This window comes from Oncorhynchus tshawytscha, linkage group LG25 (genome assembly GCF_018296145.1).
Source record: "Oncorhynchus tshawytscha isolate Ot180627B linkage group LG25, Otsh_v2.0, whole genome shotgun sequence".
Classification (NCBI taxonomy): Eukaryota; Metazoa; Chordata; class Actinopteri; order Salmoniformes; family Salmonidae; genus Oncorhynchus; species Oncorhynchus tshawytscha.
The window spans coordinates 34,603,635-34,745,345 of NC_056453.1; the positions used below are offsets into that span (position 1 = coordinate 34,603,635).

Sequence of the window (141,711 nt, forward strand, 5' to 3'; positions counted from 1 at the left end):
ACTGACCATTTTAAGACATAGCTAGCTAAATAATTAACCATAACCATATAACTCAATGTTTCTACACTGCATGAATCTGCAGGTAGCTAACATTAGACCCAGGGTTGACCAACCCCTTCCTGGAGATCTACTGTCCTGGAGGTTCAGTCCAACCCTAAATTAGCATATCTGATTCAGCTAGTTAAGGCATTGTCGTGCAGCTAACTAGTAGAATCAGGTGTTTTAACTTCTTGGCGCACCCATCCCGTTAGTGGGATCATTTGTCAACATCCGCTGAACTGCAGAGCACCAAATTCAAATTAAATTAATAAAAATATTTAATTTTCATTAAAATCACAAGTGCAATATAGCAAAACACAGCTTAGCTTGTTAATCCACCTGGCGTGTCAGATTTCAAAAAAGCTTTACAGCAAAAGCTATCCAAGCATTTATGTTAGGACATCTCTCTCAGCACACAAAACTTTACAAACAGCTAGCAGCCAAGTAGATTGGTCGCGAAAGTCAGAAAAGCAATAAAATTAATCGCTTACCTTTGATCTTCTGATGTTTGCACTCACGAGACTCCCAGTTACACAATAAATGTTCCTTTTGTTCCATACAGATTATTTTATATCGAAAATACCTCCATTTGGTTGGCATGTTTTGTTCAGAAATCCACAGGCTCAAGCAGTCACGACGGGGCAGACGAAAATTCCAAATAGTATCCGTAAAGTTCGTAGAAACATGTCAAACAGTTTTTATAATCAATCCTCAGGTTCTTTTTACAATAAATAATCAATAATATTTCAACCGGACCGTAGCTTTTTTAATAGGGGAGAGAGAGAAAATGTCTGCTCCAAGCTGTTGCGCATGTAAAACTCTGCTGGCACCCAGCCATCCACTGACGCGATGTGATCGTTCTCGCTCACTGCAGGAGTGCCATTTGAAAATGGTCCAATTCACTCACTTATCAAGAGAACATCCCCGGTCATCTCTACTACCTCTGATCTGGCGGACTCACGAAACACAAAATGCTTATTTTGTAAAGTATGTCTGAGTGTTGGAGTGTGCCCCTGGCTATCCGGGAAAAAATGTAAAAGTATACCTATTGTGCCGTCTGGTTTGCTTAATAAAACTAATTTAATACTTAAGTACATTTTATCAATTTTATGTACTTTGGATATTTAACTAAATTAAACCAAATACTTCTAGACTTTCCGCAACATCCGCACTGAGCTAAAGGGTAGAGCTGCCGCTTTCAAGGAGCAAGACTAACCCGGAAGCTTATAAGAAATCTCGCTTGGCTCTCCGACGAACCATCAAAACCTGCAAAGCGTCAATACAGGAATAAGATTGAATCGTACTGCTCCAACGCTCGTCGGATATGGCAGGGCTTGCAAACTATTAGACTGCAAAGGGAAGCACAGCTGCGAGCTGCCCAGTGACACAAGCCTACCAGACGAGCAAAAATACTTCTACGCTCGCTTCAAGGCAAGCAACACTGAAGCATGCATGAGAGCATCAGCTGTTATGGACGACTGTGTGATCACGCTCTCCGTAGCCGATGTGAGTAAGACCTTTAAAACAGGTCAACATTCACAAGGCCGCAGTGCCAGATGGATTACCAGGACGTGTACTCTGAGCATGTGCTGACCAACTGGCAAATGTCTTCACTGACATTTTCAACCTGTCCCTGACTGTCTAATATCAACATGTTTCAAGCAGACCACCATAGTCCCTGTGCCCAAGAAAAATAAGGTCACCTACCTAAATGACTACCAACCCGTAGCACTCACATCTGTAGCCATGAAGTGCTTTGAAAGGCTGGTCATGGCTCACATCAACACCATTATCCCAGAAACCCTAGAACCACTCCAATATGCATACCACCCCAACATATCCACTGATGATGCAATCTCTATTGCGATCCATACTGCCATTTCCCATCTGGACAAAAGGAACACTTATGTGAGAATGCTTATCATTGACAACAGCTCAGTGTTCAACAACATAGTGCCCTCAAAGCTCATCACTAAGCTAAGGACCCTGGGACTAAACACCTCCCTCTGCAACTGGATCCTGGACTTCCTGTCAGGCCGCCTCCAGGTGGTAAGGGTAGGTAACAACATCCGCCACGCTGATCCTCAACACTGGGACTTCACAGGGGTGCGTGGTCAGTCCCCTCCTGTACTCCCTGTTCACTCATTACTGCATGGCCAGGCACAACTCCAATACCATCATTAAGTTTGCTGACGACACCAGTGGTAGGCTTGATCACCGACATTCATGAGACAGCCTATAGGGAGGTCAGAGACCTGACCGTGTGGTACCAGGATATCAACCTCTCCCTCAATGTGATCAAGACAAAGGAGATGCTTGTGGACTAGGGGAAAAGGAGGACAGAGCACACCCCCATTCTCATCGATGGGGCTGGGTGTCCACATCACCAACAATCTATCATGGTCCAAACACACCAAGACAGTATTGAGGAAGGTATGCCAAAGCCTATTCCCCCTCAAGAGACTGAAAAGATTTGGTATGGGTCCTCAGATCCTCAAAAAGTTCTACAGCTGCACCATCGAGAGCATGGTTGCATCAGTGCCTGGCATGGCAACTGCTCGGCCTCCGATCGCAAAGCACTAAAGAAGGTAGTGCGTACGGCCCAGTACATCACTGGGGCCAAGTGTCTTGCCATCCAGGACCTCTATACCAGGCGGTGTCAGAGGAAGGTCCTAAAAATGGTCAAAGACTCCAGCCACACTAGTCATAGACTGTTCTTTCTGCTACCGCACGGCAACCAGAGTCGGTACCAGAGGTACCAGAGTCTAGGTCCAAAATGCTTCTAAACAGCTTCTACCCCCAAGCCATAAGACTTCTGAACATCTAATCAAATGGCTACCCAGACTATTTGTATTGTCCGCCCCTCCCCTTTTACACTTCTGCCTCTTTGTTTATCATCTATCCATAGTCACTTTAACTTCACCTACTTGTACATATTACCTCAATTATCTAGACTAACCTGTGCCCCCGCACATTGACTCAGTACCCTTGTATATATAGCCTCGTCACTTATTTTACTGCTGCGCTTTAATTATTTTTTACTGAACACTTATATTTCTGAAAAAAGGCATTGTTGGTTAAGGGCTTGTAAGTAAGTCTACCTGCTGTATTCAGCGCATGCAACAAATAAAATTTGTTTTGAAGTTGTATTTTACTGGGTGACTTTCACTTGAGTCATTTTCTATTAAGGTATCTTTACTTTTACTTAAGTGTGACAATTGGGTACCTTTTCCACCACTGCTCTCCTGTAAAGTAGTGATGTGCAACATACACCAAGTTTCCTGAAACAAGTCACATTTGAATTAACTCTTTCAAAGTGTTTCAGCTGGGAAGCATGCGGATGCCTTAAGACTACTAATTTGATGCCTGTGTTGCTAAGTTGACAACACCTAGGCTAGCCTACATCGTAAACGCTAAAAATTGGACGAGAAGAACAGTTTTGATTAGGACTGGCTTTGGTATATTAGGCGAAGTTAGCGCATCTGTAAATACTTAACAAAGACAATGGCAAACTTCAAAGGTGATGCTAGGCCTAGAGCTTGACAGAACAAAGGAGGACTCATGTTGCGCCATAACACCCTGATACTGACTGCACCTTTGTTAACAACTTCCTTGTTTTCATGGCTCAATGTGAGGAAGAGCAGACCTGCTGGCTGTCAGACATGACTAACCTAGCACAGAAGGCGGCATCTTATCGCTCAACAAACTAGGTGGCTTCTTATACTAGGCTCCTATGCCCTTTAGTCTACTGAGGTTAGACTAAATTCCACATTGGTGATTGGGACTTTTGAATAGCCTAGGCCACCCTATGCCAAATGTGTGGAAATAAATGTAGAGGGGGTGGGGAAATAAAGCTATAACCTATTAATTTGTCAAATTTTCACCTCTTCAAATAAGCATTTCTGAAAATGTCATGTCTTATGGCATCTCTTTATAATCAAAATCCCAAACTATCAATTTCTACTGATATCTAGACCAGCCTAATGCAGAATGATCAACATCTCAAAATGAGATGTGGTAGGCTTGTGCTGGGGTTAGGTGAACAGCTCCCTTTTTCCTGTAGTTCCTACTATTTAGGCTAAGTGAAGTTGTAAAAGTAAAATATCCTAGGACAGGGCCGAGTTTGGGAAATGATGGCCTAGGCTATAGGCAACAGATATACTCACAGGACTTGGAGAGATCACTATCTCTATTGACAATGGCACAGCTAGTTCTACAAGTTAGGCTAGCCTGCAAGTATATGCAGTTAGACATCCCTTGCTTGATTCCTCAACGAAAGGAACACCTGATAAGTATCCTCAAAATCTAGGCTACTTCTTATCCAATCATTCACTACCTGACCATTTGCTATCCCCCCCCCAAAAAATCGGAGATTTATTTAACCACTAATAAACACAAATCTTTCTGGCAATTGTAGTGCACCAAACGGTTAATTTCTCTGTAGACGAGTTCCTCGCCAACACTCATGAGAAAGTGATGGAAAAGAGGAAAAAACAGGAACGTGGCCAACTCACTCCCGTTTCATGTTTCCACAAGTTGATAAAAAGCCCTGTCTGCATTTTCTCTGCAACGACTCCTTTTCAAGAAGAAAAATGTATCACGCTATTTTGTAGACTATATAGAAAGCTATATGATACGTTAAATCAGAATTTTATTTAATTAACTAGGCAAGTCAGTTAAGAACAAATTCTTATTTATAATGACAGCCTTCCCCGCACAAACCCGGACCAATTGTACGCCGCTCTATGGGACTCCCAATCACGGCCGGACGTGATACAGCCTGGATGATCCCAATTTATCCAATCGAGAACTCAAGATACAGATGAAGAAATCAAAGAGCCTACGCAAACCTTTTCCTCAACTCATTAACTTGAAACAGACAGGCTAAATTCTTCATGCTGTACCATTGTCACGACAACCCAATGGTGAACACACTCATAATATTAGGCCTGTCTAGTGTTAAGGCAAGTGTTACATCACCTTGGTAGCAAATCTGATGAGACCACACAATACACACAGTACAACAGTTACCTGGATAATCTATTCTGTTGGACTCATCTAGAGTTCATTTAGCTAGCCTAGATGGTATTAGTTGCATGTGAAGGAACAACAACAATGGTTGTGGTCCATCTTACTGCATGGAATGCAATGTAAGGGCGTAACCCTCTTCCCCGCCAACACTCGCACAAAGAAATGACATGCAAACTTAGAGAATGATGACTGGGATGAAAATGCATGTTTGCTGAATACATTGCTTTCAAGAAACTATTCAAGTTTGACAATCCTGTTTGTCATGGATGACTCATGGTATGGTGGTGTATGCTAAATGGGTCAACTTTGAACACCTCTATCTCCTGAATGTTCTGGCACTGTGACCTGAATTTCAGGTCCAAAGTCACTGTCTGACCACTTTTACGATGGGCAAATATGTTATGGGAGGTTTCGATCAAATCAAAGGGGGTGCGGCCAAAAAGGTTTGAAAAAAAAAAAAATGGAACGAGCCCTTTATCTTTCAAATACCAGTACCATCGTCTCTACACAGCCAGATAAGTGTGAATCATGCTGATCGTTTTTTGTTTGTTTGTTAAGTAGCTAGGCTATTCAATAAAGACGTTCGTAGCCAACTAGTCTTCCCCATAATAAAGATTAAATTGCATCTTGTTGGAGCAGCAGAAGTGTTGCAGTTTGCCAAATAATAGTGCGCGCATCATTTCAAAACAGTCCCAACATGGGAAATTAATACGACATGCGGGTGTCCTCTGTCCAGGGTCTTGGCGAGAAGGGATCCAGCTTGTCATTTTAACGTCAGATTTGACTTTTCGTAGCAGGTTGGGATGTCACCCAGTAGGTTCGAATAATTAGGTTATGGTTACCTCAACCGTAACCCAAAAATATATATACTTCTGATGTTCATTTGACAAACGCTGTATCACTTCTTGCCGCTCAGGGATCCCGAGCGGCGCAGCGGAATAAGGTACTGCATCTCAGTGCTAGAGGCGTCATTACAGACTCGGGTTCGATTCCAGGCTGTATCACAACCTGCCGTGATTGAGTCCCATGGGGCGGCGCAGAGTCGTCCGGGTTTGGCCGTAATTGTAAATGAGAATTTGTTCTTAACTGACTTGCCGAATTAAATAAAGGTTAAATTAATAACATTTTTTAAAGATCTCTGCCCGGTCCAGACGAATAGCAATATTGTATAATGATTATGTCCCCATGAAATGAAATCATGTACCCAAGTCACCTGTTCACGTAACCTGTTTAAACTGTAGGTTATTGTCCATGGCATAAATAACTCGTCATTGATTACATTTAATGTACAACTATTTTTTTCCAACACGTAACATTACATCTCATCAGTGAACTATGCATAATACAGTTTTAGTTAAGCCAGCTAGCAAACACATTCTGCTTACCTTGGGCAGGTCGCGGAGTTGGTTAGCGTCCAGCAAAAGTTCCTCCAAACTCCGACTGTAGCGGTAGATCTCATCCGGGACGTACAACAGAGAGCAGTGCCGCTTATCGATCACTTCAACATGACGGTTGCACCGCCACAGAGGTATACAGTGAAACATCACCGGGTGATGGCAAAATCCGTTCTTAACAAATATCCCGAATAGACGTCCAATTAAAGAAACGGAAGGCGCAACTTAATACAGCCACCTAGCTACTAGATTGCTTGCCAAACACTTTCTTGCAGTTGGTCGAACGAATTTCCAAAGCAAACATCTTAACCACCTCCCCCAGGCGTAAATAAATACCAATGGGCACCATGGAATAAAAACGGTGTCTAGCGCTCTCACATTCAATACTTTTGTAGGCTTGGTTTTTTTATTCTTTACTCACGTCGCCTCTGGAATGTTAGTTTTTCTAATCGGCTCCCGAAAATGAACACATCTCTGTTTAGGTCTTATTTCGTGTAGCCTACTGATTTCGTTGTCCCAGAGTTATTTTCCCCTCAGACCAGTGGTGTACTCATTCGGCAGATTCTGTTGCCAAATGTTTCTTAAACGGAAGCAAACGAAACGACATGGGCGGGACTTACCTGAATTAGTCCAATAGAAACTCTTGTTTTAGTTGCAAAACGTTTCTGCAACTGTTTGGACTAATGATTACACCCCTTTTTCTGACCCGGAACATTCACTCCCTCGTTTCAATCTGACGTCACCATTCCTAACTGCTCCTCCCTTTGTATTTCACTCACACCCTCTGGAAAAGTAGAAGCAAGAGAGAGGATCGCGATTGAATCAGTAGCCTTTCTTCAGTTGACCTACTGTACCTCAGCTCAGTGTTATTTTAGCCTGAAATAGCCTAGTTTTGTCTTTAATACTTTGTTCTTAATACAGTTTATTCTGGGAGTTATGCTCCCGAGTGGTGTAGTGGTCAAAGGCACTGGATCTCAGTGCAAGAGGCGTCACTACAGTCCCTGGTTTGAATCCAGGCTGTTTTTGGGAGTCCCATAGGGCAGCACACAATTGGCCCAGCATCGTCCGGGTTTGGTAGTCATTGTAAATAAGAATTTGTTCTTAACTGACTTGCCTAGTTGTTGGTTCAATTTAAAAACATACACACACTTTAGAGTAGGTAACATACAAACAAGATTGACACCCGGCTTTGTTTTTTTTTGTAAGTCAAATATGAATCTGTCTTTATGGGGCAGCTGTCAGAAATGTACATGTAAACCTGGGGTGCGTTCAGTTTGGTTCAACGTTTACTACGTTGCATTAGTTTGTAGCCTACGGAACACTTTCCAAGAACAGTGCACTCAGTTCAACAGCCTTTAAGGTAGGCCTGTTTTCTCCCGTTTGGCTATATCAATATGGGTGTGACCATTAGATATCGCAAAACTCATACACAATCACCCTCTGGGCCACCATAACCACACAGTTCTTTACGACCAGTAAATATCAGTACAGTACCGGTTCCGTTGAATTAAACCGTTGAACACAGTTGTCATACTGAATGCACCATTGATGTAGGTCCATCCATCAAAAAGCAATGAATACAAATATAGAACCCATTTTCTAAATAGTGAGGGCGTACCGTCTGAACTCAAGTCAACGATTGCTTTAGTAATTCAGGATTAATCAGTCTTCACTTGATGAACATCTAGGTCAGCGGGTCTCAACCCTGGGGTAACTCTACTAGTACCTGGCATACCCACAGAAGGTACTTGGGAAGACTCATAAGAACATGGGCATTGGGATCAGTTGATGGGGTATTTTGGGTAGAGCCAAATGTGTTGTGTACAGCACCTCAAACGCATTCCACAGAGGGCCGATTGTCTGCAGGTACATTCTTCCCTTGTACTTGATGAATAAAGGTCACTAATTAGTAAGGAACTCCGCTCTTACTTTCCAGGTATTCATTTAAAGGAAAAACCAAAAGCCAGCAGATACAAGGCCTTCATGGAATGAGTTTGACACCTGTGTCCAGTAACCAAAAATGTTGAGAACCACTGCTCAATGGTGAAAAAAAAAATTATTGTTGATAATATGGGCATAACACTTGCATTTTCTTCTTATCCACTAAGAGGCACTAGAACATACTAAATGACAACAGTAGCCCCCTGAAAATAACAGGCATACAGGTATCTGCCAAAATAATGTTTACACTTGCGTAAATGAGGGATACAATGGATATTGAACGCAGGTGGTTCCACAAGGGTGTGGTTCCTGAATTAAGCAATTACCATGCTTAGGGTCATGTTTAAAATAGCTGGGCAGGCAATTAAAGTATTTTTGCTACCATGGCTATGCCACCATCAGAAGACTATGCCCCCCTCCACAGGGAACAAATGGTCACTGAATGGTTTGATGAGCATGTAAACCATATGCCATTGTCGTCTCGGTCACCAGATCAACCCAATTGAACACTTATGGGAGAATCTGGAGCTGGGCCTGAGACAGCGTTTCCCACCAGCAACAGAACACCCAATGGAATTTCTCACAGCAGAATGGTGTGGGATCCTTCCAGTAGAGTCCCAGACTCTGGTTCGTTGTAGCCAAACGCTCTATTAAGACACCGTTGGGGTTTCCTTTATTTTGGCAGTTAGCGCCATGTCCACAAATAGATGAAAGGCCAAAAACAATGCATGGTTTTCATCATATTTAATAGTGCAATTCAGTGTTTGACAATATGAACAAACACATAACATTGAAACATACCCATCATTCAAATGCAGCAATTGTTTTACATGCAGCATGGGCAAAAAACTTCATACAAAGACGGCCCGGCCCAATAGCTACACTGAGTATACAAAACATTAAGAACACACCTTCCTAATATTGAGTTGCACACCCCCCACCCCTCAGAACAGCCTTAATTCGTCAGGAATGGACTCTACAAAGTGTCGAAAGCATTCCACAGTTGTCAAGTTGGCTGGATGTCGTACCGTTCTTGCCAATTCTCCCTCTGAATGCCACACATACACAAGCCATGTCTCAAGGCTTAAAAATCCTTCTTTAGCCCATCTCCTCCCCCTCATCTACACTGATTGAAGTGAATTTCACAAGTGACATCAATAAGGGATCATAGCTTTCACTTGGATTCAACTGGTCAGTCTCCTGGAAACAGTAGGTGTCCTTAATGTTTTGTATACTCAGTGTATAGTTACAGCTCCAATTTGGTCTTGAAAAGTAAAGTAGGCCAAGAAAGGGACATTTGCCCTGGAATGAATAGTGAAAAGGCATGAAGTGGAATCAATGCACCTGTATCCACAAGTTTCCAGCAGTCCATCCATCCTCTTAGGGCCTTCATCTACGCCCCATCGTTTTAAAGGCCTTCAGAGACTTTGCCATCATAGGTGCCACCCCTCAAGAGAAAGAAGAAGTAGAACGTTCGCAACTTGGCCATAGCCTGGTGTAACAAGCCTCATCTGTGCATTTCACAGTAAAAACAATGGTTAACACTGATCAAGCTGGTTCCACAGGCTAATTTGACCGGTCTAGGATTATGAACGGCCAGACTGATGTTGATTTCTATATTTGATCTTCACAAGTACACCTTCTGTATACCATTGGCATGGGGTGTATTCATTAAGAAATGTTAACAGAGTCAGTGTAAACTGAAGCAAACAGAACCTCTGAATTTGTCCAGTAGAAACTCTTGTTTTGCTCTGTTTGCTTCCGTTTGGTTCATAAAGAGTGAACAGTTTCCGTAATGAATACACCAAGTCTTTGTAGGACAAAACGCATTTCTGAATTGAATGAAAGATGCTGGTATATTTCAAGGAAAACAAATAAATGTTATGTAGCCATTGTGAACAGGCCATTTCTACTCCTACACAAAGTAATTCAGCAGAGTGTTGATGTAATCCAACAGTCAAACTCACTTCTCACAAATCCCCCACTTTGTGGGAATGCAGACCTTTATCACCTGCTGGTTAAAATGTAATCCTGCATTAAGGCACAAGCATGGACTTCTACTAGAAGTTGCTGGCCTACGACAGCTGCATGCACAAAATGGGAAAATACAATTTGATCCACGTATATTACCATTAGCCTCACAAAAGGAATCAGTCCCTGGAGTAAAAAGTTAGAAATAATGTCAATACAATTACACTGTTCATGAATCAGTAGTGAAGTATTGTTAACCCATTAGGTGCCAAGTGATTCTACTTACGTGTTTTTTTGCGGGAATCTTGTCCTTGGCTTGTCCCAGAGACAGTGGTGCTTGGCCTAGGAGGTTCAACATAGCAGGGTCTGGCTCTGTTTTCCTGGGCCTTGACACTGAGGAGAGGCAGTGCACAGTGTTAAGATCATGGCGTCTACATTACGGTTACATCCCAATTGCATACACACACACAAATGATTTAATAACACTGTTAGAGAAACTGTAAACCATACTCCGACAGAAAAGGATTAACAAACATGTTGGAGTTTGAACAAATCTGTTTTTTTTAAATGGTTTAAATAGCATCAGTTCAAAAGCGCCACCAGAAATGTCTAAAACCATTTGTTGTATTGATACTGCCAAATTTATTGAGTCAAGTCTAGTGAACAATGTCTATTACAATGATTTGTTGCAGTGCAAAACTGAGGACAAGCAGAATGACTGACTAAGGAGAATGAAACCAGTTCATCCGGCACCCTTCTCGAGAGAAAGGTATTTAATCTAGCACTACCACGATCTTAACAGCCAGGTTATGGCTCTGTTTAGCAACCGTTGCTGGTTATTTTCATTTGGGGGAGTAGCGCGTAGACCATGGGAACAAATAAACCCTGTCTGTGGTCAGGTGATTGAGCTACCAATGAAAGTACAATGACATGAGCCAACCATGTGTTATGATCCTCTAGTGCATACATTAGGCACAGTATTGAGTTGTTACCCATCTTATGAAATTATATTAGGAAAAAATTACAGTTCATCAAGATATTGATTAAAATTAATTTCAGTTTAAATTCTAAATTATTCAAAGGATAGCAACTCCATAAGATGTATGGTTGTCATACTTGGAGCAAGAATAATGTATTTTCTGGCATATACATTTGTATGTAGGCATCTTTGTCACCATGGTCAATATGAGAATGACAGGATGGTGGGGACAGACCTGGGCCTGTCCAGTGGGTGAGGCGGCAGTACGACACCAGTAGGTCCATTGTTCTCCTGCTGGATTCGTGGATGTCTTGCAGTTCCATGGATCTCTTGCTGAATTCTCACATTTCTAGGCGGCTTGGCAACAGAGTTAATAAACGCCATTTTCACCTGCCGGCCTGTGAGTGGGAGAAAGAGGGAAGAAATTACATTTTAGAAGACAAATTCTTATTCCACAACTAGTATTAGTGAAAAGACCTACAGTAAGTCAATATGCCAACTGTGTGGAGTCTATAAGATATGATTGGAGAGACAAACCAAAGATGTTTGACCCAATAATAAAAATACTACCATTTACACATTAAGGAATAATTGCACTATAGCATTTAGTTTACTGTTAGAAATGGGGTGATATGGATTTTACAGAACCCCAGTCAGTGATGGGAAAGGCTTTATTCTACATAATCTCCAGCCCTACAAGGCCAGCAGAGGCCATGACAGATTGACAAGGTTTAGATTTAACCCCGTAGCCAGTCACCCTTTAGATCTATTCATAGCCTCTGTTGGTCGGGGGACAGATGGCCAGGTCGACATTAACCCAGTGCCTGGTCAGCATTAAGGGGTAGTCTTGCTCAGATCACTTCAAAACAACTGGGCCAACTGTTGCTCAGTCATTTTCAACCCAAGACCAGAGTTGTAAAGTGGAGGATCTCAGTTTAAAAAGGTAGCATAATTTGACGTCAGAGCATGAGCACTGTCCAAAGGCTGAATGGTAAGACATCTAGGGTTACTTTTCGACCTGTCCAAGAACTTGAATGTCAAGGATTTCCTGTGAATGATGTGAAGCAATAGAAAAACATGATGAAATGGCAAACCTTTGGGTTTTCCTGAATGGGCAGAGACTATGGTTTTAGTCAGTCTTTGAAGCTTCCTCTCCCTTTCCTCAGATAGCCTCATATGCATCTCTCTCCAGGACTCGTACTCCTCTAGATGGGCATTCCTGAAGTCCCGCTGACAGTGCTTCTCCCATAAGTGATCAGTCAATCCAACATACATCTGTCAGAGAGCATAGACGGTTTAGCTGACAACTTCACAAAAACGATGTGCACGATTCAATGGGGCAGAAGTCCTGTGATTCTGGATGGCCAGATAGCTAGCAACAATGAGAAGAAGCTGCCATGTGGGGAATCGTAGGTGGCTCGTGTGAGCTTGTTCTTGATACCATGTCTTGTTGAGGTGTTGACTAATGTCATATCTATGCTAATTTGGCAAAAAAAATTGCTAGCTAGCCAACCAACAACAATAACAATGTATTTGACACAAGCACTCATTGTGCAAATGTATTTAAACATTGAAATATAGTTTATATGTTGTAAATAATCTAAGCCAACCAAGTGTTTTGTCCCATAGTAGCGTGCGCATCAGTTTTCTTGCTAAACAACCAACCTGTATTGGCTGATCAGTGAAAATGTAAAATCTGCTCACAGTACCCATATTTCTTACCAAACCTTACAAATCTAAGCCATCAGTATTCACATCTATGAAGTGTCAAATTGGTGTAAGAATATTAGTTTTATACCAAGTTGCCATGGTGAAGCCATATTACCTATGCAGCACTATCAGACATACAGGAAGTACTTGCAGGTTGGCACTCAGGGGTAAAGTGATGGGAGGCCTGTCCAGCATTAACCCTTGCAGGCACAACACTTAAATCAGGCCACCTCAAAATCAACTTAAGAATGGGATTCTTACCGGGTTGCACTCTTCAATACGAAACAGCTGATCGGGTGTACAGCGCTCTAGTACTGGCTCAAGGATTTCAAATGGGACCCCTCCGATCTCATAGAGCACTAAGAAAAGATCAGAGCGTTAACATTCTCTCCATCCAAAGGAGAGCCTGCGTAAGAGTGTTGAGGTTCCCTGCCTGGGCCATACTCACAGTCAATGTTGTTCTGCAGTGCCCGGATACATTGCTGGTACAAGGACATCATGGTTGGGAGAAAGGCGGACTTTGCACCAGAATAGACCTGCATCTTCCGGTTGAGTCTTTGACCAGTGAAGACCGGGCCCTCAGAGACCAAGACTTTAGATTTCTCTTCCACTGAAACAAATTACACATAACACCCCGAAAATACTTTATTTGATCATTAATTCAACAGGGAGTCCCATTGAGACCAAGGTCTAACAAGGGAGCCCAGCATTTTACATAGCAAGATAAAATAGGATTCAAGTCATGACATGCAACTACATGTTCAGTGGAGTTAGATTAAGTTTGTAAAGATTAAATTTGCTCAATCACAAACCCTTGGGGAAAAAAATACCACAGTTTACACTCACTTTTCCTGTCGTAGTAGTTGAAGTTGGAGAGCTCGTCATATTCGGGTAGAAATGTTGGCAATGGAATATTAAGCAAGTCCATCACAGACCCATTCATAGCCTTAAAAAGGATGTCTTTGATCAATGCGACATTGTTGAATCAGAATGTCACCTCAAAACATTTATGAAAATATTTACAATGCATTACAACTCCATGCCAAATGTACCTTTTTAGGCAGTGAAAAATCTGCAGTCGCCGCAGGTAACTGCTTATTGGTTTTCGTGCTGGGTGTCTTCACAACCTTTACTTCTTTTTCAACAGTCTTAAGTTTCTTAGGTGTTTTTTTACTGTCAGATTTTTTCTTCCTCTTAGGCGTGTTGATGTCATAGCTCAAGAAAGACTCAAAAGACATGGAGGGCACCTCGACGTCATCGCCATTCGGCTTGTCCTCAATCGCCATTTTCTCTTTGGTCTTTGATTTTCCCTCTTGTTTAGTCTTTTTGTCTTCATGGCAGACTTGATTTCTTTCACTTGGTTTCCGCCTCTCTCCATTACAACCTAGGGAGTCACTCACTTTTTTGTTGTCTTGGTCATTGGATTTGTCAATAACTGTCCATTTTCTATCAGGTTTAGATTTTGACGACTCGTCGCTGGATGGTTTAGGACACGGCAGTGTTTTTCTATTGGAGTCTCTCCTTATCCCACATTTCCCTCCGTTATCTGAATTGTTAGATTCTTCCCTGGAAATTGACTTGGCTTTCTTGTGGCTGCTCTTAGATGAGAATGTTGTGTTTGGCAGCACAACATTTTCATCTTCAGAATTTCTACTCCAATTACTTTTTTTTCCAGTAACCATTAAACACTCTCGTGTCCCCTTCTGTTTTTTCCCCTCATCCTTGTCCTTCTTCCAAGTACGCTTGTTTTCCTTCTCACTTTTAAAATTATCATTTTTCAATTCACTTGAGTCTTCATCTACTTCCTGTAAATGAGACATCTCTGCAGTACCTTGGTTTTTGTCTTCAGTTTTCAAATGCTCATCTTTGGAAGTACCTTGGTTTTTGTATTCAGTTTCCAAACTTTCTTCATTTCTGTCAGTTTTCAAATGCTCTTTTTCTGAAGTGCCTTTGTTTTTCTCATCAGTTTTCAAATGCACCCCTCTTGAAGTAGGACCATCTTGGTTGTCCTCAACGGTTTTTAAACGCTCATCTTCTGAAGTATTTTGACTTCGGTCCTCTATTTTTGAGCACGCCTCTTTTGAACGGTTTTGAATCTCTGCAGCGGTTACCAAAAGCTTGCTCTGCGAAGCATCCTTCTCTGTATGGCTGTATGAGGGAGAAATTCAAACACTCTAGTAATGAACACTGGACAATCATTCAAATTATTCCAAAGTAAGTGTGTTAAGTACAATACCTCAAGGTTTCTTTAGGAACCAATTTCTTCCAGTGACTGACCAATAGCCTAACAGCTTCTCCTGCATCCCCATGCTTGCGCAAAGAGTTTACAGCTTTGCCGATTCCAGTCTCCTAATCATAATCAAGACAAAAATACATTGAGTACAAATGGGCACATGCAAACCACAACTCTTCATGCAACACACACACAATTTTAAGTATAGGAGTGTCTTACTGCAAGAATGTCTAGGGTTATATCCAACTCCCTTAGTTTCTTTAAGATTTTCAGGACCTGTAAGATAAACAGATGGCTATGCATAAACCAAAGACTTTATATGGTATACATTTTCAGTTTACATTAGGATGCAAACATAGTGCCCATTTCCAAACATTTGTACAAAACTGTCCTTGTACGATTAGAACGCCTAACATGTTTATCATGAACAACTACCACGGGGGAGGGGGATCATGTTTATCATGAACAACTACCACGGGGGGATCATGTTTATCATGAACAACTACCACGGGGGGGATCATGTTTATCATGAACAACTACCACGGGGGATCATGTTTATCATGAACAACTACCACGGGGGGGATCATGGGGATCATGTTTATCATGAACAACTACCACGGGGGGATCATGTTTATCATGAACAACCACCACTGGGATCATGCCGAGTTTGTATGAGAAAAAAAAGTTTTTAAAAAAGTTAACAAAAGCTGAAACGGCAACTAATGGACAGACATGCACAATATGGTAATCCTCATTTCAGTTCACTAAAAAGCAGTGCTTGATTTGGACATGAGCGCACCAGAGTAGAGTACCAGCACCTAAAATGTTCTACTGCTTGAGGTCCTGTTCCTCTTAATTATTGTGGTGCTCCTGCACCTACATAGAAACAGTAACAGCACCCAAAGTGAATACCTGATCCTATTTCAGTTTGAGTCAAGTACTCCTAGAAAGTCAAAATTGCTGAAGTAGTATGGGACAATCCCCTCCCAGCATCCACATCAGTTGTAAAAATGTGGCTGCCTACAGTATGTAGCCTACTGCATGTGTGCAGCAGAGGACTCACATCCAACCCAGAAACAAGGTATTCACGTGACAGGTGGCAAACGTTTCATCTGTATTCATAATTCTCTCAAACATAACTATTCCAGTAAGTGTTTCCGCAACTCAGCGCCGAGTTGACAGACAGCAGCCACAAGTTGGGCAACTGGCTGGGTTGTTAATTATAGCGCCAGAGCACTTCTCATTCCCCCCAACAATCTTCCCCACTCCACACTGGTTGACTAGACGGGAAGCATTTTATGTCAAATGTGACTTTTCGTAGGTTATGTGAATTGTGTTAAGGTAAGGAAATGGGTAAACTAAAATCCCCAAAAAAAAAAAAAAAAAAAAAATCAATGCGACTCGAACAGGCTATTTTTGACGTCACTTTGACATTAGCTGCAGCACTTCCTGCCATAACCCTCCTCACGCCTACCCCAATATGAAGTTGTTGCACACATGCTGACAACGCATCACCAGCAGCATATACTTAGTCACAAGAGTCCCATGTTGTTAAAGTTGTTCATAAACTCTTCCAAACATGCATGTGTCAAACAAAACACGCATTTAATGAATTGATTTGGGGGAGCAGCCCTGCTGACATTGAATATGTTTAAATAGACCACGTGACTTATTTTGTAAACCTCAGTGCTTCCATCACTAGCCTCCCGTACAATAATTGTGATTCAGTCGAGAAGGCTATCAAATTTGAACCATTGGTGTTAATCTATTTATTACTGTTCAGGTAGAGTAATTGTACAATAAATAACCGGCGTAAAACTACAAGCAATTACACTAGTGCGTCTAAAATACCTTCTTTGATTCTGTCGTTTCTTTGAGCTGAAGTTTTAACTGCAGCACTTTCTTCGACACGTCAAGTGCGTCCATCACGTTGGCTCACGTGCATTCATTGACCCGAAAGCGCTACTGCACCACAGTCACGTTATATAAGGGGCAGTGTCAAAGTGTTTTTTATTAAAGAGGTATGTCCAATTATACAAATATCAATTAGTGAACGTGAGCAGATGTCAGTGTCACTGTAAAAGACCCCTCTACATCAGACCATCCCAAAAATCCTTTAGTATACAAATGAGCCGATGAAATGATGTGGTCCTAAAGTCACAAATGACACATCCTTAAGACACATTAGACATCACTGTTGTCTGAGAATCTTCATTCTCATGATAATATTTTTTCTCCATTTGCAATCGGAACTTTATCACTAGTCGAATGAATCACCAGATAACCATGACGTCTATTTGAGTTATTCCATTGGGTTGACAATTGGGCCCTACCCATGATAATCAAGCCAGAGAGATGGATTTGAATGTAGCCTATGCTATATGACAAGTTAAAACCCTGACCTGTTCACCGGACATGCTATCTGTCCCAGACCTGCTGTTTTCAACTCTCTATAGACAGCAGGAGAAGTAGAGATACTCTCAATGATCAGCTATGAAAAGCCAACTGACATTTACTCCTGAGGTGTTGACCTGTTGCACCCTCGACAACAACTTATTATTTGACCCTGCTGGTCATCTATGAACATTTGAACATCTTGGCCATGTTCTGTTATAATTTCCACCTGGCACATCCAGAAGAGGACTGGCCACCCCTCAGAGCCTGGTTCCTCTCTAGGTTTCTTCCTAGGTTCTGGCCTTTCTAGGTAGTTTTTCCTAGCCACCGTGCTTCTACACCTGCATTGCTTGCTGTTTGGGGTTTTAGGCTGGGTTTCTGTGCAGCACTTTGTGACATCAGCTGATGTAAGAAGGGCTTTATAAATACATTTAATTGAATTTGATTGAAGTTATTCTGGGTGATCCCAGCTACCATATTACAAGTCAGTAGACTAGTATTGTGTCCCCCTCACACGTATTGGGCAATACTTCCATTCGCATGCTCAGAGGAGGAGTTTACTCCACTTTTCTGGCACTGTTGAGTATAACCAGTCTCTATCGCCCACTATCTGAAGGTGCAAGTCTTTTTTCACCTGCTTCTCATCTCTTTGGTAAGTAAGCCACGTTTAGGCCATATTATTCCTATGTTTGTAATGTCTTTGTGTCTGTCTGTCAATTACAAAAGTTGCCTAAATGTTTGTTAACATGTTTGGTTTGATTTTGGCACAGTGACACAATACAGTAACCTAATGTGTAGGTTTGACACTATAGTTTTATTGTCAGTTTATTTCCATCAGATTTCAAATTAACTAGGAATGTTATTACAAAAGGCTGATTATTTTTTAGGCTATAATTATAGATCTGCTGACTTTCTGGATAATGTTTTGGATTTTTCTTTCAACTTTCAGTTTCTTTACATTTATAATTTCTACAAAGGTGAATTATTTAATTGATTAGTTGATCATTGGGCCTTCTTTTTTAAAATCTTCAGAATTAACTGAACTTTTTAGAAGGACATTTGGCTAGGTCCTCCTGACACAAGTCTATAAAAGGAACGTCATGGGTGAGCTATCCAGCGTTGCTATTCCTGGTCACAGAACTGATACATCGCGACAGATGCAGATAGCGGAATGTTGATTCGCTGACTTGCGCTACAGCATTATTCTGGAATAGGCCAACTATATGTCATTTTAACTTATTTGATGGAGAAAAATGGTAGTCTATTGTAATGATGTTTACGTTGATTATGTCTAACAACATTGCTTTGAATTGTTATCAAATTTTAATGTAAAAAAATGCAAGTAGGATAGAATGGGCCTTCATACTGTTAGAGAATGTAATACCCTTGTCACAATCGTCTCCAAATGTATATTAAAATAAATGTAAAAAATACAACGGTTTATATTTTCATTAAGGTGTCGAACTTTGGTTGCAACTTACAAATATCAAAATAACAGTATAAATGCAAAGAAATTATTGTGTTTTCTTCAGACAGCCTCACTTGTTCACACTGTATTCAGCCACTTTGTCAATTATTCCACAACATACATTGCCAAATGGCCGCAGCAACGTATATAACATGCCTAGATGCAGGACTGACTTTTCGAAAAGAAGGCCGACTTATAACCACAAATACAAGTAAAGCTGTAATGATTATGATATTACACATTTGAATTTGACAATATTTTGTGTGACAATTATTTCACTCAACTGTACATCTGTCAGATTTGTCATAAATGTATTAGTTGCCATATGGTGTTGTGATTGTTTTTTCATTTCAACAGGTTGCTATTGCTCTGACATATTCTTATTTTCCTTCAAGTAGGTCTGGGCTGTGTCCATCTGTTGCAGCCATGGCACCCAAAAAAAACAAGACTGCCAAAAAGAACAAAGGGGATAACAATGAAATTACTATAATGGTCGAGGATAGCCCGATCAAAAACATTAACGGGCTGAACACCTTGTTGGAGGGAGGAAACAGCTTCACCTGCATCTCAAGTGAAGTCACTGACCCTGTCTATGCTCCTAACCTCCTGGAAGGTCTTTGTACCATGAGGCAGGACAGTTTCCTCTGCGACCTGACCGTCTCCACCAAGTCAAAGTCCTTTGATGTCCATAAAGTTGTCATGGCCTCCTGCAGTGAGTACATTCAGAATATCCTGAAGAAGGATTCCGCCCTCACGAAGATCGACTTGAATGACCTTTCACCCACAGGCCTGGCCACTGCCATCACATACGCCTACTCAGGTAAACTAACCCTGTCGTTGTACAGCATTGGCAGCACCATTGCAGCAGCCATGTTGTTGAAGATCAACACTCTGGTGAAGATGTGCAGCGACTTCCTCATGCAGGAGCTCAGCGTGGAGAACTGCATGTACGTGGCCAACATTGCCGACACCTACGGCCTCAAAGAAACCAAAGAAGCCGCCCAGAAGTTCATGAGGGGGAACTTTATCGAGTTCTCTGAGATGGAACAGTTCCGGAAGCTCACCTACGAGCAGATCAATGACTTCCTCAGTGATGACTCCCTGCAATTGCCCTCTGAGATTACAGCCTTCCAGATAGCCATGAAGTGGTTGGACTTCGATGAGAAGAGACTGAAATACGCCCCAGATCTTCTGACCAACATTCGCTTTGGCACCATCTCAGCTATGGACCTGGTCAATCATGTCCAGAATGTGCCCAGAATGATGCAGGACCCCGAGTGCCATCGTCTCCTGGTGGACGCCATGAATTACCACCTGTTGCCTTACCAGCAGAACATTTTGCAGTCCCGCAGAACAAAGGTACGTGGTGGCCTCCGTGTCATGCTGACAGTGGGTGGACGACCAGCTTTGGCAGAAAAATCTCTCAGCAAAGAGGTTCTCTACAGGGATGAGGATGACGTATGGAATAGGCTGACAGAGATGCCAGCCAAGAGCTTCAATCAGTGTGTGGCAGTCCTGGATGGCTTCCTTTATGTTGCTGGTGGCGAAGACCAGAATGATGCTAGGAACCAGGCGAAACATGCTGTCAGCAACTTCTGCAGGTGAACATTTGCTTCTGTATGAGCTTATTCTATTGTAAATGTATCCTTTCTGTTCTTATAGTATGGCTGATATTACACAGACCATGACAAGATATTGTACTGTACATTCAAATAATAATTTGTATCTAATAACATGTCTTTGTCCATTAGGTATGATCCTCGATTCAACACCTGGATTCATTTGACCAACATGATCCAGAAGCGCACCCACTTCAGTCTCAACACCTTCAATGGTCTCTTGTTCGCTATTGGAGGTCGTAACTCTGATGGATGCCAAGCTTCAATGGAGTGCTACGTGCCTTCCTCCAACCAATGGCAGATGAAGACCCCCATGGAGATCCCCCGGTGCTGCCACGCCAGCTCTGTCATTGATGGCAAGATCCTTGTTAGTGGTGGTTACATCAACAATGCGTACTCCAGGGCTGTGTGCAGCTATAACCCTTCCACTGATATGTGGCAGGATAAGAACAGTTTGAGCTCCCCTAGAGGCTGGCATTCCACTGCTACAGTCGGAGACCGGGCTTATGTGATTGGTGGCAGCCAGCTGGGTGGTCGTGGAGAGAGGGTGGATGTCTTGGCTGTTGAGTGTTTCAACCCTCACAATGGACAGTGGAGCTACTCTGCCCCGCTAAACACAGGAGTGAGCACTGCTGGTATAGTCAGCATGAATAATAAGATCTATCTCCTTGGAGGCTGGAATGAGATTGAGAAGAGGTACAAGAAATGCATCCAGGTGTATAACCCTGACCTCAATGTATGGACTGAGGATGATGAGTTGCCAGAGGCTACAGTTGGCATCTCATGCTGTGTCGTTACCATACCCACACGCAAAACACGAGAGTCCAGGGCCAGCTCTGTTTCATCTGCACCAGTCAGCATATAGAGTCTGGCAGGTTGTTTGATGTAGTCTGCCAGAGGACCAAAAATCCTCGAGCCAGTCCAATTCAGAAAATCCTTTATGCAGAAAGTGATCATCCCTCTTTGAGTAAAAAAAACAAACTGATAACCTACAAATGTCACACACACATCTAATTTGGAATTGAATCAGATATATTCAAATTGTTTTTTATACGTTTTATGAAGGATGGAATTTCTTCCAAATTAAGGCAAATCATAAAATTGTTATGTGCGACATGAATTCAGGAAGTTGTTTTGTGTTGTGAGACATTTAAATATTTTATTATCAAGGGAAACATTTCTTTCCTTTTGGGGCCAATTCAGCCGTAATAGTTGAATCAGCCCTACTCTCCCTAGACCACAGATTTTATTCCCAATATTAAACTTATTTGGTGTTGTGCTAATAGTAACTGCATTATTTGTACAATACACATAAACATGCCTATATGGTGAACCCTTGTTATGTCACTATCATTACTTTCCAGTGACATAAACCTAAATACACTGTATATAGTATAATCAACGACTGGACATATGATGATGATGATGGAAGACCATTGACTTAAATCCTCATATACAGCAGTGGAGGCTGCTGAGGAGAGGACAGCTCATAAAAATGGCTGGAATCCATGGAATGGCATCAAACACATGGTAAACCACGAGCCCGTTCTCCACAATTCAGGTGCCACCAACCTCCTGTGATATACAGGTATACAACTGTGATTAACATTTAAAGGGACATTTAAAAAAAAAAATTAAACTCATATTCATCATCTCCAGCACCACCCCAACATACAACATATGTAAATGAGGGCGTGTTTCTATGTAGATGGAGGAAGACGAGTGTTTCCACAGACATCATCGGTTTGCATCCAGTATGTTGATGTTGTGGTGCTGCTAGAGATCATACATTTCCCTTTGAAATCTTCAGATGTCAATGCAGAAGATAAACAAATTACTAAGCATTCTTTGTTGCTGAAATATGATATTGTAGCTTCAAGGAGTAGACGCTGCTGGTTTCTTGTTTGTTTGTTTTCTTTAACACACTATACACTACAGTCATGTGAATTGTATGTACTGTCCTGACTCAGAAGAAGCTGTTGGGAAAATGTTATGATGACATTGGTAATTTTTTTTTGTAAAAAGAGTGAATGCTGGAAAATACAGCTATTAGCCTGAGCTGTTAAGGGTGTGGGCACTCTGCAACAGTGCCTCCTAATTTCCCTGACAGCTCATGATTTATTTTGTTCTTATATTAAACATTTTAAAAAGTTGTGTTTGACATATAACTGAAATTCTTTAAGAGGTGGATGGTTCTAATTTTCATTTGTAGGTGAAGCTGGATTGATTAGTCTCACACATACCATTTAAGGCAATACACCAGTATAAAAACAATCCTACATACTCTGAATTTGTATTTTCCTGCAATTTATGCAAAGCTATATTTTACAATCATATATGCAAACACTTTTTCACTTTATCTTTGGCATAAGTTCTCATATTTTTACGAGGCCACAGAAGCATTTTGCTTTACGATTTTGGCTAGAAAACTATAATGTTTTCAAAAGTTTATTACTAGAGCAGAAGGCAAAACGACAGGTCAGGGGCAGGCAGAGGTCAGTAAACCAGATCAGAGTCCATAAGGTACAGAACGGCAGGCAGGCTCAGGGTCAGGGCAGGCAGAATTGTTAAAAGCGGAAAAACAGACAATAGAAAAGACAGGAGCAAGGGGAAAACCGCTGGTAGGCTTGACGAACAAAACAAACCGGCAACAGACAAACAGAGAACACACTGGGGATAACGGGAAAGATGTGCAACACCTGGAGGGGGTGGAGACAAGCACAAAGACAGGTGAAACAAATCAGGGTGTGACAAAAAAGTCACTCATCAATCAGTATATCAATCAGTATATCAACTGTACTTGAGTTGTTGTTTTAGTTTGCCCTGTACAATGGAACCAATGGAGTAGTCTAATTGAAGGAGTGAGACAAATGAAGCACACCTCAAACACTAAGTACACATGACATGCATTTGACCCATGTCTGCTGAACATGTATGAGCTTACCTTGCTTTAGTGCAGTAAATCCAGTGGCTGTGAGACACATTTGCCTATGAATACTATAGATGAGATAAAGCCACCTGTATGTGAGTCATCCTGTTTCATGGTCTATGAGTCATAGTTGTTGAATCATTGTGACTATCAGGTTCAAACAGAAGACAGCAGAAGACTACAGAGGGCGTCATTTTCAGTCCTCTCCACAGTGCCGAAATGTACAAACAACGTTTTTGTCCTATAACTTGCAGCATACAGTTGAAGTCGGACGTTTACATACACCTTAACATTTAAACTCCGTTTTTCACAATTCCTAACATTTAATCCTCATAAAAATTCCCTGTCTTAGGGCAGCAAGGATCACCACTTTATTTTAAGAATGTGAAATGTCAGAATAATAGTAGAGAGAATGATTTATTTCAGCTTTTATTTCTTTCATCACATTCCCAGTGGGTCAGAAGTTTACATACACTCAATTAGTATTTGGTAGGATTGCCTTTAAATTGTTTAACTTGGGTCAAACGTTTCAGGTAGCCTACCCCAAGCTTCCCACAATAAGTTGGGTGAATTTTGGCCCATTCCTCCTGACAGAGCTGGTGTAACTGAGTCAGGTTTGTAGGCCTCCTTGCTCACACACGCTTTTTCAGTTCTGCCCACACATTTTCTATAGGATTGAGGTCAGGGCTTTGTGATGGCCACTCCAATACCTTAACTTTGTTGTCTTTAAGCCATTTTGCCACAACTTTGGAAGTATGCTTGGGGTCATTGTCCATTTGGAAGAACCATTTGCAACCAAGCTTTAACTTCCTGACTGATGTCTTGAGATGTTGCTTCAATATATCCACATAATTTTCCTACCTCATGATGCCATCTATTTTGTGAAGTGCACCAGTCCCTGCTGCAGCAAAGTACCCCCCACAACATGATGCTGCCACCCCCGTGCTTCACGGTTGGCATGGTGTTCTTCAGCTTGCAAGCCTCCCCCTTTTTCCTCCAAACATAACGATGGTCATTACGGTCAAACAGTTCTATTTTTGTTTCATCAGACCGGAAAACATTTCTCCAAAAAGTAAGATCTTTGTCCCCAAGTGCAGTTGCAAACCGTAGTCTGGCTTTTCATGGTGGTTTTGGAGCAGTGGCTTCTTCATTGCTGAGCGGCCTTTCAGGTTATGTCGATATAGGACTCGTTTTTACTGTGGATATAGATACGTTTGTACCCGTTTCCTCCATCATCTTCACAAGGTCCTTTGCTGTTGTTCTGGGATTGATTTGCAATTTTCGCACCAAAGTATGTTAATCTCTAGGAGACAGAACACGTCTCCTTCCTGAACGGTATGATGGCTGCATGGTCCCATGGGGTTTATACTTACGTACTATTGTTTGTACAGATGAACATGGTACCTTCAGGTGTTTGGAAATTGCTCCCAAGGATGAACCAGACTTGTGGAGGTCTACACATTTTTTTCTGAGGTTTTGGCTGATTTCCTTTGATTTTCTCATGATATCAAGCAAAGAGGCACTGAGTTTGAAGGTAGGCCTTGAAATTCATCCACAGGTACACCTCCAATTGACTCAAATGATGTCAATTAGCCTATCAGAAGCTTCTAAAGCCATGACATAATTTTCAGAGAAGAGAGAGGATGAGAGAGGTAGAGAGGAAGAGAGAGGTAGAGAGGGAGAGAGAAGGAGAGAGGATGAGAGAGATAGAGAGGAAGAGAGAGGTAGATAGGAAGAGAGGTAGAGAGGGAGAGAGAAGGAGAGAGGAAGAGAGAGGAAGAGAGAGGTAGAGAGGAAGAGTGAGGACAAGAGGAAGAGAGAGGAAGAGGAGAGGAAGAGAGAGGTAGAGAGGAAGAGCGAGGTATAGAGGAATAGAGAGGTAGAGAGGAAGAAAGAGGAAGAGAGCAAGAGAGAGGAAGTGAAGAAGAGAGAGGTAGAGAGGAAGATAAGAAGAGAGAGGAAGAGAGGAAGAGAGACAAAGATAGATGTAGGAAGGGAGAGGTAGAGAGGAAGAGAGAGGAAGAGAGAGGAAGAGAGGGCGAGAGGGGAAGAGAGAGGAAGAGAGAGGTAGAGAGGAAGAGCGAGGTAGAGAGGAATAGAGAGGTAGAGAGGAATAGAGAGGTAGAGAGGAAGAGAGAGGTAGAGAGGAAGATAAGAAGAGAGAGGAAGAGGGGAAGAGAGACAAAGATAGAGGTAGGAAGGGAGAGGTAGAGGAAGAGAGAGGTAGAGAGAGGAAGAGAGAGGAAGAGAGAGGTAGAGAGGAAGAGAGAGGAAGAGAGGATGAGTGAGGAAGAGAGAGAGGTAGAGGAAGAGAGAGGAAGAGAAAGGTAGAGGAAGAGAGAGGAAGAGAGAGGAAGAGAAAGATAGAGGAAGAGAGAGGAAGAGAGGGGAAGAGATCTGGAGGATCATGAGAGAGAGAGTACCAAAGAGAATAGGAGAATTCCTCAAATAGACAGGCACCTCTTTTATCTCAGATTTTTCTGAACTAATAATCTCTGTATGCCCCACCCTCTCCAACACTGTAATTCTGGGAGATTTTAACATCCATGTTGACTAACCCAAGTGCTCTATGGCTGCTGACTTCCTTAACTGGCCTGGCTAAACCTGTCTTTGCAGATGGTATTGGAGCATCGAGTCACAGACCACCAGGCTCAGAGACAGCTTTTACCTACAAGCCATCAGACTGCTGAACACCTGAGCTGAGACGACCTTAGTACACATGCACTCGCCCATACATTCACTCACACATATGCACAAACACATACACACATACAGACACTCATGCACTCACTCACACCCACTATAACTAGTATAGTAGGCATTGGAATAAATGTACAGTATATTGTATAACAGTCAGGTTATTGTAACAGTTATTGAACAAGACAGTTAACCCACTGTTCCCCGGTAGGACGTCATTGAAAATAAAAAATTTGTACTCATTTGTACTCGACTTGCCTAGTTAAATAAAGGTAAAATAAAAATAACTTTTTGATCAATGTAATCAATGTAATCAATGTAATCCCTGTAATCAATGTAATCACTGTAATCACTGTAATCAATGTAATCAATGTAATCACTGTAATCACTGTAATCAATGTAATCACTGTAATCAATTGTAATCCCTGTAATCAATGTAATCAATGTAATCACTGTAATCAATGTAATCAATGTAATCACAGTAATCACTAACCAGCAGTGGCGGATTTAGGTATGGGCGGCATCTTGCCGGGGGCGGCACGAGGCGCCCGCACAAAAAAAATTGGAATGGTGACATTTGTGCGATCGCTCATTTGCACGTCACATCAATGATATCATGTCACCGTGTGAGACTGTGGGTCAATTAACCTTGTCGGAGTGGGCGCCCTGATTCTAGGTTGTGAGCTAGGCAGGCTACTGCCTGGGAAGGTCTCACACTCAGAAGTACGAGATGGGGAGGGGGCGGGGGGAGGTAGACCTCAGGTCTCCCCACTGGAAGCCTGAGGTAGGGGGAGCGGTGAAATCTATCAAAAATAACGCACCTCTAACTTTGTACAGTACTGATGCAATTAGTAAAATCAGTCACACTATCAAATGCTACCAAATAAACCACAATTCCTTCATAATACTGTGAATATATAGTTTCACACACATAGCTTTTGTGATATATTGAGTCTTTTGGGGTGTCTTATGCCTAGAATTAGCCAAGGAGGTTGTGTGGTTTATTTGGTTCCTTTTCTGAAAGTTTGATAAATTGTGCATAATGACATGCATATTTAATTGCGCAACAAACACATTTTGAGTGTCAGACTCATATAATGTTTTTCAATGCAAATTCAGGGGCACTTCTGAAATATTTTGAAGCACCCTCTGGCACTGGCCAGGATGAGGAGCCATCTACCTCCTCAGCCACACAGGCGTCTCCACAAATGTTGTCTGAGCCTGAGGATGAAGACCCATTTTCTTCCACTTCCCCCAGCAGGATTCTTCAGGTGTGTTTGTGCGCAAACGCATGTGTGTGTGTGTGTGTGTGTGTGTGTGTGTGTGTGTGTGTGTGTGTGTGTGTGTGTGTGTGTGTGTGTGTGTGTGTACACGCACATGTGTTTATGTGTGCATCCCTGCATAAGATAAACAAAATAAATAATTTCCCTTTTCCAAAGTTTTAAGTTTCCATATTGTAGGTAACAAGGATTTTATTATTACTGGGTATGTGGGATGTTCCATCACTATAAATGCTGTGAATAACTAGTGTAAACTAATGCCCATGTGCTCTCCATTAGATATGCCTGTAGCAGCATCCCCACCAGACCCTGCTGCTGAGGATGAACCACTGTCTACAGACCCTGCTGCTGAGGATGAACCACTGTCTACAGACCCTGCTGCTGAGGATGAACCACTGTCTACAGACCCTGCTGCTGAGGATGAACCACTGTCTACAGAACCTGCTGCTGAGGATGAACCACTGTCTATAGAACCTGCTGCTGAGGATGAACCACTGTCTACAGACCCTGCTGCTGAGGATGAACCACTGTCTACAGACCCTGCTGCTAGTTGCAGAGGACCTAGTGAGGTACCACCTAACTTAGTTTTCCAAAGGAATGACAGTGATAGAAGAAGTTGCCACCACCAGTATTTCAGGAAGACCTTGGTGAGTGGTGAAAAAATCCCGAGAAGTTGGTCGGTGTATTCTGAAAGAAACAACAGCCTCTTCTGCTTCTGCTGCACACTCTTTCCAAATAAGAAAATTAACTTAGCATACTCAGGACTGACAGACTGGAAACATGCAAGTTCTTTGCTGACTTCACGCGACAGCAGTCACGAACACCAAAACTGCATGAAAACATGGAAAGAACTGGCAAACCTTCCAAAGTCTCTGACAGGACAATGTGAGGCCCTTAGTATGACACTGCACTATAAAGAACACTCAGACTCGGATGGCAGAGAGCTTGCACAAGAACTGAAGAACTTGCCTGACTTGCCATCAAAGACGACGATGACCCTGCTTGAGCTGCTGATATTTATACAAGAAAGGGAGCTCTCAGAAATGTATCCAAATTTGTGGACTGCTCTCAGAATTAGTCTTACTCTTCAATAATCAGGTTCTCCTCTTTATAAGTGTGTTACTTTATTTGTGTGATATAGGATTTGTGCAATTTAGTTTTATTTGCGTGTTTTTTGTTAGCAATAGGGTAATGGTGTAATAATTTGTATTTATATACTACAATTAGTTTGTCTTTGTCTTTGTTGCTTCTTTTTGATATTTATGAGTGTAATGATGTGCGCTGAGAGTCGGGAAGCAAGTTCAGGGAATGAGTGTTAATACAAAACAAGAAACATGCAGTTTATTAGGTTACAGATACATTCAATTGTGATGAACTTCACAGGGTGGTAAAAGTGCACGTGATGAGCTTGATGCTCCTTTGCAATAAATACACAGGGTCTTATTCTGGTGACATGATGATCGACGCTTGGCTGTTTGACAAATCTTCTCCATAATAATCTCATCATGTGAGAATGAGAATCGCAGAATGGTGAAATTACTAACTGACTAGAGTTGACTGTGTGATATTAGGTTGCTTCTTGTGTAAATATTTTCCGTCTGGATTTGAATCAACTACCGTGTGGATTTGAATCAACTGTGAATGAACTAGCCTACCCGCACTGTTTCTGTGAGCTGTTGGCTAGAGTGCAAATGCCAAGATGAGGAGGCACATTCGCTATATAACGCACGTTTTTTTGTGACTATCTGTAGAGTTGAAAATGCGATGGAAACACATTGAACATAAAATTTTGATTTGGTACATGACAATTTAAAGGAAACATGTTGTGTGCACTACGTCATCGCCTAATGATTTTTATCTGCCACAAGTCAGTTTGGTGGAAACACCACTGGAGAGAAAAAGCGCATATTTTCCTTTATCGGATTATTCAATATGCGCATGAAAATCTGTCGCCAATTGGATGGAAAAGTATCGACTGTTTAAAAAAAAAAAAAAAACTATCCTAAAGCAATGTAACAGATGTGGAACTCACTCCTCAGTGTGAAGTGTCCCCACTTGCGCTGAATCAGCAAGCACTGTTTCATTTACCTTCGCCTAAAGATACTAGGTTTCAACTGCCAATCCAGTAGCGGTTAGGAGCTATAGTGAGCTTTGATTGGTCAATCAAAAGACGAGTATTTGCATAAAGTCCTCGATTAAGTCCGGCCCTCTTCACGCTCCCTCACCTATGTTTGCATCGCCCCACTTCGCTTCTCATTGCTTTTCTTTCATTGAAAATGAATGGTTTCCGTTGTTTCTTCGCCCGACATTGTCCCCAGTTGACACCGGCCCTTAGCCCAACTCCAACTTTACTTGCATTCCTCCGGGCTGGCATCTCAACACAATGTATTAATTACACTCTGACTAAGTGGTGATATAGACACAGATAGTAGACCAATCCTGATGATCTCTTACAGTTTATTAGGCTACAGATTTTTTAAATATGAATTTTACAGAGTGGTGCACGGTGTGGTGTCAGCCACATAGATCTCAACACATTTATTCCTGGGCAATAGAGTAGGCTACTCATTCTATTATGCCAAACTATGACTTTGGCATAACGCCCAGTTGTGCAAAAATGGGAAACTAGGTGAAAGACCAGCACTGTACGTACAATCACTTGCATTGTCATCGTTACAATATTTTCATTTTTTTAGACACACCTTATGGTGCTTTCAAGACAACTGTGAACTCGGAAATAACCGAGGTCAAATCATAATTTAACCTTTATTTAACTAGGCAAGTCAGTTAATAACAAAATCGCATTTACAATGATGGAGCTCTACAAAATCGGAGCAATACAAAGATGCCGGAGTTTCCAACTTGAAATCCCGAGTTGAATGACCATCCAAAAGATGTTCCTAGTTGGAGCTAGTTTTTCTCCCAGTTCCCAGTTGTTTTGAACGCGGCAGTAATGTAGCGGTTAAATAGACTATATGCCTACTGGTTTGAGGGAGGAGGGAAAGATTGCTGAGTCACAATGACGCGTCCCCCCATTGTGGTTTAAGTAATTGACAACGTCATAGATGTACAGATTGCTATAACATACAATGCAGTTAGCTGATGTGTAAAATATCTCTCCGGGCGTTGTAAGATCTGTCAGACAAAAGCATAGGAAACGTCTGAGCGGACAAACGCGCCCACAGTCACACGTGTTCAGTCACTGTGAGTGTGAAGAGTACAAGGAAGGAAATTTTGTTCACTCGGTGTTGCACACTGAAACAGAGGGTTCTTGGCTAGTCGCGTGAATTGACCGGTCCTCACTATATAGAAGTGATTCCATCAAGGACAATATATTTAGGTGTAGGTGCTGAATTAAATAGGTATTGTTGGGGGGGACAACCTTGGCATTATTATTGGCGCTTGGGACATTGTGTCAGCGGGTAATTTTAATAGCTTGCTAGCTCCGCAGATAACAAGAGATGTGTGAAGGCCTCCCTTGTTGGCTAGCTAATAAGTATCCAGCGTTACAGTTAAAATAGCAAGACCATTGTTGGTTTGGCTCAAGTTCTGTTTTGTTGACAGTAGCTACGTCGCTGAACTTGGATACCACGTTAGCGAGCAAAAATTATAGATAGCTAAACAAAATAGCAAACGCCAGTCTCGCTGTCGGTGCCGAACGCTTGCGACATGGGCTTGCTGTCAAAAGGGTCACCGCTCAACTGGGAAGAAACCAAAAAGTATGCAGACCATGTTCGGAAACATGGCATCGTTCAGTTTCTCAACATCTATAACAAGGTGAAAGAACGACAGAAAGATGTCTTATTATGGGGCGATGAGGTAAGGGTGTCGTATTGCTTAACCTTTGCATAACATGCTTTAAAAAAAAACTTTTGCATAACATAAAATGTACATGCGATCCACACAAATGACATTGTCAGCTAGTCTGCTCTTATCACCAGTTAAGTGAAGTTGTAACTATGTTGCCAACTTCGGTTGTGCAGATGAAAGACTAACCGAATTGCAGCAAAGTGTAACAAGTGTTTTAGGCTACATCATGTCGTCAGGATAGTAGTTGTAGCGAATGCTTAGATGTTTATACTCCGTCCATAAACAATGAACCCATTCAAAGCATCTGACCATTACATAACTGTTTTAGATCTAGACAACTTGAATCAGTAACTGATGTGTTATTCAGTTACTTAGGCCATTGGACCGTTTATATTGTTGCTAGGAGCGGCAGGTAGCCGAGCGGTTATAACGTTGTGCCGGTAATCGAAAGGTGGCTGGTTTGAATACCTCCTATGTGCTCTTGAGAAAGGCACTTAACCCGAATTTGCCCCAGAGGAACCATACAAGTGTGGCTGACCCCGTAAAACAACAACCTATCAATTCGCTGTATGTGAAATATTTTATTTAAAAAAAACATTTCTTATCTATACAATTGTTTACATTTCATGAGAACCGATGCATACTTAATACAAACGTGTTAAAAATTTCTAATCGAAAAATGGTTTGGTAAGTAAATGTCTAAAACTGAATAAATGTGCTTATTTATCATAACATGGTTTGCACCTATTGAGACATTTTATTTTTGAGAGATTTCTTATCTAAGCTTTATATGCTACTAAACATGTTCAACGGTTGTCCCTTAACATGCATCTGGCATGTAGATAGGTTGTTTAAAAAAAGTCGCACATAGCATCTAGATGTAGTCGATATGTCATTTCTGTCTGTGCTGCCTTCAGTGTGCCTCAACTTCATGTGGAATGTTGTTGTTACAGATTAATCCCTCTTTCAGACAGGGGGATTACAGGGTAGTAGAGTCAAAGTCAAGGAAACATAATTGATGAATTGGAATGGATGTGATGGCGCCCGTTTTGATCTTGGGAAGTATGGATCAAGGCTTTGGGTCTACACAGTGACGCACATTGGAAAGAAAGGTGGTGTTTGGAGACATGGTCTGCACCATTCTGGTCTAATGAACAAGCTTCATGGCTGATAATCTTGCATTGTCATTGGAGAATAGAAAAAAACTGTTTTGCGATTTAGGCCACACCATCCTATTGATGTTGGAAGCCTCTGTGGTGTCTTCTAGTCTCATATGTCAACATGTGCAGTAGGCCTAACTGATTTCAACATGAAAGGCATTGAATTTGCACACTGTTTTTATGGTTCGAAATACAAACTTATGTTAAAAAAATAAAAAAATATTTTTGCCCTTTTAGGTGGAATACATGTTGATCGAAATGGATGAGAAAAATGGAAAGGTCCGTCTTGTTCTCAATGGTGGGGAGGTTTTGGAAACCCTTCAAGACAAAGGAGAAAAGACTAACCCCAAGTAAGTCATCTTTAAATCTGTTTAGAAAATGACCAGGTTGTGTGTGAAATTGGCTGCTATGTATCGGCCTTTCTTATGCGAACTCATTTGGGTGGTTTACACTGCAGGCACTAAAGACAGCTTTTGTCGCTCAATAAGGCAGTGTTCCATTAGCCTGTTCTGGAACTTTTGAATTAAGAAAATGCAATAAAGTTGCACTCCCCTCATGGCTCATGCAAAAGCTCCTTTACAAGTTTGCAACTTCAGCATGAGTTTTACATGTTTTGTTTTCTTGAACTATGATCTTACAAATTGCACTGGTTTTCAACCTGCCGCTCTACCCTGGGCTACTAAATTTCTTTAACATGGGTTAAAAAGCCTTCATCTCTATTTGATGTGAATGTTTTTGTACAAGCCTCACTGTAGTAGTCTGCTTGCTAACTGTCCATGACGTGCTGAACCTGTGAAGCTGACTTAACCCAGGGGAATTGTAACTATAGCTGTAGCATTCCTCATTACTGCCTCTCTGTCGCACATATTGAAGAGCACGCCCCTGTAGCACAAATGCATTGCCCACAGCATTTTCCATCCGCTGAGATAGTAGCTCACATCTGATTTAAAAAAAACAAAAACAAAAAAAAAACATGTTTACTTTAATGTGAAAGATTGGCCTAATACAATCGACTCTGTCGGACAGAGACCTTGTTTTGTTAGACAACATTATTCAATGGCTTCTAAAAATGGAAGTTTGCTTATTAAAATATATAATGCATTGTTTTTCCTGGTAGCCATCCTACCCTTTGGAGGCCAGAGTATGGCAGCTACATGATCGAAGGGACTCCGGGGCAGCCCTATGGTGGGACGATGTCAGAGTTCAACACAGTGGAGGACAACATGGGGAAGCGAAGGCGAGAGGCCTCATCTGTGCTAAATAAGAATGAAACGCTTGCCACCATCACGTCATTCCCAAGGTAGTTAACTACCTATTGTCACTCACTAAATCACTTGAAACGGTTAGATTTTATTTATAGTACCTTAACATTAATGTTATTCTTGTAACATTGGTTTTTAGGTTAGGCTGCCCAGGCTTCACACAGCCAGAATACAAGCCAACACCTGTTGAAAAGGGAGTGTCAAAATCACTGTTCTTCCCAGATGAAGCCATAAACCAACACCCAAGATTCAGGTAGGCTTGAATAATATATATTCGAAATACGGATGGTCCCAGGTATCGAAGCCACTATCCTGGTGTTGCAAGCACCATGCTCTACCAACTGTTTTATAGAGGTTGCTATGGTATTACGTTTGTCACAGGTATTTGCACTATTTTGTGTCACTGCATGAAATGTGACATTTGAGCTCTTTATTTGCATCCCATTTAACAAAGTATGTTGTGAATGTTTTTTCAGCACCCTGACTAGAAACATTCGTCACAGAAGAGGAGAGAAGGTGGTGATCAACGTACCCAGTAAGTCTAAATCAGAACAGATCTTCACCATTTGCACTCAATAATTACACCTTTCAGTCAAATACATTTCGTCACATTTTATTTTCAGTGGTCAAATTTAGGCCACATTTACAATTTAGTAATTTAACAGATGCTCTTATCCAGAGCGACTTACAGGAGCAATTTGGATTAAGGACCTTGTTCAAGGGGACCTAGTTTTAACCGCTAGGCTACCCATCGCCCAAAATGTGGCGCAACATTTTTTTGTTAGTTGAAACAACTTGCTTATCAGTATCTACTTTCCTTTGTGCTTCTTTCTCCTTGTTAGTCTTTAAAGACAAATGCACCCCATCTCCATTTGTGGAGAAGTTTCCGGAAGATGATGGGGAGGCTGCCAGGGCAGCTCTACCTGATCACATCTACATGGATGCCATGGGATTTGGAATGGGCAATTGCTGTCTTCAGGTATACACAACACATTATAGAACTATAACCCTGGTACACTTATGTTAATTTACTAGACTAGAGAATATTTTTGAAGTCATGGACATGTTTTATATAAACAGGTTGAGTCATTTTTAACTTTAACCCTTTTTATAATGTTTTTCCAGGTGACATTCCAAGCTTGCAGCATTGAAGAGGCGAGGTACCTTTATGACCAACTAGCAACATTCTGCCCTATAATGGTAAGATTTTCTTAGAAAACATACAGGAAAAAGTATTAATTGCCTCAAAATGGTAATAAAAAAATTCAAAGGTGTCGTAAACAGCTTTGGTTAACCACATTTTTGAATCCTTACAGTATTCAATAACGCTTTGATTTTTTTTGAGTGCCTTTTCTGTGGTGGAAACTGGAACGCTAACTGCTGATCTGTTTATAGATGGCCCTCAGTGCTGCTTCGCCGTTCTACAGAGGCTATGTGTCAGACATTGATTGTCGCTGGGGAGTTATTTCTGCCTCGGTAGATGACAGGACTGGGGAAGAGAGGGGGCTGGAGGTGAGCTGATGAATCAGGAAAAACTGGCTCCTAATTAAACATGAGCCAGCCAAACAAGACCCACTCGCTTGTTGCTAGTTGCTTCAGCGGGTTGAATGGAGACTCCGACAGGCATTATTAATTTCTCTGTTGATTTCCTGGTGTTCAATTATGTTAGCCAGAACAGGTTTTCAGTTATTTGTCTGCTTTGTTCCTTGAAATGTCAAGAGGTTTTTCAGACTTCTCTTTCAATGTGCATGGGAATGTGTTTTCTTTGCAGCCTTTGAAAACCAACAAATTTCGAATCTTGAAATCCAGATATGATTCAATCGACAGCTACCTCTCCAGCTGTGGCGATAGGTACAATGACATAGATCTGACAATAGATGAGGAGATCAACAAACAGCTGCTGGATGCAGGTAAAGAACTTTGTAACAATGATGTGAGTATTCGATTCTAGATGGTGTATAGAAATAATAAAATATGATGAAGGATAAGTAACTGGTGAAAAGACTCCAGATGAAATGTGAAATGTACTTTTTATGTATTTTTCAAGCAATGAAACTGTTTGTACAATAACAATGTGTTTATTCGTATTTTAATCATTAAACCTTCTATAGAGAAGTGATCAAAATCTGTGTTGGTAGGGATCGACAAACTGCTGGCCCAACACATAGCCCATCTCTTCATTCGGGATCCGCTCTCACTATTTGAAGAGAAAATTTACTTGGATGATGAAAACGAGTCTGATCACTTTGAGGTAAAAATGATACCCACCCAATACTGACTTATAGTGACTACATGAATGTTTGCGACTAGACCAATACCCGTGATTTTATAAGGAGGCATTTTAGTTGATATAATCACATTTGTCTGTCTTGTAGAATCTGCAGTCAACCAACTGGCAGACAATGAGGTTCAAACCTCCTCCTCCAAACTCGGACATCGGATGGCGAGTTGAGTTCCGTCCCATGGAGGTAACATAAGCCTTTCAATCTTGTGTGTTAATAGAGTTGTATGTCATTTGGATATTTACCTGAAATACACATTGTTTTAAGTAACTATTGTTTCAAGTAAATACTTGCAAAAAGGATTTACATGTACTGTGTCTTAACCAGTTTTGTACAATGTTTGTAGTGTAGAAATATTGAGTGCCTGTTTTCGTTTGTTCCAGGTGCAACTTACCGATTTTGAAAACTCTGCATTTGTTGTTTTCATCGTCCTGCTCACCAGGGTTATACTGTCCTATAAACTGGACTTTCTCATCCCCTTGTCAAAGGTGAGATCAGCTGTTCTTCTGATATACTTTTAATTAGCTGAATTTGAGGAAATTCTAGTGCATGTAGGGTAATGATATACCATTTATGTGTTCTGTTTTCTATCAAAAGGTTGATGAAAACATGAAAGCTGCCCAGAAAAGAAATGCAGTCCAAGAGGGCATGTTTTACTTCCGGAAGGACATCTATAAAGGTGCGAGGATACGAGTCAGATTCCAGTGTTTTGAAACCTGGTCGGGGAGCGTTTTGGCAAAATGCCTGAACAGGTTGATGCTAAAGCTTCTCTTGTGTCCTCCCATAGGCTGCAACCCTGCCCTCGATAGCTCCTCATCGGCTGCCCAGAATGGCTTGGACAGTGAGGGTGACAATGAGTACACACTGATGAGCATTGACACAATCATCAATGGAAAGGTGCTTATTAAAGATGTGGTATAAAGGTTTTGGATAATTTCAGCCAGTAGTACAAAGTCATCCATTTTGTATGGTATGTCACGTCCTGGGGGGGGGGGAGCATATCATATGATGTGTTACGAATTCCAATTTGTACAATTTGTTATTAATTTGTAAGTGGTTAAGATTGAACATAATCTCTTTTAATAATATCATTAAATAAATCTTTCAATTGCACTCTTTACTTTAAACCATAAGTTGTTGTTTCTAATCATTTAGGAAGGAATTTTTCAAGGGTTGATACCAATCCTCAACTGCTACCTAGAAAACATGGAGGTGGATGTTGATACAAGATGCACCATCCTGAACTACCTGAAGCTCATCAAGAGACGTGCCTCCGGTATATTTAGCAAATGAACACTGACAATTTGACTCTGGATTGGGTAACAGGGTTTTGTGAGGTATTGTTGTGGGCTTTCCACATCATTGGTGGAGATTAGCAAAAGCATGCGGCATTCCAGTAGTAGAAGGCACATGTTGCTCCCTGACACTGTCAACAAGGTTTTGATAACGCTTTGGCTGCATTGAGACAGGCAGCCCAATGCTGAACTTTTTTTTCCTTCACTAATTGATCCTTTGAAACATCAGGTCTTTTCACATCAGATCTTTTTCAGAGCAAATCTGATTGATCAAATTACCAATTTGGTGGGAATTTTTTTTTAGAATTGGGCTGCCTGTCTAAACGCAGCCTTAGTGCTTTACAGTGTTGAATCTGAACTCAAGTCACATTAACAATGTAATATACAGGGTTATAAATGCCAAACATACACTTGTTTATGTATCTTAATTATCAACAGAAAAAATAAACATGATGTTTTCTCACATTGTTCTTGTTGCTGATGTAGGTGAACTGATGACCATGGCTAAATGGATGAGGGAGTTTGTGGACAAGCACCCCCAATACAAGCAAGACAGTGTCATAACTGACAGAATCAACTACGACCTACTCCGCAAGTGTGACAGCATCACAAAAGGAGAGGAGCGATGCCCAGAACTTATTGGTGACCCAGTCAATCGGGGCAAATGAACTTACTGTCACAGCTGTAATCAATTAATTAATGTGTTGTCCATCATTGATATTCATTAGCATGAAAAAGACCAAATATCTGTCTGGACAAAGTGGTCCAAACAAATTCAGTTTTAACTGAGAATATAGTGTGCATTGCGATGGTCAAGCGGGTGTATTGCATTTGTATATACAGTATCAGATTTGTACAATTCGAAAATTATTTTAACAAGTGAAATTCAATCGGATGTGTGATAGCAATTTGATATCCTGTGTTCATGCTAACAAAGTCTGAGTGTGAAATTATGTAAATGCAGCAAACAAAGTTGTAGACTAGATTAATTTTAATCAAGTCTACTGTGAATACTGAACTTTGATCTGCTCTACAAACATTTAACAAGGGTTATTTCATTCCCGAATGTGGTATATCTGTCAAATGATTTGGCCTTTTAATGTGAGAAGTGTCAAATGAAAGTGTTTGATTTGCTGTGATATAGTAGAATCTTAAAAAACTATTAAAGGAGTCTTGCATTGAAGTGAACGTTTGATTGGAATGTTATGTCTCAATCAATAAATCTGTGTACAGCACTGACTAAGCATAGTATTTTGCTTGGTTACATTGTTCTATGTTATGCTCTTCAACCAATTGTTGCCTGCGCGACTAGCATCACTACTCTGGACGGTTCTGACTTAGAATATGTGGACAACTACAAACTAGGTGTCTGGTTAGACTAAACTCTCCAGACTCACATTAAGCATCTCCAATCCAAAATTAAATCTAGAATTGGCTTCTTATTTCGCAACAAAGCCTCCTTCACTCGTGCTGCCAAACATACCCTCGTAAAACTGACTATCCCCTGATCCTTGACTTTGGAAATGTCATTTACAAAATAGCCTTCAACACTTTACTCAGGAAACAGGATGTTGTCTATCACAGTGCCATCCATTTTGCCACCAAAGCCCCATATACTACCCACCACTGCGACCTGTATGCTCTCATTGACTGGCCCTCACTACATATTTGTCGCCAAACCCACTGGCTCCAGGTTATCAGTAAGTCTTTGCTAGGTAAAGCCCTGCCTTAACTCAACCCACTGGTCACCATAGCAACACCCACCCGTAGCAGGTGCTCCAGTAGGTATATTTCACTGGTCACCCCCAAAGCCAACACTTCCTTTGGCTGACTAGAACAAATTGCAAAAATCACTGAAGCTGGAGTCATATCTCACTCTAACTTTAAACATCAGCTGTCAGCAGCTTACAGATCACTGTACTTGTACGCAGCCAATCTGTAAATAGTACACTCAACTACCTCATCCCCATATTGTTATTTATCTTCTTGCTCTTTTGCACCCCAGTATCTCGACTTGCACATCATCTGCACATCTATCACTCCAGTGTTAATGCTACATTTGAATTATTTAGCCTCTGGCATATTTATTGCCTTTACCTCCCTACTCTTCTACATTTGCACACACCCCTGTAACTATTCCCCAGGTCGTTGCTGCAAATGAGAACGTGTTCTCAGTCAACTTACCTGGTAGAACAATGGATAAATAAATAAACTGTACATAGATTTTTCTATTGTGTTATTGACTGTACATTTGTTTGTGTAACTCTGTGTTGTTTGTGTTGCACTACCTTGCTTTATCTTGGCCAGGTCGCAGTTGTAAATGAGAACTTGTTCTCAACTGGCCGACCTGTTTAAATAAAGGTGAAAAAAATTAATAATCTTTGGATAATATGCTCAATGTGGAGTGAGACCTTTAGTCTACTAGAGGCTGCCGGTGACATATACATAATGTACATGACTGTAATGTGGCCAAATGGACAATATGGGAAAGGAAAGTTGGGCAGTTGTACAACTGAATGCCTTCAACTGATATGTCTTCCGCATTTAACCCAACCCCTCTGAATCAGAGAGGTGTGGGGATCGACTTATTAATCAACATCCACGTCTTTGGCGCACGGGGAACAGAGAGTTAACTTCCTTGCCAGCAACCTTTCGGTTACTGGCCCAACGCTCTAACCACCTGCTGCCCCATTATGGAGATGTGTTCATGTGGAGCTTTATGGCAATCTTTTCAACGTAAACCTCTTTGATGATAGATTAACATATTAAGGATGGATGCATTAACAATAGAGTCCATTTACATCAGAGGTGGAAAACACATTCCATGGAGGGCCTAGTGTCTGCAGGTTTTCATTTTTCCTTTCAACCTGGTGGGGGCAGTTCCTTACTAATTAGTGACCATCAATTCAAATCAAGTACAAGAGTGGAGCATGAACCTGCAGACACTCGGCCCTCCATGGAATACATTTGACAGCTGGTGATTTACATAGTACCTCCAAGGGAACCTCACGTACATGACAAATCAGTGCGAATGTAAAGAACTGATGGTGTTCCAAGCTCTAAAAATGTAGGCCTACACTTGGCTAGTGTCAAAAATGCCAACCTATTAATTGGATTAGTCTTGTTCAGCAAGTCATCCTAGCATAGTGCCAATGTTCAACTTTATCACCATCTGACCAAGGCCATATTTTTCCTTGCCAAAATGTTCAAAGATGCTGACATGTATTGTAAGGCAAGCAGTTCAAACTGTTTTCAGGCATTGAAGTCTCCACCGAGTAGGCTAGCTAGGCTATGGTTTGTTGCAGCAATTGGACAGTTGTACATTTGATGTGTATAAGCCATATATATAAAACATGCAGTTTGAAAAGAAAAATGTATTTCTGTTTAGTTGCCTACACTCTAAGAGTTTTACATTCTGCCTCACTATAAGACAACACATACGATGTGGCGATGTGGTGATACTGATGGATTGCTGAGACTGGATGTCTGTTTACATAGTAGGTTAGGAGAATTAACATGGCAGGTTAAGATAATTAACGTAGCAGGTTAGGAGAATGAGGTTAAGGTTAGCAAAAGGGTTAGGGTTAGGCCTAGCTAAAATGCCATGTTGTCAACAACTCTTATCCCCGAAGCGACAACTAGATGGCGCTGTACTAGTATCCACAACCGTACAGACCATCCGTCTCAAAAATCCATCAGTATCATAACACAGGTTACTGAGCTCTGCTCTGTGTAGCCATGTGAGTGATGCAGTGATTTGATTGGTCTCCACTGACGAGAAATGAATGGGGTGACATCGGCTTGCTAACTGATTTATTAACTGGTTGTGAGTAATGCACTGATTTGATTGGTCTCTCCACTGATGCGAAATGAATGGGGTGACATCCGCTTGCTTACCGACTTGCTATCTGGGACGCGTTCAGCAGGGTTGAAGGTTTTCGAACGTTCAGATAGAAATAGGCTAAAATATAGCTCAAACATGCCTCTCGGGCGTATATAAGGAATCATATCGGCTCTAGTCATGGCATTTCTATCTGCAACGTTCGAGAACGTTTGGCAACTGAACATGGCCTAGGTTGAAGTTATACACGTGCCGCTTTCAACCAGTTAGCAAGTCAGAAATTCCCGTGAACGCAGCATTGGGGCATAGGCCATTGGGCACGTTTTCTTGTCACTTTTTCTAAATCCAGCATGTCACCTATACTATAGGCTACGAATAAAACCTCACGAGTAACCTTGTCTCGACTTCAATGTGCATCCCGGGTGTCTGTAGCCCAGGCAAAATGTAAAAGAGCGCACAAATATTATTAAGCACATTGGCTAAAAGAGAATAGCTCTTTGGCATATGTAAATGCAAAGTTGTGCATTTAAAACTTGCCTCTACAACCAAGATTTTCACTACTCAGCAAACCATGCAGTTTATTATGCTACAGATTAAATAATGCTAAACTTGACAGGGTGGAGACACTGCACGGTGATGAGTTTGATGCTCATTTCCAATAAATGATGATCAATGCTTGACCGCTCTATAATAATCTCATCATGTAGCTACCCGCACAGTTTACCAACACTGTATCTACACGCTGTTGGCTAGAGCGCACATGACAAGACCAGAGTAGGCACATTTGCTATTTAATGCAACAGTTTTTGTCACAAAAATCGGTAGAATTCAAAATGCTATAAACACGTTGAATTTAAGAGAAACGGTACATGTTGTGTGCACTATGTCATCACGCACTGATTTTTATTTCCAACAAGTCGGTTTGGTGGAAAAACAATTGGTAGGAAAATGCCCATATTTTGTTTATGCCGGTTGTAAAATATTCACATGAAAATCTGTCGCCAATTGAATGGAAACCTAGTTTAAGTGGGACGCCAACATCAGCAAACGGTCAAATCACATTCTGGGTGATGATCACTGCCAATGAGGTAGGCCATTCGGGTGGCTGATAGCCAGTTATCTACCATCTGAAGATGATAGCCTAATAGCTAGATCTCGTCACTTATGACGCTCAGGACAATTTGCCATATAGACTGAGTTCATGTGTTTCTCCCGCTGTTTCCACTGACCGACAAGGCTGCACGTTTGTGCTTTGGGACCTGGGCAGGCAAGATTACGCATCCTCCAGAGGTACGTTTTATGAGCTAGAATGTGGTTGGAAATAAGATAGTCTTCGTTTTTTTTTTGAGTTGTGGAAATGCTATAACAGTATTTAGCATACATAATTGATATACTTGATAATCTACTTTTAGCAGCGATTTCATACTAGTTCATGTCTCGCTAGCTAGATCATGTATGTAGGCTATGTAAAACAATTGATCCTGAATCGGTGACCTCTGTGACGCGAACGATTGCGATTGTTGTTTGCGATGTGTGTGCGATAAGAGTTGGGCTAATGATTTTGACATTTAACTTTTCGCTAAAGACGTAATTATGATATAGGATTTGTCTACAAGACTAAACTTGGACAGTCGCCTAGTGTCGTAGCCTGCATCCTGATCCAGCACAGCAGCCATGAGCTATCTAAATTTCCTGCTATATATAATAAATTGTAGCGCTATTTGGCTATGATGCTCTCTCTCTCTCTCTCTCTCTCTCTCTCTCTCTCTCTTTTTTTTTTTTTTTTTTTTGCATTGTTTTTATTAGAAAACTTTAACGACATGTTTATGTGCTGGTTAGATCTGATCAAAGGACACTATTTTGAGACAAGTCAGTTATAACTACAAGTCATCACTCACAATAAAGAGAGAAGTAATTGACCTCTATTGACCCAGAAATGATCTGGGTCAATAGAATAATGTAAATGTTTATGTTTTTATTTCTGTGCGTTTGGGACTGCTTGAGCAGATACTTCATCTACTTAATAATTATAAAGGAAATATCTGAATAATAAAAAATATCAGCGTTCTTAACAGAGTTGGGGTCAATTCAATTTCAATTCAGGAAGTATACTGAAATTCAAATTCTCTTTAATGCTTTTCCATGAGGAAAATTTGGAATTAGAATTTTGTTTACATTCATAATTAACTGGAATGAACCATTGGGCCAATAGTCAGGATTATAGCTCAAGCCTTAACCTTCTGAATGAACTTTATAGCTTGCCTAAGCTGTAACTAGACTGGCATCTTTGCATGTTCCTTCAGTCCGAAAGTTGTTTTATTGTGAAGTCATCGTGACAATGATTGTACCTCTGCTACAATGAACCAAGCTTTGATTTCCCTTCAGCTGCTTTATGGAATTAAACAGACATACATATTTTGTCAACACAGTTAAGCTGATTTGCTGATTTGGTATTTTTTTAAATATCTAAATCAGGGTTCGCCAGCAGGCCGATTTTGGGCCGCAGGTGATTTTATTTAGCCCCCCAAGTTTCTGAGCAAAAAAAATATATAGATATTGTGAGTGATGACTTGTAATAATATATATATTTTTAAATTATTTTATTGTTGGACATAAAAGACTGTAAAAACACCAGCAAATCAGCTCCAAGTGATTTTAATTTTGGAAATATTATATCCGTTAGGGCTCCTTGCGGTCAAGTTGCAGTTGACAAATTATTTGCAATTATGTTTTCCGACCCCCTGACCATCCACTCAAGAACAAATCGTCCCCCGGCTGAATCTAGTTGATGATCCCTTACCTAAGTGGTAGTAGTTTACCATACATTTCAGTCTATCAGAGTGTATAATGTAACTATGGCTCTGGTGATAAGCTGCAATGTGTGACTGTAGGTATTCTCTCATCTGTCTATTCAGGTTAGAAATGGAGGCTTTTAATCATAAACTAAACACGTACATAGACTCATGGATGGGTCCCAGAGGTAAGTGTTATTACTGTTGCATTACTGTAGATTAAATTACAGTATAATAATTATCATATGAATAAATGCTTAGTTATGGACTATTGACATACAATGATTTATCACCATATATCTCCTCACAAAATGTTTGCCTTATGTGTTAATACATGGTCCTCCAGTGGAATGCACCAGGTCTTTTTGCATCTCCATGATTCTAGCATAACCTTTCCAGGAGTTAAACAAACATGCTTCGGTAGTCACTGCCAATTCTCACTCAAACTGTGTTGTGTTCTCTTGCCCTCTCCAAGCAATATGCCTGCCCTGCAGTGTAGCTACAGATGTAGGATCTTAATTTGATCACTTTTCTGTTGCTGATGAGCTTTGTGATTTACAGAATTTCACTGAAAACCCACACTAACACATGGTTATATAAACACTATTGCACTTTTCATGTAGCCTACTTATGGCCTGCTAATAGCCTAACCACCGATCAAGCAACATTATATACTAAATCTTGAAATCCTGTTAATGCAGGATTATTTTGCTGTGAACAACACATGTCAAATTAAGATCCTACATCTGTGCCCCTCTCTACGCTCAGTGCTATCGCACTGGTTCAGGGGATACAGTAAATATAGGAATAAGGTTCCGAAAAAAAGGGAACATTCTACTGTATGTTGTAATACCAGGCTGTTGTCTGTTTATGTATTTCAGATGAACGGGTACAGGGATGGCTGCTGCTAGACAACTACCCTCCAACCTTTGCACTAACACTCATGTACTTGCTGATCGTATGGCTGGGGCCCAAGTACATGAGACACAGACAGCCGGTGTCTTGCCAGGGCCTCCTGGTGCTCTACAATCTGGCCCTCACTCTATTATCTTTCTATATGTTCTATGAGGTAGGCAGGCTGCACCTGAAGGTGGTGTTGGTATCATCGCAGTGCAACACTGCTGGCAGATGAGGGGAAGTGAGAGGATCGGGTGACTGGTAGAAGTGGCTAAAGGACTCTGTGAGGATGAGGGAAACTGTGATCTTTGATTCGGATTAGACACAAATGGCGTCTTGCACTGATGCCACCCCGGGACACAGTGCTGTGGGGGAGTGAGTGGGGCACAGCTGGTCTCTGACAGGATCGTTGTTAACACAAACAAATTTCTCACCCAACCTCAACATAACCCTCAATTGTTTTCTGAAAACCTGCTACTATTATTAGAATGTTTGAAATTACAACGTCTAATTCTGAAACTGTTGACAGTATATACTGATGAACTGTCTGTATCCTCAGTGGATATCTAGGCTAGTAGTCGATAGCATTATCCCTAATTATTGTATAGCGTAATGAGACTGGAGAGAGAGTGAGCTGCCAATGCTTTCTGTAGTGTAATCAGTTGTGGTAGTAAATATGTCAGCATAGTGTATATATATATATATATATATATATATATATATATATATAGTGTAATATGACATTATCTAAATGTCATGAGCTAGTTATACGGATCCCGAGGGACAAAGTCTTCTCCACGCACCTGTAAGTCTAAAGTCTTTTCTGTTCTCACCACCTTGGCCAAATGGGCTCAATTCAGTCTGCATTACATAACCCCTCAAAAGATTGGCTGTGCCCATGCTGTGTAAATCATTAAACTCGCCCGTTCTGACTCTACCCCTGCTTTAGGGTGAACTTTTAGCCCTCGTAAATCAATTCCAATTCAAGTACAAAGCAGTTGCTTGCTGTTATCCCATGTCTACGGCACGTATGTAAATTGCATTTTAAAAATGTTATTGGTGTGGCTTGATTTAACATGTGTTTTAAATAGCCACACTGAAGAGCAAAATAACCAAGGGCATAGGCCTGGGGTTTGTAGGTTCCTTAAGTTACTGTGGGATGCAAGCTGGCCACAATAAAGGCTTTAGGTTTAGGAACAGATCCTGAGCTCACTCTGCCTTTTAGATAGGCAATATCGATTGGAATGCGCTGGATATTAAGCTAATTAAAACAGTTTTTTTTCTGCAGGAAACTGCGTCTTCGCTAATATCACGAATCAGCCCTGTTCCGCCCAAATCTATATGGACATTTGGATCTTGTGACACTTTGTTTTGAGTTACATAATATGAATAAAGACGATTTAGTCGTAGTGTATTATTAATAAATATTAATAAATATATGTATTAATAAATAGTGTATTATAACTTAAGGGACATAGCCTAGTGTGCAGCATATTGTTGTTAATAATCGTGCTGTTAAAACACAGTAAAAATGTCAATGCAGCAGCACATTTAAAACAACAAAAGGCATGACAATGACAGTAGTATTGTTGAATGATTAGACACTCTCTGTAGAGACTTTTGGGTTGTTTTTCAATGAGTCCTCTGCATGTTTCGGGATTACCCAGTTCAGTGGAGCACAACATCTGCCAATCCCAGGCCTGTCCTTGTTCTGCTTTCATCCCCATGGGCACATGCAGGGCAGTCACTCTCCTGGTGCCACAATCATCGGATAATGACACTGTATGTCTCGAAGTCATCAATGTAATTAGATCCCTGCTTTGCACTGCTTTTTTACCATCCTGTTCTGGAATGGGTCCTGTCTCGAGCCAAATGCACTAAAATCCTGTGGGAAAGCTTAATATTCCTCAGAATCATGTTTTTTTTCAGTAGAACATAACCAGGGGGGCAATTCTGACCATGGGTTCTGCTCTGAGTTTGATGTCATATTGAGCACAAAACACTCGAAGCTGAACCTGAATCTTGTTATGTCTTTAGATGCTTTACATTTAACTCCTTTTTTTTGTCAGTTATTCAAGGCAGTGGTGGATAAAGGCAGAGCTATTTCCATAGCTATCCCAAATTAGATGAAACGTGTGAACAAGGGCTCTATTTAAAAACGGTGACATCACTAGCCTGCTCAATAACAAACAAATACAGGGACCCAATGTTGCAGTGGCAACAAAAAGAATAATGATATTATCGCTGGTTAAGGAGACTAAATGGAGAGGAAAGACTCTGGGATATAATATTGTCCACTACTTCCACTCCTGCAGCAAGTATGTGAAGCTAGCATCCTAAATGCCAATGTAAACAGTTTTACAATCAGCTTTTGGGTGGGAGAAAGCAAATTGATGTTGCGGGTGATTTCAAATTTGGATCTTGTGACACTTGCAGTACAATAATGATATACATTTGATATTACAAGGGTAGTGCAGCATTTGGGTGATTCAAGTTGTTTGAAGATGTCAAAGACATGGCAGTCTGTGTTTCTACATCACCTTGTGGTCTGTCTCCAGATGGTGTCTGCTGTGTGGCAAGGGGGTTATAACTTCTACTGCCAAGACACACACAGTGCGGGAGAAACAGATACCAAGGTAAGACGGTCTTACTCAATATGTCACCCCTCTGTTCACTTATATAGAATTCTATATAAAACAATCTGTGTTAGGTTCAAAATATGGACTGTATATGGGGTAACAAATGCATCGTCACCAGACACCAGCTGGACTTCACCCTGTCACTCATTCCCTTTATGATATTTGTAGATCAATATGTACTTTGTTCTCTCCAGCTATTTTTGTCATGGTGGCTACCAATTCTATTGGTACAATTTATGTCAGACAGTACCTGCAAATCCTAACAGATAAGCCACAGAGTCAGACAGCCAGTCTATTTAATCTGTACTGCTGTGTCATCAGTAGTTACTCTCTGTAATGTCCCTTGGGAACATTGAACACTGAGAAGAAACTTGTTCTCACTGAAATGTGCGATTGGATTGCAGTTCTGCGCTGATTAAAACATGTATAAGAGTCCCTGCTGTTAGAGAAGTGAATTAACTTATTTTTCACTTTGTCCGTAATAGATATTTCATAGGCCTGTATGTGCAGATGATCATCTTTGTCTCTCAAAACATGTAACCTTTTTGGTCAAATTATTTGCACTGGCCAGTCCTCATTAGGTAAAATACAAATCTGTCGATGTATGCCTCTCAGAAGGAACATTGAATATGTCCTTGCAGGAAAGGGAACTACTAGAAAATATATTGTATTGCTTGAAAGCTTGACTCTTCTTCTTATATATTTTTCTCGTCTCAGATCATAAATGTGCTGTGGTGGTACTACTTCTCCAAGGTCATAGAGTTTATGGACACCTTCTTCTTCATCCTACGGAAGAACAACCATCAGATCACGTTTCTGCACATCTACCACCACGCTAGCATGCTCAACATCTGGTGGTTCGTCATGAACTGGGTGCCCTGTGGTCACTGTGAGTGTTTTAACTCAAAATTCCCTTTCTATCCTCAACACTGTGGTCACTGAGTGTTTTCAAATCAAATCAAATTTTATTGGTCACATACACATGGTTAGCAGATGTTAATGCGAGTGTAGCGAAATGCTTGTGCTTCTAGTTCCGGCAGTGCAGTAATATCTAACAAGTAATCTAACAAATTCACAAGGACTACATTATACACACAAATGTAAAGGGATGAATAAGAATATGTACATATAAATATATGGATGAGCGATGGCCGTGTGGCATAGACAAGATGCAGTAGATGGTATAGAATACAGTATATACAGTTGAAGTCAGAAGTACACTTAGGTTGGAGTCATTAAAACTCATTTTTCAACCACTCCACAAATTCCTTGTTAACAAACTATAGTTTTGGCAAGTCGGTTAAGACATCTACTTTGTGCATGACACAAGTCATTTTTCCAACAATTGTTTACAGACAGATTATTTCACTTATAATTCACTGTATCACAATTCCAGTGGGTCAGAAGTTTACATACACTAAGTTGACTGTGCCTTTAAACAGCTTGGAAAATTCCAGAAAATGATTTCATGGCCTTAGAAGCTTCTGATAAGCTAATTGACATCATTTGAGTCAATCAGAGGTGTACCTGTGGATGTATTTCAAGGCCTACCTTCAAACTCAGTGCCTCTTTGCTTGACATCATGGAAAAATCAAAAGAAATCAGCCAAGACCTCCGAAAAAATTGTAAACCTCCACAAGTCTGGTTCATCCTTGGGACAAACAGTAGTACGCGAGTATAAACACCATGGGACCACGCAGCCGTCATACCGCTCAGGAAGGAGGCACGTTCTGTCTCCTAGAGATGAAGGTACTTTTGTGCGAAAAGTGCAAATCAATCCCAGAACAACAACTAAGGACCTTGTGAAGATGCTGGAGGAAACAGGTACAAAGTATCTACAGTGGGGAGAACAAGTATTTGATACACTGCCGATTTTGCAGGTTTTCCTACTTACAAAGCATGTAGAGGTCTGTAATTTTTATCATAGGTATATTTTATCTCAACTGTGAGAGACGGAATCTAAAACAAAAATCCAGAAAATCACATTGTATGATTTTTAAGTAATTAAACAAAGGAGATGATCATGGACTTCAGGAAACAGCAGAGGTAGCATCCCCAATCCACATTGACGCCAGGCCCACCACAGGAGTTGCTGGTGCTCGATGAGACAAGGATATCCCTACCGGACAAACCCAACCAATTGTGCGTCGCCCCACGGACCTCCCGGTCTCAGCCCGGCTGCGACAGAGCCTGGGCGCGAACCCAAGCTCTCTGGTGGCACAGCTAGCGCTGTGATGCAGTGCCCTAGACCACTGCGCCACCCGGTAGGCCCTCCTTTGTTTTGTTGACGTTGCATGAGAGGTTATATTCCTGACACCACACTCCGAGGGCCCTCACCTCCTGCCTGTAGGCCGTCTCGTCGTTGTTGGTAATAAGGACTACCGCTATAGTTTCATCTGCAAACTTGATGATTGAGTTGGAGGCGTGCATGGCCACACGGTCATGGGTGAACAGGGAGTACAGGAGGGGGCTGCGCCGAATACAACAGGCATTTCACCTTACTGTGAAATGCTTACTTACAAGCCCTTAACCAACAATGCAGTTGAATAAATACACTTTTATTTACTAAATAAACTAAAGTTAACATTTTTTTTTGAATCAAATCAAGAAGTAACACAAGAAAATGACATAACAATAACGAGGCTATATACAGGTGGTACCGGTACTGAGCCACAGAACCCTCTGGACAAGTTTTTCATGGAACCCAAAAGGGTTTTTACCTGGAACCAATAAGGGCTCTTCAAAGGATTATCCAATGGGGACAGCCAAATAACCCTTTTAGGTTCTAGAAAGCACCTTTTTCCCCCCCGAAGAGTGTACTGTATGTTATCTTTTTAAGTAGCTATACAGGTGTTATAGATGACATGTTTGTCTTGAATTGATTCTGTGACTGAGATACTTTCAAATGAATTTGATCCGTTGTTAAATGGTAAAGAAATTAAGTGTGAATTGAACCTACTGCTATTTCAGGACTGCACAGCACACATTTTTTCAGTGATATACCATACACTCACCTCCTAATTGCTTTACACTGACAGTGTGGCACACTGTGTCCTAGAACAGGACACTGACCTATGTCTTACAGCTCTCTGTGTTTTACAGTGGACTCTCTGAGAATGAACACCTCAGCTGCTTTTTACTGTATGCCATTGACGCGGCTATTTCTTACTATTATAAAACAGCAAGAATTGTAATTTTGTATTTCACTGATGTCTCTGACCCTGCTACGGTACTCTAGATGATTCATCCACCCCCTCTCTCCTGTCTCTTCCTCAGCCTACTTTGGTGCCTCCCTCAACAGCTTCATCCATGTCCTGATGTACTCTTACTATGGGCTCTCTGCTGTCCCGGCCATACGGCCCTATCTATGGTGGAAGAGATATATCACACAAGGCCAGCTGGTGAGCCTGCATGTCCCTGTTTCAAACCTCAGAGATGTAATTTCACATCCATAGTTATCAACCATAGTGGAGGCTGCAGAGGGGAGAACGGCTCATAATGTCCGGAACGGAGCAAATGGAATGGCAAACACCTGGTAACCCTGTATTTGATACCATTCCACTCCGGTCATTCCCACAAGCCTGTTCTCCCCAATTAAGGTGCCACCAACCTCCTGTGTCATCCAGTGTATAGCTCAGCCAATCTCAGGGTTTTAGTGAATGTGACAAAGGCCCAATGAGATGAAACAAAAACATGAACCATTGGTATAGATTGAAAGTGCAATATTTCCCCCATCCATTTAAGGTATTCTGTAGGCCATTGGATCAATGGTATTCATTTATGCATACTGTGTGTGCGTGCATGTGTGCATTGATGTTGACTTAGTTTACAAACAATTAATGACATTTTTGTCTCATTCCTCTATAGATTCAATTCTTTTTGACCATGTCCCAGACCATCTGTGCAGTCATTTGGCCATGTGGTTTCCCCAGAAGCTGGCTGTTTTTCCAAATATTCTATATGGCCTCGCTTATTGCCCTTTTCTCAAACTTCTACATTCAGGTGAGCAAATATAAAACTCTTGCATTAATTAGACAGTATTTCAATTCATTATGGTGTTAAGTATTTTACACTGGTGGTGACGGGGTTAAATAAAACCGTGCATTGTCTACAGTAGTGTTCTTCAGATTTTGAGATCATCCTAATGCGTTGACTTCTTCCCTCTGTTTTTAGACTTACAAGAAACACCGTGTTTCACAAAAGAAGGCGTATCACCAGAATGGCTCTGTTGATTCGCTGAATGGCCATGCGAATGGGGTGACACCCACGGAAACCATTACACACAGGAAAGTGAGGGCGGACTGAAGCTTGAATAACCTCACAATCCTAACTTTTGTGCATATCTACTATGTATGTAATATTGCTAGGAGCGATGTAGGATTTCTTATGAAGAAATGTATTAGAAGAGCATAGCTAGTTTATTCACAATATAAGAAAAGCCATGTTAATCTGAAAGAGATTCCTAACGTTTTGCACACCGCTGTCTGTTACTATTCATATTGAATCTAAGTTCTTTACAGTTAAGTAACAAGGATAGCAGAGGGAGCACAGTACAGAACAGCCCCAGATACCCACTTCCTTTTCATGCTGCACAAGATTTTCGACAATGTCTGGTTGGACATCGCTTTATTAAGCAACCTTGACCCATACAGAAATAACAATGTTTTTCCATGTTTTAAATCACAACATATGCACTTGTCTACATGCTAGATTGTGTCCTGATTGGACAAATCAGGACTAAATCTATTTTGGGGTTTCCCTTGCATAGAGACAAGGCTGTCGGAGTCAAATGTGTCCACTGAGTAACTTTAGAGAGGTTCACCTTCATTGTTTGCGTTGTAAAGTTTAGTTTAAAACCAGTTGCAATAATAGATTTGTCTATTGTCTGTATCAGTCAAACAGGTTTGAAAAGCATTTGTCCATCAAATGGCACTGATCAGAACAATATTTTATGTGAACAAGAAATACTATAAATTCAGTTTTATTTTAGGTCTTGCTTTAGATAATGCTGTTGTTGTAGCAATAGTTTACATACAAGGACATTTTATGAGAGCCCTAATCTCTTGTGGACAGATGCAGGTAACATAAATCGAGCATCTGATGCAATTGTGCGATTTTAGTTCTGGGTGTCCGTGACTATTCCTCTACAGTAGCAATTTAGTTTCTATCTAATCTTTTCCCAGTTGGAATATTTATTTCCTACTTTATTGCAACACATTATACAACAAAAAGCTAAAATCACACGGATAGTGTCATGGATTGTGTTAAAAATAGATGACGTGTGTTGAAATAGTTAAATGTGTCTACTCAACCCTCAGAATTCAGCCCCATATGATATTAATGTGTGCATACATGACTGTAAATCACTTTGTATAACAGCGTCTGCTAAATGGCTTATTATTATTTGACATATATTCTCATTATCTCTCTGAACCCAAAGTCACCATTTTACTGTTATATGTGCTGAGAATTTCAACCTCATCTCCATGGAATGCAGAAAACAATTAATACAATTATAAACCAAACTTAAACTCTGTATCATATTTAATATAGTTTACATATATGTGCTGTGTTTTAAACCCATTCCTCCCTCTTACACTAGTGTTTCCCTCATTAGATTGAATCAGGATAAAAGTTACATCAAGCCATGATGTGACTATTGTGTTTTCTCCAAAGCGTTGCCTTAATAGATGTTGCTACCTATATGTTTAACTTGTTCCCTTCGTTATGGAATTGTATTATAGTCCATGTATGCCTTAATTATGAAATACAGGGGCCAAATCGCCAACTTCTGTTGTAGAGATGTGTCTCGCTTTGAAAGCCATTTAAAGCGCTTATCTATGGCTGGGTTTACACATACAGTCCAATGCAGATTTTTTTCTTCACTAATTGGTCTTTTGACCAATCAGATCAGCTAAGAAGTAGATCTGATGTGAAAAGATCTGATATGATTGGTCAAAAGACCAATTAGTGAAAAAAATATCAGAATTGGGTTGCCAATTGGGTTGCCTGTTTAAATGCAACCTAAATCAACTGAAGGATGTAATCTACTGTTGAAATATGGTGAGATGAATGGTGTAATCAACTGTTGTAAACGTGGCTGGATGAATGATGTAGCTCTGGGTGTCCTTTGAAATGTGGTCAGATTAATTATGTAATCAACTGTTGTAAATATGGTCAGATGAATGATGTCATCAACTTTTGAAATGTGGTCAGATGAATGATGTAATCAACTTTTGTAAATGTGGTCAGATGAATTATGTCATCAACTGTTGAAATGTGCTCAGATGAATGCCGTTTTGAGAGAGAAACAGCAGGACACAACATTATTATGTCCTCACAATCTGTGAATAGACTGCAAAATCAGATTTGTATACACAGTAACCTGTAGAAATGTACTCAGCTTTCTAACAATGCAAGTGAAGCCAGCCTCGAAGCTGTTGCATTTGTAATGTAACTGAGATTGGAATTAATAAAAGCATTCATGCTTCATCTGGATCTCCCATGGTGTATTTCAGGCATCATTCTAGAATCTAGATGGAGCACTCTGATCAAGCCACAGCCATTGCTGCTTCCTCATTAGCATCATCACCCTCAGGGCACATTGCAATTATCACTTACACGGATATTCCCTAGCTACAGTATCTCTCGCTTATTATTATTAAGCCAGCTATTTTACAGTAAGCTTATTTATATTATAGATATAAATCATTTTAAAGTGTGTGTTCAGTTATGCACCCCATAAGTAATAATTTCAAGCTTGTGGGGATTGTTATTTCACCAATCTCTGATGATTTCTTCCTCTGTTGTATGTTCATTTTCCCCGGTTGGTGAACAGAAGTATCACATGGGGAATACTCCGTTTTCAATCCACGGACTTTGATCCATGGGTTATAATCATGACATTGAAGAGCATGAAAACATGACAGTATTATGACAGTGCTTATGAGGACACACCCTAACATGACACCTAGACAACTATCAAAGGTCATGTGAAAGATCAGATTTCACCATTATGAGAGGAAAGCTAATTTTAAATTTAATTTTTGCATTCAATTTCATTTAGCTAAATTTTCTAAATAGAACCTTTAATACGATAAGGTAGTGATGCAACGCAGCAAGCTTCCAATCATCATATTTTGTAATCCGATACAAATTTAATGTAGTAGATCAAATATTTTTCTAATCCGTTTCAGCTTTTCAGCCCTGGGTTCCTAGAATATGTAATAGGTGGATTATGTGTGCCTGGGATTTTTTTCTTGTGTTGGGTATGGGGCAGTGTTGTATTATGATTGGGGTTGTGTAAGAACTCTATCAGAGTTGTGTTTTGGTTGTTGGTGTGTGTGTGCACGCTTTACGCTTTATAGTCACAGATGACAGCAAGGTTTACATTTCAGTTTGCTGCACGGATTCCATTTCCTGGATTGTAAAAGCTAGTGAACTACTGTACCAAAGTAGGCCACATGTTTTCACTGCACCAGGCAGCTACAACCACCGAAAAATGTAATTTAATTCAAAACTTCAATTTATAGTGTAATATATTATCCCAGATGCTTTGACCAGTCAAATGCAATGCTTAGTACACTACTGTAGAGTGTGTCCCCTCTCATCCGAAATCTGACAAGAAAAACAACTACATAGTTCCCACATGTGTTTATTCCGGTTGATCTCCCAGATGGGAGAAAATAGCTTACTACAGAATTAACAAAAATGTGAAAACATTAATTGTTGGGGACAGGTGAAAAACATCCTACTAATGCCACTTTATGTCATCATTCTGGACATCGATCCAGTCTTTAAAAGAAGGAATGATTTTTGTTTTCTGTGACAGCCAAAAACATAATGGCTATGTGACCCACTCACCCCATAAGATTAGAAGCAGATGCAGTTGATTGGTATACATACATTCATTAAAAAACATTTAAACCACAAACCAACAGGAAGAGAGTTATGCATTTAGTCTAGGTGATGTGTAAACTCTGTCTCGGCTGCCCTACAATGGGCGTTCAGAAAATGCTGTGTAGCTCTTCACGCGTGCAAAGTAAAAGGATGCGTACATCTGGTCCAAGTCGAAGGCAGTGACAACTGTCTCGCCGGTGGATCTGCAGGAAAGAGTCAACATTAACATAACATTTTATGTCCCCAATCATTTTTCTCTTGCAATGACATTCATAGACTGAATGCTGTCAAAATCAAAACCCTGGATAACCAGTGTATTACCTGTAGGTGATGTGGCAGGAATGGTGGATCCAATTCAGCTTGTTGAAGCTCTGGCGCCCCCCGGAGGACAACTGCAGTCCCACGTGAAAGCTGTGTTCTGTCTCGGGCGCCGCTGGGTTCCGCCGGCAGAACCGAGAGATTCTCTGGTACTCTGCCACCTTCTGTCAAGAGAACACACACAGGGAGTCAGAACTGGACAGCCAAATCACTTTTCAATCATCTGTGGACGATGACACGGGTCTAAGAAGTCTGAAGTGTTAACAATTTGGTCATTTGTAATTTTCTCCTTGTATTATGTGTCCTGCACTGCACCAGTTGACCCAGTTAATGTGTGAGGAAACTGCCTATCTTGTTGGGTTTAAGTTATAACAGGATTGGAAAATATGCTAATAACTTTCCACATCAAGTTATCCCTGTCCAATGCTGTAACTTCTCACCTCTTCTTTTCTCTTGGAGACAACAACAAAGACTTTGGTTTGATTGTCTGTGTCCTGCGACAGACGATAATGACCACACATAATGGACTCCACCCTGTGTAAAGGGAAAATTAAAGCCATTAATGTTGCAAATCAAATCGTTCTGACAAAAACAAACTATTATTGCCCTGAAATGTTACACTGTCATCCAAGTCTGGTGTGTATGTTGTGTTCTAAATACCTGGTGTTCCTGCTACGTAGACGGGGAACAGTGACCAGTGGGTCCTCAGGTGTGGTCAGCATCATGACTTGGCCATCAGGGAAAAAACGCAGATATCTGGGGACACAAACAGTACACCTAGTCTTATCTGACTGCATGATAGATCATTAGCATATCACAACAAGGAAACCAGTGACTGACTGAGGACCCTACCTGTAGTACTCCACTTGGTGCCAAGCCCTATAGAATCCATCAAGGGACTCCTCTCCCTGACGGATGTATGCCGTCTTGCTGATGTAAACACCTTCAAAATCAACATTGAAAAACCACAGATTGTTTTATTTGGTAAATTCAATCTAGTTTTAGCTATGCAACTTATGCTAGACATGCCAACTGTGCATTGGTATTGAGGAAATAGACTAGTCTATGAAACAATCCCACTTATCTTAGAAGGGATTTTCTTTCTCTAAGAAAGATAAATAACTAATGTTCCTTAAATGTTTACCATCAAAGCGCACACGTGGCCTCTCAAGAAACATCTCCCTCCAGGAGTTGAAGGGCACCAGTTTGGTACAGCTCCGGCCCCACGCTCTCAGACAGGCCGAACGCCAAATCTCTGGGTCCCTGAGGAAATATCAACACCAAGGGGAAATAATCATCTCTGTTCCATTTGAAAAACCAATACGTCATTTAGGAGCCTGTTTTGATCCAGTGTAAGGACCAGTCATTCACAGCACTGGCATGAATTAAAATGAATCCAAGCCATGTTCATTGAAAATATGATGGATTTGTATAGTCTATGGTCTGACCTAGCACAAATGTAGAAGCCTCTACAGACTAAGGAGAGCTGCTCCAGGGCACGCAGGTCCAGATCACGGGACACAACCCAACGGAAGATGTACATCAAGACCTCTGGGGGCAGGGCTGGGGACAGAAACCAGACCGTAAATACAGTATAATAATAGAGTAGTGCCAATCTAATATGCTTCCAGACAGCGGTTTATTGAGACGTTTCCATCCTGACCAAGATCCCAGTGGGATTGAAACACTGAAGACTTACCCGTGTGTCTTAATAAACCACTGTGGGAGCATATTATGAGAGTTGCCAACATTACTTTTTACATGTTATTCATGTCTTCTGTCTAGGACCTGAATTGTGGTGGTCTTTGTAGCTCAGTTGGTAGAGCATGGCACTTGTAATTCTAGGGTAGTGGGTTCAAATCCCGGTACCACCCATTCGTAAAATGTATGCACGCACGACTAAGTTGCTTTGGATAAAGTCATCTGCTAAATTGCATATATTATTATTGCCTGAGTTCTCCCTACCTGAGATGTGCATCTGAGCCATATCCACCTCAGGAACACATATCTTCAGAGAGTTGTCTTGCAGAGTGAGCTGCTGATGGAAGTAGGCCAATAGGTCCTCTATTTCACCATCCATGTCATTCTCATTGCTAGGAAACAGATATGCAGTGTCACACATGGTAGGACATGTATGGAAAAGAGGAGTGACAATGAGTTCAGATGGCGCACACGTTCAATGTGTACGGTATTCAATGTAGTGTTACAAATTGCCAAAGTATTAAGATAAAAATACTTACCCGCCATCTGGATCAGGGGAACGACTGTAGTTGATTTTGAACTCAATGTCAGGCACAATCTGCATTGCCCTGCGATAGTACTTAATTGCTGTAAATTAGGGCAGGAAAAGGGTTGAGCTGTGCTTTTATGTAAAACCATTATTCCCAATCCCAACTACAGTCACACAAGAATCCCATTCAAGTCATGGTACTGATATTAGTATTTTTGCCGCATCATTTTATAAATCATCAATAAGATACTTTGTTGAGCTTCACAATCAATTTTAGATACATACTATGATCCTTAGCACATCACAAAGAAACCAGTGAGTGTCTGAGGCCCCTACCTGTAGTCAAGCCCTATAGAATCCATCAAGGGACTCCTTTAGACATGACACACAAAAAAATTATATCAGTTCCATGACTTGAATGAGTTTTGCCACAAATGCTAAAACATTACTAAACTAAACCAAAGCATGGATTGCTGTCATACCTTGTCCATAGACTGCTTAGAGGGCAAGGAAACCAATGTGTCACTTTGTAATTGGGTGAACCATCCCTTTAAAAGGTCCATAATTTTAACCATACTGAGACAAAATACTAATTTTCAAAAGTGAGTGCTATTTTGCTTTCCCCAACTTGTCTCACAGACATGCATACCTTCATAAACAGCTCCATTCTCTTCTTCCTCAACAGCTTTAAGGAACAACTCTTTGGCCTAAGACAAAGAAACAAAATATGGTAACGATAGTGAAGACAACTATTAGCAATGCAGTCAAATCTGTTGTAAAACTACTATTCTAAATGGCTGAAACAAAATGGCTGACTTTTTCCTCCCGGGCCAGTTCTTGTTTTCTTTTCAAGTCTGCAGCTCTCGACGACAGACCTCGGTTCCCCCCATTGGACGCAGAGTTGGGCTTCAGTTCAGACATCCACTGGGCCCTGAACACATTGAGCTCCACCTAGACATATGGACAATGATGTACAAGTGACTGACATGAAGCATTTTCTTATTGCCTGGGTCAAGTAGTGAGTAGTCTAGTAAATTTAGCCTGCTCTGAGGTTACCCCAGTGGGCAGGTGAAAACAAGAAAGCATTCCAGTAGCCTAAAACAGATCTTTCTAGTTCCTCCCCATTGTTTAAGTAAAATCCTGACAATTGATGGAAATCCGGCAAGTTAAGACCTGCTTGATAAATTTTAAAAAAAACTGAGAACAACCAAAACACAAAGAACTCCAGTACTGATCTTTCTGATTCACCCCTATGTGTAGGTGAATAGCAGCCAATATAATATAGCACTTCTGCATGTAAAAAGCTTGTCAAATTTCTCAGGGCAAGTGATCATAATCTTCAGCCAACCCAAAAAAATACACCTGGTGCCTTTTAAGACTTTAATGTGTACACACACAAAATGACAAAGCATGAGCTACAACACTCCATTGTGTAAGCTTTGTTAATCATAACTGAGTGCATGGCTGCTATCATGAAAAAAATTACATAAAGTCAATATGGATTTCTACATTTAAAGACTTCATTATCACGCAATCCTGAGACGTAACAATAATTGTGTAGACTTTGTATGGTGGGGTTCCCAAGTGGCGCTGAGGTCTAGGGCACTGCATCTCAGCAGTACCCAACATGGTTCAATTCTGGTCTGTATCCCAACCGGCCATGATTGGGAGTCCCATAGGGCAGCGCACAAATGGCCCAGCATCATCCGGGTTAGGGTTTGGCCGGGGTAGCTCGTCATTGTAAATAAGAAGTTGTTCTTAACTGACTTGCCTAGTTAAATAATGGCTAAATAAATAACAATACAAAATATTCTGTCCAAATAAATAATCTTACGTGGAGGTTTGCATCATCAGTACTTCCATTCTCTCCATCTTGATCTTCTACAATGCCAAGAGAGTTGATAACGCTTTCAGCCTGGGCAGAAAAAAAAATGTTTTGTTAAAATAACTAGGCCTAAACATGGCAGAGAATCACAAACAAATGTCTAACAAATAGGGTTGAAATAAATCAGCAAATATTTAAGTCATTAACCAAATTCAAGCTTTGTTTATGGGAGTAATGTGGTTTGGACAGAAAGAAAGCACAACAAATATTCAAGGAGGATGGGATCACGGTTGAAGTTACTTTGAGGTGTAGCATGCACAATGTGCACACGTTAAGTAGAACACGTAGCTAACTAGAGACGAACTGCATTGGCTTTTGCCTCTGCCGGGCAAGGCACTAACTTAACGTTACCTAAACATGTGAAGAACAGGAAGCAAGCATGGTTTAGCACGCCACATTGCCTGAATTTACTTTTCAGACAGTTAGCTTATCTATTCATCTTTTGACAGCTGGTCATTTTTAATGTATCAATACATTAACTACCAGTAGCTACCTAGTTAGCAAACGTTAACTAGTTCGTATCATTGTGGGACTCCCGTGTGGCGCAGCGGTCTAAAGCACTGCATCTCAGTGCTCGAGGCGTCACTACAGACCCTGGTTAGATTCCAGGCTGTATCACAACCGGCCGTGATTGGGAGTCCTATTGGGCAGCGCACAATTGGCCCAGCATCGTCCGGGTTAGGCCGTCATTGTAAATAAGAAGTTGTTCTTAACTGACTTGCCTAGTTAAAAGGTGACATGTTTTACATGCATGTTTACGACTACGGGACACGTCATGCAACCACCAGCAGTAGGCGTGAGTGACCATACTTCCTAGCTAACGTTAGCTAGCTAGCTCGACAACAAGTAGCCGTGTGCAAGGATTAGCCTAAAAAACAAACGACATTGAGCTACCATTATGGCTTATCTGTAAGCTCTTCTGTTGTCCGTAAACGTTTTCAGGAAAGGGTCTACAGATCACGGTCAGAAAAACGGACAACACAACGTGGAAATTTGAGGGATCGCAGAAATGCAGCCATTTCGACGACGTGCTGACGACTGTGTGTAGCGAGAAAGTCACTTACAACAGTGTGTGGGCGTGACGTCAATACACCACGTGACTAACTATTATACACTATATCAGCACACTTATCACATAAGTTTTTACCTTTCTGCTTGTTGTAGGCTAGTACATGTAGGCTAGTACATGGGCCACACAAAAAAGTATCATCCTTCCTTGATTAGCATCTTTTGCTAAAATCGTTCCATCCTAGAGTGATCCTGATTCCCGACTGTACCATGTAGGGGTGTTATTGTTATGAAAGAGAAAGTTAGGGTACATCACAATATAGTCTGAATTGGCATCTTCTCTTCTCACAACTTGGAAAAACAGGACTGGTTAAAGCAATATGGTTAGGAATTAGCTTTACCTGTTCAGTGCAGATGAAGGAAATGAAGAAGGCACTTTTTTTTTACCTTTATTTAACCAGGCAAGTCAGTTAAGAACAAAGTCTTATTTTCAATGACAGCCTAGGAATAGTGGATTAACTGCCTGTTCAGGGGCAGAATGACGGATTTATACTTTGTCAGCTCGGGGGTTTGAACTTGCAACCTTCCAGTTACTAGTCCAACGCTCTAATCACTAGGCTACCCTGCGAGATGTACCCAAATGTTTTATTTGATTAAACTTCATAACATTAAAGAAAAGGTGGTACCCTCACCTCTGTCCCACCCTAAAAGCAGCCAATCACACACTCCCAGTATACAGCACAAGTCAAAAGTTTGGATACACCTACTCATTCAAGGGTTTTTATTTAATTTGACTATTTTCTACATTATATAATAGTAGTGACGAAATCAAAACTACGAAATAACACATATGGAATCATGAAGTAACCAAAAAAGTATTAAACCAATCAAAATATATTTATATTTTAGATTCTTCCAAGTAACCACCATTTGCCTTGATGACAGCTTTGCACACTCTTGGCATTATCTCAACCAGCTTCACCTGGAATGCTTTTCTAACAGTCTTGAGGGACTGAGCACTTGTTAGCTGCTTTTCCTTCACTCTGCGGTCCAACTCATCCTAAACCATCTCAATTGGGTTGAGGTCGGTGGATTGTGGAAGCCAGTTCTTCTGATGCAGCACTCCATCACTCTCGTTCTTGGTCAAATCGTCCCTTACACTGCCTGAGGGTGTGTTGGGTCGTTGTCCTGTTGATAAACAAATTATAATCCCACTGAGCCCAAACCAGATGGGATGGCGTGTCGCTGCAGAATGCTGTGGTAGCCATGCTGGTTAAGTGTCCCTTGAATTGTAAATAAATCACTGACAGTGTCACCAGCAAAGAACTCCCACACCTTCTCATTAATGCTTCCTAGGGGTGACAGGGTAGCCTAGTAGGTAGAGCGTTGGACTAGTAACCGGAAGGTTGCAAGTTCAAACCCCTGAGCTGACAAGGTACAAATCTGTCGTTCTGCCCCTGAACAGACTGTTCCTAGGCCGTCATTGAAAATATGAATTTGTTCTTAACTGACTTGCCTGGTTAAATAAAGGAAAAATAAAACTGGTGGGAGCCACACATGCAGAGATCATCCTTTCACCTACTTTGCATCTCACAAAGACACGGAGGTTGAACAAAACATCTCAAATTTGGACTCATCAGACCAAAGGATAGATTTCCACCAGTCCATTGTTCATGTTTCTTGGCCCAAGCAAGTCTCTTCTTATTATTGGTGTCCTTTAGTAGTGGTTTCTTTGCAGAAATTCAACCATCAAGGCCTGATTCACGCAGTCTCTTCTGAACAGTTGATGTTGAGATGTGTCTGTTACCTGAACTCTGTGAAGCATTTATTTGGGCTGCAATTCCTGAGGCTTGTAACTCTAATGAACTTATCCTCTGCAGCAGAGGTAACTCTGAGTCTTCCTTTCCTGTGGCAGTCCTCATGAGAGTCAGTTTCATCATAGTGCTTGATGGTTTTTGCAACTGCACTTGAAGAAACTTTCAAAGTTCTTGAAATTTTCCGTATTGACTGACCGTCATGTCTTAAAGTAATGATGGATTGTCATTTCTCTTTGCTTATTTGAGCTGTTCTTGCCATTTTTTATTTTATTTTCTAATTTTACCTTTATTTTACTAGGCAAGTCAGTTAAGAACAAATTCTTATTTTCAATGACGGCCTAGGAACAGTGGGTTAACTGCCTGTTCAAGGGCAGAACGACAGATAATATGGACTTGGTCTTTTACCAAATAGGGCTATCTTCTGTATACCCCCTACCTTTTCACAACACAACTGATTGGCTCAAACGCATTAAGAAGGAAAGAAATTCCACAAATAAACTTTAAACAAGGCACGCCTATGAATTGAAATGCATTTCAGCTGGTTGAGAGAATGAAATCCAAGAGTGTGCAAAGCTGTCATCAAGGCAAAGGGTGACTACTTTGAAGAATCTCAAATCTAAAATATATTTTGATTATTTTAACACTTTTTTGGTTAATACATCATTCCGTATGTGCTATTTCGTCGTGTTGATGTCTTCACTATTATTTTACAATGTAGAAAATAGTAAAAATAAAGAAAAAAGCCTGGAATGAGTAGGTGTGTCCAAACTTTTGACTGGTACTGTAAATTTTCATCAAAAATAAATGGGAACGCTCAATTTAGTTCACTGTAGCAGTATTTGGATACCTTGACCCAATTGGACCCCTGCTCCTCCATACTCATTACTCAGCCGGTCACATTCCCTAACCCTCCCTAGTAGATCTGTAAGGTGGAAGCAATTTGGTGGAAGCTCCTCCATATACTTATTCATACCCTTCAGATCTTCAAACATCGAAGGGTTAGGCCCAAGGAGAAGGTCAGGGAGGGAACTCGTTATACCAACTCTTTCGGAAGCTTCACAGAGGTGCCTTCCCACTTCTGACACCAGTGACGCAACTGGTAGAGGGGGTAGAAACAGGAAAGGTCACCTGGACCCGAGCAGGGAGGGTGGGTTGGCAGATACAAAAGCTTGGTGAAGCTTGCTAACTGTGAAGCTGCTGAAGAGGCTAACGTTAGTCAACTCCAACTGACGCAACATAACAATATGACATGGCAATATGTGTTGAAAATTGGGTTGGTGTCAGGTCAAATGATTTATATATACACTAGATTGCCCCCAGAGGGCACTGTTCTGAAGCCTCCACACCTCCATTTTGGCACTCCCTCACGGTGTAAAAAATATTTTGGAAGCTATAGAAATGCATTTATTAATGTCTACATTTGTTTTTGCCACCTTGATTCTATTTCAGACACCTTAATGCATACTTTTAAAATATATTATGTGAGATAAAAAGAAAAAGAAAAGATGAAAAAGTATATAAAACATTTTCTTTAAAGTATAGTTTTTTGAAAGTTCTGTTACTGTCCCCACTACAAAAAATGTATCTTAAATACATGTTATTTTGTTCTTGAAACATTTAATGAAATACCGTAGAATTCCATGTATTGCTATGGAGGACTGCTCCTTCTGGGGAGTGCCAAAATGGCCGAACAGTGGCTGGAATTCCAACTCGGGACTCTTTCTTTTTTTTAAATGTTTTAATTTTTTACTCGGGACTCTTTCTAGAGCTCCGACTTTTAAACCACTGACGTCATGAATTGGCCATATATTTTTCCTAGTTCCCAGTTCTTTTGAACATGGCATAAAACCCTGGATTGCATATGCTATTGTCACGTTCAGATCGATTTTTCGCAGTCGTATTTTTCTGAGTTCCCAGTTGTTTTGAACGCACTGAAGTCGGAAATTTCCGAGTTCCCAGTTCCGAGTTCTTTTGAAAGCGGCATTATATAAATCATTGGTCAAAGCAGAGATGATACGCTTTGTACGCAGGCTTGGTCAGATGTGGTAAGAACACCAAGTCCAGTAGATGGCGGTAATGTGACATAACATTGGTTGCCAACCTCCGTCAAACACCACTGATGTAGAATACGCAAATCTGCGACGCCCTTGGTCGCGCAGCTGTGATTTATTGTGATGGGCCTGGAGGTAATGTGAGTGAGTGTGCTCGACTCTATACAAGTAGTTTATTGGTGTTGTCTTCAAATGTCCGTTATTCGAGTTGAAACGGATTGGGTGGGTGTCTTTTTAACTATTTTGACTTTGCTTTTTGTCATTATTATCAGCAGAAGTCAAAGATTGATCGTGTGTCTAGCTAACGTTAACCTTAGCTCGTCTGCAACATCTGTTTCTCGTTGCAGCAGTAACCAAAACATGACATTCTCGTCAGAAATCTTACCAGACAGATTTTACTCTTAAAATCGTATGCATGCCTGCCTGCCCTGTAGGTAACGTTTGCTAGGTAGCTAGTAATGAAATAGGCTAAAACAGTCTGACTACTGTCTGTTGAAGGTCTAGTCAGAAGATAATTTGCATGAAATTAGAAACCATCTGTCTCAGATTCGTTGTATTGTCTGGAAACGGAAAAATAAGTGTATATTTCTCCCCTGTGATTGGTTCTATGGCTTCCTCTAATGACACCCCACCCCTTCCCATCCCTTTTCCTCAGGAGGAGGCAAGAAGCCCATGACAACATGAGTCCTCCAGCTGTGCCTGTGGTCCACTGTTGTTGTCACAGGAACATCTGGTTACACTCAACTGCTGCAGGAGGCTGCCAGCCTACCACCTCTGTGTTCCTTCAACCTACCACCTCTCTGTGTTCCTTCAGCACGTATTGATCTGATCTGCTCCTGGGCGATGGTGAGGAGAGGGCAGCACCATGAATAGATACACCACGCTCAGGCAGCTCGGGGATGGCACCTACGGCTCAGTCATCCTCGGCCGCAGCCTGGAATCAGGAGAACTGGTCGCAATTAAGAAGTGAGTGTAGGTCACATTGTCATAGCATTGTTAGTATGAAAAAAAGAAGGCTGTGATCTCTATGTGCAATTGCAGTCCCACCTTTTGAAGGGTTGGTGTATAGTGTAGGTTACATATTATCCTCTGGTGCCTAAATTGAAGGGCTTCAGCTTACAAGTTGTTGTAGCTGCTAAGCCGTGTAGTAAAATTAGCTGCCAGTGCCGGTGGGATTCGCTAGGAATGGCATTAGCCGGTGGCCAATCCCACGCGTGGTTAAGCTGACAGCTGTCTAGGCAGATGTCGACGAATGAAAGTGCACGGATGACTGACAGGCCCACCTATTTGGCTGATTTGAAAAAAAAAGGCATCTGTTGGTGAGTACCTTTGGGCAGGATCATAAAAACTTCTGGCTTCTAGTTATAACTTTGACAGGAAGTATGTGGGGGGTTTGGCAGCCACAGACTAGTTGCATAAATTTATGATGTTGGTGGCGTCGCTCTCTTGAGATTGAAATGGAAAGGGCCTCTGCCTGTTATAAACCTGCTCTTTTCAATCATACATTTTATACGTATTCATCAAACTTCTTATATCAATTAAAAGAGTCCCAATATGTTTTACAATAAAAAGTATGATCTATGATATGTTGGTCCTTTAATTCAGTTAGGCTGAAATGATTGCATATTTGTTTCAGAATGAAGAGAAAATTCTACTCATGGGAGGAATGCATGAATCTTCGTGAGGTCATAGTAAGTTCTCCTTCCCAGATATGATGCTTGTGGGTAAAATGCTCCACCTATTGCAGTGTTTCCCCTAGGATTTTGTCCAGCAGTGGTGGAAAGGGTAGGCACTGCACCACACCGGTATAGGGCAGCCTAAAGAATACAGCCTATGCTTTCAGTTGTTGTCTACTGTTTCACCAGTTAGTGTTTTTGTACCACCATTTAAATTCCACCTCTACTCAGAACCACAGAAACCAACACAAAGAATCTAGAAGGTGACTCTTGTGTGTACTGTCTTTGGATTTTAACTCTCTAGTTCCTCACTCAGACCCAGATATTCATTCTTTGCCGAGAGCTTGAATCCAAAGGAGTGTAGCAGCATTCTAGAAGAAAACCAGCCCTCCAGGGATCTTGGTTAGAATGTCAGCTGTAAATAGCATGTGCCACCACCAAGACCCATAACGACTTTCCCCTCTACTCAAAACTGGCATGGTGCCTCCATTTACCTCCATACTTTTCAGTGCATGGGAAAACTTCACCTGCATTTACTATGATCTGCTCTAGTTTTCTTTAGTACACCTGAGTTATAAAGCATAAAGAAATCCCTAAAGCCTGCACTTTAAGAAATACCAGTTGTTCCCCACACTGTACCCAAGATGATATACAGTTTATTCATGCTTTGATTGTCAATCAATGTTTTTATTTTGAACTAAAGCGTATTTGTTGTATGCCGGTTTTAAGGGTCAGATCTTCTGTCTTACCTTTTTATGTTTCTAAGTCTGGAGGCCGACAGCAGCTTAATTGGGGAGAATGGGCTCGTGGTAATGGCTGGAGCGGAATTATTGAAATGGTATCAAATACATCAAACAAATGGTTTCCAGGTGGTTGATGCCATTCCATTTGTGCCGTTTCAGCCATTGTTATGAGCGGTCCTCCCCTCAGCAGCATCCTGTGGTGTCTAGGTCTGGCCATGATGGAGTGTTGCAGAGCTGTTTTTGATGATTTACAGATTGAGGTTATTTCCCTCATGCTTTGTCTTGATTGCTAAGGTACCATCTAATTTGTTCACTCCTTTCAGTCCTTGAAGAAACTCAACCACGCGAATGTGGTCAAACTCAAGGAGGTTATACGGGAAAATGACCACTTGTACTTTGTGTTTGAATACATGAAGGAGAACTTGTATCAACTAATGAAAGACAGGTAAATATAGCTTTTTTAAATTCACATAGCCTATATGTAGGCTATTTGAAATGGGTTTAGTGCTTTGGGGATAATTGTCAGTAGGTCAAAATCATAGCTCATATATTGTTATCTGTATCATGTTACAGGTCTCGGCTGTTCCCTGAATCTGCTGTGCGAAATATTATGTTCCAGATACTGCAGGGATTAGCTTTTATTCATAAGCATGGTATGATTAGAATGATACACTAGCACTTTTTGCTAATGCTTTAACTTGTTACTTTGTATGCTCACTGTATGATTTTCCCCCTAGGATTCTTTCACAGGGATATGAAACCTGAGAATCTTCTGTGCATGGGACCAGAGCTTGTGAAAATAGCTGACTTTGGGCTTGCCCGTGAGATAAGATCTCGGCCGCCATACACAGATTATGTTTCAACAAGATGGTTAGTTTTATTACCTCCATATGATGGGTTTATGTGTCACTAACCACATTTCTATCCACAGCTTTTATACGAGTGAAGTCATACCGTATATAAAAAAATAAATCACGCCATTTGAGATGGCGTGATTTAAATGCTTACAGATCATTTGTTAATTTGACATGGTGGGATATATTTGTGTCGGTAAAGTTAATAATGCGAGAAATGGCGGTGGAAACGCCTTTTATGCACAAATATTGATATAATAACCATCATATGTCGTGGAATTTCAGTACTGAGAGAGACTTAGTCATTTCTTCAAACAATCATCTTATTGCAATAATGAAACTGTCAACTCAACAGTCTTGACTGTTAGGCTGAGAGCCTACCCTTTACAGACCATGCTGTTCCTTATATACCTCGTACCAAGATTGCTCAATCATAGCTGGTTCAACCCACCCCCCCATATAGATAAGCCACTTTGGGTTCATCCTATGGTCATCTGCCTCTGGTGCTGTCTCCCAGATGCCAGGAAGATTGGGACTACTGAGGCCTTTGCTCTGTTCCTCCAGGCTCTCTCAATCTCGGTGACACCCACCACATCTTATCTATGGAATGCCATCTGTAGGTTTTTACTTAGCCATCACTTAATCAGTTGCCAGCGCCAGCTTAAAAAAACTCCTCTCAGTTCACTCAGGATGAAGGAAATATCTTACTACAATATTAGTGAAGTAAATTATTTCTAACTATTAATCTCAAACAAATAAGGTGAATACATAATTTTTCCCTCACACATATCAAAGTAAACTTTGAGTCACTCGATGATATGGTGTTTGGCCCTCCCACTACGACTTTGGAAACCATGCAGTTTATAAGGCTACAGATGAAATCAGTTATGATGAACTTCACAGGGTGGTGAAAGTGCAGAGTGATGAGCTTGATGCTGCTTTCCAATAAATATTGAGGGTCTTATTCTGGTGACATGATGATCGATGCTTGAATGCCATTTGACAAATAACATTTTTTTCTCGCTCTTATCCATAATCTCATCATACACAGTAGGCCAGCCTACCCGTACTGTATCTGTGAGCTGTTGGCTAGAGCGCACGTGCCAAGCCCAGGGTAGACACATTTGCTATTTAATGCAACACTTTTTGTGACAAAACTATTGATAGAGTTGAAAGTCCGATGGAAACACTTTGAACTTTAGATTTTGATCCGGTACATAAAAACATAAGCATTTTGTGTGCACCACGTCATCACATACGTCAGTTTGGTGGAAACACCACTGGTGGGAAAATGCGCATATTTTCAATGCGAATTTTAGAATCTTCGCCAATTGGATGGAAACCTAACTACTGACACCATATTTAGTTATACCTGAATTTATTTGTCTAATTTTCTGTCAATTTGTGACATGAAACCTCTATTTCTCTCATCATGGGGAGCATCAACCAGCCTATAAAGCCCTTCTCCCTTCTCTGTGGTGTCTTCCAGGTACAGAGCTCCAGAGGTGTTGCTGAGGTCCACCTCGTACAGCTCTCCCATAGACCAGTGGGCTGTGGGCTGCATCATGGCAGAGCTTTACACCCTCAGGCCTCTGTTCCCTGGCTCCAGTGAAGTGGACACCATCTTCAAAATCTGCCAAGTCCTGGGAACTCCAATGAAGGTAGCCTTGTTCACCGGGGCTGTTAGATCCAGAATATCAGCCAAAAGCAAGCTATACTGTCCTCACATCATCATGTAAAATGTCTTGTGGTGGTGTTAAATACAGAAATCAAACCTCACTGAAGATGTGATCAGTCTTGTGTAATGTGCTTTTGAAATGACAAACTTCACAAATTATTTGTCATAACATCTAAAAAATGGTTACATCTCTCTATTTTATTACTATATGGTAAAATAAGCAGGTCAATAATCATTGTGTTGGATCCACTTCTTCTAGAATGACTGGCTGGAGGGCTTCCAGTTGTCAGCAGCCATGAATTTCCGCTGGCCCCAGTGTGTCCCCAGTAATCTGAGTAGTCTGATCCCCAACGCCAGTACTGAGGCCATCCATCTGATGAGAGACCTACTCCAGTGGGACCCTAAGAAGAGGCCAGCCTCTGCCCATGTAGCAAACCCTGGCTTGGGCATATCTCTGTTATAATCTAGGCTAAAATAAATGTTTAGAATGGATCCTTAGAATAGTTATTTTACCATCCACTGATAGAATGGTGAATACTGAAATAATTATTAGATTTAAAGCTATGTTAGCTTGTACATTGCTAAACAGGTTAGATATTCTAACATTTTAATGGCATGTCAATTGATTAATATGTCCTGTTTTGGGATCCTTCAAAGCCAATCAATTATTTTATTCTCCATTTGCAGGCCCTCAGGTACTCCTACTTCTACGTGGGTCAGGCGTTGGGCACTCCTCAGCAGATCCTGGAGCAGGGCAGGCCTCAGCCAGGTCCCCTACCTCCACAGCCACCACAACCATTACAGCAGCACCTGCAGCAGCTACAACCACTGCTGCTGCTCAAGCCAGTGCCCCCTCCCCAGCCAGCGCCCCCAAATCAGCATTTCACCTCGTCCAGGCCCCTGCAACAGATCCATCCAGCCCCAGTCTCAGCCCCCACCCCAGTTCCATCGTACCAGAGGCACTCAAAGCTGTTGCGAGAGCAGCCCAACCGCATGGTGAAGCAGGAGGAGACTGAGATGGTCCCACAGACCCGCTTAACTTACGTTGTTGACAAGAGCTTACAGAGCCAGGTGAGTTTTCAGTCACCAACCAGGGCTACTTGAGCACGGCAAGCATTCATCAGTGTAATGTCATTAAATGTTAGAATACCTTGTTAAATGAATACAAAATTAAATGGAAAGTTGATGAATTCTTCAGAAATGTAATTGAACTGTTTTTCTTCTTTCTCTCTCCATAGAGATTGTTAATACACCATTTCCTTTTTTTAACAGTTGACCCAGGAGGCTGAGAATGCCAACTTCTTAAGCTATCAGACGAAACCTAAGGGTGGAGGACGCCGGCGATGGGGCCATGGCACAGGCCTCCTAAAGGGTGACGAGTGGGATGACTTTGAGGACACTGAGCTGACCACACTAAGTTTTCTGGGCAAAACAAACTTTCCTACAGAAAAACGAAGAGAGGAGACGTTGAGCAGGTGAGATTGTCTGCCTGCGTTATCCCAGTGACCTGCTTTAACCTGCGTTATCCCAGTGACCTGCTTTAACCTGCGTTATCCCAGTGACCTGCTTTAACCTGCGTTATCCCAGTGACCTGCTTTAACCTGCGTTATCCCAGTGACCTGCTTTAACCTGCGTTATCCCAGTGACCTGTGCGTTAACAGTCTGATCTTTTCAGATAAGGGCTTTTATGTATTTCTGTTATGCCTTTCAGGTACGGAAATGTTTTGGATTTTAGCAGCCCCAAAGTTAAGGGGCAGGTGACGACAGGTGAGGATGCACCTTTGAATCTGAACAAGGCCATGTCCTACCAGGAGCCTTCAAGGACAGCCTCTGCCAAACAGTATTACTTGAAGCAGTCAAGATATCTACCAGGTAGAAAATACAAAAACCTTACCTTTCTTCCAAGTGGATATTTTTAACAAGGCACTTTCAGTTATTGCCAATGTACACTACTGTTCAAAAGTTTGGGGTCACTTAGAAATGTTCTTGTTTTTGAAAGAAGACACATTTTATGTCCATTTAAAATAACATCAACTTGATCAGAAATACAGTGTAGACATTGTAGTAAATTACTATTGTAGCTGGAAATGGCTGATTTAAAAAAATTTTTTTTTATCTACATAGCCGTACAGAGGCCCATTATCAGCAACCATCACTCCTGTCTTCCAATGGCACGTTGTGTTAGCTAATCCCAAGTTTCATTTTAAAAGGCTAATTGATCATTAGAAAAACCTTTTGCAATTATGTTAGCACAGCTGAAAACTGTTGTGCTGATTTTAAAGAAGCAATAAAACTGGCCTTTAGACTAGTTGAGTATCTGGAGCATCAGCATTTGTGGATTCGATTACAGGCTCAAAATGGCCAGAAACAAAGACATTTCTTCTGAAACTAAATCAGTCTATTTTTGTTCTGAGAAATGAAAGCTATTTCATGTGAGAAATTGCCAATAAAGAAGATCTTGTACAACGCTGTGTACTACTCCCTTCACAGAACAGCGTAAACTGTCTCTAACCAGAATAGAAAGAGGAGTGGGAGGACCCGGTGCACAACTGAGCAAGAGGACAAGTACATTAGATGGTCTAGTTTGAGAAACAGATGCCTCACAAGTCATCAACTGGCAGCTTCATTAAATAGTACCCGCAAAACACCAGTCTCAACGTCAACAGTGAAGAGGCGACTCCGGGATGCTGGCCTTCTAGGTAGAGTTGCAAAGAAAAAGCCATATCCCAGACTGGCAAATAAAAGATTAAGATGAGCAAAAGAACAGACTGGGAGATTGGAAAACAGTGTTATGGATAGATTAATTTAAGTTTGAAGTTCACAAAGAAGAACATTTGTGAGACGCAAATGCTGGAGGAGTGCTTGACGCCATCTGTCAAGCATGGTGGAGGCAATATGATGGTCTGGGGGTGCTTTGGTGGTGGTAAAGTGGGAGATTTGTACAGGGTAAAAGGGATCTTGAAGAAGAAAGGCTATCACTCCATTTTGCAATGCCATGCCATACCCTGTGGACGGTGCTTAATTGGAGACAATTTCCTCTTACAACAGAACAATGATCCAATGCACAGCTCCAAACTATGCAAGAACTATTTAGGGAAGAAGCCGTCAGCTGGTATTCTGTCTATAATGGAGTGGCCAGCACAGTCAACCCAATTAAGCTGTTGTGGGAGCAGCTTGACCGTATGGTAAGTGCCCATCAGGCCAAGCCAATCCAACTTGTGGGAGGTGCTTCAGGAAGCATGGAGTGAAATCTATTCAGATTACCTCAATGAATTGACAACTAGAATGCCAAAGGTCTGCAAGGCTGTAATTGCTGCAAATGGAGGATTCTTTGACGAAAGCTATGTTTGAAGGACACAATTAGTATTTCAATTAAGAATCATTATTTATAACCTTGTCAACATCCTGACTATATTTCTTATTCATTTTGCAACACATTTCATGTATGTTTCCATGGAAAACAAGGACATTTCTAAGTGACCCCAAACGTTTTAACGGTAGTTTATATCATAAAATGAGGTCACTAATCGGCATTGAGCCTTCTTTTTCAGTGAACTTTGAACTTGATGTAACTGCCATTTTTCTACCAAATCAGAGCCATAAGCATATGCACATGCTCTGATATAGAATGCCTAATGGTTTTCAAACCTGGATGAAACCACATTCTTTTCAGCACCTGATTATCAATGATCATCATCTCAGGAGTGGCTATGTTGCTGAGTCATGATGATATAGTCTTGTTGAACCACAAGGGGCAGCTTGTTGCAATGGAAATGACATATCAAACTCTATTTCCTAATCTATCCCATCTAACCCTGCAGGTTTAAGTACTAAAAAGAATATGGCAATAAATTCCAACTACAGTGAAAGCAACCTCTGGGGCAGCAAAATTCCTGTTGGAGGAACACTTCCTAACCGAGGCACTCATGGTAATGATTTGTGTTGGGACCAATGTCCTGCATGTTTATCACCTGTCATCCTACTACACTAGTGAGAGGGCTGTGTGGTATAAGCTAGGGTGATGTCTATCTGTGGTGTGTGCTAACAGTATTACATGTAAGGTACATTTCCTGTTATCTTTGATGGCCCAATCACAGGTTCAAATACTCTTCCAAGTGGATATGTACCGAACTATTACAAAAAAGAGGTTGGCTCTGCCGGCCAAAGAGTGCAACTCGCACCTATAGGGGACTCAACAGCATCAAGTGAGTGATCTATAGGGGACTCGACAGCATCAACTGAGGGACCTATAGGGGACTGGACAGCATCAACTGAGGGACCTATAGGGGACTCGACAGCATCAACTGAGGGACCTAGGGGACTTCAAGGGAGGGGGGACTCGACAGCATCAAGGGAGGGACCTATTGGGGACTCGACAGCATCAAGGGAGGGATCTTTGTAGTCTCGATGCACAGTTGTCAATCCAGGCTAGGTGCTGTGTAGTAATGTAATTCTATTGTAAGGTAATAATGTGGCTTGTCTCTGCTGTCACAGATTATGCAACCTGGAGGTCGTCTAGCAGAAGTCAGATGGGTGCCTCGTCCTATGTGCCGTCGCCCACCAAGACTACGCCTGGCCTACGGTCTCGCCCCCCAGCACAGGCCATCCATGGGCGCACAGACTGGTCTGCCAAATATGGACACCGCTAGTGGCCTCTTTGGGACACTTGTGTTATTTCAGTACTTCAGATTTGTCTTTTCCCTATAAAAGGAAAAATGTATGTTTTCATATGTACATGTTATACAGCAATAACCTTGGTTTTGTATTAATCTGTGTCTATTGTTCAATGTACAACTTTTTGCAGTGTGTGTGTGTGTGTGTGTGTGTGTGTGTGTGTGTGTGTGTGTGTATTATATGGATAAATGACCTCTGCAAAATGTTGGTGTCGTCACATTTTGTTCAGTGACAAATTCCATACCTTTTTTTTGTTTATTGCGTAGCATAACTTTCTCAACCCCTTCTTAAAATGTTTGTTCCATAGATTTTGTAAAACGGCCCCATGACGTCCCCACGATCCAGTCTTTATGCATTTTATATTGCAAATATCACTGTGATATTTTGGCCAACACTGTTTTTCTGTTGCCAATTTGTCTTTTTATTTTTTTTACATGTTTTTCTTGGTGCTTTCTTTCATGAGACATTCTGGAATACAGGAAACACTTGTATCTTGATCATTTTTATATTTTATTCATAGTTTTTTTTCTCTAAATCAATAACTCTGTGCTTTATTTTAATCAGAATTGATGACACAATTGGCTTTAGTGTTATCTTTCTTTGTAATGAATTGTGTGGCTCTCAAAAAAAATGTATTGAGAGATTGTACGTTGACTTGCTTTATCTGCTGGGCCAAATTGTAAAAACATGTATAACTGCCAGTTACCAAATGCCATTGCTAACATTTTATTTATGTGATATTGTAATGACCATTTCATTAACAACAGTTTTTTTTGTAATGGTCATCTCTTTGACATAATTCTGTTTTGATTTGTAATCAATAAACTCATTGGTGTGTATATCGTCAGATTTAGTAATTAAGTAGTTAAGAAATAAATCTTATTTTTACCATGAAGGCCTTCTGGGGTTGGGTTAACTGCCCAGGAGAAGAACAATAGATTTTTACCTTGTCAGCTCTGGGTTTTGATCCAGCGATTACCGTGACAACTGAAGTTACTGTTTTCAAAGTTCCCAAAAAAATAAAAATAACTTGCTTTTTTTTCAAAAGAAGGCAGACTGCCACGTGCAGTGCCTCATTTGGATGTGTCTGAAGTCTTGGAGCTTGACTTCCCTACGTTTCTCCTACAAATGGGCCTTGAGCTTGTTTGGAGGTTCTAGCAGGGAGTGCAGCTACGCGTATACCAACGATGCTCGTCCGGGAAACTCGTCCTCTTCCACCGAGCGCGGGGCTTCGGGAGGGACGCACATGGAGCGGTGAGGGAGGAAGGGGACACCCGCCTAGCCAGCCAGATCAGCCGAATCAACCCTAGCGATCAATGGGGTGACAGATGTCGCAGCCAGATCGCCCTCACATCCACAGTAGAAGAGTGGCTCGTAGGTTTATATACCAAGAAAGAGTCATACGATTTGCAGTTACGGTTTGTATTATTTTTGTGGGTCGTTTTTTAAAATACTATTGTCTGTTATGACATCTTCTGTAAGAGGGAGTCGGAGAATATGTGATTTGCCTTCTAATATGTTTGTTTCACAATGCATTTGTTATTTTACCCATGATGCCTTGCAGACATGCAAATCTCCAACTCAACTCTCATGTAGGTCATATGACACAGTGCTTGAGGTTCACTTCTTCGTTAGAAGCGTTTCGTAACTTTGTAAATTAACTTATTCGGAGTTCACACACACATAACAGGTGCATACTTGTCTCTCGATATATAAGGTCAGTATTACTTCTTAGACTTATCTAGAAATTATTGGTTGATAATTACACAGACAACCGTATGTTTTGTATGCTTTTGTTTTGCAGCTTTATTTTCTTGTATGTTTCAGTGTTCTAGAGTAGTCTGTTCACAATGTACAGTAATGTATTTGACAGGCATGCATGCACCAAATCTATTGCAATGCATCTAGCGCAACATTGCTGAATTTGCACACACGTGAAAGCGTAATGGAATGTTGTTATTTCTTTCCTACAGTAAACTTCAATTTCACCATGTCTGGAAAAGTGGTGTTGACTTATTTCAATGGGAGGGGGAGAATGGAGTCAATTCGATGGCTTTTAGCAGTTGCTGGAGTTGATGTACGTAGGCTGAGCAAATAAAACACAATTTTACTGTAGGGCGTTTACATAAGTTGAAATAGTGGCTAGACAAACATGTGATGCCCACAGATAGATCACTGAACTTGATGTTCTGTCATAATTAAAATCTAAATTTTATGTCCACAGTTTGAAGAAGTGACTATAACAAAGCGTCAGGAATATGTAAAACTGTTGAGTGGTAAGTTTGGTCACAATGGTAATAGAAATCTGATAACATGCTCATTGTTTTGAAGGGTGTTTAATTGTTTAACCTTCATTTTTTTTTTTTTTAAAGATGGAGCACTCATGTTTGAGCAGGTTCCCTTGGTGGAAATGGATGGAATGAAGCTGGTTCAAACCAAGGCTATCCTGAACTACATAGCAGGGAAATACAATCTCTATGGGAAAGACTTAAAAGAACGAGTCATGTATGTATGACATTTTTTTAATGATTGAATTCTAACATTTATTTACTTGTTTGGTTGTATTGCAGAGACATAAGTGAAGCTGTTTGTATAAAAAATGAGGCAAATCTGCTATGGTTTCAAAGGGTTTGCTTTTCATTTACTTTTAGGATTGACATGTATGCTGAGGGTGTGCAGGACTTGATGCAAATGATGATGGCGTTGCCCTTCATGCAGCCTGACACCAAGGAAACTAAACTGGAGGAGATAGAGAGGAAAGCAACAAGCCGTTACCTCCCTGTGTTCGAGAAGGTACTGTATGATTTGGGCCTTGGCCAGATGGGAAGAGTAGAGCTCACTAAGGGGAGGAAATCTAATCTAAGCTATTATATTAGCATAACAATTGCAACATACCATGTTTGCTAAGGCAACAGAAAAGAAAGTTGGCACGTTTGTACAAGTTGTATTGTATAAAGAGGCTGTGCTTGTGATTTTCTCACAGGCGCTAATTGGCTCCCAGTACCTGGTGGGTTTTCAGTTGAGCTGTGCTGATGTCCAGCTACTTGAAGCCACCTTGATGTTGGAGGAGAAATTTCCAACAATTCTTTCCAAATTCCCTGCTGTTAAGGTAAAGTTGATTACAAATGTATTTTGTTCTTGACAAAATAATCATTAGTCAAATCATCTTGTTTCATTTGAGTCTCATCAAAACATGTTAGAGGTTGACATAACCCCAGTAGCATATGAATATCACATACCAGCTCCACGGCACCACAGATATGTTAGATATCACTATACAATATGACTGGCCATACCGGTTCAAATGTACTGCTACAAAACCCTGGGTGTGTACCAATAATCTCTCCTCTCTCATGAAGTCTACACTCTTTCAGTACTTCCCACAAATCTCAAAGCATTGGATTAGTGGAGGCATATTTCTTTTACCAGTAATTGCCTTTCAAATCAGTGAAGGGGAGAAAAACAAGTGCACACCCTGGGAGGAAGGATGGATGATTAGGACATATTACACAGCAGATTTAAAAGAAGGGTCAAAAGATCCATGGATACTTCAGTTGATTCATTCTTGATTGGGTGTGAATGGTTTTCTTTTCAGGCTTTTCAAGGGAAGATGAAAAGCCTACCAGCCATTCACAAGTTCCTGCAGCCAGGCAGCAAGAGGAAGCCTCAACCAGATGACGTATATGTAAAGACTGTGTGTGAGGTGTTAGACTTCAAGCTCTGATTCTCGTCTAAACATCAAGTAAAATTTACTTTCAAGAGTTGAAGCTAATATAATATATTACCTATACATTGTTCCATATTGTCATTCCAAGTCATAATTTCTTGCAAAATGCTGTGGAGAAATTATGACATAAGCTTATGAATTGTTTAACCCTGGCAATATGAGTGTGGTGTATTGTTTGCAAAATTGTTTTAGAACTAGTTCCCTTTGTGCTTACAAGAAGTTTCCGGCAATACCCAAGAGAGAACCTTGATTTACTTGGGTGAATGCCCAGAAATAGCCTCTGAGAATTTTATCAGGAGCAGGTGTCTTGTTACACATTCTCTTTTGTACCCAAAACTCCTCGTGCTGAGGATGAATCGTGTCTGTGTGAGTTGTGTGTATCCTAGTATAAAAGGTGCCTGGGGTCAGTCCCCTCGTAGAGCTTCTGTCCAACCTGTACTGAGTGTGCAGAGTTTGTTGTAACCTTTCCACTGGCATGACTCTTAATAAAGTTAATTTACTAATTGACTTGAGTCCTTGATGGTAATTTCTATTACAATGTGTAAGGACAATTGTTTAACGAGCACAAGTATTTAATGTTTTCCAATAATGTGCACAAAGAAAAAGGTTGTTGAACAAACAAAATATTTGCTGTAACTAAACCCTCTGTGTCTGTTGTGAGTTTTCCATCATTGATAGAGGATATTTACTGTCATGCAACTGAATATGATTATGTAAAACTACTGAAAGGTTAGTAGTCAAACCTGCAATGCTGTAAAATGTATTTTGTACGAGTAGTAAATGTCATTGTATTTCTGTTCCCATATCCATTGAAGAAATCATAGCCTGTGTGCTTATAACCAGTAGCAAATTTAATTGTTCAACAAAAAGTCCTCCTTTGTTCTTACAATGACTGAGTGAATAGTTATTGTAAGACTGTACTTCATTCAACTTTAACCATTTCCGATGAGACAACATAACTATTCAAGTAAGTACAGTGGCTAGTGAAAGTATTCACCCCCTTGGCATGTTTCCTATTTTGTTGCCTTACAACCTGGAATTCAAATGAATTTTTGGGGGGGTTTGTATCATTTGATTTACACAACATGCCTACCACTTTGAAGATGCACCATTGTTTTTGTGAAACAAAACTTGAGCGTGCATAACTGTTCACCCCCTAAGTCAATACTTTGTAGACACCTTTTGCAGCAATTACAGCTGCAAGTCTCTTGGAGTATGTCTCTATAAGCTTGGCACATCTAGCCACTGGGATTTTTTGCCCATTCTTCAAGGAAAAACTGCTCCAGCTCCTTAACGTTGGATGGGTTCCACTAGTGTACAGCAATCTTTAAGTCATAGCACAGATTCTCAATTGGATTGAGGTCTAGGCTATCCAAGACGTTTAAATGTTTCCCCTTAAACCACTTAAGTGTTGCTTTAGCAGTATGCTTAGGGTCATTGTCCTGCTGGAAGGTGAACCTCCATCCCAGTCTAGTCTCTGGAAGACAAACCGGTTTCCCTCAAGAATTTCCCTGTATTTAGAGCCATCCATCATTCCTTCAATTCTGACCAGTTTCTCCAGTCCCTGCTGATGAAAAACATCCCCACAGCACGATGCTGCCACCACCATGCTTCACTGTGAGGATGAGGTTCTCGGGGTGATGGGAGGTGTTGGGTTTGCACCAGACATAGCGTTTTCCTTGATGGCCAAAAAGCTCCATTTTAGTCTCATCTGACCAGAGTACCTTCTTCCATATGTTTGGGGCGTCTCCCAGATGCCTTTTGGCAAACACCAAATGTGTTTGCTTTTTTTAAGCAATGGCTTTTTTCTGTCCATTCTTCAGTAAAGCCCAACTATGTGGAGTGTACCGCTTAAAGTGGTCCTATGGACAGATACTCCAATCTCCGCTGTGGAGCTTTGCAGCTCCTTCAGGGTTATCTTTGGTCTCTTTGTTGCCTCTCTGATTAATTCCCTCCTTGCCTGGTCTGTGAGTTTTGGTGGGCAGCCCTCTCTTGGCAGGTTTGTCATATTCTTTTATAACTCAACCCTGATCTGGACTTCTCCACAACTTTGTCCCTGACCTGTTTGTAGAGCTCAATGGTCTTCATGGTGCTCCTTGCTTAGTGGTGTTCCAGACTGGGGCCTTTCAGAACATGTTTATATATACTGAGATCATGTGACACTTAGATTGCACACAGGTGGACTTTATTAAACAAATTATGTGACTTCTGAAGGTAATTGGTTGCACCAGATCTTATTTAGGGGCTGCATAGCAAAGGGGTGAATACATATGCATGCACCACTTTTCCGTTTGTATTTTTTAGATTGTATTTTAGTACCTTTTAAAATTTCACTTCATCCAATTTAGATTATTTTATGTATGTCCATTACATAAAATCCAAATAGAAATCTATTTAAATTACAGGTTGTAATGCAACAAAATGGGGAAAGCGCCAAGGGGGATGAATACTTTTGCAAGGCACTGTAACACCCTTTTTACTCAACATTCACATAGCATTTAGTCATTGTGTATGTGCACTCACTGCCCCAGTGCTGCATACTTGAGGAATTACATAAAAGCAGCAATATGATCATAGATTGCAGGATCAAGTTCTTTAAAGAACGTACAAACATTAAGGATGATTACAATAATACATATAGGCAAGCACAAACAATGTGTAAATGCAAATTCATCCCTTGTGATGACATTTTCCATCTTGCTTTAGTTGGTTGTTGTATTGTTCAAATCACATTACAATCACACTCATGAAGAGAAGTCGTAGGACCATCAGCACACTGAGTAAAGAAAACAGATATGATAACTTCATATTGATTGTGCACATTAAATATTTAATTAGAAACATTCCAATACAGGGTCAATTGTAACAGACATTAAAATACCATGAAAATCAGCAAAGAGTTTCATGAACACATTCACCTAACCTCCATATATTTCAAAACCATGCAATAATGGTTATAGTGGACTTTTGATGATTCTCACCTTAGTCCTGCCATGATACCACCTGGAATTATTTTACCAGATTTCTTGAATCTCATTCCCATTACTATTGTCAGCGCTCCTGAGGCAACTGAGAGAAGAAAAAAAAGATGTATGAAATTCTATATCAAGACATGTCAAGACCTAAAATATACACATCCCAACACGTATACATTCCAGCATAGCAGGCATACTAACCGAGGGAGTAGAAAGTCTTGGTTGGGTCATTTGAAATCATGAAGGCCCCATAGGCGGCTATGCTGCCAAACAATAGCCCAGCTATCAGTGACGTGACACTACCTGTAGTAAAAAAATAAATAATATCTGTTACTTGCCATCAGCTTGTTAACAGGGTCGAATCAGTAAGACCAATGAGCTGATTATGATATACTACAGGAACGGGGTCCAAAAACACGTGTGCAGTCGTGAAGAAGGCGCGACAGCGTCTCTTCCCCCTCAGGAGGTTGAAAAAGTTAGTCAAATCCTCAAAAAGTTCTACAGCGGTACCATTGAGAGCATTTTGACTGGCTGCATCACTGCCTAGTATGACAATAGCACCGCCCTCGATCGCATGGCGCTACAGAGGATGGTGCGGACAGCCCACCACATCACTGGGGCAGAGCTCCCTGCCATCCTGGACATCTATATCAGGCAGTGTGGAAGGAAGGCCCTGAAAATCGTTAAAGACTCCAACCCCTCAAGCCAAAGACTATTTTGTCTGCTTCCGTACGGCAAGCGGTACCGGTGCATCAAGTCTGACACCAACAGGCTCTTGAACAGCTTCTATCTCCAAGCAATAAGATTGATAAATAGCTAACAAAGAAGCTACACGTATTATCTTTATTTACCTTTTAGTTTTGCACAGGGCCCTGCACACACACACACACACACTCCATCATCTGCTCACTCACATTATATGCACATACATTTATACTGACTCTATACACACTCACATACAAGCTGCTGCTGTCACTGTTTATCTTGTATCCTGTTGCCTAGTCACCTTAACCCTATACATATCTACCTCCCACCACTCCAGTATCCCTGCACATTGTTAATATGGTATTGGAACTGACCATGTACACAGTATAATTACTTAGTTATTGTGTTCTTCATATTTCTTCTTCTTTCTGGTGTTTTTTCTAGTATTACACTGTTATTGATTATTGCATTGTTGGGTTTTGAGTTTGCAAGAAAGGTATTTCACTGTACTTATGCAAGTGACATTCAAAACTTGAAACTTGAATGAAACTGTGATAATGACAAATGAATGTAGCTTTGTGCATTTTGAACTGCTTGACTAGAAACTCCTACCTTTTTTCTTGTATCCCATGAATCCCCCAAGGACTATGGCTGCAGCGTAGCCAAATCCAAGCCAGTCAATTGCCATTGCAGTGCTGTGGAGCAGGAGTGTGGGTAAAGACCAATTAATCTTAGACTACATAGCTAAATGTTACAAGATACTGTAGCTAGATACAATTATGTAGCGAACGGAAACGGACACTTGACAAACACTGACCACTTGAAATATATGCATATAACTCAGATATGAATATAATGAATTAATTTACCTGGTATTTGCTAATTTAAACGTAAAATAAATGAGTAAAAATGTACGCCTGTTGTCCCAATGGGTTTGTTCGTTTTGCATGCCCCGGTGTCTAGGATGAGTGGAGGTAGTACATCTGCGACCATTCCATTGGTGCTTAGGTTAAATCTTCATCCACCCGGGTACCGGTCCATGCAAAACGAACTCGCCCAGTGGCACTAGGAAGTGTTATGTGAAACTGCGCATGCGCGTACAAATTACGCGCTCACAACTGCATCACTTCCCTTTCAACCTGTCTTCAATAACCCACTAAAAAATATATAAAAAAGAAATGAATTAACAAAAAGAAACCAACAAAGAAAATACCAAACGCTTTTGATTGTCATTCCGTTATTACATAAGTCTCAAAAACACAAATGAACACAAGCATAATTTAATCATTGAACAAGTTTATGGTGTCAGATCAGGTTCAAATGTGGTATAGGGCAAGGTGAGTAGGTCAAAGTACATTAATGACTAAGGCACTTTTTCTGCACTGCATTAACAACTATTAAAGGATATGCATAAGAGCAGCACAATCTTCTAAACTTTCTTAGCAGTGCATTAGATCATTTGAGAGGAATATTTAGGAAATTAACAAATACAAAATAAAATGTATCTCTTCAATCAACAAAGTAACATTTTCATTCTATATTCATAAGATTTTTTGTATCTCTTAAGTGCTGCTGCATTTCAGGAAAGGCATGCACAACTGTTCAAGTAAAGTACAGGATGTCAAAAAAACAAGTCTGTCCATGTACATACACGACACCACCAGAAGTATGTGGACACCTGCTCGTCGAACATCTAATTTCAAATCATGGACATTAATATGGATTTGGACCCCCTTTTGCTGCTATAACAGCCTTCACTCTTCTGGGAAGGCTTTCCACTGCGGGGATTTGCTTCCATTCAGCCACAAGCGTTAGTGAGATCGGGCACTGATGTTGGGCGATAAGGCCTGGCTCTCAGTCAGCATTCCAATTCATCCCAAAGGTGTTCGGTGGTGTTGAGGTCAGGGATCTGTGTTCTTCCACACCGATCTCGACAAACCATTTCTGTATGGACCTCACTTTGTGCACGAGGGCCTTCCCCAAACTGTTCCCACAAAGTTGGAAGCCCAGAATCATCTAGAATGTCATTGTATGCTGTAGCGTTCAGATTTCCCTTCACTGGAACTAAGGGGCCTAGCCTGAACCATGAAAAATAGCCCCAGACCATTATTCCTCCCCCACCAAACGTTATAGTTCTCACTATGAAATTGGGTAGTTAGCGTTCTCCTGGCATCCACCAAACCCAGATTAGTCCTTCGGACTGCCAGATGGTGAAGCGTGATTCATCACACCAGAGAACGCGTTTCCACTACTCCGGAGTCCAGTGGCGGCAAACTTTACTCCACTCCAGCTGACGCTTGGCATTGCGCATGGTGATAGGCTGCTTGGCCATGGAAGCTCCAGACGAAAAGTTATTGTGCTGACGTTGCTTCAAGAGGTAGTTTGGAACTCAGTAGTGAGTGTTGGAACCGAGGACAGAAGATTATTTTACACGCTACAGCACTCGGCGGTCCCGTTCTGTGAGCTTGCGTTGCCTACCACCTCGCGGCTGAGCCGTTGTTGCTCGTAGACATTTCCACTTCACAATAACAGCACTTACAGTTGACCAGAGCAGCTCAAGCAGAGCTGAAATTTGACAAACTGACTTGGTGGAAAGGTGGTGTCCTATGACGGTGCCACGTTGAAAGTCACTGAGCTCTTCAGTATGGGCCAATTCTACTTCCAATGTATGTCTATGGAGATTGGCTGTGTGCTTGATTTTATACACCTGTCAGCAATGGTGTGGCTGAAATAGCCAAATCCACTCATTTTAAGGGGCATCCACATACTTTTGTAGATGTGTATGATAAAACAACTTCAAAGGAAACTGAATTTAAAAGTATACTTGAAACAAACTCCAAAGTGAATAATAAAATACCTTTGGAACAGAGTGGAATAGCAACATCTGTGATTATGAACATTTTATACCATGACATTGGGTAAACATTTTGCACTGTATATGGGTGTGTTTGGTAGCCACAATGTATTTTTTGACCAGTGACATACAAAAGCATTACACATAATAACGGAATAAAAAGACTTGTAGCTTTGAGCCAGAGTATGAAAAAGACAACATGGACAATAAACTCTTACTTGATGAAACACCAAGAGGTACTTTATTTACAAAAGGAAATAACTAAAACATATTACTTTTGTTTCTCAAAATCAAGTCCTTTAAAAACAATATTCAACCACATACTACTGACACCAAAAGCTCATAACTGAAGACAATTACACCAATAAACTATGCTGTGCAAAACAGTTCCAGTGCTGTCCAGTAGATGGAGTCCCAGTGCAGTCCTCTGGGTGGAAGCTGAGGACTAACTCCTCTGGTAGAAGGCACACATTTCTGGGTTCAATTGGCACAATAGTGTCTACCAGAATTGTTTGATTATTTACAATCAGTTTTTTTTAATCAAGTTGACAGAATTAAACAAAATAAATTGAATGAATGAAAGTTTAAACTATTGCCATTCCACATTGTTATTAAAGGAAGGATATGTAAATGAGACCTTGGTATGGCAGGTGTAATTACCATGGGCTAATTTAATCCATATTGGAAGACCACTTTAATTATTCAATAAAATAAGAATACCAACAAGTGACAACAGTTGAAAAAGTTGTTTTCATTATGAAAAATTATGGACATACAGTATATTACTGTTTTTAGAATAGTTTACGCATATTATACAGTTGACTTTGTAAACAAAGGAATATGAATTCTATATTGTGATACACTATAATTGGCCTTCTCAATATATAGCTATCTCTACCTTTTGTGTAATCTGTAACATGGCAAAGGCAGCATATACAAAAATGACTCTGTAACAAGCTCTTTAGGTCAATTAAAAAATACAATATTGGTTCCTCAGGTACAGCTGACCTGATTACAGATACATTCCTCCAACTAAAACACTTGTTTGATACCCCTGCACTTGTATAGAGTTTGGCAACAATTTGTGGAACTTTTGCAAAAACTCAAACGAAGCACATATACAGCAGACACGTTGTAACCGGGCAATAAAAAGGAGAACTTTAAACACATGGCTAAGTAACCATCACTTAGACCTAAACACTCCATCAACCTCAATAATGTATTCATTGGACTTCATTGGAATAAACACTAATCACTCTTTTTTGCAATGAGTACTTTGTAATTAGTACTGAAAATTAAATCTGCTCTCTAATGCTGGGTTCACATGCTCCTCGGAATAAGAAACTCTAAAGTATCTTACTGGAAAGATCAGAGGACGATGCATGTTATCTCCCCTCTCCTATTTCCTACTTGAATGCTCATAAATAACTTTTTGGACATTGTCAACTCAGAGTTATGAACATTCTGAGAGTTTCTCAGTCCCAAGTTGTTAATAATTCCAAGAGCACATGAACACAGCATTTCATCTCAAACAGAGAGCTGAACCCTAACTCTGGTAAACTAATGTTGAAAAGGGATGCTGGACACTGGATATGCAAAAGCACAGAATTTAATTATGTAATAGGCTAAACGGTATAGGGAATAAAATCTGTCTATTCATACTTTATGGCTGAGATAAAAGGGGGAAATTCAAGGAAAGAAATACATATAATATCCCCATTTCTATTTTTCTCACCTTATCTGGTTGCAAGTTGATGCACACAACCATAGAGCAATTAAGCAGCAGCACAAGAAACAAAACTTCTTCTCTATCCATCTCCCTATCTCTCTTCTTACAGCTGTTAGGTAGGCAATGAGCAATCCATTTGGACAGAATTCTAGAAGAACCAAACCTTAACAGCAACAAGTGCTTTGTTTCGAAAAACATACGCCCCCTGCCTGATGGGTGAGTGAAAGGGCAAGGTCTTTCCATAGCCATAGCAGACAGCATTGATGACCACCATGAGCATCCTATGGACTAACATTCACCCAGAGCCATCCCAACAGAGTCCCATACACCCAGGTTCGGACATAGAGTTTCCTGCCAGACTCCGTCAACAGCATTGGCAGTGTTAGCCCGCCCAAAAACAGCAGCGATGGCAACGTCTTCGTAATGCTCAGATGGGACCTTTGACCTTCTCCAGGGAATCTGCCTTTTTTGTCTGGATCCTCAGACTCATAGAAAGTAGTCAACATCCTGTGGCGAAAAAAAAAGAGAAGGATCCCTTTAGAGTTAAAGCATATCCCCAGCTCATGTCTAATCAGCCAATCATGACAATTTATAACTGTGATTGTTAGTAAGTTGTAGGGTTGCAAAATTCCAGTAACCTTACCCAAAATTCCCAGGTTTTCCAGTAATTCTGGTGGAAAGATTCCCGTAATTAAGTGAGAATAACCACGAAATCCGGAATTCTCCAACCAGGATTTCTGTAAAACCCGGCATTTTACTGGAATTATGCAACCCTAGTCAGTGCACACTTCATGTGCAGCGGGGGCATCAACACATTATTAAATTAGTTATCAAAGCAGACTAGCTCCAGCATCCTTAAACCTGATATTGCAGTCCACCATTTGAGTAGTTGAAGTGCTGCCGGCATTTCAGATTAATTTCAGATACATTTTCTTAACATGAACTCAACCTTGGCCTAAATGTGGAATTGGTGCATCGGTCTGTGTCGTAATGTCAGACAGGGTTAGAAAGAGGGTGGTAAGAGGACACTCACTGGTCCTTGATCTCAAATCGCTCGTGCAGCCACCTGCGGAAAAACACAGACTCCGGAGGAATTTCCTTCACGTCCACACGTTCAAAGTGGATGTGAACTTTGGGACATTCCTTACACAGGAATTCTGTCAAACAGAGAAAACATGAATGAGAGAGAAAACATGAATGAGAGACAAAACAACATCAGGAAGACCATAGCAGCCAAAGACCACGTAGCAATCAAATTGTGTTTGTGAATGAGGCACTACGTAGGTCCAGATACAGTATCTTATGGGATCTGAACTTCCGTCCTCTTAACTCCAAAAACAGGAATTAAGTGACTACAGCTTCCACAGAGGTGTGTTTACAAAACACTGTACAATCTGAGCAGGATTTGAATGACCAGCTTTAAAACTATAGTTTCATCAAAAGCCCTGCCTGCTCTGTTTTTCTTACAGGCCCTCAGATTAGCCTATAGGCCTATTCTTACTCATAGTACCCATTTGGCATTTTCATATGACTCATCCAATCAGCCAGATCTACAAGGGTAAAGCAGTGATTAAAATCATTACCCTCACACTACACTCGTGAGGGCAATTTGTAGAAATGGAGAAACAGCTGGATAGTTTGCCAAAAGCCTCCTGAGATATAAGAAAGCCCAAAGACTGCATGTCACGTCACTTGAGCCTCCCCAGAGGGAGAGCACTTATGACAGAAGTCAGCCTTTCCTGTGACCCATTGGAAAACATCCATTACATGGTTGATTTACACTAACTCCTGCCTTGTAAAGAAGGCCAAGATGGCACAGTGATTCTAAAGCGTAGAGCTATTATCTCATGATCGACAAACGCATTACACACCAGCTCTGATTCATACGTCAAATTTCTCGAGAATTGATTTGACAAGAATTAATGCTCGGATGGTCTTCAATTCCTTGAGCCATTTTGTTCAAAAGTCGTGGCGTCATCTGATAAATAGTAGAGGTCCTAACCGCAGGTGACAGTTTAAAATCACCATATCAAACATCACTGACATGTTCTGATGTCATGATAATTCCATCAATGCAAGAGGGGTATTAGTCTTGAGGACTGGCAGCATTTTAAATCCTGCCACATGAAGGTTAAAAGCCAAGATAAGAGAAAAGTGGAATCCCTGCGCATGTTGTATATAACAAAACAATAACTCTGGTCAGACAGCTTAGCTGAAAGCTTCCATGGAAACATTGACGTTAAAAGTAAGCAAACAGCTGAATCTGGGGCCGTGCATCGAAACATTCCCATGGAATAATTTCAACCAAACCCCCATAACCACTGCATCAGTCATTCAATGGATATTACATTTTATTTCAGTTAATATCAACGTGGGTTCACATGATACCTAGGTCGAAAATATGCAGGTTAAGACAAGGGACTGATCAATGAGGAGCATTTGAAAAGAAACGCATTCATTGGACCAGCGCTGTTGCGGATATATTGAAAACGTGACCAGCATTGGCTGTAGATAATTTGAAAAACATTTAAATGAAGAGAGAGTAAAACAGGTATGCTATCTCTTTGCTGAAATTCACTAAGACTGTGTTTATTTTCCACTTCGATGGCAAACTTTGTAGTGCAAGCATTCACCTCATTTTTGCTCTAAGACTGGTCCAATGAATTTGTTTATTTTCAAACGCTTCTGCATGGAATTATAACATTGTCTTAACCTTTTATTTCAACCTAGCTTGAAACCAGGAATAGCCTGGACACCAGCCAATCAGAGCAAATGCTTGTGTGTTTTATCAATAAGGGTGAAAGATTATGGGTGACAATATTTGATTTCCAAATTATTTTAATACCCATTGAGTTTGGTTGTAAAAAGGTTAACCGTTTCAATGCGGAAAACATTCCTGGTTTCAGTTCAAACACGGTCCAATCATTTCTTCCCTCAATACAGTCATCTCAATAACATGTGAAATACTGGGAAATTAACAGGAGGTGTACTTTGACAAACATGCTTTTCTATTCTTCCCATGCTGTTTACTACCAGTACATCACTGTTTATTCCTGAAAGCAACAGGATGTTTTCACACCAAAGCTTTTCAAAAACACTTTGGGAACACAGAGGAATCAAAAACACCACAACATAACACGCACTGTTTACAGGAAGCCAACTTATTTTCTGTTTCAATTAGGAGAACAATGTTATACTGATAATGAACTGAGTAACTCCAGTTGCGTGTGGGAATAAAGAGGATTATTGCATGCATCAAAATCCCCCCTTAATACCTGAAAGAAGTGAATTATCTGGAACAACCTCATACCTGGCATTGATGGGGCAGGATGTCTTTCACTGCTTGTGCCCAGTGTTCCCTCATACACCACAGTGACATCATACACAGCATCCAGGTGGTCCCTCATGGTTTCTATGGCAACGTGCGAGGCTTTCATTCTTGGGGTCAGAACGTGGTCCAAGACAGCCAGTCCTGAAGGAAATTAATAGGAGAGCATTTGTTCATTTTTTTACATTTACATCTTATCCAAAGACACTTAGAGGAGCAATTAGGGTTCAGTGCCTTGCTCAAGGGCACAGACAGATTTTTCACCTAGTCAGCTCGGGATTTAAACCAGGTACCTTTCAGTTACTGGAGTTTGGTTGCAATGCTCTTAACCACTAGGCTACCTGCCGCTGTTAAATCTCTTGGTTGTGCCAAGTGACATGCAATGTTAATTATAGCAAGTTTCCAATAGCAGTGCTAAACAAGACACTGTTTCTAGTACCAGCATTTCACTTGGATCTTTCAATGAATGCCAAGAAAAAGTATAGTGTCTGGGGAATAAAGACCTCCATTCAAATGATCAGGTCACATAACCTTGACTTGTTCACATAACTGAATGGTAGACAACAGTGGGCAAATTGAATTAGCAACGGTCAAACTATCTCATAATGACGTCTTCCAAATGTCACCGGGTTGTTGTAATCGCTGATCAGAAAGATTGTTGGCTGCATTTGAGACCAGCAATTATCTACAACCATATATACACACAATTAATAGGTAATTTAACAGGCCTGTTATTCTCCCCTGATTTAATCTTGATTGTACTCTGTCCAAAGTCCACAGGTTTTTCTTTGGGACCAACTACTACTGCATAACAAATGTGTTGTCCCATCCTGTTGTTGGTAGAATATACGTGGCACCATCACTAGGCGGCTTCCACCCGGTTATGTAACCCTGCACCTTAGAGGCTGCTGCCCTATCTACATAGACTTGAAATCACTGGCCACTTTAATAATGTTTACATATTTTGCGTAACTCATCTCATATATACACTGTATTCTTTTCTACTGTATTTTAGTCTATGCCACTCCGACATTGTTCATCCTAATATTTATATATTCCTTAATTCCATTCTTTTACTTTTAAGGTTGTGTACATTGTTGTGAATTGTTAGATATTACTGCACTGTTGGTGCTAGAAACACAAGCATTTCACTACACCCGCAATAACATCTGCTAAACATGTATATGACCAATAAAATTTGAATTGATTCTCTTTTCTCTACTATACCCCCCACCTTACGGCGAGCAGATCATATAGTCATGTGCCAAGCCCAAATCCCTAGAGCGGTTTACTAGGACTTAGAGGGGCAGGTGATATTTCACATTTTGATTTCAGTGACAGATTTTTCAAGTTAAATCTGTAGCTACGCACGCAAAGGACTGCAGTTTATCAAGTACCACACTGTGTATATGTTACGCTCCATAACATGGTAATATAGCTGTGAGGGCCAAAGCAATTCATTGGGAAATCTGATGGACAAATGTTATAAGTTCAGACAAGGAACTATTCATTTTTATTAATATAATGAATATTCCACTTTAAATTTAAAAAAAATAAGTATCTTATAGTAAACTATAAGTCTGCTGCCAAACTAATAAATCCTACTTTATTAAACAAAGTGTCTGCCACCAAACCAATACATGCTACTTTATTAAACAAAATGTCTGCTACCAAACTAACATATTCTAATTATTAAACAAAATGTCATATGCACCAGCTTTTAAACCATTAAAATGTGCCCTTGCGAATTAGGTCTAGCAACATTATAAATCACTTATCAGCCAGCAGTAAAATACTTTTGTAATCACAAGTTAATCTTTTGCCCAATTTTTAAGCTACAGCCTCTGGGATATTTCATTAAAGCAGATCACTGGTTGGAGCTGCCAAGCTCTTGGCGCTGTACCAGCAATCCACTGACGATGAGAAAAATATAAACCAGCCAGGCGGCTTTTCATTTTGTCTAAGCTTCCACTCTAATGCAGTCAACAAATATTTGGGTCTTGACATTTTTACATAGATGGCAAAAAGTTAGTTGTGGGTAGAATGTATCTGCTGTTAAAGTACATGGATTTTGCTTTCATGCTGCGAATTGTATTAAAAACCTTTGTAGAAGCTGAAGTACCTGTTGCAATGCATTAACATACATACCCCTCATTCATTCTTCATCCCCAAAGCTTTGCTATTAGTCATGCAAGACTACGCTCGCTCTAAATCAATAATACTACATTTGAAAGAGTACCTTCTTTAGCGGAAAAAGCCTGACTGTCGCTGATCATCTTCTTGAGTTCAGGATTGTATCGGGTTCCTTCTGGGAAGATGACAAGATACATCTGCACAGAAAACAAAACAAACAGGGATGGAGTTAGGATAAGAAGTCTTACAGGGCAGATCAGCACATCATTGCTCTTAAGATTAGTATACAAGTACAGTTTTACAACAAGTTTACTAGACATCAAGGTACTGACTGGTACTCATTTCATACATCCCCGTCTACACTCTACATACCCATGGCTACACATCTGAAAACTCTGCAACTTGGGTGTCATGTAGACTAGACAAAAGCATGCCAAAACGCTAGCCCAGAGACCAAACAACAAGCTGTGGATCTTAGTGTCCTGGGAAAAAGTTATTTGGCAACAGCTGTCCTTCCTGATATAGACTAGAGACAGAAACATTTAGAAGGGACATGTCAGTGACCAAAAAGGCCATTATAAATATTTCAGTTGGTTTCATGTATTTTGTATCTTTTAGAATACCAATGCTCTTTAAAAAAAATGACAATTTGGATAATGTAAGAGCATGAACTGACAGCCCATCAATAGAATCCATTTGAATGAAGTGACAGTATTAAACATTCGTTTTGTTGGCAGCCATGTAAAAAGTTATAGGCTGCAATGCAAAAAAAACATGCAAATATAATTATTATTATATATATATTTTTTTAATGGTTTTTGGAAGGAAATAACATTCACAGACAGTTGTCAGTGTGCTCCATAAATACTTACTGGTGTTCCCAACACTGTCTGTGAAGAGAGCTTCTTTTTCATTGCCTTCTCGTCAAACTTTGCACTTCGCTTCACGTAAACACCTCCATGCTAAAAAAAAAGAAACAGAAAAAATGCACACAAAACAGGCTTAAATGAATCATATCAATAAGCACAACACACATAACATATCTTTGACAGTGCAAAAATCTTTCAGATTTTTTGTGACCAAAGTGTGATAATTTGTTGTTGTTCTTGGGGGGGGGTCGTTACAAGTATAGTATTTAAATGAATTTGATTTATTTCACCTTTATTTAACCAGGTAGGCAAGTTGAGAACAAGTTCTCATTTACAATTACGACCTGGCCAAGATAAAGCAAAGCAGTTCGACACATACAACAACACACATGGGAGTAAAACAAACAGGAATTGGCTTTTGGGGTGACCAGAGAGATATACCTGCTGGAGCGCGTACTACAGATGGGTGCTGCTAGGGTGACCAGCGAGCTGAGATAAGGGGGAACTTTACCTAGCAGAGTCTTGTAGATGACCTGGAGCCAGTGGGTTTGGCGACGAGTATGAAGCGAGGGCCAGCCAACGAGAGTGTACAGGTCGCAGTGGTGGGTAGTGTATGGGACTTTGTTTGCAAAATGCATGGCACTGTGATAGACTGCATCCAATTTATTGAGTAGGGTATTGGAAGTTATTTTGTAAATGACATCGCCGAAGTCGGGGATCGGTAGGATGGTCAGTTTTACGAGGGAATGTTTGGCAGCACGAGTGAAGGATGCTTTGTTTGCAGAAGGAGGCCACAGAAGGAGAGTTGTATGGCATTGACGCTCGTCTGGAGGGTTGTTAACACAGTGTCCAAAGAATGGCCAGAAGTATACAGAATGGTGTCAGAGAAGAGAGTCGGCCCAAGAATTGAACCTTGTGGCACCCCCATGGAGACTGCCAGAGGCCCGGTCAACAGGCCCTCCGATTTGACACACTGAACTCTATCAGAGAAGTAGTTGGTGAACCAGGTGAGGCAATCATTTGAGAAACCAAGACTATCGAGTCTGCCGATGAGGATGTGGTGATTGACAGAGTGGAAAGCCTTGGCCAGGTCAATGAATAAAGCTGCACAGTATTGTTTCTTATCGATGGCGGTTAAGATATCGTTTAGGACCTTGAGCGTGGCTCAGGTGCACCCATGACCAGCTCTGAAACCAGATTGGATAGCAGAGAAGGTGCGGTGGGATTCAAAATAGTCAGTAATCTGTTTGTTGACTTGGCTTTCAAAGACCTTAGAAAGTCAGGGTAGGATAGATATAAGTCTGTAGCAGTTTGGGTCAAGAGTGTCTCCCCCTTCGAAAAGAGGGGGATGACCGCAGCTGCTTTCCAATCTTTGGGAATCTCAGAAGACACGAAAGAGAGGTTGAACAGGCTAGTAATAGGGGTTGCAACAATTTCGGCAGATAATTTTAGAAAGGGTCCAGATTGTATAGCCCGGCTGATTTGTAGGGGTCCAGATTTTACAGCTCTTTCAGAACATCAGCTGACTGGATTTGGGAGAAAGAGAAATGGGAAAGGCATGGGCGAGTTGCTGTTTGGGGGGGGTGCAGTGCTGTTGACCGGGGTAGGGGTAGCCAGGTGGAAAAAAGGTTATCGAAACTCCCAATTATAGTGGATTTATCGGTGGTGACAGAGTTTCCTATCCTCCGTACAATGGGCAGCTGGGAGGAGGTGTTCTTATTCTCCATGGACTTTACAGTGTCCCAGAACATTTTTGAGTTTGTGTTGCAGGAAGCAAATTTCTGCTTGAAAAAGCTGGCCTTGGCTTTTCTAACTGCCTGTGTATATTGGTTTCTAACCTCCCTGAAAAGTTGCATATCACGGGGGCTGTTCGATGAATCTAATTTCATATTCAGTTAATTTATTTTTCATTCATTATTTCACACACACACACACACACACACACACACAGGGGGCTGCCACTCAGATGAAGAAAAAAAAAAACTTAAAAAAGGTACATAACTAAAGTATTCATAAGAAGTAATAAATTCAGTACGTATAGAAAAAAGACACAAAGGCCTACATATTTTACATAAATATATTACCTGAGAGAAATACCATCCGTACAATGGGAGCCACTTCAGACCATCTTTCAGGACATATCTCACATGGCCAAGTGCTTTCTGCCTAATGGCTAACATGTCAGCAATGATCCAGTCCGCTGTATGACAAGACAATGGAAAATAAGGGTTTTAGTCCAACTGCGGTGCAAACCGCAGCATTCTGATGAAATCCTCCAATTTCACCACATCATATGCCACTTTTATCTCAAAATGAAGAGAGATGAGTTAGTAAAACATCTTGTTGAATAGGAAAAGCTCACCTGTGCATTGATGGTTGGAAAGGTAGACCACATTCTCTTTATTCTTTGGTATGTCTCCATAAATAACAATCTAAAGGAGGAAGAATGAGCACTATTTTAGGCCTAAAAGACACCTTAATGGCATAATGAGGAACATCAGAAACAAAATGGAAGAAATTTGGGTGGTTGCCAAACTGATATAATTTGTGCCAACCTTTGTAATTAGACTTTCACCCAGGATTTTGTTGTGGAAAATCCACTTGGCGCTGAGAAATCCAATGGCACACCAGCCATGTCTCAGTTTTTTTGTTCATAAACTGTTCTCATCATCTTAATAGCCTTATACAAGCTGTTAATAATGAATCAAGGGGGTGTCTAAAAACTTTGTCACCTGTTCAAACACCTGAGGCATTGCTGTGCTTCATAAGATACAAACATGTTAACAGTACAGGACTCCAGGGCTTCAATGGGTCTACTGGTATTCCTACTGTAGGCATATGTGCAATTATATCATTTTGAGAGCCATATTCAAGAACACCCACAATAAATCACCACCAGACTAGGCTCAAATAGAAAACACCAAGATGAACGACAAAAGGGTGGCTGTGAAGTTACCTATTTGACTGATCAGACAAACACTGATAAACCGAGTGGCGCAGTGGTCTAAGGCACCGCATCTCAGTGCTAGAGGCATCACTACATCTGGTCCGATTCCAGGCTGTATCACAACCGGCTGTGATTGGGAGTCCCATAGGGTGGTACACAATTGGCCCAGCGTCATCCTGGTTAGGCCGGAGTAGGCCGACATTGTAAATAAGAATTGGTTCTTAACTGACTTGCCCAGTTAAACTAAATAAAAATATTTTAAAAACAGATGAAAAAAAACAGCATATCACAGGTAAAACTGGATGCCTTATGCAATGTTCCAGACTCCTATAGGCCTAATATATGCATACAGACCACATTCATTTCTCAGCTTTAAATTAGCCATTATTTTGAGCTCTAGTACTGGCCAAGTAGCCCGGCACTAATGACAACCACACTCTTACTACATACCATTAGACCTAATACTATCTTTCTCTGGTGACATGTCACCATACAAGATACTTCACAAGCTGTAAGTCAGTGTATCCTTAAACTAAGTGAAATGTATGCCTACTCACCTCCACCCCGGTATAGTTTTCAAAGAAAAAGAGGACGAGGCTCTGGTAGATGTTATAGAGGTGGTCGTCCATCCTGCGGAATATTCTTGATGGTAGGAATGCCGAAATCAAGCGACAAGCACCCCATGACAGTATATAAGCCGGTGCTGTGCCTATCATAACCGCTGCAGGAAACCAGTACCGCAACGAGTACGTGTGCACAACAAGGGAGAGCAGCATTCTGTACTGCGTAATAGGTTGTTCAAGTAGCGATAACTAACGTTACAAGATATCGGGTATCTTAATACCAGACAGCACTTTCACTTCTTCTCTGTTGACCGTTATTTGTACACTGTCAAAGCAAGAGATAGCCAACGCGGTTAGCGGAAGCTTGACAGCCACCCCAAATTATCGCAGTGAGAAGTTGCAAATGTAGAAAAAAAGCATAACGTTATAGTAATACCACATGTCAATGTTATGCATATCGCAAAAGTTCAACGTAACAACAACTAGCAAACGACCTCGAATCTCCAATAGCCACCTAACTTTACCTAGCTAAACGGCTAACGGTAGCTTACGCCGCGGCTAGCTACAAGCTTTCGCTAAACACTGCTCAACGGGTCCACGAACCAAAATATTAAACGCTGTCTTACAAAATAACGGTTTAAACTACATTGGTAAATCACAACATGCTCAGAATCTAAGTTCTCCTTGGCCCACAGTTAAGTTAACTTCGATTCAAAAACTGCCTCTACCATGGACTCCATGGTGTAATGGGGCGGAACTCGTAAGCCACTTACCAACATCTTGCAAGCTGATTGGTTTAAAGAAGAGTTCTGAAGTGGTGGTTGCTAAGAGTGGACAGTTGCTAACTTGCTGGTGTCAGTCTGAGGTATTAAACAGCAGTGCCAGGTGCTCGCTGCAGTAAAGCAAGGTCTGCTTAAAATGCTCTGAGTTTGCAAGCTATTTTTGTAGTAGTGTGTGTCTGATATGTGATCTGCAGTATATCTTGAAGGTAAATGACTGAGTGAATGTCAAATGGATGAAAGCACTAGTCTGGTCCCTGTATCAGTTTGTTGTTTAAATAACCATCTTTGATGCACAGCAAACTCCAAGTACAACCTCATATTACTGGGATTTCCATACCAAGAAATATGGAAGTTGCTTTAGGTGTGAGATACAATCTAAAGGAAAAAGGAAGTAAAGTAATGCGGTTGTTTAAAAAGCATAATGAGACGGAGAGTAAAAACTTCACATTTCCCATAAATATTCTAAACCAAAGCTAAACGTTAATATCACACTGTCAAATACAAATCGTATCAAATATACTGTCAGTGGTGGAAAAAGTACCAAATTGTCATACTTGAGTAAAAGTAAAATACTATTTGAATAAAAGTCAAAGTATTTGGTTTTAAATATACTTAAGTATCAAATGTAACGAGTACTTTTGGGTGGTAGGGAAAATGTATGGATTAAAAAGTACATTATTTTCTTTAGGAATGTAGTGAAGTAAAAGTTGTCAAAAATAAAAATAGTAAAGTACAGATACCCCCAAAATACTTCATAAGTAGTACTTTCAAGTATTTTTACCTAAGTACTTTACACCACTGTATACTGTATAGATCTATCTATTACAGCAGCATGAATCACAAGGATAAACTATGAATGTAACTTTTTCTTAACTTTTTCTACTCAGGGGAATTACCCTATATGGACAGGGAGGGGTACATTTAAATGTTTCTAACAGAAAAAAAAAATGAGACGCATACAGTATGCATAACCATGGTAGCAATTGAAAAGGGAACAATTTTGAGATAATGGGAAATTATCAGAACAAGTGTGAGGACACAACAGTTCATCTGACAAGGCCAAATCCTAACACTACACTCTTGATTTTATGTGCATTCTACTTGTAGTCTACATGAGTTCTTGAACAGAAATGGGAAATTCAAATTTTTACTCACAGGTGTGTGGTTTGCTTGTATGACATCACATCCTGCTTTTGATTTACAGCCCTCACCTTGACAACAGCACAATATGCAAAGGTAACCCAATTTGCGGGAAGGACGGGGGCAACTTGTTGCGGGTGCTACACCTGCTTAGAATGTCTGTCAGTTGAATCCCGCCATAAAGCAGAGACCCAGAGCCCGCTCTCACATAATGTATAGTATGTTAGTGTTCAGCCACTGTGTTCCCATTTAAGCGCTTACCAGTGACCAAATATGCCATTTTCAACCTGTATACGTGATGCAGTGTTAAGGGCTACATATTAATTAACACTAGGCTGACATCACTGCTCAGACAGAATCCTGCTCCCATCTGGTCTCTTGCCTTTGTACTTCCCCATGCAGAGGCCTGCCAGCCGGACCGTTTTGAAGACTGTGCCCCCAAACAGCTCGATAAGCTCCACCAGGCTGTGGGTTGGGGGCTGGGCATCCCAGGAGACAAACATTGCAGGCTGACCCAGGAACAGGTCCTGCTGGCACTCCCCTGCAGACAGGAGCTGCTTCAGTTTACAGATTTGGGAGGAGAGACATGACAGGGTCTAAGGTGGTATGTATTTTCCCGGAAGAGAGAGTTGTTTGCAGTGAGTTTTTTTTAAAGAGCCCTTAATATAGCTAAAAGAGTAGTTATTCAGCAATGTACATTTTGTATATGTATTGTGTGTTTGGCTGACCATTAGTTGTCACAACCAGTGTGTTGCAGTGTTCTCTTTTCACAAGGAGAGGGCAGAAAAACACCTTGAATTTGTAAACAACTCTTCCTTTAGCCTATATAGGGATAACCACATTTCATACAAACAGAGCTGCTGTCATCACCTCTATAATCAAATACTCTCCAAAAGGCTTGACCCCCATCTGACCCCAAATCTCACCCAGTCTAGTATTTCTCCACTTGAACAATCTACTAACTTGGTATCTTGACAATGTTGAATTTAAATAAAACATATGTGAAATACAACACGATATGTGAAAGGGATTTGAGGTTTGAATTGAAAATGAACATCTGCCTGCCAGAGTGAACCATAAAACCTCTTAGCAGTAAAATAATGTTATAACAGGAGTCATGATGAATGATGATTACATGTGGTTTTTGTAATCTGGAGCCATGCTTATTGACTTGTAATGATTGAAAATATGAACAAGCTAACCACACGGAAAAAATAAATCCACTCATTTTGTTTACTGCTTTCCATTGTGTCATTTGAGCAATGGATTTAATGTCTTAGGTTTATAACGATGCACATTTTGGGGGTCTGACAAGGGGTAGAACAGGGTACATATATTAAGCGTAATCTAAAAGGTGATCCCCTACTCAGACCAGGTAGACATTTATATTTCACTATGAGGACACGTTGGTCACCCTGGACTCCAGTCCACATCTCTGTGTAAGCAACAGCCTTTATCCACAGCCTCTAGGGGTGGACAAATAGCCCTTCTCCACAGCCTCTAGGGGTGGACAAATAGCCCTTCTCCACAGCCTCTAGGGGTGGACAAATAGCCCTTCTCCACAGCCTCTAGGGGTGGATGACATTGGCTGACACAGCTCATAGCTTGCAGTTGCGCTGAGTAATACATCAAAGATTCAATAAAATGCCATTCTCTGTGCCTGGTTTGACTTCCTTGGGCTGCTGTCCAGGCTGTCCATCCTCATTGCCCGAGAGCACTGAATGAGAACATACAGGCAGTCTTCGCTGACATTGTGCTCCATTTTAAGACTACAGAGTGGGGTTCTAAGCTACAGGGGATGTTTGGAGTGCTACTCCAATCTGCTGCTTTATGGACGAGTGCCAGAAAACAGGCTTTACCTTGAATTAGACCTATTGGAAGTTTTTTTTGGTAGGCCATTCTCAGACTTTAAAGTATGTTGGTCCTCCTCTCTACATAACAGGAGCCTATTTATCACTAATACCATATAATAACATTTTGGTCAAATCGTTCAAAGGGTGAGTGAACGGAGCATTAAAGTACATTGTTCACTTCATGGGGCGTGATACTTGGGGTGGATTAATAATGAAGACATGAGGATTATCAGTGAAAACTGAGTCTTTCATCAGGGAACACTGATTTGAATCAAGTGAAGCATTGATTCTCAAGAGATTTGTGACAGGAGACTTAGGCTACATCTCAAAAGGAGCATTGCAATTGGTTGAATATCAATCAGGAGACATCTCATATTATTTGAAGTAGGCTAACTGTGGCATATACAGCTGGAAAAATTGACACTCAATATAACTTTAAACTCATTAGTCACGCCACAATATTTAGCATAAACCTCCACCCTAAACAAAGTCTGTCTTGTGTAAAGTTATTACTCTGAACTAATGTATTGTCTTTACAGATGTAGGATTTTAGTTGTATCACCCTGTTGTTGCAGGAAATCTCCTGAAAAGCAGAAAATGCTAACTTGTAGTGTATTCAAGGTTCAAAGGGGCTTCAAAAGTTTGTAATTTCCTATTGCTGTAGGATTGTTTTTTTTTGCTTTGAGAAACGGGTCAAATTAAGATCCTATATATATGTATCAATCTATATTGGAAAATATGGTGTGTGTTAGGGTGGGGGGGTTGGATTTCTTTCAAATTATGTTCCTTTGGAAATGTAATTCATCTTTACACTCTCCTTTTATGACATTTTAAGTTATTCCGTGGCTGTCAAAATTTGTTGTTAACAAAAATTCAGAAAATGAAACACATTGAGTTTGTGGTTTTTCTAAAATTGGGTTCCAATCTAAAACAGCTGCTTGGCAGATTCTGCGCAGTCAAACGGGTCACAAAAACAGTCCTCAAAAAAGGTGACGGTTGGGTTTACTTTATGAGAAGGTACAACAGCTGATCAAAATCACAGGTTTGTAGTAACTAGACATTAAATTAAAGTTTTTTAAATCTCATGAGTCAAATAAATGAATGATTATTGAGAGACCAAGAATAATCTTAACAAGTTTAAGGTCTCTTCTTTCGTCAGCTGGGTCCAACAGAAATTCGACTTACGCTTTGTCCCAACCGCTCCGAAAGACACGCATACAGGTTGGAGAGGATTTTTATGTTTTATTTATTTTACCTTTATTTAACTAGGCAAGTCAGTTAAGAACAAATTCTTATTTTCAATGACAGCCTAGGAACAGTGGGTCAACTGGCTGTTCAGGGGCAGAATGACAGATTTGTACCTTGTCAGCTCGGGGGTTTGAACTTGCAACCTTCCTGTTACTAGTCCAACGCTCTAACCATTAGGCTACCCTGCCGCCACAGGTGCAGGGGGCTGCCACACTGAGCGCCCGTGGAGCAGTTATGTGCGTCTTTGAAAATAAGTTGTCTTTAATTATCTTAAAATGTGTCCTAAGAACTCCTATTTCATAAACAATAAAAACCTCTACATTATACACAACTACTATTGGTAGCCTATTGTGTTAATATAGCCTTTTAGCATCCACAAAGGAGCATGAGCGAATTGGGCTTTGGATCACAATTCCGGCATAAAATAGGCTAGGTCATTGTGTGAGTCACTTCCTTCCCCCTGATGAGCTTCCTCCAGACATGAAACGACTGACAGACAATCAGACGGCCACACATCTAATGACTTAGCGATTCAACTGGAACCCATGAACCAACTCCAGTTTTTCTGAAAGCGGCCTTCCTCTGTGGTCATCTGCCTAAAACGTGCTGCATTTCCTTCACATTCTGTTACATCACTTCACTTCCTGTAATTCCGCTCCTTGTGTGTGCTGGGACTTGAGTATGAGTAGAAGACAAATGCAATGCATTGTAACAGAAACTGATGCTTAAAAATACACACAGAATATACCTAAAAAGGTTATATGACCTTTGGAATATTTGTAAAACCGTTGTCTCAAAGTAAAAAAAAAAAAACTGTCAGTCAAAGAGAGAGACTAGCTGTTTCACCTAGAGGTGAAATATGTAGAGCTTCAGTGTTAAGGGAAATGAAGAATGAAGCTAGTGGAGCAATAGGAAGATGACCATGATGGAGAAACATCCCTGGGGTTTAAGACAAAACATCCTCCAAGCGGATTCACTTCCTTTGTAGACCACCTGCATCGCCCCGTGTGTGATATCAGCGGTTTAATATAGCTCATATCATTAGAATAGACAATGACTTGTAAAACATTTTTACTATACTTAACAGGCTGGCTCATCTTGAAAATAATAAACACAATACACCATAAGTCATGTTTAAATATTGCTAAATTATTTAAAAGTAATAATCAGCCTTGTGTATAAGCAAATCAGCCTCGCGATTAGTATTTTATGTTTCATGTCTGTCGTCAATAGAAGAGCTCAACTACTGAACTGAACTGCATAGAACTGAGAGGGGCTCTTGTCAGGTTTGTTAATGTGTGACCCTCACTTTGCACCGACCCAACTTGATCTCTCATCCATTCAAGCCAAAGGTTAATGTAAACCAGCTATGTTTGCCATGTGTTTCAGTATATGCATGAACAGCATTATATTAATGTCCTACATGTCAAACCACAGGACTTATTTATACATCTAGAACTCCTAAAATGTATCACACATGCAAGTAGATGTAGCTGTCGAGATGTCAAAATGGTCATGGTTTTTATAGCGTTTATGCACCTCCCTTCATCATGCAGCATGTCACGCTCTACTTTACCTGAAAGCCTTGAATAGCAGACCATGTAAGATCTCACGAGGGTGACTGTACACACACACACACACACACACACACACACACACACACACAACCAAAAATCAACCACTAAGTTAAAACAAAGCACACATTCCAGAGCTCATTGGCACCTTTGAAAATGAGCCAGCATAAAAACAAAAAAAATCCTTGCCCCTCCTTGGAAGACAGTTTTCCCAACAACATTTATTGTCTATGTCACATCCCTATGGATAAATACGTATCAAACCATGCTCCTGAATAAATCACAATATTTTAGCAGTATGGACAACGTTTGTATTTTAGTACTATTTGAACCTGTCTGGTTTCAACTGCCTAGGCTACTTGGGACCGTTTTCTCCACATGATACTCCATGCTAGTCTAAGAAAGGCTTGAGACAGGATGCAGGGATCACAGCCGCCCTGATCTGAAACGCATCCTCTCAAATCAAAGGTGGGAAAAATCAAGAGGAGAACGTGGTCTGGCGACAGCCAGGCACCTCTGCAGATTCTAAGTTAACTACAGTACAATAGGCTAATAGTCAGGTAAATTACATTGACTTCAGACATGGCTACTGTGTAGTACTGTGTATTATGGTAGTTTCCCAGCTGCCTGTCAACAGCAGCCAAGATCAGAGGTGATAAAGAAAAAAGAAGCGACTAGATGAAGAACCTTGACTACTTCATTCCCACACAGGAAAAAAAAACCTTAGCCCTGTGAAGCCAAGATCAGTTTATTTTAAGTCACATTAATAGAGCTTTAGCATCTTATTAAGATGACATGAAGTGGACGGATGAGCTTTATTAATGTCCCCAGAACTTCAGCCAGATACTCTTCTCCCTCTGTAAACATACTGGATCTCACCCCTTCATATGTAACCAAGACCCTGATACAGCCCAGAGTTGGAGAATGACAGGAAATAAGAGCTAATGTTTCTTAAGACGGAGCAAAGAGATCGGAATGGGATGAGTGACGACAGAGAAATAGTCTCTCTTTCCCGCAACATTCTCATACTTAGACAAATGCTTTCTGCTTTTGTCGTCAACAGGGGAAAACATATTTACAGTGGGTAGGGATGGATATTACAATTGCAGACTTTGCTGGAAGAAGGCAGCTGCGTCCAGAATAGATGATCGGCCATCAGCTTGTGAGAACACGTAAATATGGTAATTACTTTATACTATCTGCCCATCTGTCTCCCTGACCTGTTCATAAAGCTCTCGATCTCATGCAAACAAGAGGATACGGCGGGAAGTGTTTAATTAGTGCATCTGCTCCTGTGTGTGTGTGTGTAAGAACGAGTCTCCACATTGCTGCTTCCAGCCCAGCGGCTCTTCACAGTGACTGGCCACAGGGATGTAGTGGGAGGGGCCTTGCTTTCACTCCCATATCTAGCTAATCAGAGGGCCAACTGCAGCTGAAACCAAGAGGCTGGGGGCTTAATGAAAAAGGGGAAGCGTGCAGTCTAGGACTGGGAACCTGCAGGAATGACACCATCTACCCGGTATACCCGCTGACCGTATCCCCTCCTCCTGCCTATAAAAGAACCTGAAGAATTGAAAGAGGACTGTGTGCATTTGGATATTCCAGAGGAAAGAATTACAACAATATTTCCCTTCTAAAAACAAATCCATTGAAAGGCAGTGAGTGACCCAAAAGGAGAATTTTGGATAACAATACAAATTTTTGTTTTAATTCTTAAAATGTTTTATGTTGGCTTACTGGTCTTGAGTGGCTGCTTGGCCCTGGGGGCCGGCTACAGGAAAACTACGGAGACGACAGCTGTTAAGAGACAATACCAGATCCAGAATGGCCCGTGCAGCTACACCTTTCTGCTGCCTGAGCAGGACAACTGCAGGACCCCTAGCAGCACCTACACCAACCTGGTCCAGAAGGACGATCCGGCAGAGTATGACGAGTCTGCCCAGAGGCTGGAGCAGCTGGAGAACATCATGGAGAACAACACACAGTGGCTCCTCAAGGTACAGTGTTCTGCTTGACGTCACACAGCTTCTCTACTGGTAGTGCAGGTGTGTGTGTTCAACACGGTCTCACACCCATTCGCATGATATTATACGTTTTTTTTATTCTGTCCCTCTATATCTTATGATCTGTTTCATCTCTCCAATTCATTTATGTTACAAATGGTTCCACAAAAATATATGTTATTTGCACTCTTTGGATGAGTGCCCATATTTAAAACATAAGGGACTTGGTTCCGGATAGCCCGTTGGGTGCTATGAGCCGTTCAGTGATTAAGCAGTAAATGAATGGTTCTGCTGCTCTGCCACTATGTTTAGGGCTGGCACAATTACCGTATAACTGACGGTCATGGATGAAGAGTCATGAAAATAACCATCATAACCATAACATTTTTAAATCAGCTGATTGAAGACGGGACCGCTGAGCATTCCTGCGGTTGAGTCCATTTCAGCTGTACCCTTAACATGAAACTGTCATTCAAATTCTGTTAATGGATGTGGGTCATGCAATGGAATGTATTTGTTATGATATCGAGTTGAATCAACAAATCACAGCATATCATTTTACTTCCTGTTTGCGCCTATGGGTACACTCGCAATGGCCGCCAGTCCACCCATTATGCCATCGTTGACTTGAAAAGGGACGCCCATAACATAATTCAGTCTATTTCTACGGCAGCAAATGCATAGAAATTTAAAAAATATTGCTATTCAAATGGCTATTACGGAGACTGCGGTCATTTGGCTGGCCAATTACAATCATCCAAAATTCCTTGATCGCCACAGCCCTAATTATGTTACGTAAATGTAAGATGATAAAGTTAAGAGACAGTAAGCTTTAGCAGCCTTCGGCATTGACCTCATTATGTATCGTACTGTGCAGAGGTGATGTTATGTAGTATCATGGACTCATTTCAACTCAGGGAAATATTCATATAGGCCAGCTACAGGTTCTAGTTTCCCACTCCGCTCAATAGGGCTTACAACAGGGCTCTCCAAACCGGTTCCTGGAGAGCTACCCCTGTATAGGTTATCAATTCAACCCTAGTTGCAACTAACCCAATTCAGCTTATCAACCAGCTAATTAATAGAATCCGGTGCCCTAGATTAGGGTTGGAGCGAAAACCTACAGGACAGTTGCGCTCCAGGAACAAGGTTAGAGAGCACCGTTTTACAAGTTGCTTTCTATAGGATGGTTTTATTTCCCCCAGTGAGAGAATACAATAGTATACACTAGGACCAGGACTATATCAGTATCATGATTCTTGTTAGTATCGTGGCAGGAAACTAAACAAAGCGGATTTGACTTCTTTAGGAAAACAGCCCTAATGTTGGAAACAAACATCATGTTGTCATCCAGAGTCACATTTATATTCCAAGCTATAGCACACAATATTTTACATACAGCAGGTTTTTAAAAGGAACAAATCATTTCGGCCCCCAAAAGTATCTTCACAGCCCTAGTGTACACACCAACTTTTCAGTGATGTGCAGGCGCGTTATACTCCAGTCACTTCCCTTACTGCCAAGATGGCTTTGAAAGACTTCCATTCAGATTCAAAGAATTCTCAGATTCTGATTGAGAGGACTGAACTTGACCTTGTAAAGATGTAGGCAAGTGAATTGTGACATTGTCCTACTATTCGAAGGGGGCATCTTGACATGGATTCAGTCTTGAGCAGTAAGAAAACGAATGTGAGCCGAAGTAGGAAGAAAGTATCCTGAAAGGCCATAAAACAAAGAAGCGTCCCAGAACAGAAGCAGGGCTGTGGTGGCTCTGTGAGTGGGTGAGAAGGGCCCGAGAAGTGACAAAGCCTCGACACAGGTGCCCAGATGAAGGGTGTGCGCATCCCTTTCAGCAATGCTGAGCCATCACTTGTGAAAGAAACAGAGTGCCTCTGCTTGGGCTGCCTCCATTCTTTCTTCTCTATAGAGTTTGATTAATGATGAGGTCTATAGAGCTCTGACAAGACAAGCACAACTTCAAAGTCTTATCACACAGCTCACACCTCTCCAAGGAAACAGAGCCTGACCTGAATCACTCTGCCAGCTAGGTCAGCTGCTGCGAAGCGTTAGGGTCCCCAGACCTTTTGTCATTGCTGTTACATCAGAGCCACTGCTTAAGAACACCTCAATTAGAAAAATGTAGTCTTTAAAGGATGATGTTTTGAATACGGCACTCAACATAGCTTAAAAATACATTAAGGACAGTGATTGATCTGAAAAGTCAGCTCTCACTCCACTAGAGTTTAAAAGCCTCGAAATGAAGCCATTAAAATAGTGAATCTGTAGTCTTTAGACTCCGTGATAATCCGTCATTCAATTCATTAAGCGTTCAGTGCCTCACAGAATTCTATCCTCGAAGGACAGATTTGTTATGCGCAAACATGCGTGTAACTCTGCTAAAATCTCAAATCCAATTGACATGCATGATTTATGCTACACAATAGTCAGAGTTATGTGTGTTCAAGGTTAGGATTTGGCCTAAAGTGACTACTCTGGATGGAAAGGATTAAGAACATTGTCATTAATGTCTGTCATGGAAAGGAAGTCCAGTCTTTAACTGAAATGCAACACATTGGATGTAAAACAAACAAGTGAGCGGAACTAATCTATGGGAGATCTGCAAAGGTTAAGAGACACCTGGTAAAAGTGAGGTCGGCTCAATGCGTCCAGAATTCTAGAGCTATTTTAAAGGAAAAAGTAGACTATGTAATAGGGTCATTTGAAGAGAATTACTAATACTAACACGTAAGAACAAAGCCTTATGCAAAATGTAAGCATCCATTTCCCAAATACATTACTAATAAAATTAAATGTAATTTTTCCTGACACGTCAATTTCACACACTACAGCTTGTGGGAATATTGGCATGATCTGTAATAACAGAGGAAAGGCTCTTCCTCTGTACTGCACCATGTAAGACCCTGAGTCAAGGACAAAGGAAATCACTGTACATCAACTGATGAAATGAACATTTATTGTGAGAGCAGAGGTAATACCTCAAAATATTGCACTGTCCCACTCTGGAAAAAAAAAATAGGGAGTCCAGCGGATGGACATAAAAGATGTGTCAGTTTGCGGTCACGCTTTTCATGTTAGCGGGGAGGAACAACACGTAAACAGCTGATTAGATTGCCGTCATTGGGAACTTCCCGCTTGCTGTTCCGATGGCACACTCTTCCAGCCTCCACGTGTCTTTGTCCAAGAACACAATATGAAAGTGGAGAAAGGAAGACCCATTCAAAAATTAGCACTGACTGCTGCACTGTCATTCATTGACATGGGGAAAGGCCAAATATGCTTCCCAGTTTAAACTTAGTCACAATAGTTTAGCTTCTTGGCAGATGGGTATACAACCTAATTGTTTACGCAAACAAAGACCAGAAAAACTAGGTCTACAAGTGCCATGATATCATCTTGCCGTGGAAGACGCTGTGTCGTAGAGGATGCAACTCATCACTCATCATTTCCATCCTGTTTACAAGACTTTCAGGCCTAATTGCCACTCAGGAACTTGATGTAGAAAAGAGCTTTATGATTGAGTTTGTTCTAAATCTGACAGGTGGATACTGAATAGGGGACATAACGCCTATCTAAAGCTTTTATTTTCTCTGAAGACAATGATACCATGTGGGATAGACACTAGAGAAGACAGCTTATTTAGAACTTTTCCACTAGTAGACATTTTACAATGTATTAGTTGTCACCACGATGACTGAACCTAATTCATGAAAAGGCTCATTCAGAAGTACAATTTTACAAAAAGAACCTTAGCGGTTGAATATATCATGTTGACAGGGAATTACAGTGCAGTCCTGATTGATTGTGATACAATTTGATGTAACCAAAAACAACCATGTAAAAAATGTGTAGATTTTCAGTTAGATATTAATCTCTAGTATAGTTCAAGTGATGGCATTAATATGAACCAGAAGGGATGCTGGGAAAATATTCTCAGTCTTCCATTTTTGACCCCAACAGAAGCAAGTGAACTTCCTGCAGCAATTTAAGGCTTCAATATAATGTAAATCTAAACATTAGTCAAAATGCCTGGCCTGTCACTGGATAATAGTCTACATCTACCTCTCAGTCAGACAAGGGGAAAAGCCATGAACTCTATGACAAGGCTGTACTGCTTAAAAGGAGTCATTCTAAAAGAGAAATAGGCTACACATTCACTGTGACATCCATGTGGTAAACCACAGTATCATACCCAATTCATTTGACACCATCACAGTGAACCAATAATACTGATATATCACTTAAACCATCTCACTAACCTGCCTTCGTCAACTCTTATTGATCCTTACTGCAGCTGGAGAACTATATCCAGGAAAGCATGAAGCAGGAGATGGCCCAGATCCAGCAGAATGCTGTCCACAACCACACCGCAGCCATGATAGAGATTGGGGCTAACTTGCTGAGTCAGACCACTGAGCAAACACGGAAACTGACCAACGTAGAGGCGCAGGTGAGGACCTTTAACTTAACAATATTGGTTTTGTGTGTGTGATATATATATATATATATATATATACATACTGTATACAGGGCTGTGAAATGTATTTGCCGCCTTTCTAATTCTCTACTTTCGCATATTTATTTTAATTTTACCTTTATTTAACCAGGCAAGTCAGTTAAGAACAAATTCTTATTTTCAATGACGGCCTAGGAACAGTGGGTTAACTGCCTGTTCAGGGGCAGAATGACAGATTTGTACCTTGTCAGCTCGGGGATTTGAACTTGCAACCTTCCGGTTACTAGTCCAACGCTCTAACCACTAGGCTACCCTGCCGTCCCTATGTTATCAGATCTTCAAACAAAACCTAATATTAGATAACTGGATCCTGAATTAACAAATAATATAACAATTGCATACTTATCTAATTTATTTCATTAAAAAAATTTGTCGCACCCAATTTTATTTGATTTTACTTGGCAAGTCAGTTAAGAACAAATTCTTATTTTCAATGGCGTCCTAGGGACAGTGGGTTAACTGCCTTGTTCAGGGGCAGAACGACAGATTTTTTACCTTGTCAGCTCGGGGATTCTATCTTACAACCTTTTGGTTACTAGTCCAACGCTCTAACCACTAGGCTACCTGCCGCCCCAATGCCCCCGTGTGAATGCCCCCTTACACTCAATAACTGGTTGTGCCACCTTTAGCGGCAATGACTCCAACCAAACGCTTCCTGTAGTTGTTGATCAGTCTCACATCGCTAGAATTCATGATTCCTTCTATTAAGGCAAGTCGTCCAAGTCCCGAGGCAGCAAAGCATCCCCAAAGTATACATTTTTGTTATTTGTAAAGCCAGGTTCCCTTTATCTAATATTAGGTTTTGGTTGAAGATCTGATAACATTCAGTATAAAAAAAATATGCAAAAATAGAGAAAATCAGAAATGGTGCAAATACTTTTTCACGGCACTGTATGCTAAATGACTCAACATTCATAACCCAGTAGCCTACATCAAACAATTCAGTGTTTCCCCTATATTCATTTAGCAGCAGCGGTGATAGCAAAATGTTTTCAGTGTAAACTTAAACGACTAAAACCAGACAAAGTATGTAGAAAAGATCATGGAGCTCTATATAACACCAAAATAAAATCACCAAAACAATCACCAAAATAAAAAAAACTGGACAGTCAGGGAGAATGTACAATTCCAAAAATGTCATGGCATGGGGACCCCATTGATTTTCTTATGTTTGAGACACTCCGGTAGCATAAGAAAACTGCATAAGCCATAGAAAAGTGTAGAACTGCAGGAAATTAGCTTTAAAACTGCAATTTTTTCTCTGCCCCATGGTTAAAATGTGTAGAAATGCAGGAAATTAGCTCTGTGGCCAAGAGGGGGCCTCTAAAATGTTTGGTCAGAGACACCGCCGTTAGCATGGGGGGGCTAACTTTGCCACCACCGCTGAAAAAAAAAAAAATCCTAGGGGAAACACTGCAATTAATGACAAAAGTAATCAAATTGGCAATATATATATATATATATATATATATATATTTTTTTTTTTTTTTTTTTAAATTGAATGCTGTCCAACAGGGCCAGGATTATGATTTGCTTTAGAAGGCCATTGACCTTTTGTGAACGAACTACACAGCATTTCCTGTTACTAACGTCATTGTATTCCCACAAGAAAGGGTCTATCAATTTGTCACAATCAGACATCCGTGTGTTCAAAGTCTCCAACACCAGCTCCAATGGTAGACAGACACATACCCAACATTCATGTAAACAACAAATTGGCCCAGCTTTTTGCTGAGTTCAGTTCCTCAAACTGGAAAATCAGAAGGTTTTCAGTTTTCTGTTCAGTTTTCTGGACCTAGGATTTCAAAACGTCTAAAGAAATTCATTACATTATAGAGCCACTCTTTCACAGTAGCCTCTACATCCACTGCCCCCTTTCCAATATATTTGTCCTTTATTGGAATTTGGTTGTTCAGTTTTTTCCTGTTACGAAACAGATTTCCACAACCATCTACACCCATGCTAATTGTGCTCTAAGAATGTGAAGCGAACCATAAAGTGTTTGCACATGAAGTGAGATAGGACTGTTACAAATTGAGTTTGTACTCCTAGAATTTTTATCAAGTAAAGGGCTACATTTACAAAATACAAATGTCTTGAGGGTGCTGTATTGTAAATGTTTTCAGTCTACTGTGAGTGTGGATAAAAACTAAACTCATGGCAGGGTGTGCACAATTTATTTTCAACTGTAGCTGTTCCAAAAGAATTGCAGTGAACTATGGAGCTGTTTATGAAACAGACTACTCTAGAGAATACAGGGAGATATCAGAATCCATTACATATGACTCATTTGAGATATTTTTCTAGCCAGGAAAAGACCAATGTTTCATTTAGTCATACCACATCCCCAATTGAGAGATTGCCACTTTAAAGTAATCAGTAGTTGAAACAATAACGAGTCCTCACCATTGTTTCGGTAAAAAGCTGAGGGATGGGGGTGGAGAATTGGAACCACTCAAATTCATAGATGGAGCTATGAATGCAAGGATGGACTATCCATGATATCAAAATTTGTTATATCGAGGGTTTTTGAATAGACAGTGTTTGTTTACATTGACTTTGTTTACACCATAGTAGTAAAACAAGCTTATATTTTGGACTCTGATGAGGAATTTATAAGTTCTGTTCGTCAAGAATCAATGGGTACATTTCATTAATGTAGAAGTCCAAAAATGTATATACTGTGAAAAATATTTGCCCCTTTTCTCATTCTCTATTTTGCACATAACTGACACTGAATGTTATCAGATCTTCAACCAAAACCTAATATTAGATGTGATCAAATAACAGATACTTTCGAGTATGACATGCTTGTTTCAGATCCTGCCACAACATCTCAAATTGGGTTTAGGTCTCGTCTTTGACTAGGCCATTCCAGAACTTTTGTTGCTTTTCATCCATTCTGATGCAGACTGACTTGTGTGTTTTGGATCATTGTCTTGCTCCATGACCCAGCTGTACTCCAGCTTCAGCTCATGGATGTATGGCCTGACATTCTCCTTTAGAACTCTTTGATATAGAGGAGAATTCATGGTTCCTTCAAGGAAGGCAAGTCATCCAGGTCCTGAGGCAGCAAAGCATCCCCAAACTATTACACCACTCGATCGAGAGGTTGTGGCAGGACCTGAAACTAGCAGTTCATGCTCAAAACCCCACTAATGTTGCCAAGTTACAGCAGTTCTGGATGGAAGAGTGGGCCAAAATGTATCCACAGGGATGGGAAAGACTGCAAGAAGCATTTGGTTTCAGTCATTGCAGCTAAAGGTGGCACAACCAGTCATTGCAGCTAAAGGTGGCACAACCAGTCATTGAGTGTAAGGGGACTATTACTTTTTCACACAGGGACATTGGGTGTGGCATTGTAATTTGTTCACTCAGGTTTATTTTATATAATATTAGGTCAAGGTTGAAGATCTGATAACATTCAGTGTCAGAAATATTTGTCAAAAATAGAGAAAATCAGAAAGGGGCAACTACTTTTTCATGGCAAGTTAGCAACTGCTGATTGCCCCTTTAAGGGCAGATTCTGAAAATACAAAACTAAAATTACTTGCGGGAAAACAAAAGCAAATCCCTCAAGATCCTGTGTTCTTAATTTGATTCTTGCCAAATATCTGACATAATGACAACAAGATGATGTTTACTTTATTTAATCTGAAAAGGGCTTGCAGCAATTAATAGCACAATCTCATCTAACATTTTCTGTGGGAAGTAATTGTCTCTCATCTTTAGGTAATAAATAATACAACTCGGCTCGAACGTCAGCTTCTTGAGAACTTTCTGTCAACGAATAAGTTGGAAAAACAGCTCATTTTCCAAATAAATGAAATAAGCAAGCTGAATGACAAAAACAGGTAAGGATGTTTTGTTGTTTGTAGTAAACTGCACAGTCATGCAGGTGCCCAATCTCTAAATCATGCTTTAACTAAAAAGGCTACAAACACCAGATAGTAAATATTTAGTCTAATGTTTCCTATATTCTGTGTGAAACACAGTTTTGTAAAACAAACTTCTTGATTAGATAGCTAGTTGCTTGGATTGGAAACCAGGGAAGTTGAGTTGCCATATGACCACAACAGTAATAATTGATGGGACAACACCAACATACTAAGTAGTGCTATAAGACCAGTAATGCCCTGCCAGCTCTGTTGCAAGTTGCTGAGCGTGTACCCTGCCCTTCCTCCTCCCCAGCTACCTGGAGAAGAGGGTGGGGGAGATGGAGGTGCAGATGCAGGTGGAGCTGGAGCAGCTGAAGGAGAAGAAGGAGCAGCTCTCTACACTTGTACTGAGACAGACTGCCGTCATCGAGGAGCTGGAGAAACAGCTTCTCCGGGCCACCACCAACAGCTCTGCCCTGCAGCGGCAGCAACAGGAGCTACTGGAGACCGTCAACAACCTAATCTACACCATCTCCGTCCCCGCAGGTGGAGGAGGGTGACAGACTCAGGGGGGGGGATCAAAACCACTGATGAAAAGTAAATATATATATTTATGGAAAAGTAAACTTGATGCAGTATAAATTTGATGTGCTCTCCACTTTCTGCAGTGAACAAGCCTACCATGATGCAGGATACACCGACCACATACCCAGACTGTGCTGCACTCTACAAGTCGGGGAACACAGACAGTGGAGTCTACTCACTGGCCCTTCCCAACACTACACAGGAGATTAAGGTACAATTAAACTCTTATGTTAATATCAATTTGTTCTATGCAACTTATAAGCTGCCTACATTCAGAATAAATGTACAATTACAGTTGAGGTCAGAAGTTTACATACACCTTAGCCAAATACATTTAAACTTCGTTTCACAATTCCTGACATTTAATCCTAGTAAAAAATCCCTGTTTTATGTCAGTTAGGATCACCACTTTATTTTAAGAATGTGAAATGTAGGAATAATAGTAGAGAGAATTATTCATTTCAGCTTTCATTTCGTTCATCCCATTCCCAGTGGGTTAGAAGTTTACATACACTCAATTAGTATTTGGTAGCATTGCCTTTAAATTGTTTAACTTGGGTCAAACATTTTGGGTAGCCTTCCACAAGCTTCCCACAAAAAGTTGGGTGAATTCTGGCCCATTCCTCCTGACAGAGCTGGTGTAACTGAGTCAGGTTTGTAGGCCTCCTTGCTCGCACACACTTTCAGTTCTGCCCACAACTTTTCTATAGGATTGAGGTCAGGGCTTTGTGATGGCCACTCCATTACCTTGACTTTGTTGTCCTTAAGCCATTTTGCCACAACTTTGGAAGTATGCTTGGGGTCATTGTCCATTCGGAAGACCCATTTGCAACCAAGCTTTAACCTGACTGATGTCTTGAGATGTTGCTTCTATATAGCCACATCATTTCCCTTCCTCAATATGCCATCTATTTTGTGAAGTGCACCAGTCCCTCCTGCAGCAAAGCACCCCCACAAAATGAGGCTGCCACCCCTGTGCTTCACGGTTGGGATGCCGTTCTTCGGCTTGCAAGCCTCACCCTTTTTCCTCCAAACATAACGATGGTCATTATGGCAAAACAGTTCTATTTTTGTTGCATCAGACCAGAGGACATTTCTCCAAAAAGTACAATCTTTGTCACCATGTGTAGTTGCAAACCGTAGTCTGGCCTGTTTATGGCGGTTTTGGTGCAGTGGCTTCCTCCTTGCTGAGCGACCTTTCAGTTTATGTCGATATAGGACTCATTTTACTTTTATAGATACTTTTGTACCGGTTTCCTCCAGCATCTTCACAAGGTCCTTTGCTGTTGTTCTGGGATTGATTTGGACTTTTCGCACCAAAGTAAATTCATCTCTAGGAGACAGAATACGTCTCCTTCCTGAGTGGTATGACGGCTGCGTGGTCCCATGGTGTTTATACTGTGTACTATTGTTTGTACAGATGAATGTGGTACCTTCAGGCGTTTGGAAATTGCTCCCAAGGATGAACCAGACTTGTGGAGGTCTACAATTTATTTTCTGAGGTCTTGGTTGATTTCTTTTGATTTTCCCATGATGTCAAGCAAGGAGGCACCGAGTTTGAAGGTAGGCCGTGATATACATCCACAGGTACACCTCCAATTGACTCAAATGATGTCAATTAGCTTATCAGAAGCTTCTAAAGCCATGACATCATTTTCTGGAATTTTCCAAGCTGTTTAAAAAGGCAGTCAACTTTGTGTATGTAAACTTCTGACCCACTGGAATTGTGACAGATTATTTCACTGTCTGTAAACAATTGTTGGAAAAATTACTTGTGTCATGCGACTTGCCAACACTATAGTTTGCTAACAAGAAATTGGTGGAGTGGTTGAAAAACAAGTTAATGACTCCAACCTAAGTGTATGTAAACTTTCGACCTCAACTGTACATTTAGGCAATAACACCACCACAGCCAATTGTCTTGCAAATGTGTATAGCAATCTGTCAGGAATCAAATGTAGCCAATGACGGCACAGCTTTCCTTTAATTCAGAGTCAGTTAAAATATTCTCGGCCTTTGGTTTGTTTTGTGCATGCCTAAACTTGAGATACCTTAGATACTTTTCATTGGTGAGTTACAATCTGGTAATTACACATCGCTTGTGCTCACAAAACTACCATTGCTTTTAAACTACTGATATGGAACTGTTTTTATTGTTAAGTTTGTTGCTGCAGTCTAAACTCCCTCACTGTACTGAAACATCTGAACTTAATATCATTGATACCTGGAGAAAATCGTTGTTTTGTTTGAAGGCTTACTGTGACATGGAGATGGAGGGGGGTGGATGGACAGTACTACAAAAACGATTTGATGGTCATCTTGACTTTCACCGTACGTGGAAAGAGTACAAAATGGTGAGCGCTAGAGGAAACGATCCCAGTCCCACAGCACAAAGCTTAGATAACGCTGGCCAGTGGCAACAAAAATAACAAACATTATGATCATATTAAAAGTTGAATAATTATGTTTTTATATTCCTTCAAAGGGCTTTGGAAAGCCTTCAGGTGAATACTGGTTGGGAAATGAATTTGTTTCGATACTGACCAATCAGCACCCATACGTCTTGAGAATACAGATGATGGATTGGGAGGATAACTCAGGATTCTCACTATATGACCAGTTCTCTCTCGGCAGTGAAGCAGAAAACTACAGGTATGCCTAGATTTCCCAGGTGTGGTGTTCCAATGCTAGGCTACTTATATGACAGAAACTATGTTGGGGGAGTCTGTGTGTGGAGGACCTTTAAATATAGGTGATCGCTTTTAGTACTTTGCGATGCGGACTGAAACACATTATCATAGCTTTATGACAGAGACAGATTTAGTCTGTTACTCAAGATGTTTTGATGTAGTAATGTTAAAGTAAGCTCTAACAAAATGGTGCATACAAAATGTTCTTTAAAATCAACAAATGACAAACAAAATATTTACCTTGCCTGAAAATATAAATATGTTGGGTGGGCGGTGGGAGGATCAAACACTTGTCACCAGTCCAAAATAAATATTTTGTCATCTGGAAAATGGTCAGGATCTGTGAAACAGAAGACTAAAATGCTTCGGTCTCCTAAACATTCAATCTGCACCCCTAGACATCACCAGTACCTGCCATATTCTTTGCTGAACATAAGCTGATTTTAAGGAGAGAACTGATACTTCATCTCTGTTTGAGCATTATACCTCTACTCAAGCACACTCCTATTAATTCCTTAAGTCTCAAAGTATGACCCTTGACTATTCTAGAACCAGAAATATAAACGATTCCATATAACTTCTTCATACTGAAATTCAAAGGCCACAAAACAACAGAGGTTAGCAGTGACATCAATACCTCAACAGCATTGATATTTTCGACAGAATGAATGGGCGGAAGGTAGGCCTAGCGGTTAGAGCATTGAACCAGGAACCGAAATATCGCTGGTTCAAATCCCAGAGCCAACTAGGTGTAAAATCTGTCGATGTGCCCTTGAGCAAGGCACTTAACCCCAATTGCTCCTGTAAGTCACTCTGGAAAAGAGCATCTGCTAAATGACTAAAATGTAAAATGTAATGAACAACCAAACCATAACAGGGCCCTTCTGTCAGCAAACCCTACTGCAGCTGTCATGCTTCACTTAACTTGCAAATGACTAGTGTGTAGACATAGCCTATAGTAGGGTTACTCAAATCTTACCCTACAAGGTACAGAGCCTGCTGGTTCTGTTCTACCTGATAGTTCATTGCACACTAAATCAGTCCCTCATTAGAGGGGACCAATGAAAAAATGCAGTGGCACTGGTTTCGTGGTCCATAGTTGAGTTTGGGTGCCGATAGCTTGTCATGGAGCACAAGAAAGGTTCAGAAGTAGTCACGGAAAACCAAGGGATATTCAAACACAGCATCTTGTAAGTTAGTGCTAGCAGAGTAAGGAATCCTTGGCGGACTAAACTTGGGTCTTCCGACGAATGGCAATCATGTACTTCCTCCTCACATTGTATTCCTCTGTTTTCTTTACACAGGATACACCTTAAAGGCTACAGTGGAACAGCAGGCAAAATTAGTAGCCTTGGTCAACCAGGAAGTGATTTCAGCACAAAAGATGCCGACAATGACAGATGTGTTTGCAAATGCTCACAACTGACAACAGGAGGTAAGGAACAGGTTAATATGCCAATCTCCTCGACTTTTCCACCGGCCTTCATTAAGATCAATTATTTCCTCCATTTTCACATTAACCCCCCCCAAGAAGCGTTTGGCACTACCCCCAGAAAAAAAAGTTAAAAGACGTCTTGCCTTTTTTTTTCTGTCGTGGGGTCAAGGCTCTCAAGCAAAATTAGATATGAGCTGATCAGTGATTAACTCAGTTGGGAATTCAGTCCCTGCAACAGCTGACATTAATAGTCTGGGAACTACGGATTTCCCCCTCCCCCACTCTCTGAGCTCAGAATAGAGGTCCTCCTCCATGCCTCTGATTTGTAGACTGCTTTGGGCGCTAGACTTGGAATTGTTCCGTGTATCGGGGTCTGCCTACTCTACATGTAAGCTGCTCTCCAAATGATTTCCCCTCCCGAGGTCTCGCATAGAGGAATCCCTATACCTCAGGGAATTGTTGGGGATAACCAGCTGCATATGAACAAAAATAGGACTAAGATGACAGACACAGGGGGAATGAGCTGCACAACTTTCAGTCCATGTGATATAACAATCCAGACTTTCCCCTTGGAACTCAACGAAACTGAGGGTACAAAACTGTGGGAGTTAATCGTAATGTGATAATACAAAACGTCAGTGTTAGAAGGAGAAGCACAACTCCTCATGGGGCTCGTTGTCTTATAGACCATGCACATCATGAAAAACCTCAGACTGACAATCTCTTGTTTTCTGCTTTTCAAGGCTGGTGGTTTGACGCCTGCGGCCCCTCCAACTTGAACGGAATATTTTTCCAGCACGGCCAGAACTCTAATCGATTCAATGGAATCAAATGGTACTACTGGAAGGGCTCAGGCTACTCACTGAAGTCTACCACAATGATGATCAGACCAGTAGACTTCTGAGGCTGTCCCAGAGACATGCCTCTCACAGACGGACATAGAAAGGAGAGCATTGTCACTCTGGGAAACTACAGACAAGACAGACTGAACTGCTCCATAACAGCAACCTCACCACTTCCAAGCATTCCACAAGGAAGGGGACAAATTAAATCGCTCCAACATGTCAGCAAAGAGTTTACGGTTTTGTACAAAATTGACAGGTGAAAACAAGCAGAAGTCTATGAACTGTGTATTTTTAGAAACATATGGGCTTTGGACTGCATAACCAACCGGGACAAGGCAGTCAAAGGATGAAATAGGTATTTATAGCTAACTGGAACTGTGGTAGAGATAACAGTATTGTTTTCTATAACAAGCAATACCAATGGAAATGTTAGTGTGTGACACAATGCAAGATTGACCAAGTATATTCTGTAATAACGATATTTCACCCCATTACATTTGATACAATGAATTTGAAAATGGTTACATTTTATTTTATATTAAAATTTAAAAATAGGCCTAATACTAAAAGCAAAGAAAACTAGGGTACAAATACATGATCAAATATGAACATAATGCGCTACGGTCATCAGTAATGAATCTACTGGTTTTCTTTCTTAGAGCTTGTACATACTTACATGATTTCATTTCAAATGTATAGAAGGTTCACAAAATGTATTAAAATCAGATGTGATAACTTTGATTGGGATGTTACTCAAAACATGTAATCAATGTCAATTAACCTAATTATGCACTTGTGTGAATCTAAGTGTGTTCAACTTTTTCCATGATTACACAATTGACTGAGAAATTAAACTTCCACATCCTTTGCCTGACTTAGGCTATGTACTCTGTCGTGATTCTAATCTGTACAAGGTATCCAGAGAAAGTGAAGCATATCTGCTTATATTTATCAATCTAATTTAATTGTTGTACTGTAGAAATGTGATTTATGGTTATAATAATTTACATTTTACCCATGCTTCTGTGAACATTTGGGACCAAAACTTTTTCACTTAATTATTTTAAGCGACTGGCGTTATGATTAGGATTAGTGTATTTAGGATTTTTTTCTGTGTGGAGTACAATGTCTTGTCAGATTCTGTCACTCCTACGTGACGCTCGTCCCTCAACCGAAGAGGGATGAGCAATGATGTGGACTATGGATAATGGTTGTCAGAAAGGCAAAGAAATAGACTTCAGAACATCATTCAAATTAAATTATCTTAAATTCAACCTCCAGTTCTTATGTCTTCATTCTGCTTTAACACAATACATTAAAAAAATGTGTTTTAATGTCTGATGTGTCATGCCTATGATGTTTAAAAAATATCTTCAACTTTCAATTCAGTTAGATTCTTGGACAACGTCAGGCTTTTGCAGGAAGCTATTTACCTCAGCACTACCCACTACTGCACAAGACAGAAATCAGCACAGATTGAGCATGTCAGGTAAAAATGCTGAAGGCCCCATTCAAATCAAATGACCTGGCTCATCAAGAGCCTTCAGGGAGTGTGGAGATTGTTTTGGCCACCACAACAGAACTGTGTGCGATTTCAAAAGGAAATGTGATGAGACAGTATTCTATAGCAAAACACCCCTTCCCCTTCACAGATGCAGGCCAAAGATTAATGAATGGAGGACAGGAAGAAGCAACATCCACATCTGACACAGGATGCTGGAGTGAAAAACCACTTTGAAAATTCATTAATGGCAATAAAAGTAGGTGTCCTACCCACTTCCTACTGTTTGGAATTCCAGCTCTTAGAGACAGTTGCATATGATAATAAACTGACCAGGCCATTTCATTATAAAAGCATAGACTTAACCAATATGACCCCAAGGGCTATGTTTGAATAAGAACAGTATACAATATTAGTAGAATCTTCAGTTACTTACAGGTGCTGCTGGAAACTGATCTGAAAGTTCACATGGTTCTTCTGGAATTGTCTTTGTTCCAAACACCACAAAACCTGTTTAGGGGAATATTACCAGCAGTCACAGGCGATGCCCAGGAGAATGTTGAGGGTCCGCCAGTGGCCCACCGACACCACGTGGGTTGTGTTCTCACACACCTGATCCACCACTGGGACCCACCCAGAGTTTGGACCACCTGGGTCAATATGTGCTGCTTTCTGAGGAGCCAGAGGTGTAAAGAAGAAAAGCTTTCTAAATATCGAGGTTAGTAGGTTGAGAAGGCAAAGTATCGCCAAGAAGTTCAACAAGACATAATCAAATGTTAATCTGTCTAAGATCCTAAATGTTGCTGTAACAAATATGTTTTGGATCTACTTACTCTGTGGGCATGCTTGTCATAACTAATGTCCTTAGAGAGTCTGGATCGAAAAATTATTAACAAATTATATGCACTTTAGAGTACATTCGCACACAGTGAGTTCAATACAAAGTACACACCTAAATAATGACTAAGGGGTAATAGCAGCCATAAAGTCTTAGTTTCAATAGTTTGCATATTGCTTTCCTTTGTTGATATTGAGCAGCAACACAGCGGTACAGCTCTGGATAGGTAAACAGTGAACACCACATGCCAGATATCTGCAGAATTTGATGGGGTGTTGATTTCCTCTTCACACAAGGCCATGAAACAGTGAAAAACAGGTTGGAGCGCACCACCGGTATTATTATTCTGGACCATCCATCTCATATACAGACACCGTAGTACCACCGCCCCCTCACGGGCAATCAGCACTGAACACCTGAGCGACAGTTAGTGACAGGGCGAACAGGCTCTTTCCCGTCAGGAACCGCTCTCCAGTCCCCCAGCCAGAAGTCTGGGGTGAAAGCGTCCTGAGCAGAGGGCATCCAAAAAAGCCCACCAGTACACGGCCCCATACATGACTGCTTTACATGCATAACAGGGCGTCCATGACATAAATGTGGCCCAGGTGTGATAAAAAGGTTGCTTGTTGCGTATTAGTAATGCCGGGGTTGGAAACAGTCAGCATACAGCAAGGGTTGAGAAAAGTTTAACAGGCCTTTTGTTGAGAAGGTAGCCCAGCCCAGTATCGACTGAGCTGAGGATTGCTTGACATTTCATCTGAGGGCTGTTGTGACAAAGTGCGTTAGCAATCGACAATAATTAAACAATTCACCCTGTCCAACCACACTTTAGACATGTTCTTGTTTTTCATTTTAAGGTTTTACAACACCTAGATCCTCCGTGACAACAGAACCCTTTTAAATCTGTACTAATCAAAAGAAAACACACCCAAAACCCCTATACAAATGGACATGAAAGGATTCATTGATAAAACAAATAATTTAAAAAAGGTTTCAGCTTTCTTTAGTAAAGCATGGCATGGTTTGGTCATCCTTCATCGCAAAGGATTGTCCTTAGCGCAATGCTGAAATAAGTTCCTCACTGAACTTTAAGATGGACATCAACCATCATCACTATGATGGAAGCTGATTATATGGGATGGAAATAAATGCTGCTGTTGATATTACCAAAGAAAGGTGTTCATCAGGGAGGCAACAATGTTTTCAGTAGCAATGCAAGAGACTGGCTGCCCATTGCTGACACTGATCTGGGAATGTTTTTCTGACATCAAACAAGCCAGCTAGGAGGATTTTCTGTTAGAGGGTAAAAAGCCTAGAGCTATTATTCATTTTTCACTCCTTTGCCAAGAAACAAACGAGGAATTTCAACAACTACGTTTTTTGGAGGTTCCTCAAAGGGGATTTTTGGCTTCACTTATGCAATGTTCTGGCAGCAGTGCAAGAGGGCAGGCGTTGAACAAAGAGTCTGCACTAAATAAACCTAAGACAAAGAGTTGGTGTGAACTGTTGCACCAGGCTCCATTTCAATGCGCCTCTCACAAATGAAGGAAATTATTTTGGGCATGACGAGGTCCCGTTGATGGCTGGTCTATGAAAACCGAAATGACTCAGGCTCTATCCATACAGTCAACTTCCATTGGCCCTCGTTCTAATCTATCTGGGGTCAGGGGGGCTGGAATGGCCAATTTTAACTGAAAAGCACACAAGGGTACAAAGATCTGATTACCGATTGAACATGTGCAACAGCCGTGCATAGAAAACATCAACAATCACAGTTAGGCTGCATGAAGCGAATAAAGTGGTTACGGCATCATGTTTCCTGAAGTTCTTTAAGAGCACATGCACAATGGCATCTTATAAAGCCAAGTACTCAAGATAAAAATCAACTTCTACATTAGGGGGTCATACAAATAAATGCTCAATGATACACATACAGGACAACTCCCCTTACTGCTAAGGGTACAAAAATCACATCAGATGTCATGCTTCATCAAAACATTTCATTAAACATATATTTTGCCTCAGTAAACTACTCTACAAAATCATAGATTATCTAAGTTTGATAATGCTGATAGTGTCAGAAGAACAAAGAGGATAAGTGGTTTATTTCATGACTTCATTCCACTCTTGGTGAATGGTAAGACTACCTTTGTCAAGATGCGGAGGGGATTGAAGCCAAATCCAAACAGTTCACTCCATAATATCTTATGAGTGCTCCCAGGACTTTTGAACAAGGCCCTCTTTTGGAGATTTTTGCATTTTTTAAACACCTGTAGCTGCCAGTTCCAGCAACATAGCACAAAAAAAATGGCCTTATATGATATAAAAAAAGGAAAAACGTATTTTTTTATTTAAAAAACAACATATTCCACAAAGTGGCACAGCACCTCATACAAGCACTGTTTTCATCATTACATGAGCTAGTTCATCTACATTTTAGTTTACATTTAATAGAGTGATTTGAATAATGTGTCATGTAACTTCCACCCCAAAATCTGATGGCGGAAATAAAAAATCTGGGTACGTATCAGGAGAACTAGCCCCTTTATTTACAACTGTGGAAGAGATTTCAACCTTCACAGAAGAGCCCGCGTAATAGGAGCGAGGGTTCTCCCCAATGAATTCTGCAACACAGTTCACATGGGAATTCAAACAAGATCTCTCCATAGTGTTAAGCGCTGAAGTTTTGTTCAGGTTGAGTGAACACAGAAGAGTGTCAGGTACATTTTCACAGGAGAGGATGTTATCCTACTAACATGTAGGTATCACACAGAGAGCCCCTGTGGCAGCAGCTTCAAAGACCATCATGACTCCTCATTCACCCACTGCAGTTTCTGAGCAGCTGTGTTCAAAAGGAATGGAACACAAAAGGCAAACAATATGCCACTGTTCCTCCACAGGTTGGCTTTACCAAGAGATCATAGAGAACAAGTAGACCAACTCTAGGTGTCGGGCCTAAGTCGTATTCAAGTCACAAACTGTCAGGTTAAGTAAATATCTAAGAAAATCAAAACCATGACAGTTTAAAATGATTGGCTATAAAAAATTAAAAAAGAGTCATACACGATATAGAAGCTTCAGGTAATTTATTGGGTAAACCAATGCTGGGCTATAACAATTACAGCCAACACCACCACAGAAGCAACTTAGATGATCAATTTGGTTACCTTTGTATTTTTGTTCATGCTCTTGCCCAACACATTGACTTGTCTTTTCAGTTTGCTTACATTTAAATGGTCAAAAATTGTCCGTGTCACCAGCTGCTGCAGCATAGGCAGTTCCTCTGCATACAACTGCTGAATGCTTATTCGCTTGTTTTTGTGTGATGTATCAGGCGAACACAAATGGTCTGTAAGGTTCTTCTAGAAAGAAAGGTTAACATTTGTTTTTTAGAAAATGTATCACCCCATCAGTATTAAACACATTAATTTAATATTGTTTTTCCATCATTTCAGGGGAATCCTCAATAGGCTATATTAAAACTTCAATTCACAAAATGATAAACTTACATGGGCCATACAATGTTTTTCAGCCTTTGCATCACTGAAATACTGATCAAGGTAGTATGATATGGTTAATTAATGCCATTCTGCTGCTGTAATAAAATGGTATCACATTTGGGACACTGGCAGAGAAAAGATGGCAAACATTCATGTGGATAATGAAACTCAACCACTGTGCCAAATCTACAGCATACTATTATTACTACCTGAGAGGCAAAAGTGTTTGATGTTGATCAGTTACATTTAAGTATAGCAAACATTGAGAATACCTTCCTAATATTGTGTTGCACCCCCTCCCCCGTTTGCCCTCAGAACAGCCTCAATTCATTGGGGCATGGACTCAAATAGGTGTCGAAAGCATTCCAGAGATGCTGGCCCATGTTGACTCCAATGCTTCCCACAGTTGTGTCAAGTTGGCTGTATGTCCTTTGGGTGGTGGACCATTATTGATATAAAACCCAGCAGTGTTGCAGTTTTTGGCACAAACCGGTATACCTACTATCATACCCTGTTCAAAGGCACTTAAATATTTTGCCTTGCCAATTCACCCGCTGAATGGCACACATACACAATCCATGTCTCAATTGTCTCTGTTTGAAAAAAGGATTTAAACCTAATCTCCTCCCCTTCATCTAAACTGATTGAAGTGGATTTAACAGGTGACATAGCTTTCACCTGGATTCACCTCGTCAGTCTGTCATGCAAAGAGCAGGTGTTCTTACTGTTTTGCATTCTCCATGTATATTGATTAGTAAAACATGCTAATGTCTTGAATACCATTGCATTGATTATATTGATGACATGGTAACATCCCAACACTTAGTATATTTGGTTTAGAATTCACATACTTTTGAAATGTCGGCTACTTTTTACTTGTTTGTCCTTGTGTCGAGTTAAGAGAATCAAACTTTTTTGCTTATCTAGTGCTTTGTTTGCTGCTGCCAAACTTGGTTTTGAAAGGTGTGTGGGATCTGTTGAAGCGCTCTGCTGGTCAGGGGCACTAGTCAGTTCATCAGTGAAGTCTTTAGACACTCTAGAGAATGGCAATGCGCTATGCCTACTTCTTCTAGTCAGAGTTTGTTTTGTATCATTGTCCTCGGAGGTTGGACATCCCTTTGTATCCTGGTGTGGATGCGCATGTTGATCCAACATGCTGTTTACACTGCTGGTTTCTCTTACACTGGGCACCCCACGTGTTCTCTTTTTGGCACTGGCCGACTCAGACCCTGTGGTTTCACTCTTGCCCCTCTTCCTCTTCCCAGGGCTAGGCTGAGGCTCCAGTTCAAAGGGGATCTGAACCTTGGACTCTAAGGGCAAGCTGGGTAAAAGGCAGCTTCGTTGTCTCCTAGGGTTGTTAGCTGGAGAGAAGAAGTCCACAAATACCCCATCATCATCGTCTGCACAGGAGGAGGCACGGAAGCCATTTGAGACAGTGCAAGATCTTTCTAAAGCAGGAAGCGAGGATTTTCTACATTGGCTTACTTTTGATTTCGGTGTGGTAATCTTTAGGGACGTTCGATGAGGCACACTGGGTTTTTCGGGTAAAGATTTTGAAGAACGGTGACTAGAAATCTCCAGATTAGTAGTTGGCTTACTTTCCGGAAGGGACTGTGGTGTTCTGCTTTTCCTGACAGGTGGTGTGACTTTTGCCATATTACTTCTGCTGGATACAAAACTGTTAAACGTAAACACTGATTGCACACTCTTGCTACCCTCCGGGCAGTCATCCAGACAGGGACTCTCTAAGGAGATGTGCTTTTTGATGGCATTACATTTAATTGAGGTCCTCTTAGGATTTGCGTCTTGTTTGCTCTCTTTAGCCGGTGAAATGGGCAAAGGACTTTGAACCAATGCATTTTGTCTGGGCAAATCACTGCACGCTGACATCCAAGGTTTCTGAAAGTCTTTCTTGTGCTGTGGTTCACAGGTGGCTTCATGTTGCTCCTCTCCATCAGTTTTATTTGAGCAAGAATATGCATTAAAATCCTGATCAAATTCTTCTTCTGCAGGAGAAATATATGCCATTATGAGAAGAAAATATACTGATAAACTTCTAGCATGGTAAAATTGACAGTCAACGCATTTTATGTACTTACCCAGGTTTTTCAAGAAAGAGTGGGATGGTGTATTCCCAAGAGAAGGCTTAAACTCAGGTGATAACCTAGATTGTCCCACCTGTGAAGCTGAGAAAAAGCATTAACTAGACAGCTAATATTTCTCAACTCAATCATTTAACACCCCAGCCCATGTTTTGCAGATGCTACACATACTATACACATAAAACCATTAGCCAGTCACAAAACATACCTGCAGGGGACAGATTTTCCCTAGCTTCCCTCATCTCCTTCAGCCTCTGTGCCATGGAGTCACACCGTTTCATAGAGGGACTGTAAACTATTCCTTTCTCTTCGTCGATAATGTAAGGGGACACATCTGCTACTACACAGAAATATATTTACATATTAAACCACACAAAAAAGCATATTTATTTATATTAAAAAATATATTCTGAATATAATGTATGACATGAGGAGAGATTCCTTACTAAAAGGTGATTTTGGTACTAGGTCTTGGATCATCTTGTCCAGTTTTTTCTTCATGCGCCTGTCATTCTCAGGGGTGTCTCTTGGCTGCATACAACGATGCTGTATAAAAATAACAAGATAACTCATTTGGATAAGAACACTTCAATAGACCCTTTCAATAAAAATAATCCCCAATGCCTAATAATTTAAAGAAATTAGGTAAATATGCAGCAATGGATGAATTGCAGAAAGCTAAGTAGTTAATGACAGTGATTAACTATTGCCCACTGGTATATAATGTCTTCTTGATAGTGAAACCCAAGAAAAGTTATGCACTGTGAATCCTTAAACCTAACTGAGAATTAGATTTGCCTACCACCTTTTTCTTGAGTGCTGAATTGACGTCATCATTTAATGCCGGATACAACTCCTCATCAACATGTACACCATCATCTTTACATCTGCATTAATAAAACAAACAATATGAGTGACAGGGTAACAGGGGCAGAAGGTAGCCTACGGTTAAGAGCGTTGGGCCCTGAGCTGACTGGCACTTAACACACATTTTTGTTTTCACTGTTGCTACTCACTGTTGTTATTTGTCTATAGTCACTGTACCCCTACCTACATGTACAAATTACCTCGACTAACCTGTACACCCGCACATTGACTCGGTACCACCTGTATATAGCCTCAATATTGTTATTTTATTGAGTGACTTTAAATCTCTTTATATTTGGTGAAAAAAATCTTAAAAGTGCATTGTTTAAGGGCTTGTAAGTAAGCATTTCCTGGTAAGGTCTACACCTGCTGTATTCTGCACGTGAAAAAGCAAATTTGATTTGCTAATGTAAGTCGCTCTGGATAAGCATGTGTGCTAAATTACTAAAATATAAATACAACATGTAAAGCGTTGGTCCCATGTTTCATGAGCTTAAAATATCTCTGAAATGTTCCATACGCACAAAAAGCTTATTTAGCTAAAATGTTATGCACAAATTTGTTCCTGTGGGAATATCTGAGACCAAACACCCAGACAGCTGATGAATATTTATGTCATCAATAAAGTCTGTGTGTGGAAAAACTGATTGGCTGGTCCTGACTACCAAGTGGGTGGGCCCCTGCCCTCCCAGGCCCAGCCAAGGTTGGGCCTCTGCACAGTCATGTGAAATCCATAGATTAGGGCCTAATTAGTTGATTTCAATTGATTGATTTCATTATATGAACTGTAATTCAGTAAAATCATTGAAATGGTCACGTTAATATTTTGTTCAGTATAAATAACAGAGCTTACAGCTATTTTATTTGTCAGTCAGTGACACCTTGTGGTTGATGAAAGAATTGCAAAAACAACAAAATGGTTACCGACTTGTCATCGCGCAGACCAATAGATATTGACGACTCATCGTTGTCATTGCTATGATGTTGCACTTCAAGGCCGAAAAGCATTTACACTGTAGTCCTGTGTAGCTCCGTTGGTAAAGCATGGCACTTGCAACACCAGGGTAGTGGGTTCAATTCCCACTGGGGACCAGTATATAAATGTATGCACTCACTACTGCGAGTCGCTCTGAATAAGAGCATCTGCTAAATTATGAAAATGGAAATGAAGCTTGAGGCTTACCTGGCCACCCAGAGGACAGACACAAGTCTCACACCAGTCTTCTTGGCTTTATTCCAGGTTGCTTGATGGCCATTTTTAAAGACTATATGTGTGACTTGTTTATTGAAGGTTTTAGATACCTGGAATGACACAGGTAAATATCACAATGTGAAATGTGTACATAGTAATAACCTTTCAAACCGCTTAAAGGAAAATACCACTCAAAAACCACATTGGTGTGTTTTGATACAGTCCCCAAAATTGTTTACATGTCAGCAGTCACATTTTCAAGATATAAAACTTAATAAAATAAAAAGCTGTCACAGTATGATGCGTTTTGCATAATACCAAAAGATAGTGGATTTGAGTGGATTTTTTTCCTTTAATAATGGTAGTTTCAAGAACCCCACAGAATGTCATTAAAAACAAACATCTGTGTAGTTAGCCTATTGCTCTCGAAAACCCTTCTCCGTACATAGGGTTTTCAGCAGTTACATTCACCCACGGTTGGCTCCATGTGAACTAGAATTCCAACACCGTTTTAACGTTTAGACACATCAATAATCACTTTCAAACTGTTTTCCCCCTTAAACATTTGCTCCTTATCTTTCATAAGAGCGAGAATGAATCTTCCAAATAAAAAAGATACACTTACTGTAGCAGTTTGGCACAGATCCACAAGCTGTGTGTCCCCTCCAGTTGACAAACTTCCTCTCTAGTTACGCTTACATACAGGTGTTAGGAGCATGCTAGATAGCTAATTAGCACAGCTGGCCACCTATGTCTAAACATGAGCTGTAACATGGAAATATGGCCATGTGGGAACACTAACCCTATAAGATGTAATTTAACCTTCCCCCCCCCCTCCTCGCCAATATGAAAGATACGTTCCTTGTGTTTCCAAAAACGTACCGCAAGCGATGCGTTTTAACATTCAGAAAAAGAGTCTGGGATCTTAACAGAACTCCCCCAACCAGAATACACTATAGTTAATAGGCACTAATGTAGTTAGCATCTATGAAAGGGTTAGTTATCCATGTACAAAAGGGTAACTCACCACACCTCCCATATCCTGCAGCTGCTGGATGAACGGTTTCGAGTAATTCTCTGTTTTACTTGATGACCACACGTCAACGTAGGCAACAACATCTAGAGAAATGATCAAACACCACCCCCCCATCCTTTATTCAAAGACAAATGAGGAAAATACAAGAAAAAGCTGTAGCTAGTTAGGCAAGCTATCCAAAACATGATGTTAGTTTACACATTTACCTTTCAGAATAGAAGCAGATTTAGGTGTACTGTTTGTGGTCATTTGAGTCTCTTACTGAAGGATTTCCCTACAAAATTGGAGAAAGAAGTAACGAAGTTCAATTTGAGGAAGGAAAGTGCAGGCAGTGTGCTAGTGCAATGGGGAAGCATGTTTGATGACATGTTACAAAAAGTTAAATCCATTTGTATTTGTCACATGCGCCAAATACAACGGGTGTAGAATTTACAGTGAAATGTTTGCTTACGAGCCCTTCTCAATAATGCAAAGTTTAAAAATAAAATAGTAACACAAGTGGAATAAAATAAAATAACAATGGAGCACCAGTACCATATCAAAATGCAGAAGTAAGAGGTAGATATTTACATGATGGCAGGGTAAAGTGACTAGGCAGCAGGATTGAAAATAATAAGAGTAAAATAAAGAACAGAGCACCAGCAGCAAATGATGCGTAAAAGTGTGTGTGCGCATGAATGTGTTTGTGTTGTATCGGTCTGCATGTGTATATGAAGTGTAAGTGAATGTGTGGGGTTGTGTGGTAGTGTATGTGCAGATAGTTTGGGTACCATTAATAAGCTGCAATGTGTAGCTTTTTGGGGGACATGACCAAATTCACATCGAGGTGGTATAGATAAGTCTAAGAAGCAGTAGATCTGTTCTATGTGCATTATTTATATGCTTACCGTAAGTTATTTTTTCGCCTTTTACTTTCGGTTTTGTACACCAACTTAAGACAGCTGAAAATAAAATATTTTTGGTTATGTAAAATATATTGCACAGCTGTTTAGATGGCACATTGTCTACACTATATAACCAGTTGCTTGTTTTGTCACAAACTAAAAATAGGCGAACAAGTAACGTAGAATTCTAGCAACCAGGAAATGGCGGAGAGATTTCTGCATAGCGCATCTTTAACTGACTATTTATGTCTGGCTTGGGGGGGTAGAAGCTGTCTCGGGGCCTGTTGGTCCGAGAGCCGATGCTCCGGTACCGTTTACCGGACGGTAACTACACCCACTTGCAAACTCGTAACTATCTAGTTTAGCTAGGTAGCTAACTAGAACTACGAACGTGTATGTATACTACTACAAGCAAATTCACAAAACATTGGGTCCGAAGACATCTAGCAAAGTAGCTAACTTGTGAATGCGGATCGTAAACGCTTTAATTTCCCTGCAAACTGTGACCATGACTACTTGCCATTGAGTAAGGAGTGCTAACTTTAGCTAGCTAGAACATTTCGTCTGAATTAAGACCATTTCAAACAGTAGGTACTGTCATTTTGCTACTAATTGTATAAAGTGCGTAATCTGTTAACTGTGTGGCTAAAAAAATAACGTTATATATATACACATTTTTCGCTACTTACAGTCGGGCGCTGGACAAATCCTTTAAAAATCTTAACTTTCCGCGCGTGTATTTTTTTAGGACAAGGCTTGCTGGGAAGTAGATGTGTTATCTGTCATTGGTTGGTGAAAGTGTTGCCATGTTTGTAGTTTTCCTGGTAATTTGCCTAATTTGAAAACGACCTCGCGGATGAAAATGACACACAGACAGGATGCCGCGCGGTGAAACACCGCTTCACATTCATTTCAATGGAAGGACAGCTTGAGGAGCGGATAGGGCGGTGCGAAGGTGGTATAGGACGCGGTGAAAAATAGAAATTTATAATAGAAATTTATGCAAATCACCAGTGGCGACGGCTGGGTGATGACCAATCATATCGAGTGGTTCCTATGACGAATATGACGCTATGCCACCGGAAGCTGGAGACTTTCTTCAGCAAAGATAGGATGGATGGAAGCACATGTAAGTGATTATAACGTCATAACGAATCACGCAAGAAATGTACAGTTGACAGGAACATTATGTTACTTAATGTAGAGACAAACGATTATGCATATATATTTCTTTATCATAAAGTTAATTTACGAAAATCGCGATGTTGCAAGCTAGCTGACTAGCTAACATTAGCCAGCTAGCTGGCTAGCTTTGTGGGTGTTGTGACATGAGTATGAAATTGTAATTCTGGTTGTTTAATGTTTTAGGGACTCCTGAAACAACCAGCAAACTAGGCTGCATTTACTGCAAATTGAATGTACAATTATGTAAGCTTGTCTTGCTGATATTTGCCATGCAATGCAGATAGCTAGCTACGTTGTTTAACCTATGTTCTTTCTTATTGTGCAGTGGAGAATAAAATACCCGTGTGCCTATGGATGTGTAGCTAGCTATGTAGCCGATCTGTGTATGGACCCAAACGTTTGGTATACATATTAGTTCAGGACCTATCTTTGAACCTCAGTAATCATAGCCAGTTGTATCAACTTCAAAACAGTCTGAATGACATTAATGAAGCCTGCGGATTGAGTAGAATATAATATAACTTTTGTGTCAAGGATGCAAGTTGTATATACATGTAGTTATTACCATGCTTGAGATCCCCACATTGGAAAATTCCAGAAAATGATGTCATGGCTTTAGAAGCTTCTGATAGGTTAATTGACATCATTTGAGTCAATTGGAGGTGTACCTGTGGATGTATTTCAAGGCCTACCTTCAAACTCACTGCCTCTTTGCTTGACATCATGGGAAAATCAAAAGAAATCAGCCAAGACCTCAGAAAAAAAATTGTAGACCTCCACAAGTCTGGTTAATCCTTGGGAGCAATTTCCAAATGCCTAAAGATACCACATTCATCTGTGCAAACAATAGTACGCAAGTATAAACATCATGGGACCACGCAGCTGTCATACTGCTCAGGAAGGAGACGCGTTCTGTCTCCTAGAGATGAAGGTACTTTGGTGCGAGAAGTGCAAATCATTCCCAGAACAACAGCAAAAGACCTTGTGAAGATGCTGGAGGAAATAGATACAAATGATCTATATCCACAGTAAAACAAGTCCGATATCGACATAACCTGAAAGGCCGCTCCGCAAGGAGGAAGCCACTGCTCCAAAACCGCAATAAAAAGCCAGACTACGGTTTGCAACTGCACATGAGGACAAATATCATACTTTTTGGAGAAATGTCCTCTGGTCTGATGCAACAAAAATATAACTGTTTGGCCATAATGACCATTGTTCTGTTTGGAGGAAAAAGGGGGAGGCTTGCAAGCCGAAGAACACCATCCCAATCGTGAAGCACGGGGGAGGCAGCATCATGTTGTGGGGGTCCTTTGCTGCAGGAGGGACTGGTGCACTTCACAAAATAGATGGCATATTGAGGAAGGGAAATGATGTGGCTATATTGAAGCAACATCTCAAGACATCACTCAGGATGTTAAAGCTTTGTTGCAAATGGGTCTTCCAAATGGACAAGCATACTTCCAAAGTTGTGGCAAAATGTCTTAAGGACAACAAGGTCAAGCTATTGGAGTGACCATCACAAAGCCCTGACCTCAATCCTATAGAAAATGTGTGTGCAGAACTGAAAAAGCGTGTGTGAGCAAGGAGGCCTACAAACCTGACTTAGTTACACCAGCTCTGTCAGGACGAATGGACCAAAATTCACCCATCTTACTGTGGGAAGCTTGTGGAAGGCTACCCAACACGTTTGACCCAAGTTTAACAATTTAAAGGCAATGCTAGCAAATACTAATTGAGTGTATGTAAACTTCTGATCCACTGGGAATGGGATGAAAGAAATGAAAGCTGAAATAAATCATTCTCTCTACTATTATTCTGACATTTCACATTCTTAAAATAAAGTGGTGATCCTAACTGACCTAAGACAGGGAATTCGTACTTGGATTAAATGTCAGGAATTGTGAAAAACTGAGTTTAAATGTATTTGGCTAAGGTGTATGTAAACTTCCGACTTCAACTGTAAATACTCTAAAACTGGTTCATCTCAATATCTAATGCTCTTCATCTGCATTGATCTGATAAACAGGATAGGTGTAGTATTTCAACAAATAAGAGACTTAATTTCAACCTGTAGAGAATGCAAAACACTTTATTGAAAGAATTTCATCATCCAAGTGTTATAAATACAAGCATTATAAATATTATAATTGTAATATTATAAATACAAGTTCAATCTGTACTTCAATGCACATCTGTTGTGCATTATCAAAACAGAGGAAGAAAGAGGAGGTGGCGAGAGAGGTGTAAAATACAGAAGGGGAAAGAGGTAAGAATATAGGAGCAGGGAAGTCAGCATATGATTAATGAATCCTAGTGCAACCCAAATATTCTCTCAGTTCATCACAATTACAGAGGTGTCTAGTTGGCCCGAAGGTTATCTTAGAAGCGGGTGAGGTGGCGATGATGGCACTGGGGGTTGGCACATCAAAACATATCTGCAGATGAGAAACACATAGCATGTTTAATCCTTTTATTTTTTATTCTAACATTGTTAGTCATCATAATAATCAGGAGGTGAAATGCAAAACTGACCTTGGATCATAAACTCTGGGACTACTGCATCTCTATCTGTATTTCAATGTAAAGCATCTCTTTATAATACTTCCGGTTGACCTGACCAGCCCACCTCTCACCTCTGAACATATTTTGGCCTCTATGTAACCAGTTCAAACGCGGGAAGAGTTCACAGACACAGCTGATATAACCTAGAGGATTTAGGGAGAAGAGGAGAGGGGGATCGAGTGAAGGAGAGACTTATTGAGAAAATAAGGTAGTTAAAGAGACAGTGTTCAACAGGAATCTGTATGTGTGGCCTCACCTGGTGTCCACACCACACTAAGTAGCTGCAGTACTTTATGCTGAAAAACATGAACGAACACATGAGGACAAACAATATAGCGTAGTTATAGAAATAGTGATGTGTCTTGCTAATCTCCATGGTTGGCCCTCTTGCCTATTCTTTGAAGGTGGAAGGAGCCACAGTTATACACCTGAGCCTGCTTACTGCACAACACAATCCACCAATCAGATTGTTACATGAGTGTGTGGGTTATAGGGTGTGTAATTGTTCTACATTTTTTCAATATGGGTGATTTAAAATAGCCTGTTTTTTACCTAAACAGCCCCCTCATCTGAGAAGTAGAAATCAAAGGGAGAGAAATTGGGAATTGAATAACTGCAGTTGACATAGCTAAGTTAATGGAAGAATACTCTTATTGCAATGTGAATGGCTCTTTAAAGAGCCTTTGGTTGTGCATAGTGTAGTCTATGGTGTTGCCAGGGAACAGCACCCTCTTCGAAGAAGTAGGTGGTGAAGATCTCCCGCACACAGATTTCCTGTCTTGCTGCGTTGTTGGACCCCATCCTTGAAACATCCTGCAGAGCAGCAGACTACTCCTCTGGCACACGGCAGTGAGCTGCACATCCCCTCCTGCTCCTCGTGTCCATCCTCATGAAGTTATGCAGGACACAGGTAGCCTTCACACACCTGAATTCCTCCAGGAGGCAGTCCCAGATGGCCCTTGTCACCCAACCTTGCAGTGCCCTACAAGTTAACCGTAAGCAATCGTTATGAAGGAATTTCCAGTTACAAGGTATCTGTAGGAATATGGAAGACAATGCAATTAGACTTTTACATCACCCTGTCATTGTGGATTACTAAAGTATAATATCCCCGTTAACAAATCATGATAACATTGGATTGATAGATGCATGGGCACACATATGTGCATGTCTAGCATGTGACAATAACAGGATCATAACAAGGATAGCATCACAAATGAATACATAGATACCACTTGAAGCTTGACGATGAGTTGATCATTTGAAACAGCTCTGCAGCGCTAAGGAAAAAAAACAAATGTGCGCCCCTTTGAGTCCCCAGGACCAGGACTGAGAACCATTGCTCTTCATTGGGACCTCTTCATATGTAGACATGCTTTCATAGCTCTCTTTATCGGAGCACAGAAAACATCACAAGAAACATACTTTATTATAGTCAAAGTACACCGCACTGGATATTATGTTACTATTATCTCCATCCTCACTTCTAGGGACAGGAACTACACAAAAGTGCCTGCCCTATCCAGAATAGCTTACTCTCTTACTGACAGTTGGGGCTGCTATCCTTTCACCCTCCTCCATGGCTGTTAGCTAGCTAGCTACAAATGCATTTCGAGTTTGTTTTTTACAGTGATAGAAACATCAAGATAGCTAGCTAATATGAAGTTAAGCATATGGTGAATTTTCATTCACTTAGCTATCTATACAGTATGTGAAGTTGGCTAGCTAGTTGGCAGCTCAGTACATCGTATTTTTACATTTTCGAAATGTAAACTCAGCAAAAAAAAAGAAACATCCCTTTTTCTGGACCCTGTCTTTCAAAGATAATTTGTAAAAATCCAAATAACTTCACAGATCTTCATTGTAAAGGGTTTAAACACTGTTTCCCATGCTTGTTCAATGAACCATAAACAATTAATGAACATGCAGCTGTGGAACGGTCGTTAAGACACTAACAGCTTACAGACGGCAGGCAATTAAGGTCACAGTTATGAAAACTTAGGACACTAAAGAGGCCTTTCTACGGACTCTGAAAAACACCAAAAGAAAGATGCCCAGGGTCCCTGCTCATCTGCGCGAACGTGCTTAGGCATGCTGCAAGGAGGCATGAGGACTGCAGATGTGGCCAGGGCAATAAATTACATGTCCGTACTGTGAGACGCTTAAGACAGCGCTACAGGGAGAGAGGACGGACAGCTGATCGTCCTCGCAGTGGCAGCCCATGTGTAACAACACCTGCACAGGATCGGTACATCTGAATGTCACACCTGCGGGATAGGTACAGGATGGCAACAACAACTGCCCGAGTTATACCAGGAATGCACAATCCCTCCATCAGTGCTCAGACTGTACGCAATAGACTGAGAGAGGCTGGACTGAGGGCTTGTAGACCTGTTGTAAGGCGGGTCCTCACCAGACATCACCAGCAACAATGTCGCCAATAGGCACAAACCCACCGTCGCTGGACCAGACAGGACTAGCAAAAAGTGCTCTTCACTGACGAGTTGTGGTTTTGTCTCACCAGGGGTGATGGTCGGATTCACGTTTATCGTCAAAGCATTGAGCGTTATACCGAGGCCTGTACTCTGGAGCGGGATCGATTTGGAGGTGGAGGGTCCGTCATGGTCTGGGGCAGTGTGTCACAGCATAATCGGCCTGAGCTTGTTGTCATTGCAGGCAATCTCAAAGCTGTGCGTTACAGGGAAGACATCCTCTTCCCTCATGTGGTACCCTTCCTGCAGGCTCATCCTGACATGACCCTCCAGCATGACAATGCCACCAACCATACTGCTCGTTCTGTGCGTGATTTCCTGCAAGACAGGAATGTCAGTGTTCTGCCATGGCCAGCGAAGAGCCCGGATCTCAATCCCATTGAGCACATCTGGGACCTGTTGGTTCGGAGGGTGGGGGCTAGGGCCATTCCCCCCCAGAAATGTCTGGGAACTTGCAGGTGCCTTGGTGGAAGAGTGGGGTAACCTCTCACAGCAAGAACTGGCACATCTGGTGCAGTCCATGAGGAGGAGATGCACTGAAGTACTTAATGCAGCTGGTGGCCACACCAGATGCTGACTGTTACTTTTGATTTTGACCCCCCCCCTTTGTTCAGGGACACATTATTCAATTTCTGTTCATCACATGTCTGTGGAACTTGTTCAGTTTATGTCTCAGTTGTTGAATCATGTTATGTTCATACAAATATTTACACGTTAAGTTTGCTGAAAATAAACTCAGTTGACAGTGAGAGGACGTTTCTTTTTTTGCTGAGTTTATTTACTTTACTTTCTCCCAGTCATGTGGACAATTGGAAACAGGGCAGCAAAGTTTTTGTCACCAGAGCGTTTTATAGGATATTCCTATTGAACTATGTACCCATTTAATAACCAGAACTTCATACAAACTTGTTATGCTGAATTCTTGACGCACAATCGAACATGCTGCCATATGCTGCCAGCATACCCACAAGCGACTCACAATGGGCGGCCTAAGCAGCACACTGCAATTTACTGCTATTTAGTGCACATTCACCATGACTTAGCTTATAACTGTACTGCTCTCAACACACACACCCTCCCACCAATCAATCACTGAGCAACAGCCTGCCTCACTACCTGACAGTCAGCTGCAGGTCACAGTGAAATATATTTGAAAGAAAAATGCCATGGTGTACATCATTTCTCTTCAAAATATATAGAGGAGAGAGAGCAGGTTGTGACAATATATTTCACTGTGACCTGCTGCTTTCCAAACCCTTTTCCATAACACATTAATGTGCTAGAACTGATGCACATCAAGAAATAGTGCAGACAAAGCACTGGAAAAAGACTTTGGGCGCACTAGAGCGCATTACACAAATCCGCTAAGAGGTGGTTTAAACTACATTCTAATGTTGACTGCTTAAAGAAAATGGTTATCACACCAAGTGCTTTATGCATACTCAGTTCTTGAGTCTCAGGGGCTGCCCTAGTGGAAATTTGAAATGGAAGTGGAAGTTATGGAACCTAGCATGGTTCTTTCTATGGGGAAAAGTCCTCAATGAAGCTGACATTAGGCTAAATGTGGAGAATTATACATTTGCCTCTGTTGGCCGTTAAATAGCCTATTAATGTCTATGCCACTGTAGGCTACTATTTGATACAATACATATGTTGAAATAATGATATCACTGGAGTCATTGCAAATCAATTTGTGCCACTTGTGTAGCCTATAGGAGCTGGAAAACCAATTGATTAAATAGCCTATAACTTCAGTTTATTGTTGTTGTAGCCTTGTGTTATTATGAACGCATTTGATTGACAGTAACAGTAGTCAGATTAGGCTACAGGTAAAACAAATTATAAAAAATAAACACGGGCTGTTGTTGACAAGCATATTCAGTTCATATACATATTATTAATATTTTATTCAGTGATTGAAATTATGACCACATCCTCAGTAGCCTATTCCAGCAGGCTCCTGGGAAACACAAGCACTTCTTATTGCGAAATCGCCTCGCTATTCATGTTGAATAAATTATTCTGTTCATTTGAACTAAGCGTGAGATGTAGGCCTATCAGGGGCTATAGGCTACCTGCCTTTATTTAAGCAAACTATAGCAAAATGTAATTACAATCATAAACACAGATTTTAGTCTGTAGCCTATATCTATTGAAAGGCAAAAGGTGTGTCAACCCAATTGTAAAGCAGTCTCTTAAAATGTGGAATCAGTTCCGTTTAGCCTTTAGCCTCCAAGGCTTTTCTCTATCGGGCCCAATCAATCAGAACATTTTATTTCCCCCATCTTTAAATGATGGGGCTTTTGGCATCTGGCACTCACTAGGCCGCTCCTCACGAGCCCAATTATTCTTTGTTGATACATTTGCCTCTTTTGCTCAGCTACAGGAAAAGTTCAACCTCCCCCAATCCCACTTTGTCAGAGCTAACACACCTGAATTTCCACATAGGCCTGCGAATACAGCTATAGAGAGCATATTTGAGCTGGACAAACTTCCTAGGGGCGCAATTTCAGATGAATATGCAATCATTAAGGACTTACAGAACCCTTCTTTGGTGTCTTTAAAGACTCGATGGGAAAGGGATTTAGGGTAGGAACTTGGGGAAGACACCTGGGAATCTGTGCTGCACAGGGTGCATTCGTCCTCTTTTAGCACTAGACACAGCCTCATTCAATTCAAGGTGGTTCACCGTATCCACTGGTCCGGGGCCAAACTTAGAAGAATATTCTCTGATTTTGATCCTGCCTGTGTCCGATGTAAAACAGAACCAGCCACACTGTATCATATGTTTTGGGACTGTCACAAACTGTCAGGTTTGTGGGAATTAATATTTAAATGTTTCTCTGATATATATGACACTGTTATAGATCTGTCTCCCCTTACAGCCCTTTTTGGAGTACTGCCCATAGATACCTCCCTGTCAAGAATTTAGTTGGACACTGTTGCTTATACAACTCTTTTAGCTAGACGGCTAATACTACAGAACTGGAAGATGGCAGTTCCCCCATCTTATAAGGGTGTTGGAGGGGTGTGGGCGGACTGCTCCTGGAGAAGATAGGGTGTGTTATGTGATGTTTAGGCACGCACCGAACAGTGTGTTGGAAGCAGTGTTAGGGTTGTATAATAAGGTGTGGAGGACTGGGGTGATACCTGCTGGGTGGAAATGTGCGGTGGTGTTGCCGTTTGTAAAACCAGGGAAAGATCCCGCTAGGCCGGGCAATTATAGGCCTATCGCACTGACATCCAACATGAAAGTTGATGGAATAGATGTTAGTGAGTAGGCTGATGTACAGTGCCTTGCGAAAGTATTCGGCCCCCTTGAACTTTGCGACCTTTTGCCACATTTCAGGCTTCAAACATAAAGATATAAAACTGTATTTTTTTGTGAAGAATCAACAAAAAGTGGGACACAATCATGAAGTGGAACAACATTTATTGGATACTTTTTTAACAAATCAAAAACTGAAAAATTGGGCGTGCAAAATTATTCAGCCCCCTTAAGTTAATACTTTGTAGCGCCACCTTTTGCTGCGATTACAGCTGTAAGTCGCTTGGGGTATGTCTCTATCAGTTATGCACATCGAGAGACTGACATTTTTTCCCATTCCTCCTTGCAAAACAGCTCGAGCTCAGTGAGGTTGGATGGAGAGCATTTGTGAACAGCAGTTTTCAGTTCTTTCCACAGATTCTCGATTGGATTCAGGTCTGGACTTTGACTTTCTAACACCTGGATATGTTTATTTTTGAACCATTCCATTGTAGATTTTGCTTTATGTTTTGGATCATTGTCTTGTTGGAAGACAAATCTCCGTCCCAGTCTCAGGTCTTTTGCAGACTCCATCAGGTTTTCTTCCAGAATGGTCCTGTATTTGGCTCCATCCATCTTCCCATCAATTTTAACCATCTTCCCTGTCCCTGCTGAAGAAAAGCAGGCCCAAACCATGATGCTGCCACCACCATGTTTGACAGTGGGGATGGTGTGTTCAGGGTGATGAGCTGTGTTGCTTTTACGCCAAACATAACGTTTTGCATTGTTGCCAAAAAGTTAAATTTTGGTTTCATCTGACCAGAGCACCTTCTTCCACATGTTTGGTGTGTCTCCCAGGTGGCTTGTGGCGAACTTTAAACGACACTCTTTATGGATATCTTTAAGAAATGGCTTTCTTCTTGCCACTCTTCCATAAAGGCCAGATTTGTGCAATATAGGACTGATTGTTGTCCTATGGACAGAGTCTCCCACCTTAGCTGTAGATCTCTGCAGTTCATCCAGAGTGATCATGGGCCTCTTGGCTGCATCTCTGATCAGTCTTCTCCTTGTATGAGCTGAAAGTTTAGAGGGACAGCCAGGTCTTGGTAGATTTGCAGTGGTCTGATACTCCTTCCATTTCAATATTATCGCTTGCACAATGCTCCTTGGGATGTTTAAAGCTTGGGAAATCTTTTTGTATCCAAATCCGGCTTTAAACTTCTTCACAACAGTATCTCGGACCTGCCTGGTGTGTTCCTTGTTCTTCATGATGCTCTCTGCGCTTTTAACGGACTTCTGAGATTATCACAGTGCAGGTGCATTTATACGGAGACTTGATTACACACAGGTGGATTGTATTTATCATCATTAGTCATTTAGGTCAACATTGGATCATTCAGAGATCCTCA

General features: G+C 40.8%; 12 protein-coding genes across 27 annotated transcripts in view; 6 read left to right on the plus strand and 6 right to left on the minus strand.

The window, feature by feature from the left end:
- Positions 1-7,042, minus strand: part of lrrc1 (leucine rich repeat containing 1) — a 66,116-nt gene extending 59,074 nt beyond the window's left edge. The window contains exon 1 of one of the 2 annotated variants that reach the window (XM_024388310.2): positions 6,456-7,042. In XM_024388310.2, coding sequence (XP_024244078.1) covers positions 6,456-6,614 — 159 coding nt within the window. In that variant the 5' untranslated portion in view covers positions 6,615-7,042. The remainder of the gene's footprint in view (positions 1-6,455) is intronic. The other variant, XM_024388309.2, reaches the window with a different exon arrangement.
- A 1,461-nt stretch (positions 7,043-8,503) lies between these two features.
- Positions 8,504-17,267, minus strand: eloal (elongin A, like). 3 transcript variants are annotated; one of them, XM_042306267.1, is made up of 12 exons: positions 17,150-17,267; positions 15,518-15,574; positions 15,302-15,414; positions 14,118-15,213; positions 13,912-14,011; positions 13,514-13,675; positions 13,327-13,424; positions 12,450-12,630; positions 11,591-11,753; positions 10,663-10,769; positions 10,373-10,416; positions 8,504-9,853 (listed from the first exon to the last, which is right to left on the minus strand). In XM_042306267.1, exons 1-11 carry the CDS (start codon positions 17,222-17,224, stop codon positions 10,376-10,378), a joined length of 2,193 nt encoding a protein of 730 aa, XP_042162201.1. In that variant the 5' UTR covers positions 17,225-17,267; the 3' UTR covers positions 8,504-9,853; positions 10,373-10,375. The 3 variants fall into 3 exon arrangements, with proteins under 3 accessions (XP_042162201.1, XP_024244080.1, XP_024244079.1); XM_024388312.2 differs by lacking the exon at positions 10,373-10,416 and having other exon boundaries at positions 17,150-17,266; XM_024388311.2 differs by lacking the exon at positions 8,504-9,853 and having other exon boundaries at positions 10,398-10,489.
- A 979-nt stretch (positions 17,268-18,246) lies between these two features.
- klhl31 (kelch-like family member 31) lies at positions 18,247-22,932 on the plus strand. 2 transcript variants are annotated; one of them, XM_024388314.2, is made up of 3 exons: positions 18,247-18,344; positions 19,559-20,761; positions 20,912-22,932. In XM_024388314.2, the coding sequence occupies exons 2-3, from the start codon at positions 19,587-19,589 to the stop codon at positions 21,642-21,644; spliced, it is 1,908 nt and encodes a 635-aa protein (XP_024244082.1). In that variant the 5' UTR covers positions 18,247-18,344; positions 19,559-19,586; the 3' UTR covers positions 21,645-22,932. The 2 variants fall into 2 exon arrangements, with proteins under 2 accessions (XP_024244082.1, XP_024244083.1); XM_024388315.2 differs by having other exon boundaries at positions 18,252-18,344; positions 19,556-20,761.
- A 7,889-nt stretch (positions 22,933-30,821) lies between these two features.
- gclc (glutamate-cysteine ligase, catalytic subunit) lies at positions 30,822-38,742 on the plus strand. The gene is made up of 16 exons (XM_024388316.2): positions 30,822-31,504; positions 32,893-33,005; positions 33,773-33,955; positions 34,057-34,170; positions 34,394-34,452; positions 34,760-34,896; positions 35,043-35,117; positions 35,313-35,429; positions 35,689-35,827; positions 36,056-36,168; positions 36,293-36,385; positions 36,583-36,687; positions 36,797-36,878; positions 36,987-37,096; positions 37,355-37,475; positions 37,981-38,742. Exons 1-16 carry the CDS (start codon positions 31,355-31,357, stop codon positions 38,160-38,162), a joined length of 1,893 nt encoding a protein of 630 aa, XP_024244084.1. The 5' UTR covers positions 30,822-31,354; the 3' UTR covers positions 38,163-38,742.
- A 3,662-nt stretch (positions 38,743-42,404) lies between these two features.
- elovl5 (ELOVL fatty acid elongase 5) lies at positions 42,405-54,224 on the plus strand. Its single transcript, XM_024388317.2, has 8 exons — positions 42,405-42,625; positions 44,251-44,315; positions 45,009-45,196; positions 47,583-47,660; positions 48,381-48,552; positions 50,940-51,064; positions 51,531-51,665; positions 51,837-54,224. The coding sequence occupies exons 2-8, from the start codon at positions 44,258-44,260 to the stop codon at positions 51,966-51,968; spliced, it is 888 nt and encodes a 295-aa protein (XP_024244085.1). The 5' UTR covers positions 42,405-42,625; positions 44,251-44,257; the 3' UTR covers positions 51,969-54,224.
- A 1,077-nt stretch (positions 54,225-55,301) lies between these two features.
- On the minus strand, positions 55,302-61,055 carry fbxo9 (F-box protein 9). The gene is made up of 13 exons (XM_024388318.1): positions 60,890-61,055; positions 59,945-60,025; positions 58,927-59,061; positions 58,760-58,817; positions 58,121-58,208; positions 57,846-57,973; positions 57,329-57,443; positions 57,025-57,143; positions 56,733-56,823; positions 56,541-56,636; positions 56,321-56,414; positions 55,884-56,044; positions 55,302-55,765 (listed from the first exon to the last, which is right to left on the minus strand). Exons 1-13 carry the CDS (start codon positions 60,890-60,892, stop codon positions 55,657-55,659), a joined length of 1,278 nt encoding a protein of 425 aa, XP_024244086.1. The 5' UTR covers positions 60,893-61,055; the 3' UTR covers positions 55,302-55,656.
- Positions 61,056-64,737: 3,682 nt separating this feature from the next.
- LOC112224643 (serine/threonine-protein kinase ICK) lies at positions 64,738-75,335 on the plus strand. Of its 6 annotated transcripts, none has more exons than XR_006079983.1 (14): positions 64,738-65,093; positions 65,527-65,837; positions 66,508-66,562; positions 67,614-67,735; positions 67,864-67,943; positions 68,028-68,160; positions 69,634-69,805; positions 70,082-70,249; positions 70,510-70,893; positions 71,095-71,297; positions 71,534-71,694; positions 73,644-73,751; positions 73,920-74,131; positions 74,180-74,457. XR_006079983.1 is itself a non-coding variant. In XM_024388319.2 (14 exons), the coding sequence occupies exons 2-14, from the start codon at positions 65,737-65,739 to the stop codon at positions 74,469-74,471; spliced, it is 1,950 nt and encodes a 649-aa protein (XP_024244087.1). In that variant the 5' UTR covers positions 64,742-65,093; positions 65,527-65,736; the 3' UTR covers positions 74,472-75,335. The 6 variants fall into 6 exon arrangements, 5 of the variants coding, with proteins under 5 accessions (XP_024244091.1, XP_024244087.1, XP_024244088.1 ...); XM_024388319.2 differs by having other exon boundaries at positions 64,742-65,093; positions 73,920-74,027; positions 74,317-75,335; XM_024388320.2 differs by having other exon boundaries at positions 64,742-65,015; positions 73,920-74,027; positions 74,317-75,335.
- A 742-nt stretch (positions 75,336-76,077) lies between these two features.
- LOC112224644 (glutathione S-transferase 3) lies at positions 76,078-78,730 on the plus strand. Its single transcript, XM_024388324.2, has 7 exons — positions 76,078-76,213; positions 76,470-76,573; positions 76,721-76,772; positions 76,869-77,001; positions 77,148-77,289; positions 77,480-77,605; positions 78,092-78,730. The coding sequence occupies exons 2-7, from the start codon at positions 76,487-76,489 to the stop codon at positions 78,218-78,220; spliced, it is 669 nt and encodes a 222-aa protein (XP_024244092.1). The 5' UTR covers positions 76,078-76,213; positions 76,470-76,486; the 3' UTR covers positions 78,221-78,730.
- Positions 78,731-80,670: 1,940 nt separating this feature from the next.
- LOC112224029 (transmembrane protein 14A) lies at positions 80,671-82,976 on the minus strand. Its single transcript, XM_024387317.2, has 5 exons — positions 82,773-82,976; positions 82,516-82,598; positions 81,400-81,501; positions 81,205-81,292; positions 80,671-80,999 (listed from the first exon to the last, which is right to left on the minus strand). Exons 1-5 carry the CDS (start codon positions 82,850-82,852, stop codon positions 80,951-80,953), a joined length of 402 nt encoding a protein of 133 aa, XP_024243085.1. The 5' UTR covers positions 82,853-82,976; the 3' UTR covers positions 80,671-80,950.
- Positions 82,977-84,969: 1,993 nt separating this feature from the next.
- Positions 84,970-97,123, minus strand: LOC112224645 (1-acyl-sn-glycerol-3-phosphate acyltransferase epsilon). 2 transcript variants are annotated; one of them, XM_024388326.2, is made up of 8 exons: positions 97,100-97,123; positions 95,179-95,248; positions 94,901-95,016; positions 92,820-92,909; positions 92,054-92,144; positions 89,797-89,958; positions 87,520-87,643; positions 84,970-86,993 (listed from the first exon to the last, which is right to left on the minus strand). In XM_024388326.2, exons 1-8 carry the CDS (start codon positions 97,103-97,105, stop codon positions 86,768-86,770), a joined length of 885 nt encoding a protein of 294 aa, XP_024244094.1. In that variant the 5' UTR covers positions 97,106-97,123; the 3' UTR covers positions 84,970-86,767. The 2 variants fall into 2 exon arrangements, with proteins under 2 accessions (XP_024244094.1, XP_024244093.1); XM_024388325.2 differs by having other exon boundaries at positions 96,321-97,101.
- A 6,860-nt stretch (positions 97,124-103,983) lies between these two features.
- Positions 103,984-120,231, plus strand: LOC112224647 (angiopoietin-2). Its single transcript, XM_024388331.2, has 9 exons — positions 103,984-104,920; positions 109,239-109,394; positions 113,193-113,314; positions 113,652-113,884; positions 114,007-114,134; positions 116,176-116,277; positions 116,409-116,575; positions 117,918-118,048; positions 118,792-120,231. The coding sequence occupies exons 1-9, from the start codon at positions 104,642-104,644 to the stop codon at positions 118,950-118,952; spliced, it is 1,479 nt and encodes a 492-aa protein (XP_024244099.1). The 5' UTR covers positions 103,984-104,641; the 3' UTR covers positions 118,953-120,231.
- A 4,970-nt stretch (positions 120,232-125,201) lies between these two features.
- LOC112224646 (microcephalin) lies at positions 125,202-131,788 on the minus strand. 6 transcript variants are annotated; one of them, XM_024388330.2, is made up of 10 exons: positions 131,503-131,788; positions 130,817-130,870; positions 130,136-130,203; positions 129,926-130,012; positions 128,885-129,003; positions 127,637-127,721; positions 127,281-127,380; positions 127,043-127,174; positions 126,832-126,918; positions 125,202-126,738 (listed from the first exon to the last, which is right to left on the minus strand). In XM_024388330.2, the coding sequence occupies exons 4-10, from the start codon at positions 130,010-130,012 to the stop codon at positions 125,576-125,578; spliced, it is 1,773 nt and encodes a 590-aa protein (XP_024244098.1). In that variant the 5' UTR covers positions 130,136-130,203; positions 130,817-130,870; positions 131,503-131,788; the 3' UTR covers positions 125,202-125,575. The 6 variants fall into 6 exon arrangements, with proteins under 6 accessions (XP_024244098.1, XP_042162202.1, XP_024244096.1 ...); XM_042306268.1 differs by having other exon boundaries at positions 127,043-127,171; positions 127,640-127,721; positions 129,921-130,012; XM_024388328.2 differs by having other exon boundaries at positions 127,640-127,721; positions 129,921-130,012.
- Positions 131,789-141,711: the final 9,923 nt, after the last annotated feature.

Coding starts and splice junctions, on each gene's coding strand:
- fbxo9 (XM_024388318.1), bottom strand. Junction 58,209..58,759: donor GAATGGAGCTGTTTATGAAG/GTATGCATGTCT, acceptor CCTAATTTACAG/CAATTAAGTACTATCGCAGG. Junction 57,144..57,328: donor GGCTTCTACATTTGTGCTAG/GTCAGACCATAG, acceptor ATATTTCCTCAG/GGACCCAGAGATTTGGCGTT.
- elovl5 (XM_024388317.2), top strand. CDS start 44,258: ATGGAGGCTTTTAATCATAAACTAAACACGTACATAGACTCATGGATG. Junction 48,553..50,939: donor CTGGGTGCCCTGTGGTCACT/GTGAGTGTTTTA, acceptor TCTCTTCCTCAG/CCTACTTTGGTGCCTCCCTC. Junction 51,666..51,836: donor TCTCAAACTTCTACATTCAG/GTGAGCAAATAT, acceptor CTCTGTTTTTAG/ACTTACAAGAAACACCGTGT.
- LOC112224644 (XM_024388324.2), top strand. CDS start 76,487: ATGTCTGGAAAAGTGGTGTTGACTTATTTCAATGGGAGGGGGAGAATG. Junction 76,773..76,868: donor ATATGTAAAACTGTTGAGTG/GTAAGTTTGGTC, acceptor TTTTTTTTAAAG/ATGGAGCACTCATGTTTGAG. Junction 77,290..77,479: donor ACCTCCCTGTGTTCGAGAAG/GTACTGTATGAT, acceptor ATTTTCTCACAG/GCGCTAATTGGCTCCCAGTA.
- klhl31 (XM_024388314.2), top strand. CDS start 19,587: ATGGCACCCAAAAAAAACAAGACTGCCAAAAAGAACAAAGGGGATAAC. Junction 20,762..20,911: donor GCTGTCAGCAACTTCTGCAG/GTGAACATTTGC, acceptor TTTGTCCATTAG/GTATGATCCTCGATTCAACA.
- LOC112224646 (XM_024388327.2), bottom strand. CDS start 130,178: ATGACCACAAACAGTACACCTAAATCTGCTTCTATTCTGAAAG. Junction 129,004..129,920: donor TGCAGGATATGGGAGGTGTG/GTGAGTTACCCT, acceptor GTGTCATTCCAG/GTATCTAAAACCTTCAATAA. Junction 126,919..127,042: donor GGAAAATCTGTCCCCTGCAG/GTATGTTTTGTG, acceptor GCTTTTTCTCAG/CTTCACAGGTGGGACAATCT.
- LOC112224029 (XM_024387317.2), bottom strand. CDS start 82,852: ATGCAAAACGAACAAACCCATTGGGACAACAGGCGTACATTTTTACTC. Junction 81,502..82,515: donor CATGGGATACAAGAAAAAAG/GTAGGAGTTTCT, acceptor TTTTTACTACAG/GTAGTGTCACGTCACTGATA. Junction 81,293..81,399: donor CAAGACTTTCTACTCCCTCG/GTTAGTATGCCT, acceptor TTCTTCTCTCAG/TTGCCTCAGGAGCGCTGACA.
- eloal (XM_024388311.2), bottom strand. CDS start 17,224: ATGGACGCACTTGACGTGTCGAAGAAAGTGCTGCAGTTAAAACTTCAG. Junction 15,214..15,301: donor GTTCCTAAAGAAACCTTGAG/GTATTGTACTTA, acceptor TCCCTCATACAG/CCATACAGAGAAGGATGCTT. Junction 11,754..12,449: donor CCATTCAGGAAAACCCAAAG/GTTTGCCATTTC, acceptor TCCCACTCACAG/GCCGGCAGGTGAAAATGGCG.
- LOC112224645 (XM_024388325.2), bottom strand. CDS start 96,539: ATGCTGCTCTCCCTTGTTGTGCACACGTACTCGTTGCGGTACTGGTTT. Junction 95,249..96,320: donor AAAACTATACCGGGGTGGAG/GTGAGTAGGCAT, acceptor TTCCTCCTTTAG/ATTGTTATTTATGGAGACAT. Junction 89,959..92,053: donor GGCTTTTTCCGCTAAAGAAG/GTACTCTTTCAA, acceptor AATTTCCTTCAG/GACTGGCTGTCTTGGACCAC.
- LOC112224647 (XM_024388331.2), top strand. CDS start 104,642: ATGTTTTATGTTGGCTTACTGGTCTTGAGTGGCTGCTTGGCCCTGGGG. Junction 109,395..113,192: donor TGACCAACGTAGAGGCGCAG/GTGAGGACCTTT, acceptor TCTCATCTTTAG/GTAATAAATAATACAACTCG. Junction 113,315..113,651: donor AAGCTGAATGACAAAAACAG/GTAAGGATGTTT, acceptor CCTCCTCCCCAG/CTACCTGGAGAAGAGGGTGG.
- gclc (XM_024388316.2), top strand. CDS start 31,355: ATGGGCTTGCTGTCAAAAGGGTCACCGCTCAACTGGGAAGAAACCAAA. Junction 33,006..33,772: donor GGAGAAAAGACTAACCCCAA/GTAAGTCATCTT, acceptor TTTTCCTGGTAG/CCATCCTACCCTTTGGAGGC. Junction 36,688..36,796: donor TTCTCATCCCCTTGTCAAAG/GTGAGATCAGCT, acceptor TTCTATCAAAAG/GTTGATGAAAACATGAAAGC.
- LOC112224643 (XM_024388319.2), top strand. CDS start 65,737: ATGAATAGATACACCACGCTCAGGCAGCTCGGGGATGGCACCTACGGC. Junction 67,944..68,027: donor AGCTTTTATTCATAAGCATG/GTATGATTAGAA, acceptor TTTTCCCCCTAG/GATTCTTTCACAGGGATATG. Junction 74,028..74,316: donor AGGGGACTCAACAGCATCAA/GTGAGTGATCTA, acceptor CTGCTGTCACAG/ATTATGCAACCTGGAGGTCG.